Raw genomic sequence first — 144,179 nt, 5'->3', positions numbered from 1 at the left:
ACATTAACTCTTTCATGCTTGTTGCACTCTTCTCCTTTACCATCTTCTTCCATAGTCCTTTATACCTTGCACCTATCTCCTTCCATAGTCCTTATAAACCCTTTACCTAACCCTCCTCTCCACCTCTACTACTCCTAAGTTAACCCTTACTCTGCCATGTTTCCCCTCTATTCTACTTCCCCCTTCCTTAGACTCTCAACTTCTGCCTTTTGACTTACTGCCTCCTGTTCTTACCTTCCACCTTACTGATTGTTTCTTCCCACTGCTTTCACCTCACCTGGGTCTGCCCAACTTCGTTCGCCCTACGGGCTCACTCCGATCCCCTACCCTTCCCCCAATTCTCACCCACCCCCAGTGGTCCTAGCCATATACCTCACTTAATCACTCCCCTTTTTTCTTAACCAATCACACAGTTCGACTTCACTAAGCCACTCCCCTATATCTTTCTTATCTAATTAGTTCACATTACCACTCACATGAACTACTTCTATCTTACCTATCCTTACCATCCTCTATACTAACTACCTCCCATTCCACCTCCTTTTCAATCTCCATTAATTTATTTCTTGTATATTATAAACCTCCCTCATTCTCCTAAAACAACCTTATCTTTTTTTCAACCTCACCAACTCACACAAGCTAAACTCACCTACATCTACTCACCACCATGTCCCCAACTCTCACAACTAATTTCACACACATGTTACTTTTAACTACCACAATAGCCTTACTGACCATACCTTATTCTCTCACCTTCTTTGAAAATCTTACTCTCATCATCATTCTCTTTTTTTTTTTTCCGTTAGAGTCGCACCAGATCATCTCTTCCATTTCTTCCTTCTCTCCCTCTCTGCTCTCTCATCACACACTGCCTGCCTGTCATCTCTCACCACCACCATATAAACCCTTATCTAGGCCTTCCTCCTCTTCCTGGCAGCTGCATCATCCTTAGCATCTTTTTCCAATATACCCCATCATCTCCTCTCAGCATGTCCAAACCAAAAACCAAATGCTTCTTCTCTTTTTTGCTTTGTCTCCAAACTGTCAACATGAGCTGACCCTCTAATATACTTCCCCCTCCCCTCCTCCATCCTAGTCACACCTTGCAAATCATAACATCTTTAACTCTCTGCCACATCCAGCTCTGACTCTTTTTTTCAATGCCACTGTCTGTCAACCCATATAATATAGCTGGTCTCACTCTTTTGCTTCTTGTAGAACTTCTTTCACACTCTTCCTGGATACCTCATGCAAATCACTCTGACTCACTTCTCTCACCCTCCACCCCACCCTGCTGTCTCTTCTTCTTCTTCTCTTCTATTTCTCTGAACATTACTCTGTTGATCTTGATCCCAAGTACTTAAACTCCTTTACTTCCTTCCCTCACCTCTCTCCATCCTCCTCCCCCCCTCTACTTGAACAAAATCAACATTTCCAACAAACTTTATCATCTTCTTTCATCTTCACCCTTAACCACAGTAACATCACCTCTACATCAAATTATATACTACCAAAATATCACAGAACAATTCATGTGACGTACTTCTCTATCAAAAAATTCTTAACAATTCCCACAAAATCTTTAAATTCCCACATTATCTCCAATATCTCCTCTACTTACACAGTGATATTCATCCAAACCCTGGTCCCAACAATGACAATAACAATAGCCTTGATAATGTAACTTTACCTAAACATTCTATACTAGCTCAAGCACCTAATTCCCTTCTGATAGCCCACCTTAATATTAGAAGTATCAACAATAAAATTTCCCACCTGCACGCACTCCTGGATTTACACTCATTTGATATTCTATGTCTTACAGAAACCTGGCTAAAACCTGCTACCCTAGGCCAGGAAATTAACCCTCCAGGTTATAGGATCCTTAGATGTGACCGCAAAACCAAAAAAGGTGGAGGCATAGCCATTCTCTATAAATCTAATCTCCAGGTTTAACCTCTTTAATGAACTACCATCATTAGATGCCAAATCTGAAATGTTGTCTACCAAACTCCAAATAAACAACTCCAAATCTATCTACCTAATTTGTATGTATCTTCCCCCTGGTAAAAATACTACTATTCTCGAAAACTTACTTAATTACCTCTCTACCCAACTACCACAGGAGACCATTGTACTGGGTGACTTCAACATAGACTGGCTTACCTGCAATTCCCTGAACCCTACTAACCACTTAAATCTCTTTAGATTCACTCAACTTATAACCACTCCTACTAGAATCCACAAACCTAACAGGAAAGAATCTACTCTTGACTGGATCCTTATTAATAACCACCCTAGCAATTATACTCCAGGAACCCTTCCCGACAATATCAGTGACCATATGCTCACTTACATAATCAGACAAAACCTCATAGCCCAACTACTCATAATCTCAAAACTTCCCGCTCAAAAAAATTCTTTAACCCAGATAGTTTCCTTAATGAATTGCAAGCATGTGACTGGTCACCACTGACCCATCTTGAACTTGATGAGGCTGTGACCTACTTCAACACTAACTTTCTTCAAATACTAGACTACCACACACCTTACCACTCCACTAGAATAAAAAACAAATCTGCCCCATGGCTTACTAAACAAACTAAGCAAAAAATGCTCCTTAGAAACAAAATATGGGCTAAATGGAGGGCTACCAAATGCCCATCTGATCACCTCCTCTTTAAACAATTAAGAAATGCCACCAAGAAGGACACTCTTAGAGACAAAAAAGACTTCTACCTTCACCTCCAACAATCCACTCAACAAACTCCACAAAAATTTTGGTCAGGGTTAAACAAACTTCTTCAGCCAGGTCACTCTACTACTCCTGCCCCATTAGGTTTCAACCATAATAATTTCAACCTGATCCCTGATGCCTTTAATAACTACTTTACAGAAGCCATTCAATTCCTAACCAATTCTCTTCCTCCACCTACTGCCTTCCCACCTAATACCGCCAAGACTTCACCTCCTACCTTTCATATACACCCTGTTCCTACATCTCTTATCTACAAGCTACTTAAAAAACTGAAACCTTGCACCCCTTCTGCTGACCATCTCCCATCTGAATACCTACAAATTGCCACAAAAGCTATAGACTACCCCATATCTATCCTTATTAACAGAACTATCTCTGAAGGCAAAATCCCTACCATATGGAAAGTATCCCACATCATCCCTCTACATAAAGGTGGATCTTCTATAGAGCTTTCTAACTATAGACCTATTGCCTTACTCTCCCCATTAGCCAAGATAATGGAAAAATGTATTCACAAACAACTACTCAACCACTTACTACAAAATAATCTACTAGCCAACTGCCAACATGGCTTTAGACCATTCCACAGCACAACAACTGCCCTTCTATCCTTCACTGACTCTATAAATAAAAATCGTAACATTAACTCCTTTTCCTCTGCGCTATTTATAGACCTGTCAAAAGCCTTTGATATGGTTAACCATAACTTACTTCTACATAAACTAAAGTATCATTCCCTTGATCCACTAGCATTACAATGGTTTAGTTATTATCTTCTAAACAGACAGCAAGCAGTACTTTGGGACAACAAACTGTCTTTATTACTTCCAGTAAATACTGGAGTCCCACAAGGCTCTATCTTAGGTCCCCTTCTTTTTTCCATATTTATCAACGACCTCCATATGAACATACCTCAAGCCACCTGCATCCAATATGCAGATGACTCAACCTTAATCTGTACTGCTAAGAACATAGCCTCCCTCCAGTTCCTAACCCAAACTGTTTTCCAAAATGTAGAAAACTGGTTTATGCAACATTGCCTCCTGCTTAATCCCAAAAAAACAAAAGTACTGCTTTTTACTCCAGCTCATAAATCACCCACTCCATTCTTCACTATTACCTCTAACAATGCTACAAACATAACCCCTGATACTACCACCCGCCTACTAGGTGTTACAATTGATAACCGTCTTAACTATGATGACCATATTAACTCCACCATAAAGACTGTTAACAAAAAACTTGGAACCCTCTATAGAATTAAACCCTTCCTTATCCCCACAGCCAGGAAAACTATTGCCCAAACCCACCTCATTTCTACCCTTTTCTATGCCTCAGCTATATATACAAACCTATCTAAAAATAATATCTCAAAACTTTCTACCTGTTATAATGGCATAGTTAGATTTATCACAAGCTCTCCATTTCAAACTCACCATTGCCTTAACCTTAAACAACTAGGATGGCTAGAATTGCAGAACCATATACTCTGTCAACAGTTACTTATCACTCAAAAGATCCTACACCACCCCAATAACACCCCTATCCTCACTAATCTGATTACACCATATAAAAACCTAGCTACACTGTGTTCTGCTAATAAACTCCTGGTCTCATCAGTTAAATCTAACAACAAAGCTGATGACTCACTTTTCTCAAACACTATAGGTAATAACTGGAATCAGCTCCCTCCTGAACTTTCTACTCTAGCTTCTACTTCTCTATTCAAAAAGCATATTAAAGAACATCTTAAAACTCAGTGGCTTTGTCCTTGTGCTAACCGAGACTGAAACTTTTCCCCTCCTGCTCATACCCCTTCCCCTCTCCCCTAACCTATACCTCCAAATCTAATGATTTCTCTTTTTTTCTCATAGTAATAGGATAAATGTAAGGACCTGACTCTGTTTGCCCATACCCAGCTTGTGCTTAGTGTACTTGTTATTTTTTACTTAGTTGAATATTTTAACATAATGTCTTTAGTCAATTGTACCTCTGTACTGTTATTATACATGTCTTTGTTATATATTGTTAACTTTGTTAGTGTTCATGCTTGGAGCTTTTCTCCCCGGGCCTCTACTGAAAATGGACATTTATCCAGTTAGACTAGCCCGGTCAACAAATGTAAAATAAAAATAAAATAAAATAAATAAATAACAATAGATGACAAACTCACTTTTGAGCCACACATTCTCAGTGCAATAAAAAAAAAACACGTTTTAAATTAGGCAAACTTTATCATCATAAACTTTACCTGAACAACCATACCAAAACAAAACTTGCCAGTACCTTACTCATCCCTTCCTTCCTATATGCTAGTGCCATTTTTACCAATCTCCACTCAACCCTTAGTAATAAACTAGAATCTTGATATTATAAAATAGCTAAATTTGCCTCAGGAAAGCCCAACCGCACACACCATTGCCATGCTGTTAGAGAAGTGAACTGGCTCAAGTTCTCACACATCTCCTCTATACCCAACAAACTTTAGCCCACAAACTCATTTTCAGACCCAGCTCTTGCCCAGCACTTGGATCCATCCTACAAACATATACTCCCTTGAGAATGCTAAGATCCTCATGCAAACAACTGTTAACTGTAACCAAACCCAACAAAAGAGCTGGGCAATATCTGTACTCCCATTGCATTGCTAAATATTGGAATGCCTTACTCTCATATATAACTCAGAATGACAGTACCAAAACTTTTAAATCAGCACTAAAATTGCATTACCTAAACAATCCCTCCTGCCTCTGTCAAACAAACAAGTCCCCTTAAAACCATCCCTTAACTAATTCCTATTAAGAAAGGTTTTAATGGTAGGTCCTAAACATACTTCAGCTTTGTGCTCATTAAGCAGTTGTTTCAAACATACACTACATATGGTAATACTGCATATCCACACTCAGCTGCACATGCAACTTCTTACCAATTCAATGTAATGCTCAAAGATTAGTAATGTGAAATGTGTGTTATACTTCTTTTGCATATCTCTGCTTACATACATGTATCGATTAATGTGTTATGTTATACTGTGACCCAAAAAGATTAGTAATGTAACTCAGTACTATACTGCAGTGCTTATCTCTGTTTTTATACATTTATCCTTGATTATTATGTTTTTTTTAGAATACTTTGTAATATACTGTGGAGCTTTTCTCCCCGGACCTCCACTGAAAATGTTTTTTTTTTTTTACCCAGTGGACTTTCCCAGAAAAACAATTGTCAATAAATAAATAAATAAACATCATTTTACCTTTTTTATTATTTTCATACATCTGTTTTTCTGTTTCCTTTATTTTGTCTGTTCCTTTTTCTATTTCTTTCTCTAATTCCATAAATTGTCTTTATATTTCATCTTATTTCTTTTTTATTCTTCTTTTACGTATTTTATGCTTCTGCTTATGTACTACCCACCACTGTGTCCAGTTTTTACAAAAGGGTCTCATTGCCATATGTTCTTTCCATATTATTTCTTTTTCCTTTAGCATTTCTTTGCCCTTTTTAAACTTTCCAGTCAATGTCTTTATTCCCTTTCCCTCTGTTATTATTTTGTTGTCTTCTCCTATTGTAGTCCATACTGCTCTATGATCTAAAAATGCTGCCATCTGTACCACCTGTTATTTCTTTCATGTGTTTAGACTAAATTATATAATCAATTTCAGTGTTAAAAATGTTGCCTTTATATGTTCATTCTCTATTCTGTCCTACATTTAAATCTCCACATTTCATTAAACCCCTTAATATTTTAGTATCTTGTGTTATTCTCCTTTTTCTTTCCTAAAGTTGCAGTTAAAATCTCCTACCATCACTACTGGCATATTTACCAACACATTTTTTATTTCTTGAAACAACTGTTTTCTCTCTCTGTCATATTAGTATATACATAAATCATTATTAATCTTTTACATTTTTGTCTTATTCTCATGGCATATATCAATATTTTTCCTGTTGCAACTATTATTACATCTAAAATCATCTACTTCTAAAAGTAGATAAGCCCACCTTACCTGCTGGTCAACTCATCTATGCCTTCACCGTCGCCAAACTATGGAACTCACTTCCACCTTCTATAAGAAACACAGGCAGCACCACCACCTTCAAACAAATACTGAAAAATCATCTCAACTCTTACTGGCTATGTTCCTGCTCTATAACCTAACCTCTTCACTCTCCTTATATGATTACTAAACTCCTATGTCTTTTGCTACTAGTAACTGATGATACTTTCTCCATATTTATTTTTATCTTCACTTGTTGATACTGGTACAATAATACTGATTAATATATCTATGTTTATACCACTCTGGTTGAATTCATTGAATTCTGCTTTAATGTATATTTTCTGTATATATTACTGTAATCAAACAAACTAGATTCCTGCTTTTATGTATATATTCTGTATATGTTACTGTATTTACTATCTGTAACACTGTTTCTGCTTCTGTACTAATTAATGTTTATATTTTTACTGTATCTCATTGGAGCTTTTCTCCCCGGGCCTCCACTGAAAATGCACTCTTTTAGGCCCAGTGGACTTTCCCGGTAAACAAATGCAATAAAATAAAATAAAAATAAATAAATGAAATTCTTATTTCTTCATTTTTTATAAGAATTCTTATTCTAGAACAAGTCACATTTCCTACCAACCAAACAACCCTCATCCCATACTGCCTGTATTCTTTTTCCTTTTTTTTCTTTGTTACATCTGATATCTAGCAAGCAAAAAACATCAGTTTTTATTTTTTACACCGTTCCACCACCACCAAACCTCTTATATAATTTCTAATGCTATTCACATTTAATGGTAACATTCCTATAAAATACTTTTCCTTTTCTGTATTTTACTTTCAAAATTTATTTTTCTTCTCCTTCTCAGGAGTCTCCCGCCAACTGATTTTTCACTATGTCATCCTTGTTCTTCTCCTGTCCCAATTTAACTCTTATCTTCCTTTTCACTTTCTAAAATTGCAAATTTGTTCTCTTCCTGTGTATTAGTAGCCTCACTTTGAATTATTTCTTTTCTAAGTATGTCTTCATTCTTTAACCTTTCTTCAGCATCTCCTTTCTCCATACCACTTAACTTTTTCAAAATACTCTGTAATAATATTTTCTGCTGTTTTGTCTTTCTTCTGAGCTTCCCTTGCCATCCACTCTTTCCTCTTCTAATATGGGACAGTCAAACCAAAAGTGTCCAAATTCTTTACATGTTCTACAGAAAGGCTTACAGTTGTTTGCTGTATGTCCCCTCTGCCCACATTGCCCACACTTTTGTTTGTTATAGTCTTGTACCAAATGATTTTCATCCCCACAGAAATAATATGTTTTGGGTTGACCTGAGTACCTAACAAATCATTCACAGTTATTATACTTGAAATATGTTGAATGTTCCCAACCTTAATATGCATTGCTACCCACACTTCCCAAACCACAGTCCATATGTTTCTTTCATCACATATATTCTTAATTTCATGTACTTTACTACATAGTAAAAGGAAAAACAGTTTTAACTCATGCTCATCCATATCTGTAGTCCTAAATTCCACATTGATTTTCTTTTTTATTTGTAGTACCAAGTTCTGAAATAAAAAAATGTTCTATGGTACTACTGCATTTCTGTTTTCAGTTTCAGTCATAATATTTTCCAACAAGGTAATACTCTTATGTCTTTAATGTTGAATCTTACTGGCAAAATAATGTATCCATCATACCATACCTATTCAAACTGTCATCATGTTTACTTTTTATTCTTACCACTGGTTGTCTTCTGTTTGGATGTTGTGAAAATGCAACTATTTGTCTCTTTTGAGTTTCTTCTTCCATTCTTCCTTGCCTTGCTACATCTGCATAACTTCTTCTTTCTTGTAACAAAAAACCCTGTTGCATAGGTAAGCCCTAAAAACTGGCTACTCCACTGTCAGAGTACTTACATTGGTTTTCCCTTTGCTAGAAGTTGTGTGTGTTTCCAATCTCTCAGTTTCTTCTTCCAGTAATGCTCTCTCAACCATGTCTAGATTCTTCTCCTTACTTTGGCTCTGCCTAGTTCAGGGGTCTGCAACCTGTGGCTCTGGAGCGGCATGTGGCTCTTCCACCCCTCTGCAGTGGCTCCCTGTAGCTTTGAAAAATAATGGCCACTCTACTGCACAACACACACACACATGCACACACAATGAGAGTGATCGAACGATGGACTTTAAATATTGCTGTTATAAACTTAGAAACTTACTAGAATTACATGATTTCTGTTGCCATGCATTCCACACACACAAAGTGATTGAGTGATCTCCTGGCAGCTGCAGCATCTCCTGAAAGGTTTCCATACCTCTCAAAAGTCTTACCACAAGAAATATGGACAGAGCCACAAATAAAGGGAAACAAAGGAAGAAAAACAGGGATGGACTGTAAATACTGCTCTTATAAACTTAGAAACTTGCTAGAATAACATGGTTTCTGTTACCGTGCATTTTTACACACATGCACACACACACACACACACACACACACACACACACACACACACACACACACACACACACACACACACACACACAGTTACCTCTCAACTGTGCAGATTTTCACAGAATGTCCTGACTTTTGCCTCATATTTTTGCTCTGTTTCTCATAAAAATTGTGGTTTTCTGGCAGATCATTCAGGGCTGAAGTTAGAAAAAATAGACAATTGAGTTTCAGACTTCATGCTCTTCAGAAAATTCATGTGAATGCAAAATATGTTATTCTATCCACTTTCAAAGTTTGTAAGAGCAATATTTAAAAAGTGTCCCTATTTTGGGGCCTTTGTGCCCCACTATTTATGACTTTGTCCAGAGTTCATGTTCTAAGAGGTTGAGAGATATGACACACACACAGAGCAATCAAGCAAGCCCAACAAAAGAACAAAAATAAGGACGGATTTTAAATATTATTCTTATAAACTTAGTTTTTTTATATTTAAGATAATAACTATATATAAAACTTTGTACACTGTGTTATCTTCATTTTAGGGGTCAAATAGGTTTTGTAGCTCCCGATGAATTTTATTTGGTGGGAGAGGGTCCAAAATGGCTCTTTTGATAGTGAAGGTTGCAGACCCCTAGTTCATCAAATTTATCAGCACTTATGTCTCCAGTCCTCCATTTCCCAGCACTGTGACAGTTATTTCACCTCCTTCTCCTTTCTTAGTAAGTTTTCTACTACTGCTCTCTCTCTATCTCTGCTGCACTCTCCTCCATCTTGGGATTCCTGGAACTGCAGTATCAGCCATCCAGCTCCACCAAGCAGATCCAGAAAGTGCTCCAATTCATTTCCTCTAAGAGTTATTTTATTATATAAACAGTTATCCATCTTTTTTCATTACTTACACATTCATTATATTTACACTTTATGCCATACTTTATGCATCACAATAAAGCACTTTTCATATTTATCTTCCCGTATACTTGTAAAATCCACTTCATCCCCTATCCTTTTCACCACAAACATTTCTTTATATCCTATATTACTTCGTCACCAGCTTTTCTTTTGTTGTACAGGAAATCTTCACATCTTCTTTTCAATAAACACTAAATTATAATGAATAAAATTGTATCCCATTTTACAGTTTCTCTTTCACTCTCAGCCATATATTTCCAATACAACGCCATCTTCATATCAATGTTTTTAGATACTTTCCAGTCATAAATGTCTGAAGAATATCCAAAAACCTTCATTTTTCTTACAATCCAAAAAAACAATATTGCAATGTCTCTTCAAGTGTTACAGCTATTACACATTCTTTGTTCTGCCATTTTATATTTCATGTTACTTTTCACTGGCAGTTTGCCCAGTAATAAATACCACAGTAAATCACTTGCTTCAAAAATGATTCAAATCTTTCCTGCCTTTTCCTTAGTACTTAATTTGTATTCACCCACATTTCCCCCAAGTATCAGTATAATAGTCCAGTTTTGTTATTTTTATACCATTCTTTCCTTTCCATCTCTATTTCATTTATATCAGTTTTTCATGTATTTATTTTACTTTTATGTTCCTTCTCTTCCAAACCTTTTGTTTCTCTTTTCCTTTTCTTACCCCCACCCATCCACATACCTTTATATTTTTCAGATAAGAAATTTCATATTATTGTATTTTTCACACACATTTTTAATACCCACATTAAATTTACTGATGCTAATAAAATCCTCATTTTTTACATTATAAACTATCCTTCTTTTGACTGGATTCAACCTTGTTCCCCACAAAAAGCAAAAAAAAACAATAATTCAGTTTCCATACAGCTTGGAAATACTTACACACCCACTAAATGTGCTAGCTTTTCTAAAATATATGTGTTTAACATAAATACCTTTATTAGGGACAACTGCCTCCACCAATATGTTAACTTTAGTATTTTTGCGAGAACTTCACTTCTTGTTCTATTACTGCTTGTTCCCTTCCAAACTTAACATCTACAATAGCAATTTCAGTTCCAGTAAAATAAAATCCTGTCATTCTTACCACATCTCCAAACCCCTTACTTTTTGACTTATTTAGCTGTAATTCTACTGTATCTAAAAGTTGTTCCATTCTGTAAATTATCTTTTTTATCCAATGTTTGTTCTTGGCTACTAAGACCAAATTATCTGCATAGGTTAACATTAAAGGTAATATATTGTGCTCACTATCCTTTTATTTTTTCTCCTACCTAGTATTCTTAAAATGCCTAACATTTCCCCATGCTCACTACTATGAAATGCCTTAGCCACATCATATATTTCTACTTTTTCTTCTCCTTCCCTCGTCTGTATAATCAGTCTTTGTTTTAGCCATCATTAGCATTTCATTTACTCTTTTACCTTTAACCCCATACATGCCTTTATCGAATTTTTCTTCAATGACACCCATCATTCTTTTCGGAATAATTTTCATAAATATTTTATAGTATTTACCCATGTTAATTGCACTTCAGTTTTTTTATTTCTTCTCTTTCCCTTATTTTCCATATAAATTTATAACCTCCTTACAGAGCTCTTCTTTTATACCTCCCTTCATCCATCCAATTTTTCAATACTTCCAGAAAAACATCATCTTCATCATCTAAAGTTTCTTTATGCAAACTATACCATAATCCACGTAGACCTGGTACACATTCTTCTTTACCTTCATCTTATACCTCTTTCATCTTGATTCTTTTTTCCATTTATTACACTAATTCCTTTTTTATCTTCTTTACTTTCCATACACCCCATCATGTTTTATATGTATTCTACTAGATCTATAATTTCCTCCTGTTTCTGTGTTAACTAACTTTTTTTCATAATTCATTACATCTGAATTTCTTATCAAAAAACTGGTGAAACATATTCTTTTCTCCCTTTCATATAATACTGTTGTTTAAATGTCATTCTTTCCATTTTTTCTTTAATATATTCATATATTTTTTTATTCTTCTTCAAAGAATTTTCCTTGCCCCTTTCTCTACTATTCTTCCACAATTTTTGTTTTGATTTTATATATATATATATATATATATATATATATATATATATATATATATATCAATCATCTTTTTCTTATTCCATTGCTCTCTCTCTCTCTCTCTCTCTCTCTCTCTCATTTTACAAGCCAAGAACAATGTAAAAGTAGTTGTATAGGAATAATATCAGCATGCAACTTTCTAAAATAGACTATATGCTGATATCATTCCTATACAGCTATTTTTCTCTTTCTCTTGGTTTGTTCTTCCTTAAGAAAGGTGTTTACTACTCCTAAGGCTGGAAAAACTACATTTCCTTGGTACTATGTTTCATTGTCTGATTATGCGTTCATCCTGGCTAACCCCTGTCTAACCAGGTCAACTTCAAAATACGAAGATTGGCACACAGGCTTCTTATCAAGGAACTAAAGGCATTTTCTTCCTCCTAGACTACTAATATGGATTTATGACAGCTGTCTATTTTAGCAAGTTGTATGCCAATATTGTTCCTGTACTACTAGTTTCCCTTTTTCTTGTTTTGCTCTTCCTTAAGAAAAATGTTTACTACCCTTAAGACTGGAATATTTTCTCATTGCTAGGTTTATCTCTAATTTAAAAAAAAATTTAAAGTTTTTTTTATACACCATCCACCACTTTGTCAAACTGCTATAAAATGGCTTCATTGTCCTATGATCTTCAAACAGTTGCCCTCTTTCTTTTTAAAACACTCCAGTCCGCAAATTTTCCTGTCAATATTTTTAACCCTTTTCCTTCTTCTATTATATTTTCATTGCTCCTATTACCCATACAGCCCTATGAATTGAAACATTTGCTTCTCTAATTCTATTTTATTTCTTTTATGTCATCTGTAAACTGTAAACAAAATATAATCAATCTCTGTTTTATGTAATCCCCTCTTAGAAGTATATTATCTCCCTTTCATTGTGCTTAACCTACCATTATCTCTCAGCATTTTTATTTCTTGTGATATTTTTCCCATCACCTTTCTTAAATTAGAATTAAAGTCTTCCATCATAATAGACATATTTACTATCACATAATTTTAAATTTCCTAAAACATTTTTTTCTTTCCTTACATTTGAATACGCATACACAGCCACTATTCTAAACACCTTCTGCCCCTTTCTTACATCACATACTAAAACTCTCCCTGCTACCACCACCATTATATTTAACATTTAATCTTGTCATCTTTTAGTAATTCTGCAGTACCTGAACATGTATCACTCCCTAAAGTCTGCACCATTTTTCCTCATCATCTTAATCTCCACCCTTTTCGTTAGCTAATGTCAGGTAAACAAATTACCTTTACATCTAATTTTTCACACCATTCAAGCACCATCATTCTTCTAACATTTTCATACTATTTACATTCAGTGATGGTATAGTTATATTAACCTTTTCCCTTTTTTGCTTTCTTTTTCAGTTCATCTGCTGGCCTCTTTTTTTCTCCTTAAAACTGAAGAAAGGCAAAAAGGTACCCAACTGGAACCTTTGAAATAAAATAAAGCATCTTCAGGAAACTGAAACAGCAGTGACCACTCAGATAACATGACTGGAACTTGATAAAACCACACTTTATACACAGTGATTGCTAAGTGCTTTTGTTTTATTTAATTAGAACGTCGTCAGAGCTCTCACTGCTGTTTCAATTTCCTGTGGGTCCTTTTTCTCCTCCTCATCCTTCCCCAGTAGAACCTTCTGCCTTTTTTTGAACTTGAAATTCATATCTCCCTCTTCTTCTTCCTGTTTCTAATACCCCAAACCTATTTTCCATCTCTATATGTGTTTCTTTTCCATGTATTAGTTTGTGGACTTCATCTAGTGCATCTTTTACTATATTCATCTTGTACTTCCTCACTCTCACCCCCACCTCCATTCTTTCATCATTCACTTCCACCGTTCTTGTGTAAAAAATAATTTTTCCCCTCATTGTCTTCACTTTGTCGGTCTTCATTAATTTGTAGACAATCAAACCAAAATGCTCTTCACTTCCACATTTCCTACAATATGGTTTATAGCCTTCTTTTTCTAGAATGTCCAAATTCAAAACACCATCCATACGTAGTTTTGTACAGTCCTCAATTAAATGTGATTCACTTTCACAGAAAAAAAAAAGCATGCTTTTCGCTGCCTCCAGTATTTAAGACTTCTTTTTTTCCCATTGATTACAATCACTTTAGGCACACACTGTAATTTGTTATTTTCTGTTTTTAAATTTACAGAAGCTTTCCATCCCCAGTCCATACTTTTCTGTCATCCACATGTTTTAAAATCATGCACATCCTGACATAAATTTATAACAATTTTAATCCATTCTCTTCTTTCTCTGTTCTAAATTGTGACAACAGATTTATTTTTAAATGTATCTTTAAATTGTGATAAATATAGTCCTTCCAAGGAGCTATGTTACTTCTCTTTTTGCATTCATTAACACTTTTTTTCTGCTAATGCAAATGTCTCAAAAGTTATTTCACAGAAAGGTATGGTTCTTATATGTATTAACACCCTAATGTCAGACACAATGAATCCTAGGGACATAACAACATTGTTTGAAACAGTACTTATTTGCTGTTCATATTTTCTTTTCACCCGAACAACAGGCCTTTTCCTCCAGCTCTCAACAGCTCCAAACTGACTCCTCTGCACCTGCACATCCTTTTCTTTTCTGCAGTCTGTCACTCCAACCTGCTACTGCTGCTGCTGCATAAGTCTTTGCTCCAGCAACATTGCTATCAGTCTCTCTCTGTTTACTGTTCTCTGTTCCATCTTCCTGAAGCCCAACACAGAGCATGTCCTTAAATCCAGTTACTCCACTGTCCAGACTGTATCCACACCATCATTTACAGCATGCTTTAATTTTTCTGTCATCTCCTCACTGCCAGATATTTTTGTCCATTGCCACACTCCATTGCATGGCCTCTGATTCTTCTGGTTTTGCTTGTTCCATTATTTATTTGTAAAACAGAGTCATCCAGATTCACTGGTGCCACAATATTCACCTCTATAACATCTTTTTCCTTCTGAATTGCAATTTCTTTTTTTTCTCCTTCTACAGCTCATCTCCACTCACAGGCTCCATCTTAGATTCAGTGATCACAGGTAAGAGCCCTCTGGTACCACCTAGTGATCACCTCACAAAGTAGGGGTTCTTTATTGATTATCACAGCTTATATACATTATTTACATTATTTACATAATATACATTATTTACAGTTGTTTATAGTTTTTTATGTACAACACAATACAGTCCTATATGCTTTAATCATTTCCCCCCACCCTTTTTCCACAACCAAAAATGTGGGTTTTTTTTACATTCTCAGATAATATCTGTTTCCCGTTAAACTTTGCTTCGTTAAGTCTTACATTCTATATTGCACATAAAATATAGAATATCTTTTTATCGATTTCCTAACATCTTTTTATTTTCTATTACCATAATACCCACATTCAAACATATTCATATTTAAATTTTCAACATTTTTGAAACATTTCAACATCTTATTTTCACATATTTTTCCCATAACTTCTTCACTCTAGAATACTTCAAAATGCATGTTCCATTGTTTCAACTTTCCCACAGTGATTACACACTCTTTCTTGTATTCTTTTATAAGGCATATTAGCTTTAACAGGCAGTTTACTTATTGTCAGTCTCCACAAGAAATCTTTACATTAATATAGTTTCTTACACCATGCAAATCTTATTTTAATGCATTTCTTTTTTCATTCTCTAAATGTTTCCATGGGAAAACATAATAATGCTCATTTATTATATTCAAATACCATTCCTTTCTATTTTCCTTCATGATTTATATCTAATTTGCATAAAAAAATATTTTGGTATTCTTTTATATCTTCATTCACACAATTCTTTCATCTTTTCCCTAAATCTATTTTCTCCAAACAAACTTTTAGTTAACTTCCAATATAAGATTTATTAAATTCCTATTTTCTTTTAGTTCTACCAGAGCTCTATAAAGATTCAAAGAAGCTGCATAGGTTCATAGGTTCATAGGTTCATACTAGGCTATCTGCCCGAGGGCATTTATAAGCCTAGCCCATAGTTTTGTGGCTTACGCCACCCCTTTAGTTTGGAGAAACTATGCCCATTATTTTGCTGTGCCTCTGTCGAGCAGTGACACTGAGGTAACCCCTGGGGTGTATCTGCGATCTCCCATCCATTGGTCAAGATTCCTCTTGAACAAGGCCAGCGAGGTGCTCTGCCTCACATAAACCGGTATTTTGTTCCACAGCATAGGGAGTCTTTGGGTGATGAATCTATCCCTCCAGCACGTCCTATTAATAACCGTGTCGAGGTTTAAGTCTCCGCCCTTGTGGCTCTGAGGGATCTAGATTTTTTGAGATGAAGCATGTTCATCAAATCTGGGTTTGACATGGCCTTGTATGTCAGGCATAGGTCACCTCTGAGCAAGCGGTAAGCAACTGAATATAACTGGAGTTCTTTCAGTCGGGCAGCATAAGACAGATTTTTGAGACCCTTTATCCTTTTGGTGAGGAACTTTTGTGGCCTCGCCAGCTGCTGCAAGTGTCGGGTCAGATACATTCCGAATGGGGCATTGTACTCGATCATTGGTCTGATGAGTTATGAGTATAGGGAGACTATGACTTCCCTTGATCTAGATGTGAATCCCTTCATGATAAGGTGGGCAATGTAGAAGGTCTTCCTAACTACTTTAGCAATATGAGTGTCGAATGAAAGGCTACTGTCAACCTGGGTTCCCAGGTCCCTAATAACTTCTTCTGTGTTCAGGGGATTGCCACCTATATGGTAGCTAGGGGTAACCTTATTTTTCCCGAAGGGTATGACTATGCATTTCTTGGCATTTAACTTTAGGCCATGGCTCTGGCACCAGTTACCCGTTTCTGTGAGACCCTTCTGAAGGATATCTGTGTTGGATGTGTTTTCAACTACGGCGCCCAGTTTGCTGTCATCTGCAAACTTTGTCAGCCATAACCCTCCTGTGTTTGCTTGTACTTCAGAAAAGTAGATGCCAAACAAGAGTGGGCCCAGGACTGAGCCCTGTGGGACACCACTTGTGACAGGCTTTGAGTCTGACATGGCACCAGCAACTCTGACCCTGTGGGTTCTGTCACTCAGCCAGTTTGTAACCCATCTTGTAATGTATGGGTTTACATTTAAGTTGATGAGTTTTTCAATGATACCCGAGTGAGGTATTGTATCAAAAGCCTTCGCCAGGTCTAGGTAGGCTGTATGGACTGCCTTTCCTCGTCAATGGCCTTGGTGACTGTTTCAAAAAGTCAACCAAGTTTAAAAGGCATGATCTGCCTTTGACAAAGCCAAACTGGGTTGGATCCAAAGTCTGCAAGTTCCCTATGTCTTTATTTATGAGATCCATTATGATCCTCTCCATGGCTTTGCAGATAAGGCTTGTCAAGCTAATGGGAAGGTAATTTCCAGGGTCGGTGGAGGCACCGCCTTTGTGGAGTGGGACCACAGTCGCTGTGCGCCACTCCCTGGGTACGTATCCGGAGGTGAGACTAAGATTAAACAGCTGTCCTAACTGTGGGTTTAATTCCTCGTTGAGTTCATGGAGCACACAGCCGGGGACACCATCAGGTCCCATGGATGCTGTGTTCTTTGCCTTGGAGAGAGCAGTTCTCACCTGGGCGTTAGAGATGTTTGGGGGGCTACAATCATTTGGTATAGATATCTCTCTTTTTGGGGGGGGGGAAGTTTGCACTGAACCTGTCAGCCAGTATGTTGGCAATGTCTGTAGGATCAGTAATCTTCACATCATTTTGAACTAATTCTGAGCATATCTGGGAGTTTCCTCCTAGGTTTCTGACATAGCTAAAGAATGCCCTATGGTTGTCTTTAGAGTCCTTAGCTATTTTTTTCTCAAAATTAGCTTTGGATGATTTTATGAGAGCTCTTAGCTTTTTACTTATAGTGATCAGCGGTGTCTTACCTTTTAAGGATTTTGCTCTATCTTGTAGTAGCTTTCTCCTTTTGTTGTAGAGTTTGTTTATGGCTGGGGTCCACCAGACTGGACGCTTGCCTTTGGTACAAAGAGTCTTTGTTTTGCTTGGGATTGCCTGATCCATGCAGCCCTGCAGGTGCTGGTAGAAGGCATTTGTAAGTGATTCAGCGGTTTGAGTAATGTTAACCGCCGGCTCAGGGGCCTTAAAGGAGACCACACTAGTCTTTAGAAGTGTGAAGTCGGCTTTCGAGAAGTTCTTTACTGTGGTCTTTTTCATTTCGGGTGGGGTGGGATGAGGACCTCCAGCGAGATTAGTTTGTGATCAGATCTCACCAGTGAGGGGTATACTTCCGGCGTTGAACATTGTGCTCCCATGTTCGTGATGATGAGATCAAGTATGTTTTCTCCTCTTGTGGGGATGGTGACTAGTTGTTCCATGGCATTTGAGTTTATGAATTCCAGGAACTTTTGGGCTAGAGTGTTTGGGCTTGAGTAGTGTTCCCAGTCTATATTAGGGTAGTTGAAGTCACCTAGTATGATGGTGTTCGGAGATACATTTATCCCTCCAGTGTTTTCAGGAAGGCCATATGAGGTTCCTGAGTTTGCGAGGGTGGCCTGTAACATGCTACAAATTGCAGAGCAATCTTGCCTATGGTTAATTGCACCTGGATGGTTTCCGATGCATCGTGCAATGCCACCAATCTTGAGGTGTGGGTGTCCTTGATGAATATGGATACCCTCCTCCTTTCTTGGTATTGTCCGGGTTTTGGGGCGGAACGCATGACATGAGGTAAAACCTGATAGTGCTGGGGTGCTCTCAGGAGCCTTGAACCAGGTTTCTGTCACAGCACAGACATCGATGTTCTCCATACTGAGAAGGGCCTCGAGTGCGTGCATCTTGAGGTTGAGACTTCTGGCATTGAGCAGCATTACCCTTAGTTTTTTCTTTGTTTTGTTCTAGGGTGGTAGGTTTAGAATTTGAGCCTTGCCTAAAAAGGCACCATGGCGGCGGCAAGAGCCTTTGCCAAAATCCGGAATCCCAGGGGTGACAAGTGTAAGCCGTCCCTTGCGAAGCAGTGTGGCTTGTCCAGCATGTCATCCCAGGCAGACAGACATTGGATCCCCTTTGAATGACACCAGAGTTTAAGCCAATTGTTAAAGCTGATCATCTTATCTCTGTATTGTGGCATCATTCTTGGTGAAGGTAGGATACTGCTCAAAGTCAGGGTCATACCTGCTTGGGCTACATAATCAGAGAGCTCCTCTATGTCTCTTTTCATGTAGTCCAAGGAGGTACGTCTCAAGTCGTTAACACTGCATGTACTATTATAAGGTTCCTAGATTAGTACTAGGCTAACTGTCCTTGTGGGCCATTTTAAGCCTAGCTATCAAACCCCACACCTTGTGTCTATAAGCTAAACACTTTAATCACTATGCATACAACATTCCTCTTCTTACTGGATTTCAACTTGAGCCCCATGTAAAAGAAAATTCAATGGAAATATCTCTTTTCATACATTGGCAGGATGAGATATACACTTGCTAAATAAGCCAATTTGCCTAAAAGAACCAAATTGATTACATATACTTTTCTTTTATATGACAGTTTATATGACTTCCAAAACATACACATTTCCCTTAATTTCTGTATAATTTTCTCCCACTGTTTCTCTCTATGGTCACCTTTTCCAAATACTATTCCTAATATATCTATAACCTCATCGTTAAAATGAATACCTTCTATACTTCCCATAAACCTAAATCATTTACTTTTGTCTTTAGTTATACATAAACCAGCATCTTTAAATAGAGATTTAGCTTTCTAATTCTCTCTCCAATCCACTCCTTATTCTTAGTAATTAAGACTATATCATCTGCAAATGTAAGAATTATTGGAATTTGTATTTCTTCTATCTTATAACCTGTAATATTCAACACTCAATTCATCTTATTAACACCCACACTCATAACTAAACCAAATAGAATACTACTCACAGGACATCCTTGCCTTATCCCTCACTCTATTTTTATTTCTTCACTTAACCATCCATTTAATATTATTCTGACTTTATTTTTCTCATATACCAGCATAATTATTTTTAGTATTTTTTCACTTGTATTATAATCACAATATATCCCATAAACATTCATATTGTATTCTATCAAACACTTTGCTCACATCTCCTACCATAACTTTAATTTCCACCTTTTTATTTATAATATCATCTATCACTTCTTTCATTATCCATAATAGATCCTGACTTCCTTTCCCTTTTGTATTCAAGAAATACATCTACTTTATTTCCTAGTCGTTTACTTATTGTTCTCATAAATATTATATTATTCAACACTATTGGTCTCCAATTTCTTATACCATCTTTTTCTCCTTTTTCCATATAAGATTTCATAATTCCAATATATATATTTCTTTTTCTACCACTCCTATCTCTAACCATTCATTTAATACTTCTACCAAATGCAATTTTTGTCATCTTCCATATTATTATACATATGTTATTCAATGCTGTCCTTTCCTGTAGCTTTCTCCTTGTTAAGTTCTTTTAAAATTCCATTAAATTCTTCTACACTTACAGTTTTTTTCCAAAAGTTTTATTAACCTTCTTACAAAATGTTGTAACTTTCCATTTTTGTCTTTCTTCTGTCTCTTTCTTTACAAACGTATTCTCTATATGCTTCCTTATTACTTCAGATTACATAGCCTCTCTTTCTCCTTCATTAGTTTTCAGTTCACTTATTATTCACTTATTCTCTTTTACTATTTTATTCAAATATGGAGTCACCTCTTATTTTTTTTCCTTGTAAGAAAAAATCTTTGTTTATATAGCATTTTCTTAATCTTCTCCTGATTTATAACATATATTTTCTTCTCCTTTTCATAAAAACTGCCTTATTTCTTAACACTTCCCTAAATACTTCTTGGCTCAGTTGCCTATATTTTAGTTTCTCTATCCTTCTCCTCACAGTTCTACAACCCAGAAAACAAGTTTTATACTTTTCTTTAAAATGTATCCACCAACTCATCCAGTTTTTATATGATCTTTCCATAATTGATTAATCTCTTTTCTCCCCTTCATCTAAATCTTTTTAATTAAACATCTTAATGCCTTTACCTGTTTTATATATCCTTCCTTCTCCAGCACTTCTACCCATATAATTAGATAATCCTAGAAACCTGTTACTTTTATTCCTACTTAAACAATTCTTAAACTATCAGATATTAGAAAATAATCAATTTCCATTTTTATATAATTTTTTTAGAAGTCCAGTGTTTGTTGTTCTACATATATATATATATATATATATATATATATATATATATAACTTTCCACTTTTCATTATCTCATATATATTCCTAACATCACTTCCTTCTTTTTCTTAAATCACAATTAAAGTCCCCTACTAATATTATTCCCATATTTATTCCTGCGTAATTTAGTTTTTTTTAAATATTATCTCTCTTTCCTTCTTTGTAATATATGCATATAATGCAATGATTCTGTACACATCTTTTTTCCACCTTATTTCTATCACTGTTATTCTTCCCAGTTCTGTTATTGTAATATGTAAAACTTTTATTGTTTCGTGACATAACACACCTACTCCTGAATATATATCTTTTCCCATATTCCAAATAATACTTACACCCCATAGCTCTTCTGTTTATAGCCTTTCTTATTCTGTTAATACTCTCATGTCTTCTAATATAATTATATGCATATCAAGTGGAGCACACCATTTTAACGTCTATTCTTCTTTTAATATTCTTTATACCATTAACATTTATTGCTAAACATTTCAGCCTCCTTTTAAAGTAAATTATCCCCTTCCTCATCTATCCCTTGCCTTTTTTATTTTCTTTCACACTTACACTTTAATTTGTTCTTCATGTTCCTCATCTACATTTGTTTCTAAATCACACACACATTCCTGTATCTGCTCTTGTTCTATGACTTCTATATTTTCTTCACAATCTACCCATACATGTCCAGTCCGCCCACATTTTTTACATATAATACCACATTTCTTAGCTTCATGCCTTGGCTTACCACAAATAAAACATTTCCTTTTGTCACAATTACTGATCAAATGATCACCCTTTGACAAAAAAAGCATGTTTTCAGTTGTCCCCTATATTTAACAAAACCTCTATTACCATCCACATTTATCACACTTGGAATATGTGTAACATTTTTATTTTCCACTTTCAAAATTACCCTATATTCTCAACACCCAGTCCATAAACCTCTATCATCATATATTTTTGCTGTATCCATAACTTCTTTACAAAAAGTCTTTAAATAGTCATTTAACAATTCTTTTTGACTTCCATTCGAAATTGCACAAAAATCCTCTTTTTAGTCTCAATATGAAAAGCTTGCACCATGTAAGAGTTCCAAGGATTACAGTCTTTTTTTAACTCAAACTGCTCTAGAAATTTCTCCATATACTGTCCAGTCTCAAATAAAATGTTACAATATGTTACAAAGCTGGTCCCTGTTCCTAGGGGACAGCTGCATGAGAATGAAAGAAAAGAAATAAGAACAGCATGGTAATGGAGCCGACTGTTTTAGATGACATGAGGAGAATAAGGAGTGAGAACCAAGGACACAGCTGTGCTACTTACTGCTGGTTGTTATGCAGTTATCCGTCATGACAACTGTAGTTATGAATGATGAATCAAAACAAGCTCAGTGTTGTCACAACTGTACGTATTAGTCATGAAAGGATGCCTTTGTCATAGAAAGCTGTTGTCCCTGATTATGTTCATAGGTTAGTACTAAGCTAACTGGCCTTGCAAGCCATTTTAAGCCTAGCCAATTAACCCTTGTGAGGCTCAAACCCTGCACCCTGTGCTTACAAGGCAAACACCTTAACCACTAGGCCACCTCTTGTAAGTCAAGGACAATTTAACGTGTATCAATGTTACTATTTGGTAATAAGTATAGTAATTCTGTCTTGCTTGTGTCTCAGTGCTGAAAATGCTACATAAGGGGCACAAGTGTACATCAAAACAGAAAAAAATGAAGCTCCTTGCTCAAGGTTTCATGTAGTGGCTTTGCACTAAGACAAAACCTGATACCTTAACCTAAGGCTACAGTGGTGATCATATGATACAAATTGTAGGGAACCCTACTGTTTGTTGCTGTCTAATCAATCAGTCCTCAAAACGTCATCAGTGAATGATCCAGGAGACTGCAGCAGAGGTCTACTTCAACTTTAAGTTTCTATTCATTATACTGCTTCAAACCTAAGCAGTTAAACCAACTAAAATGGCAACCATCTGAAATGTCAGGACTCTCAATGTTGATTCTGAACATCTGGAGACTAAATGACTGAAAATCCAGACTTAACATATACTAAATATGAAATTGCCATGTATTGCAATATTTCCTTTTCTCCAAGATTTGATAATCTTAGAGCTGGTATATATTTAGGGAATATGGGGGTGTGCCCCCTACAAAAAAACAAGTTTAAAGATAAAGAATGATGTTTGATATTTACTCTTCTCGATATTTTTGGCCTTTTTATTCCGTTTCAGGCTTAGCATTTCAAGTCCCAGCATTTCAATATGGATACAACTAAAACATACATAAAAAATAAGAAATTATGAAAGTATACATTAATCTCTTGAGGCAAACTAATGTGATAAAAATACCAATTCTAACACTCAGCTCCTAAGAGACCTCATAAATGCGCTAAGCACTAAGGACACCTAGGAAACACATTCAAAATGCACAGGGCCTGAAAGGCAAAGGAACAAGTTGCTGATGGCTCAGGCTCCAACCCTGAAGCCACCAGCAGTTTCTACGAGGCACAGCAAAGGGTATGAGAAGGGAATTTGGTACAAGCAGTATTTTCAGAAAGGGGGGGTCTATATCATGTAAGCTAGATAAGCAAGGACCAGAATTTTATAGGCAATGTATAACTGAAATGGCAGCCAGTAGACTTTGATAAACTAATTTAATGTAATGGCAATGCAATCTGCATTCTTGTACAGAGCACTGATGTTTTGCATAGGCTGCAAGTGGTTAAATTCATAGTCATGAAACATACCGCTCAACCTGTAATTGCAAGAAATCAGGAAAAAGTAAAAAATAATGAGGGTACTTTAAACAGATTTTAAATATTGCTCTTATAAACTCAGAACATTGTTTGAGCAGTTTATGTACTAGCATCTAATTTATAGAGTGAAACTTTGCTCTAAATGATTGTCACTGCTGAAGTGAAACTGTGATCCATAGTTCTCAACTGGCCCAGATTACCCAGGAGAAACTGTTTTTAAGATTAAATAAGCTTGCTTCGCCAACTGCCTGATTTGGGCCAAGGTACACCCAAGATTTACAGTGCAGCAACCTCTCTTCTGGCTGTAGATGTCTCAGCCAATCAGAACATTCCTTTACTGCATCTACTTTGCATAAAGCTAGCCAGTTTCATTTCCTGTTGTGCGGAAGCAGCTGCGGTGGACCTGGTATGCTTGAAGTGCTCAATTACGTCCAATCAGTCCGCATGTGGCATGCCACTGCTGTGCTGTTTGCTCATTTCTGGTATGTGAACAGGAAAGGACAACATCTTAGACAGAGAGCAAGGTAGGAGCTAGAGGGTCATCACAGAAGTGTGTTGAGCCGGATTGACTGAAGATTGGTTGGTCGAACAGAGATTCAGATTTGTTTCTGCCTGTTGCCTGTGCCTGTGCTGAAAAACTTTCTTGAGGAAGTTCTGGGTGTTCTTTGTTTTGGATTTATTTGGAGCAGCTTATAATGTGGAGATTGACATACAAGGCCATGTCAAACCCAGAGCTGTTGGACATGCTACACTTAAAGGAATCCCAATCCCTCAGAGCCACATGCTCCAGGGATCTAAACATTGTCATCATAATGAACAAAACATGCTGGAGGGATAGGTTCCTGACCCAGAGACACCCCAGACTCTAGAATAGACTGCCCATACATGTCAAGCAGAGCACCTCTAAGCCCTTTTCAAAAGGAACCTTGATGATTGGATGGGAGATAGGAAATTCACCCTGGGGATCACTTGAGTCATCTTGCTAGACAGGGGTCCAGGGAAGTAAATATTGTGGGAAGAAATATCCAGGGAATTGTTATGGCTAGGCTTGTATAGGCCCTAGGGCCGATAGCCTAGTACCAACCTATGAACCTATGGAGAAAAGGAGTTCAGAATTGTTCCCAGGAGGTCTAAGGTTTGTCATGCAACCATGGATTACAGGATTTTATTTTCATTCTGCAGTTAACCCAGGTAAGGAAAATTATTTTAAAATGGAGACCTCTTAAGTGAATCATTCATGTGTCATTTCAACCTTCATTTATTCATAACTGTCATATTTTTGATCATGGTTACAAGTGCTGAATAGTGAATGATTGGTGGACAGTTATTCATCTAAACTTACTTTTTGTTATTATTTTGATGATTTTATATGATTTTTTTTAAAAATAAATTTCTGTGGTCAAGTAGAGATGAAAGCGTATAACATGTTCTATTATTTTCACACAAAATCAGTTTTGAAGCTTTGTGTTATATGTGCTTCCATCATGGATGTTTTTTTTTACTTAATTTCTGGTGAAGAAGTCACATGATAACACACTAACCCAATTGTGCAAGGAAAATTATCAATATTATTTAGGTATAAAGAAAACATCTGGAGGGCCTAGCTCATCAGGACAAATATTGATTCATAAATTAGTACTAGGCTAATTGCCCTTGTGAGACATTTTAAGCCTAGCCAATTACCCCTTGTGAGACTCAAACCCTGCACTTTGTGTTTGTAAGGCAACCACTTTAACCATTAGGCCACCCTCCTAACCCTTTAACTTGATTATTAGAGATTCCATGTTAAAGAGGTTAAAGCATTACCTACCACAAATAGACGAGAAAAAAATGTGGTGTCTGCACTGCATGGGGCTAAAACAAAAGATGCAAGAAAGGGAATTTTCAGAGTAAAAATAAAATGACATCACTTTCAGGCATAATAATTGGTGGAGGAAACAAAGATATAGAGATTTACCAATCAGAGTATACCAAATCACTACTGAGCCACAAATGTCTGTTTTAATTACAGACATTTCTGTGGCCATGAAGTTTAAAAAGGCATTAAAATATATCACCAGTGCAATAAACAGCATGATAAGAAGAATGATATTGGAGTCAAAAATGTTCAAAAATGTGGGAATATATGATTTGGCAGAAGAATTATTTCATTACTTGTTGTATCTTTCGGCTTTTCCCGGTTAGGGGTTGCCACAGTGGAACTCCGGTCTGCTAATGATTGGCAGTAGATTTTTACGTACCGAGTTGCCAGCCCTGACGTACAACCTTCAACGAAGATACGCCCATTCATGCATGTCTCCACACAGAAGACGCTTTAGCTGAGAATCTAACAGGACAATGTCTTATTGTGAGGCGACAACGCTACCGCAGCACCACCACTACTAGTAAGAATTATTTCATTACTGAATAGAGTTTTCCTTTAAATAATATCCATCAGTAAAGAATTATTTCATTACTGATGGATATTATTTAAAGGAAAACTCTATCTTGTGTAATTGAATATGTGTGGGCGTGTCCAGCATCATGCTTATTTAAATACGCATATCTTATATTAATTAAGTGTCCCTGATTGTCCCTGATTTTAAGGTCCTTTGTCTCTGATTTTCTGATCTGGAGGTCAAGAGGCATGCCCCGACCCCATGTGCAAAAATGGGAAAAAGGGGTTGCAGATGGATGGATGAAGTCTGAAACTCAACTGTATATCATTATTTAGTGGCTTCAATCTTCAATGATTTTTTACAAAATCATAAACATTATGAGGAAAAGACTACAAATATAAGGAAAATCTGTATATCCTGTGAAAATCTGGACACTTGAGAGATATATCCTGAAACCCCAAGTATAGGTTATTGTGGCAGTTTGGGTGTACTGAAACCAGGCTTTGTACAACCACAGCCAGCTCCTCATATGGAGATAGGCACTTGATCCATGAGATATTCCTTATATTGAAGCATGTTGACTATTAGAGTTGATACTTATTCCTTAAGTGTTAGTCTGTCATCAATGATTATGTTAAGACTATACATAATCCAACCTGCTACATATCCATGAATAATACAAAGTTCCATGTCAGTACAAAGTTTGCCTTGATTAATAAACTTGCACTGGGGAATACAACCAACATTATCAGCAAGAGAATCCAAAGCCAACAAAGACTCCTTATGGATAAAAGGGTATAGCTGTGTCTTATCTCTATAACAGAGACATTGAAGCTCTCTCCTGATAATAAGATTGTCAAGGAGCAAAAAAGAGAACAGGGACCATGACGGAGTCCAACAGTGCCTGAAATGGACAAAGGAAGGATACAGAGTAAGCAATACCCAAAACTATCCTCTGTGTATCACTGTAGATGTAGGAAAGCAAACCAGTCCAGAATCCCATGAGCCACTGTGGCAGATGCTGCTTTGATGTCCCAGATGATCACAAAGAATAAAATAATTGATCTAATGGCATCACACCATTAGTAATCAGTGATGACCCTAGTGAGGGCTGTCTCACTGCTATGATGGTTCCTAAAACCAGAACGAAAAAGAGAGCTTGTCTTCTCTGAGACATGAATCAAGCATTTCTAATAAGGAAGTCTGCAGATGGGAGCATAGCTGTTAAGGTTGCCAATGAATGCCTCCTCAGAACTGCTATAACTTAGGGTTGCCACCTTTTAAACGGGCCAAAGTGGAACATGGGGGTGTGGCCAATATGACACTGATCACACCCTCTGCCATGACATCATCACAGGAGTGGTGCAGGAGATGCAGTTATGGTACAAAAGTGTGAAGTTATTACAGCATACGGAAATCTCACAAACCATGAAAATTATGCAGTTTAAACAGTTAAAGTGAAGTACTACTGTAAAAGCCAGCCATTACTCAGTTGTAACAGTAAGTAAACTTTACAGAAAAAGCACTACTCATATTAAAGACAATTATATTCATTTAAAAATAGCAAGAAAAAAAAATTAAATTCTACATATTACACTAACCATGGCTATTCTGATAGAAAACAAAAACTATAGCACTAATTTATCCAGCACAAGGATGCAATAAAGAACAGGCCCCACAGCAGCACTGCCATATTCACACTATAATCAAATCAGTACATTTTAAAGTTATTAAAGACAGCATTAAAAATAAAAAAACACATTTCCACTTATAAAACCAAGCTATGCACTATGTTTACCTATTAACATGTCCCCTCAAAAAATAAAAACTTATACACATACACAAGTGTATGCATTTTCACTTTTAAAAGTAGTTCTTGAAAGTCATCACCAAATAACCACTACAAAAATATACGTAAAGTAGTACATCTTAACTTCTTGAATACAGCATTAAAAAATAAATTACACACATTTCCACCCAAAAACTGCAAACTGTCCCAAAACATTTCCATCTGTAAACGTAACATACCCTAAAACAACCAAAATGACATTAGAATTATATATCAAGTACACTAAATTTATCCAACGGAAAAAAAAAATTCTATACATACATTTTAACCTTTAAAAACTACCTCTTCCAAATGATCCCAAAACAACCACAATAACTATAGTTAAATTTAATACACATATACACACACACACACACACACACACACACACACATATATATATATATATATATATATATATATATATATATATATATATATATAAATTAAAAAAAAAACACACATATATACTTTTTGTACCTTTAAAAACTACTACTTGCAAATTTCAAAATAACTATTAACAGATTTAAATACTGTACAGTGCACCCATTTACTTCTAAACATTAAATAGTTAAAAACTGAAATAAAGCAAAATAAAACAATATTCCCATATATTTAAAAGTTTAAGCCATAAAATATGATTTGTACTTATGTACCACTAAAATCACGGTCTTTGCTGGGCTGGCTGGCTTCCCTGCTGGAGTGGGTAGTTGGCTGGCTGGCTGCTGGCGTGGCTAGCTGGCTGGCTAGCTGGCTGCTGGAGTGGCTAGCTGGGTGCCTGCTACAGTGGCTAGCTGTCTGGCTGGCTGCTGTAGTGGCTAGCTGTCTGGCTTGCTGCTGGAGTGGCTAGCTGCATACCTCTCAACCTCTTAGAGAAAGCAATCTGGACAGAGACATACATAATGCAGGGACAAAGGCCCAAAATTGGGACAACGTTTGAATGTAGCTGTTACAAACTTGGAAAGTTAATAGAATGACAGGCTTTGCATTAACATGAATTTTCTGAAGGGTATGAAGTCTGAAAGTCAAATGGCTTGCATTATTTTCTGACTTCAGTCCTCAGTGATTTGTCACTGATTTACCAGAAAACAAAAAAAAAAAACTTATGAAGAACAAGCCAAAAATATGACACAAAAATCTGGACATTCTGTGAAAATCTGGACAGTTGAGAGGTATGGCAAGCTAGCTGGCTGCTGGAGTAGCTACCTGGCTGCTAGAATGAATAGCTAGAAGGCTGGATGAATGGATATATGGAAAAATGGATGGATGGATGGATGGATGGATGGATGGATGGATGGATGGATGGATGGATGGATGGATGGATGGATGGATGGATGGATGGATGGAAGAAAGAATGGATGGCTCACTTGGTGGCTCAGCTGTTAGAAAAAAAAAAGACAAACCTCAATCTTAGTTTTCTTAACTGCTACAGAAGTAATAAAAACAAACCAGTCTACTGCCACGATCTATGTAGGGCTTGTCATGCCCCAGTCCCCACCCCCTTCATGGGCTGTAGGCAATTGCTACACAATTTAAAACACCCAGCCCTAACAGGGAACACCTCTGCCTGCAGGTCCAGGTTAGTGACATAACCGAGTTGCCATGGAAAAAATGGAAGCATCTGTGGCTTTTCCATAGCAATTCATCATAAGTGAAAAGTGAGGTTTTTAAAGTCCCACTGCTTTTCAGAGCAGGCAATGGGATGAGGTAGCTCAGCCTGTGAGTGTCCCACTGGTAACAAGATGGCTGGCACCCTTACAATAACTAGGGCTACCTTATGGTAAGATGTAAAAATCTAACTCTAGTAAGCTCCTGACAATCTGACACAATGCAGGCCCAAGACATCTACACAATATATAGCAGGTCTAGTGGGGTAGAGGGCAAGACCATAAACTGGTTGATGCATGCTTGAAACAAGAAAAACAAGCTCAATGTAATCAGTAAGTCAATCTCAGACAAAAACTCAGTGGTACCACGCTCAAAAGCATAACCCTCCCCACAGAGTAGTTTGGGCACAAAATCAGACGTGATGGGGGCAGCCTTAGCTGTGGAAAGCCAAGAGGCAAACTCAGATTCCTCTGCTGAAAACAATTTCTAAAAGGTTGGGGCTGCTCATTCCAAAGCATCCCTAAGAGTGTTGGTTAGCTGTAGTAGACATTTCCTCATGTAAGAAGGATGCCTACTTATAAGAGACTTTCACAAAATGCAAAGCATCTACTCATCCAATCTAAGCCTGATTAGCTATTTTTCCTACTCAAAACTGAGGTGATTAGAAAGTCCATGTATTCTGGAAAGGAGCACCTTCACACAACTAGGTGGAGTTTACATAAGGATGTAAATGCAATTTGTTCCTCTACACCTTATATACCCAAATGAATAACACACATAACACATGAAACAATGTGGATAGTGATGGAACATTTCTATATCACCCCAGTCCTGTCAAAATATAGGTGCTGAATGATCGAGAACTCGAGGTCAAGATAGGTACCAGGGTAGGACCAACATTGTCATTAAGCTAGGCATTGCTAAGTTGAAGTCCTAAACCAAGCTGAAAATAGCAGACAGTTTATTTTGAATTGGCCTAACATTATATACAGCAGCTAAGTATAGATCAAGCGAGAGCAGGTCTCTTGTTCTGCTCAGAAATAATTTCAGAACCTGTGGGCATATTTTACAAAATGACAGGATGAGGAGGGGATGTCACGGTTCTTCAGGAAGAAATACATCTTCTTAATATAAAATGTTGTTTTGCAAAAACTGGTAGAGTGCACATTAAACAGTGGCTTGCAGTACAGTACAGTGCAGTATCTTTATTTGAAGATAAAAGAGGTGAAATGTGTGCACTGATTACTGCAATGATAGATATGTTGGAAAAATGAGCAGACCACATGGAAGAGTAAGCAAGGATGATAAAGTTAGAGACAGTTAAGATACAGCATTTTTTGTGAAACCTGGTACATTCATTGGGTGAAGGAGGTGACTGCCCCAATCAGAAGCTGTTAGGGAATATAATCCACATGTTCTGATGGTGCAGTAGAACAGTGTCAGAACAGATTTAGGAAACCGTGAGGATAAATGAATGCTGATACCCCAGTCACGCTCATGACTGAAGTGTCAAAGGTCTCTGTGCTTGCATGTGTGGGCATTTTGTGATAACTATAGAAAGCTGCTTGCCATATTTCTAGCAAGCAATTTGCTACAGTTACAGGAGAAAATATTTTTTTTTTGTCTTCAACTTTGAGAATACCTTTTTTTGTTTCTCAGTTTTGAGCTGAAGGGGGTTTCAGATGACTAAGGTATAGTTCTGGCTTTTGATAAACCAATTAAAAACAATGCAAAAATGACACAAATCCCACTCAGAGAGTAGAAAAAAAATCTCATGAAAGTCTGAATTAAATGCTTTCCTGAAGAGAATAAATAGTGGTAACAATTATGATATTGAGAAGATGTTTGAGCAAGCTGATGTTATTTTGTACTTGAAGCATAAGAAAGATGAAGTGAGGAAGCAAGTTCTGGAGATTAGCATAGAAATTGCCATACCAGGACATGTGCTGGTCTATTTGGAAAATAAGACTCAGAGAAAGGACTTGTAAATTACAGGAGATCCAGAAGAATAGGAGGACTGAACTGTGTAGAGAACATAAAGGATAAAATAACAATTTGGATTGGCTTCTCAGTGAAAAGCATTTATATTGAAAAAGCTTATAGGCTTCTTTTAGCAGCAGGTATGTTGGTGGGACAATCTAGAATCATTATGTTTCAAGCTTGAGAACTGGTTTAAAAAAGTACAAGTATTATCTCAGTTTTGGAGGCCAGGTAAACCATGTTTTTTCTGGAAAACAAACAAACAGCAAGCTCAGTTTTTGATCCCATAAGGCAGTGTCACCAAAAAAACTTAAAATGTATATAAACAAGTGCATCTTACTTTCTTAAATGCTTTTCCCCTGCTGGGGCAAGACTGTTCATAGACAGACAAAAAAAATGGGCAAGTGTCTACAGTTTCAAAGATTACAATTTTTTTCAGTAAAGGAAGTGACTCAGTGGACTCATAATGTAAAAACTTTAATGGATGACAGTTGGCAGTTTGTACAATCAGATGCTGGGGTAACATTCTCAAGGATATACTTTATTCCATAAAAGTGGGATGACACAATGGCAAGAGTTCATAATGGCGGAGGACTGATGATATAATTAGACTAGAGGACTTTGTCAATATTATTACTCTTGAAATCAGACTTTATTTTCCATAACATTCTGTCCTTCAAGTTCATTCAGTTTGTTATAATTAGTATGTAACTTGTTTTATACTCTATTACAGTATCCTACATATGGTGTGTCATGTGAGCGGGTTTGGCTATTTTATAAAAGTCATAAATCAGCTTTTACTGGAACTTGATTCACTCTTATTTTTGTATAAGCATAAAGTTTGAGATTTCATGATTCAGTTTACAGTGACTGACTAAATTTAGACAAAAAGCAAAAATTGTTTGAGCAGGTCTAACATTTTGATTTTCCCTTAACTTACTATGCAAGGTTGATGTTTGATTTTTTTTCAAAAGATGTTATCTCAATAGATTTACAGACAGAAATGTGTTGATTTTTAGTCAAAATACTTATCTTTGCCGCACCTCTGTGGCATTGAGGAATGTAGCCCTGTATATGACCTAGCAAGTTTGATTATTAACTCAGGTGTCAAAGGAGCCAAGGTAGGAATAGGTGTGAAGAAGTGAACTGTCAGCTTACCTAGCCCACCTATGCCAGAAAATAAGGGACTGGGAAGTGCATGCAATCGGGGTATAAATTGGTTGCGACTGGGACCTGTCTCCCTGGTTACAAGCAGGCTATTTTGGTAGCTGGAGGTATGATTAAGCTGGCACTATATGCAGTGATACCTATGCAATCATGTTCACTCTGCCCAGCAAGAGTCTCCCTTCTGCATGTCGTAAAATTCTCAACCTGTAGCCACATATGTGATGCTTGCTCATTAGATACCACCTCTTTTTAGGAGAAAATGATATGTCTTAGAAGTCAAAGGCCATGAGGTTGTTCTTTCCTTGGAGAAGGAAGGCCCCACCACAGAGTAACAGGGGGATTCATCTGGGATCCACTGCCTCCCAGGTTGACTTGAGGGAACCAGGCAGGAAAGAACTGTGATTGGCTAATTGGGCTGAGGTGCAAATCAGAATCAAAAAGGCAAAAAGGAGCCAAAATAGATAATGGAAAAATATGCTTGCTGTCTTGTCAATAATGTTGATAATGATTTATAAGATTGTAACCAGGTGTGAATGATGATAGCTGAATTTGATGTGTATCGCAGGGTATAGCATGACCATTGAAAGGTTATTGTGAATAGATGCTGTATGATGGGGTAGCTTGGCATGGAGACCTTTGAATGGGTTAATATTGGAATTGATGATCACTATGGTGGGGTTACCAACAAGCTAGTAGTTACAGTACATGAGATGTGAGACATTCATATTTGACACACAGGAGAATGCACATGTGATATTTGCTTACTTGTTATGAATTGAATTGCTCCCCTTTCTGTAAGGTTGGTCTGAAGAGTATTTATAGGATAAAGCTGAATAATTAACTGTTAATGTTTACGTAGTAAATCTGGCAACTGACTGGGTTCCCTGTGACTGGAAATTCTGAGTATTACATAATTACAAGGTATGTAGTCTGGATATGATTGCTATGAACATATATTAGAGCTATACCTAGTTGCCATATTTGAGTTCATATTTTTAAGATCATGTATGAAAAAGGAAGTATAAGAGTGGCCTCCTTTCCAGCAAGATAGGAATTTGTCTAAAGTGTGATTAATAATGAATTGTCCATGGATTCCCATAAACAGTCAAGTGTTTTAGAACTAAATAATTTTGATATGATTGAGATCCAGTATTCCTAGCAAATTATGTCTTCTTTATGGCAGACGTTTAGACTGAAAAAAAAAAAAAATATATATATATATATATATATATATATATATATATATATATATATATATATATATATATATAAATGCTAGATGACTTCCTTCTGAGGTTAATCATATACTTAGGGGTGTTAAATACAGGCTCATGTCGAATACTGGAAGTTCGAATGGGGAAGTTCAAAAAATAGAAATGTCGAAGCCGCAGAAATTCTAATTCTTTCCCAGGAAAAGAATTTGCTTGGCTGTTTCCACGGCTTCAACATTTCCTGTACTGTAGAGCGAAAGTTACGGATCGGGTTAAGGTATTGTGAGAGTGTGACGGACGTTGGGGTTAGGGTGCAAGTAAGGTAAGTGCGCGAAAGTGACAGACTTTAGGGTTAGGGTGCGAGTAAGGTAAGTGTGCGATAGTGATGGACTTTAGGGTTAGGGTGCAGGTAAGGTAAGTGTGCAAAAGTGACGGACTTTAGGGTTAGGGTATGAGTAAGGTAAGTGTGGGATAGTGACAGACTTTAGGGTTAGGGTGCGGGTAAGGTAAGTGTGCGATAGTGACGGACTTTAGGGTTAGGGTGTGGGTAAGGTAAGTGTGTGATAGTGGCGGACTTTAGGGTTAGGGTGCGGGTAAGGTAAGTGTGCGATAGCAATGGACCTTAGGGTTAGGGTTTGGGTTAAAGTTAGTGCATAGATAGTTGTGTATGTAAGGTGTAGTATAGGTTTATTAGGTTTTTGGTGTGCCTGTGTTGTGTGTGTGTTTTTCGGAACAGCAAATTTTTTCCCTGGGAAAAACTTCGCTGGTCTGAGGTTTCAATGTCATATTTCGAACTTCCAAGTTCAAACATATGGTGTTCGAAATTTTGAAAGTTCAATTATATGACATAGACCCGATTTATAGGCTCATGTTTTACAGATACATTAGTGACTGATCACTGTAGGGGTCATCTGCTTTTATAATTATTGATTAATATCAGGAAAAATGTATCCAGTTGACAAGACGGGAATCAGGACAGTAATGTCAGAACCTAGTAGGTTCATATCACGTACTAAGAAATCTTGATACTGATTGATGAAACTTTGTCATCAGCCCTTGTATTCTCTTTAACTTACATACATGGGGAGTTGAAACAAAGTTATTGGATTAATCATTCACATTTCTTAAAAATAAGTTTAATATCTGATTTTTGTGAAGAGTTGGAAGGCTGAAGTACTGGGTAGTTATTTATGAGGTAACTGTTTTTATAGTGAAGATAGCCAGGAAGCTAGGATAGGAACCCACCAATTCAGTCAGAGTTTGTCAACATGGAGAATATTGGAAACATTAGAAGGTATAATTGAGTATCACTGCATTATATCCTCCTCCTTTCATTTTGGGGTTATACAGTCGGAAATATGTGCACTGCAACCTAAGATAGCCACTGAAGTGCAAAGTTTAAGATCTCCGAAACATGAAAGGTGGAAAACAATGTACTGAAGATTAACAATGAGGTGAAGGTCATGAAGGATTTTCAGTTTTGAAGTTTCTCTTTATGGGATAGAATTTGTGTTGTCAGTAATAATTGCATTGCTATGTTAAGTTATATTAGTGAAAGGTAAAATTAAATTTAGATTTCATTAAGAGCACACCAGTCAGAATATGTTTTTGCCTTTGTTAATGTTTAGGTTTATTATGGTTGTGAGTTTGGGGTGCACATATATGTATTTTACCTTGTTATAACAGATTTTAATAAAACAAAGGGCATATTACAAAAAAACAAGATTTGAAAATGCACTTGTATGCATTTTCCCTTGTTATAACAGCTATGAATAAAACAAAGCCCATATTAAAAAAAAACAAGATTTGAAAATGCAGAATAATAAAGATGTGTCTCCTTCTCTCTGTCTCTCTCTCTCTGTCTCTATCTCTATCTCTCTGCACTCAAGGATTCAAAGGTCCAAGTGGGAACTGTCAAATACATCTCTGTTTCTTAAGGATGCAGATCCTCTCAGATGTTGAAAACATGGCTGGGTAGATATGTCCCTCCATATGCAAAGAGAACTGTGAGAAGGTACCTGTTGTAAAAGATAAGCATTCAGCACTGAAAAACAATGTATATATTCATAGGTTCAAAGGCTGGTACTAGACTATCGGCCCTAGGACCTATACAAGCCTAGCCATAACAATTCCCTGGCTATTTCTTCCTACACTATTTACTTTCCTGGACCCCTGTCTAGCAGGGTGACTGACGTGATCCCCAGGGTGAATTTCCTTTCTCCCATCCAATCATCAAGGTTCCTTTTGAAGAGGGCCAAAGAGGCTCTCTGCTTGACATTTATGGGCACTCTATTTCAGAGTCTGGAGAGTCTCCAGGTCAGGAACCTATCCCTCCAGCATGTTTTGTTTATTGTGATGACAAGGTTTAGATCCCTGGAGCATGTGGCTCTGAAGGATTTGGATTTCTTTAAGTGTAGCATGTCTAACAGCTCTGGGTTTGACATGGCCTTGTATGTTAAGCAGAGACGCCTCGGAGTAGATGATATGCAACAGACTATAGCTGGAGTTTTTAAGGCGGTCAGCATAGGGCATCTGCTTTAGGCCTGTGATTCTTTTAGTGAGGTATTTCTGCGGCCTTTCCAGTTGTTGCAGATGTCTTGAGAGACACATACCAAATGGGGCATTGTATTCTATAACATGTCTAATGAGGGATGAGTACAGTGGGACAATGACCTCCTTTTTTCTGGATGAAAAGTCCTTAGTGATGAGGTGTGCCACATAGAAGGATTTCCTGACTGTTATGGTGATGTGGTTATTGAAGGTGAGACCACTGTCCATCTGTGTCCCTAAGTCTCTTATCACACTTTCTGTGTTTAGTGTACTACCACCTATGTGGTAATTCATGGGTACATGTTTTTTTTCCCAAAGGGGATAACTATACATTTCTTGGCATTGAGCTTGAGCCCATGGCTCTGGTGCCAAGCATCTGTTTCTGTAAGGCCCTTTTGTAGAGTATCCACATCATTTGGGGATTCAATAATGGCTCCCAGTTTGCAGTCATCTGTGAACTCTGTTAGCCAGAGACCCTTAGTGTTGGCCTGTACTTCAGAGAAGTAGATGCCAAACAAGAGAGGTCCCAGGACTGAACCCTGAGGTACTCCACTTGTCACTTGTCTGGAGCTGGATTTGGAGTCAGCTACTTTTACAGTGTGGGTTCTGTCAGTAAGCCAGTTGGCAACCCATCGAGTGATGTAGGGATTAATGCCCAGCTTAGTACATTTATCTATGATTCCAGAGTGGGGGATGGTGTCAAAGGCCTTGGCGAGGTCCAGATAGGCTGTGTGGACTGCCTTACCCTCGTCCACGGCTCTGGAGACTGATTCAAAGAAGTCAATCAGGTTCAGGAGACATGATTGGCCCTTCACGAACCCAAACTGGGTGGGGTCCAGTGTTTTAAGGTTGCCAATGTCTTTGTTTATAAGTTCCATGATAATACATTCCATGGCCTTGCAGATCAGATATTAATGGACACAGGCAAATAATGTGAAGTCATTGAACTGTGGAGCACACGTACTGAAACCAGGATAATGTAATGCAGGAAGAAAACATCATAAACTGACAGCTAGCACAGATATTGATAAAATAAGGCAAAGTCAATACAGAAGTGTGAAGCAGAGATGTTATGAGAAACAGATTAACCAAATAACAAGAGCTTGAGTGAAGGCATTAAAATGAAAAGTAAGCAAATCCTAAATGGTTATATAAGCAAAATAAAGTTGTGCTGAAGAACTAACAAAAAGACTAGATTTTGGACAGTAAAATCTTAAATACTGGAACAAAAGAATAAAAGTAGTAAAGTAAAACCCAACAATTAACTACAGACATTACATTTTATCAATAAGACTTCCGTTAGACATGAAACCTGTAACTCAGTGTGGTTAAACAAAGCCATTGTGTGGGGAGAAGCATAGAGCAGCTAGTAGTTTGCATATTAAACAGCACTACTATTAAATCTTAGCACAATTTAACTAGTGCAGTGCCACACTCCAGAGACCAACCAAGGAGTCCTCTGTATAACCCAGTCCATGGCTTACAGTAGCCCACCCAAATACACATCCAGACAACATGGATATTTAATTCCCAAATGTCTCCATAGCCAATATGGTAGATATGAGCATCCTGACAAAATGTAGCAATTGTCTCATGCTCACAGACAACATTTAATCTTTAAAGAAACACAGTATCCAAGAGATGCACATACACAATTTCACAGGAGGCAAAAATCTCTCATACAATAAAGGTTGTCAAGAACACACACACTACATCCACCACACATAGTGCCTACCACACAGACAGCTTATGCTGAGGCATTAAAAAGCAATCTTCCCAAACCTCACAGAGCTTGTAAGACTATAAACACCTATCCTCAGCAATCTCTAAAGCACTCACTAAAAGAAACACCAAACACCATGTATACATCCACACCCAGTGGAGCCCCGAGAGCAAAGCCCATAAGGCAAGCCAATACACTACCCACAACTCTTGTCATAGGGGCGTCCACTGCATGACACCCAGATGCCACACTCCCCACAATGAACAAGAAGAAGATAATGGTTAGTTACTTATCTGGAGCTAGGATCTGCCAAGTGAAGCATGCAGTCAAGTCACTACACCACCCATACCAGTATGATTCCATCATAGTTCATGTGGTTATTAATGACCTGACACATACTTCCCTAGATTACATGAAGAGAGAAAGTGTTGCTTTCTTTTAATATGTGTCTCAGTTAGGTATGTGACTTGCACTGAGCAGCATTCTACTTTCACCAAGGATGATGCCACAGTAGGAACAAAAGATGAGTGACTTCAATAATTGGTTTATTTTCTGGTATTTTTCCAGGAAGATTTGATATTTGTCAGCACAGAAGGACAAGGTTAGCAAACCACATTGCTTTGCAAAAGATGGTTTGTACCTATCTCCCCTAGGCTTCTGGATATCAGCAAAAACTTTATCTAACCCACTCAGAGCCTTTTTTAGGCAATGCCAAATTGAAAAACTGGCCTACATAACACATAAGACCCAAATAAATCTAAAGGTGTTACTGCTTGATGCTAGGAGCCTACACAAGAAACTCTACACCCTACAAGCTCTCCTCACTTTGGAGAATATAGACATTAGTGGCCATTACTGAGACATGGTTTAAATCCACAGAATGCATTCTGGCAGTGCAAGACCTCAGTGCCTTCCACACATTTAGGTCTTCAGCGGCACAGACAGGGACAAATGGGGAAGGAGTGTCAATCTATATTAGCAATGAGCAGGGGGCAGCTCATGCTATAGGACTGTAGGACTGCAGCCCCCCACCTAAAGAAAGAAGAAAATCTCCCCACCTGTACAAAAGAAAGTTCCCCCCACCTGTACAAGAAAATTAAAAAAAAAATTGCGAGTCCCAGAACTCCACGCATGCGTGCTTGGAGTTCCTGGGTACTCACAGAACTCCAGACTGCCCTGGATAGAGGAGCAAGGCATCTCCACACTGCCAGCCCAGAAGTCTGTGCAGTGATGACTGCACAGACGAGAAGGAAACCAGACTGTGTCATTGGCAGGCTGGAACCTCAAGCCTATTCTCACGGAGCCCAAACCAGAAACCAACCGTTAGCGTGCACGGGCTGAGAAGGGGAAGAAACTAGCAGAAGATGACTACAGACGAGCTTGTTTTCAGGGGGAATTAGCTGCCATGAAACAGAAGACTGGATCACTTACCGGGGTCTGCAGGTAGTGTGTGTGTGTTTAATGCCCCAGTTGCTATATACTGGTGGCTAGAGAGAACACATGGTGGTGGGTAGAGAATACTCAGGCTTGAACCCTGTACCTTGGGTGCAGGTGGCAAGGGCCTGAATTCCCTACCCACCACCATTTGCAAAACATTTGCAGATGTTTGCCTCATATTTGTTCTGTTCCTCATAAAATCTGTGGTTTCTGTGTGTTTGTTTTTCCTTGCAAAATCAGTAGTGCTGTAGTGCACTGATAGCATTGTTGCCTAACAGCTACAGGTTCTCTGGTTTAATTCTTGACTGGGGTGCCTTTGGTGTGGAGTCTGCATGACCTCTCATCTTAGAAATGACATGTGTCTGGAGTGTTTCTCCCTGCTCTGCTGAAAATTGGCTTTTGTTCCAAGTCAGACTTTCCTGGTTAACAAATGTTAAATAAAAATAACAGGCATTTGAATTTCAGACTTCATATTCTTCAGAAAGTGCATGGTAACACAAAGGCTTTTATTCTAGCAATTTTCGAAGTTTATAATATGGACATTTGAAATTTGTCCCTATTTTTGGGACTGTATTCCCCCATTATTGGCTTTGTCCAGGTTTTTTGTGCTAAGGTTGAGAGATATGGTGAGAACTGAATTAGGTTTGGGGGCTGTATTCCCCCATTATTGGCTTTGTTCAGGTGCTTTGTGCTAAGAGGTTGACAACTATGGTGAGAACTGAATTCACTAAATGGTAGCCATTTAAGTTTCAGTCTTCCTCTCGTTCACAAAACAGATGATTTGGCATAGTGGTATGTTGCTCTGACTGTTTTGCACAGGGTCCCCTGGGTTCAAGACTTGGCAGTGAAATGTATGGTGGTAACACAGCATTTTATACTAGCAACTTCCTAACATTATACAAACAATGTTTAAAATGTGTCCCTGGTTTTGGGGCTTTTGTCACCCCCCACCCCCCATAAATGTTGGCTTTTTCCAGATTTCTTGTGCTGCAAAGTTCAGAGATACAGCTGAATATCGAGTAGATTTTACAAGGAGCAGAGAGCTGCAGGGGAACAAAAGTTTAGTGCTGCTTTTGCTGAATCTGTTTGCATTGTTAATAGCACGACAGGTAGTGTACTTGCTTTTGATGCAGAAGGCTGTGGCTTCTACTCCTACAGTAGGTAGATGCATTGCTGATACTGTACTGTGTTGTAAAGGGGGTGGATGCTGCAGTCCTTTTTGGCGAAGATACCTAGTAACTATGAACCTGTTATCAGTTTGCCATCCATTCCCTATTGCAATATTACTAGCTTATCATTTTTTAATGCAACATAGGCAATTTATTCCTCAAGGACAATAGGCACTTTATTTGTAGATGAAACAATGACATATAAAGTTGTTTGCTAGCAGCAACCTCTTCATTAGTTACAGATTTCTTTAATGTGGAATCATTTAGATGACTTTTACTTCTTCAGAGTGTGTATATTTACTGATACTGGTGGACTGTAGAAGTTTGAGTAGACATTTTTATGATGGAAATGTTTTGGCTTTAATGGCGCATGAAATTTGTTTCATTGTTTACTGGAAAAATGTTCAAAACAATAAATTTAAAATGCCCTCTAACTGTACTATATTGTACAAGGAATATAATTTTAATACAACCAGGAAGGTGTATCAAAGAGCACGTGTATGTTTCATGTTCAAGGGGCCTATGATTTTGAAAACAGCTCAAAGTTAATCTTTATCTGCCACTGGCAAAATGCATTTTCTTTGAATGTGGGTTTCAATGCTGTTTCAATGATTGTGAGTTTCAAGGGCAGAGAAGTTTTAATGCTAAGTCTATTTTCATTTTGAGACTGCATTGCTTTGTTTAGCAGATATCTATTAAAGCTTGTGCTGTAAAAAGCAAAATAAAACTTTCAAATTAAATCCAAATCATCACAGAAGTAAAGCAGTATGCACATTACAATGTTTATGGTAAATGGGGCGAAATAACCAAGGAATGGGACACTGGAATGGCTGCAGGGGGGAGGCTACATTCGACCATGATTTTGTGAGGGGGGAAGGGCAGCAAACTCATAGATGGCCCCAGCTGAACTATACCTCTCAACTGCCCAGATTTTTGCAGAATGAATAGAGTTTTGTTTCTTATTTTTGGTTTGTTCCTCATAAAATTTGTGGCTTTCTGGCGAATCATTTAGGAATGAAGTCACTAAATGACAGACATTGAGTTTCAGACGTCATAACCTTCAGAAAAATGCATGCTAAAGCAAGACCTGCTATTCTATTAACTGTCTTAAGTTTATACAAGAGCAATTTTTAGTACTGTTTGTATGTTTCCCCCAATATATTTGGCCTTGTTCAGATTTTCTGCATTAAGAGGTTGAGAGGTACATGCAAATAAATCGCTTTATAGAATTAGGAATATCCAAACCTATCAACTGTCCCCAATTGTGGCTCAAAATGTTGCTCTCCCCCTAATAATCCCTCTGCAAAATGGCAATTTTGGAAGAAAACATGGAGTGTTTACAATTATAAATAACTGTAATGATCAGAGTTATAGATTACTTTTATTTCAGAAATGCATGTAGATGCTCTTATTTTGTTAGCTGCTCAAGTTAACAGTACTAATTTTAAAAGGTGTCCCTTCTTTAACAGGTTCCCAGATGTATTGTGTGGCAATTATATATTTTTGCACCACATTGTTGGTCTGTTTTTCATAAAATTGCAGTTTTCTGGCAAATTAGTGTCAAATCATTAAAGATTGAAGTTAGAAAATAATGGCAGACATTTGAGTTTCAGATTTCATACACTTTAGAAAATTCATACTAATGCAAGACCTACTACTTTCTAAGTTTATAAGAGCAATATTTAAAAATTGTCCTTATATTTGGGACTGTGTACCACTTCTATGTATGGCTTTGTCCATATTTCTTGCTCTGAGGTTGAGAGGTATGAGTGTCAGAGCCATCACTGTCAGCCAGAGACATTTCAAATTGTGACATACTTGTTGCACCCCACTCCCCACTGTAGTTCCTCTGGATGTGTCCAAGCAAGGAAAGGAGCAGTTATGCAGTGTAAGTGTGCAGAGCATTCCCCCATCCAAGGAAGACCACAAGTACGACCGTGGCTTTTCATCTGTCCTTGATTTTGCAGAATGTCCTGGTTTTCTGTCATATTTTTATACTGTTGATTTATGCTTCTTATTATTCAAAAAATGCATGCTGTTGCAGTGCCCTGTTGCTCTATGTTTAAGTAGCAATGCTTTAATGACCATCAGGTAAGCTTGTTGGAGATTGTAAGATGCAAGTAAGCTTTAATAAGCATACTGTTAAAGAATTACCAACATTGAATGCCTTTTCGTTGTTGCCATGCAGAGAATATTTACATAACTAGATAACGTATAAGCCTTAGGTATTGAAATGCATATGACAGTATTTGTAATAAAGGACAGGATTACAGTATTTTCAGAAGCTCATTACATTTGTTAGAGACTTGCAGTCATCTTTGCAGGCTCTACCCGTAAACTAAACAGAATGCCAATCTATCATGTGTGGTCAATAACCTGTGCAGTAATCCTTTATACAGTTTATCTTGAGCTTGTTTCTTGTTTGCTTTTCTTTTTTTGCATTGATCATGTCTTCCCCATGAAACAAGTAGATAGTTGTTGTCAGGCAGCAGGTCTTTTTTGGATAAGAAACATTTTTACAAGTGGGGGTATCACACAGAGATTGCTACTTTCAGCATGTTACTTTGTAATTTTATAAAGCTGAATATAAATTATAATTAGAACTGCAGTGCAAGGAGAAGTGGTTTGAGTTGAGTGCTGCTTGTTTTTTTTTTATACTTGGTTCTGACTAGCATACCAGTAATGTATTTAAAAAGTAATTTCTTTTTTCATGCATCACAACCTTTGTGTTTCCATCTAGATATTAAGTAAGTTGTCATGTAGCCAATGCATTTAAATATTTTTTTCTTCTACACTTCATTTTGTCTTGACTGGACTTTCATAATGATGGTTTGGCACCCAGGGCAGTGTATTTAATTAAAGTTCCAGTTGTTGTGGTTTTGAGCATAGCCCAACCCCTTTCTAGTTGGGCACACCTCCTCCCATTAGCCCCACCCATTCAGCTGTCTCCTGCAGCTCTGCTTTAATTTGAAGTCACCAGCCACCACTGGCAATTAGCATAGCTATACGTTGGTTAAACAGGATGATGCCCTGGAATTTATCCAAGTACAAATCACCAGAGACAATGTCTCATACCATATCCTAGTAAGCTGTAGGTCACCCTCTATGTCCCTGTAATCCCATAGTTCATATCTAGACCTACTGGAAACTCTCATCATTAAACCAAATACCATATTCATGGGAGACTTTAACTACTCCTCTATAGACTGGGAAACATACACTGCCTCATATCTACAGGCACAATGATTTCTGTAGTTTATTAACACAAATACCTTTGACCAGATAGTGTGCACACCCACCAGAGGTTCAAACATACTGGACCTGGTATCCCCCAATATGGGAGAGCACTGCACCCCCCCCCCCAATGTCATGTCCCCTCTGGGGAGGACAGACCACAAAGCCATCTCCTTCAAAATAAAAGTCAACTCAGTAACCCAAGCAAACCCTGTAACAGTTAGGAACTACTCCAAAACAAACTACACCCTAAAGAATCTATAAAACATCTATAGTTTTTAAAAATGTAGTGCCTCTCGGAACCCTGAGTTCACACCAACCTATGCAGAATTGTTGACAGAGACTCTGTACAACCATGCAAATGGCTGTATAGAGGCTGCTGTACCTACTAAAAGTAAGAACAAAACAAACTCTAAAAAACAAACAGGCAAAAGCAGCTTCACAGTCACTGGCCCTTCAGTTGGAACTAGCACTAATGTCCATGCCTACACCAAAAAACATTATGAGCACCTACATTGCTGTATGGACTCAGCAATACCTGACAGGACCGAGCCATCCTCCTTAAGGAAGAATAAACCTGTCTGGTGGACAGCAGCAATAAACAAATTCTGTAAAAAAGGCTAAATTTGCTGTCCAGGACCAAGAAGGAGCAGATGCCAAGTTGGAAGGAATCTCCTCTTTGTCAGAACAAGCAAATAAGGTCACTGGTGAAATCCTCTAATGCTGATTTCAAGTCCAAATTGGCCACATTCACTGAGCACAATCACAAGCTTTCTTCACATATGTCTGCAATCTCAAAGATAACACCCAAATCTGCTCTGAACTGATGGTCAATAACACCACATACGCAAATGCCATAGATATAGCCAATCTGCTGGCAGACAGGTTCAGTGAAAACTTCACCCCCTCTCCTCCCCATCAGTAAACCAGGACATCCCTAGCACCTGTCCCCCTCCCCTCATCACTAGGGAGCAGGTCTTCAATGCCCTCTCAAAGGCAAAAAATACAGTCCCCATGGGACCCGTTAACATCCCTGTGTATCCTACATGAACTCAGGCATGAGTTCTCAGTTCCATTAGGCACCCTATTCAACCAAAGCTTGAGCACCAGCTTCATCCCAGACAAATGGAGGACAGCCACTGTCATTCCTCTACACAAAGATGGATTGTCCACTGACCCAGGCAATTATAGGCCCATCAGCCTATCTCACGTGATCTGCAAGGCCATGGAATGCATTATCATGGACCTTATAAACAAGGACATTAACAACCTTGAAAAGCTTGACCCCACACAGTTTGGTTTTGTCAAAGGGATAGCATGCCTGTTAAACTTGGTCGACTTCTTCAAAACAGTCACCAAAGCCATGGACAAGGGGAAGACGGTACACACCATCTACCTCGACTTAGCCAAAACCTTCGACACTATTCCCCACTCAAGCATAATAGATAAACTCTCCCAGCTAGGAATCAACCCATATGTTACTAGATGGGTGGCTCACTGATAGTACTCACTCAGTCAAAATAGGGGAAGCCACTTCTAGTAGTAGACCCGTAATGAGCGGTGTACCCCAGGGATCGGTCTTGGGGCCTCTACTGTTTGGGATATACTTTTCTAAGGTGCAAGCCAAAACCAGTGGTCTGGGCTGACCACGTTTGCAGATGGCTGCAAGATGGGCACTGTCTTAAATTCCCCTAGTGATGTGAACATTCTCCAAGAGGGCTTTACCCAAACTAACGATTGGTGTAAGAAGCATGGCCTCAAACTGAATGCCAAGAAATGCATCATTATCCTCTTTGGGGAAAATGGCATCCCCACTAATTATCACATTAATAACAACGTACAAATCATACAATCAGTTGTGAGGGACTTGGACACCCAGGTTGATAGCAACCTGACTTTTGACCACCACGTTGCCGGAAGGCTTTCTACATGGCCCACCTCATAAATAAGGGTATTTCATCCTGGAACAAGGAGGTCATAACATCCCTGTGCTCCTCCCTTATCAGACCCATTATTGAGTACAATTCCCCCTTTAGCATGTACCCTGCCAAGCACATGCAGCAGTTGGAGAGACCACAGAGGTTCCTGACCAGGAAAATCCAGGGTCTCAAACACCTATCATATACAGATAGGCTAAAAGCCCTGTCCATCTACTCAGTCTCATACAGACTGCTTAGAGGTGACCTGTGTCTGGCATACAAGGCCATCTCAGACCCAGCCTTGATGGAGTTGCTGCATATCCGTAAGTCAAACTCCACTCGATCAACCCACATGCAAGGCCTCTGTGACATTAATAGAACTTGGTGGGATAGATTTGTGTCCCAAAGACTCCCCCATCTGTGGAACAGATTTCCTCACCATGTCAAGCAGACTACCTCTCTAGCCCTCTTTAAGAGGAGCCTGGATGACTGGATGGGGAACAGAAAATATGCCCCTGGGATCCCACCTGTCTCCCTGCTGGACAAGGGAAACAGGTGCTGACTTTGTGAGAACATGGGCAGAATTCTTGGCTAGGCTTAGAAGGGCCAGTAGCCTAGTATCATCCTATGAATATATAAACACACTGGTGAAATCCTAACCTTAATAGCATATATAACAAAATGAAAAAAAAGTCATGGCTAAAATCAGGAAGAGCAACTCCCATAATGATAGGAGCTCTCTAATTAAACTAATCTGGAAACTAAGAGGACTAATTAAGTTCAACATAGCCTCACAGGCTAAAGACAACCACAAGGCCTTCTACAGTTATATCTGAAAACTCAAAGGCAGTACACACCAGTGTGCTGAACTGGTGGTCAGTGGTGCCACCTTCACTGACCACAGTGACATTGTAAATTTGCTGGCTGACAAATTTAGCTCAAACTTCACTCTCCACTCCCCCTCTGCCTTCCACCATGAAACAGCTGTTAACATCCCCCCACAACTATTAACAGGAAGCATGTCCTGATGGCGCTCACTAAGGCCAAAAACACAACCTCAGTGGGCCCCAAGAATATCCTGGGATGTCTGCTAAATAGCTTGAAACATGACTTATCATGATCACTTGAGTCACTTTTCAACTATAGCCCAAAAATACTCTTTGTATTATGAGAATGGAGAACTGCAATGGTTATCTCACTTCAGAAGGATATGGACCATCAACCAACCCCGGAAATACAGACCTATTAGTGTGACTAGTCTAATAGGCAAAGCCATGGAACAAATTATCATGGAAATGATCATCAAAGACATAGGCAACCTTCAGACACTGGATGCAACCCAGTTTGGCTTTGAAAAGGGAATGTCATGCCTACTAAACCTAGTGGTCTTCTTTGAGAAGGTCTTGAAAGCAATGTATGAGGGGGAAATGGCACATACCACCTACCTGGACATGGCTAAGGCATTTGATACAATACCCCACTAGGGTATAGTTAACAAACTGACTAAACTGGGCACAACCCCCTACATAACTCGCTAGATTGTCAGCTGGCTCACATCAAGACCCAGGAAGTCAGGATTCGTAATACCACCTCCATTAAGAGACTGGCCACCAGTAAGGTACCTCAGAGCTCCTTGCTGGGACAGCTCATATTTGGCATCTACTTCTCAGAGGTAAAGGCAAATGTTAAGGGCTTTTGGCTGACCACGTTCACAGATGACTGCAAATTGGGAGCCATCATAGATTCTCCCACAACACAGACATCTTACAAGAGAGTCTAACACAGACAAATGACTATTGCCAAATTCATGGACTAAAACCAATCCCAAGAATTGTATTATAGTGCCTTTTGGGAAAACTGTGACCCAGACTAATTACTCCATCGATAAGTCACTCCTAAGAGTTGACCCAGTAGTCAGAGAGATGGGAACATATGTAGACAGTGATCTGGCCTTTGACCAACATGTGACCAAGGAAGCAAGAAATTCATTCTATGTCACCCAACTTATGAGTAAGGGCATGGCATCCAAGTCCAAGGAAGTCATAGTGCCACTTTATTTGGCCATTATCAGGCCCATCACTATGTACAATGCCCACTTTGGCATGTACCTGACCAGACATGTGCAACAGCTGGAATGCCCACAAAGTTCCTTACCAGGAGAATCTAGGGTATAAACACATTGTCTTATTCAGATTGCCTTAAAGCCCTCTCTCTATACTCCAGGGTATAAATACTTTGTCATGTACAGATTGCCTTAAAGCCCTCTTTCTCCTACAGGTTACAGGTTACTGAGGGGGCGATCTGTGCCTGCCATACAAGGAATCTTCATATCCAGCTGCGATGGACCTTTTGCACATCCATGAAATGAACAAAATCAGAACTAGTAGATCCAAGGGTTCCAATTTTGCTTGTGACATAAATAAGACATGTTGGTGAGACAGGTAAGTGTCTCATAGGTTCTCCATCCATGTGAAGCAAAGTCCATCCCTAACCTTATTTAAGTGTAACCTTGACCAATGCATGAAAATTTGAAACTTTACCCTGGGTCTGAACCCCATGTGTCTGATAAACAGAGGCAGACAGTAATGCCAAACTAACACCCTCCCCCATAACTTCTAAAAACCTCTTAATATACCCCATCCTAATAAATGCCCATGAAACATACAGACAGAATTGGGTTGGATTGCACAGCTAGGGTTATAAATGCATTGGTGGTCATTAGCCTAGGCTATACCTATGAACCTATAAAACTGACAGATTTCCAATAAAACAAAATTATAACCTATCATGAATACAATACGTCCTACCAGAACTGAGTCCAAACTAGAATAATGCAGTAGCAGTTGAAGACCATGAGGTCTAGCAATAAAAAACTTGGATCTAGCAAAAAGGAAATGAAGTAAAAGCAAAAGCATTTAACTGATAGAATGAATGTCATTAAGAGTTTAGATCCGCGGTGGTGGTGCTGCGGTAGCGTTGTTGCCTCACAGTAAGGCGCTGACCGGTTCGACTCTCAGCTAGAGCATCTTCTGTGTGGAGACATGTGTGAATGGGCATACCTTCGTTGAAGGTTGTGCGTTAGGGCTGGCAACTCAGCATGTAAAAATCAACTGCCAATCATTAGCGGACCGGAGTTCCACTGTGGTGACCCCCTAACCGGGAAAAGCCGAAAAACACAACAACTGTCATTAAGAGTTTAACGAAACACTTAAATCAAAAGAAGGAAGAATGTGAGTAGCTGTTAAGTGAAACAGAAGTTCTTTGCATATTGGTCAGGCCAATGTGGATTAAAGCAAAATCTACAAACAGAACTGCAGATCAGGCATGTTGTACTAGTCAGAAAAAATGTACTGCAAAATAGTGGGTGGAGAAGGTTAAGTGCTTAATCAAGATTAATTCACGAAGAAAACAGGGAACTGCAGAACTGAACGACATTATATTCATTAAATGATATAGTAAAAGCCCGTATCTGACGACCAAGTTTAGACTGCTGATTGTAGATTAGACAGCAAAAAGTAATGAAAATGCTGACAGAAAAAGAAGTTGCTGAAGTTACCTTAGTGAAAGTGTTCACTCTAATGACCAGGTAAAAGGAAGGCTTTATAAAAAATCACAAAGATAATAAAACGATACAGTCACAAAATAATAATAATAATAATGACAAATCACATACTAACTGCATTACAGTAGTACAATTACTTGTTGCCTTAGCTATATCACACCCTCCCTCATCCTTAGCAAAAACAATTCGGAGTACAAAACGTTTCATCCATCAATCTCCAATCCTGGTGTAAGAGTAAGATTTCCTTATGGCGGACAGTATGACTACCCTCAGCTATACAGACATTCCTCAAACAACTAACCATAAGAATTAAAATGCTAAATAATCTCCTCCTCCTCACAATAAAATTAGCATCCATAAATAGTCGTAAGTGGTAACCCTTGTCTGCTATGCAGTAGTACAAACTTACCACGGGTTAATGACCCATATGGTTACAATTTATCCATGACATGAACAAATTGGACACTTAGAATCCTGAGTTTTATGGCCTCCTTCATCATTTCTAGCTTAGCTAAAGGACAATTACTGCCAGGTAACTATACAAGTTATTACAATCATACACCAGGGATTCACAATGTGAGAGTGAGGATTCTAGTAAGAAACACCCAAAAAACTTTACTAAGGTAACCCCAGCAACTTACAATGTCAGGAACTCCCAAAACATTTAAGAGTTTTGAGAGTACTAGAATAATCATCTTCCAAAACTTTTTGAATCCAAATACTTTCAAGACAAAAGATAAGAATCTAGATACCGGCTAAATCACATTTCACTATTGCACTTTGACTGCTATTGTCATTGTATTATGCCACATTTAAATAAAAGTAATACATTCTAGACTATTATAATCACAGAACTACTGTTAAAATCCCACTATCTGTCTTATCTTTATTAATCTTTGTTCCTTCAGATGACCTAACTTGTAAAATTACATGACCAATTTTGGGCTATCAGAAGTGACTCACCTTGTAAAGCTACATGCCTTATGTACCTCATATATACACTGTAAAAATATAGTATTCCTGTATGCCTGAAACATGCATGTTTATATTGTATTCTGTTATTATATTTTACTATATTTTGATAAGCTCATTTACATATTGTTAGCAATGTACTACTAAAACTAAGTTTACTGCTTGTAACTTGATAATGTTCTTTTGGTTGTGGAGATTTTCTCCTCGGGTCTCCCCTGAAAACAGGTTTTTCAACCCAGTCAGAAACTACCCGGTTAACAAATGTAAATAAATAAATAAAACTGTACATACTCTTCTAATTTTGCAGTGTTTATTCAGTTTATGCATACATTTCTTGTACTGTATTCAGTGTATAGCTGAGTTTGACTTATGACTTGGGACTTGGCTGAAAAGTCCACTTAACCATTTAACAAATGAATGAATGAATGAATGAATGAATGAATGAATGACTGAATGAATGAATGAATGAATGAATGAATGAATGAATAAAGAAAGAAAATAACCTAAAATAGTCCAGAGCAACTCAAGTGGCACAACTCATTGAGGAACAGTACAAAAGTCATTTAGATGAATTGAGCCAACAGTAAGAAAAGCTCCAATACAGCTGGAAGTGAAACATCAGAGTTGGCTACCATGGTTATCAGTGATTAGGTACAAACAGTCAAAGAAAAAGCCATTACAGGATCAAACTGGATGCAGCAATATAAAACTGAAAACACAAATATAATGGTTAAAAACTACAGTACAAAGATGATATCATAATCTTGGGGACTTGCAGCCATTGTCAGAGCAGCAATGAATTACAACTAATATCCAGAGAGCTTGAGAGCCAGAGGCCAAATTCTTATCAATGGCATAGTGAAGCAGAGTGCATAATTAACAACAGTTCAACATGGTGTGCACAGTATTAGGTGCTATGAAGAAAATACTGGCATCGCAGCAGCTGCAGTACAAAGCAAATCAACAGTTAGAAGGCGGAAGGAGTCCATACTCCCAGTACTACAGTCCTGCAAACAGTAAACAAACCCCAAGTCCTCCGAGACTGAGGCATATTCAATTTCAGAAACAGGCAGATGGACATACATTTTAGCAGTCCGATGTCCACCTGCAATACCATTGGCATGGTATGGTGAATGGAACTGGGAAATATTCGACTAGTCAAGAGTGGGGGGGTTGTAAAATGATTTACACTACCTCCTACCTGCTGTGGGGACAAAGTGGGGCATTTATGTTATAAATGGGATCTTTTGATGTATAGAAAGACAAGACAGCTAGGAAAATGTGTGTATGTATGTGTGCGTGCGTGCGCGCATGTGTGTGTGTGTGTGTGTGTGTGTGTGTGTGTGTGTGTGTGTGTGTGTGTGTGTGTGTGTGTGTGTGTGTGTGTGTGTGTGTATGTGTGCGTTTCTTAAATAGCACATGCTTATGTGATTCCCTACCTCTCTGCCACTTGCTTGAGGTACAATTTCTTCCTGCCTGTCTTCAGTGTGCCTAGCATACTATTTTCCACATCTTTAGTACTCAGTTGTCCCCTCCCCCTTAACATCACCAACCAATGGAGGCTGCTCCATGCAACCCATTTTGTAGTTAAGGTTTAAATGGGACGCTTAAAGGATGAAAGCAATGTATTGTGAAAGAAAGCAATGGCCCTCCAAGATGCTTTAAATTCAAAAGAACAGACAAAAATATATTCCATTTAAAAATAGAACAGAATTGTGGTCTCTCAGGTAATACTTCATAGGCTATTGTGGTCATCATTATGTGACCACACCTGTATGTTCCTCTTCAAGGCTATATATATTAAGTGTTCTATATCACCTCTTCAATTTCTCCAAGTCTTTTGGGTTTCTAATACCATGACAGGAATGGGCCCCATTCCTAAGTCAAAGTACAATTAAAGTTCATAAAATTAGCATTGTTTCACTCTTTGATGTCAGCCAGTAGTGCTCTTTGCAGTACCCGCAATGTGCCCAGTAATGACTCCTTCTGCAATTCATACGGAGTTACATGTATTGGTAGCATATCTAAATACAATTGTAGACTCTTTTTTATAAGACCTGTTGCTCCTACTACTATTGGAACTGTATGGGTATCTTTCTTCCACATTGCTCTCATTTCTGCCTGCAAATCCTGATATTTTATGACTTTATGTCTCTCTGTACACAAGACACTGTAGTCGCCGGGTGTGGTGATTTCAATGATCAATGCTACTTTTGTCTTCTTTTCCTGGACCACTGTCTCTAGTTTTCCAGCATCTGTCTTTTGAACTTTTGGTAATGGATGATCCCATGTGATGTAGACTTCTTCATTTTCTATAATGCTTTGTGGCTCATGTTTCCAGTGTTTTTCAGCCACTTCAATACCATAATGTTTGCACGATCCCCATTGCAACAGTCTTGCCACATTATTATGCCTTTCGGTATGCAGTCCTTCTGCCATTAATATGTCGCAACCAGCAACGAGGTATGCAACTGTTTCCAGTTCGGTTTTACAAAAACCTACATTTGTCTGTTTCACCCACATGTTCATTGGACTTTGTAAACCAACATGTGTGCAGCCCACTATCTTGGGCTGCCAAGATATGTGGCTTCTCATGCAAATTAAGCACATGTTTTTCTCTTCTCTAAATAATTGCCTATCCTTGCAAATGCCAAATCTCCATAAATGCACATAAAACTCTAGTTTCATTATTGTCTAGTGTCTGTAAAGATTTGTTTACTAACGTATTCCCAAATTCCCACTAACCTGTTTTGTCAGACTGCTTCCGTCCTGTTATAACATGATATAAACTAATGCATAACTATATGAAATAAATATACTGAAGTATAAATATGTATATATATATAAATATGTTATATTTAAAATCACAACCAATATGTATCAATGTTTAAAAAATGTATGAAAATGCATAAAAATGTATGAAAATTTATAAAAAGGTATAAACATATTGCTGCTGAATGAATGTATAATTGATCCCATCCGCAAAATGCTTGAATTATAATAGTGAAAATTCTAATTATGTAATACTTCAATATGAAACTATATCATGATACATATTGGTTGTGATTTTAAATATAACATATTTATATATATGTATGTATACTTCAGTGTATTTATTTCATATAGTTATGCATTAATTTATATAATGTTATAACAGGAGTATACTGTATAATATGCACATTCATCACAGTTTTTCTTATATTTTACTGGGTCTAGTCTATGCATACAGTATTTAATTGCATTTTTAGACGCTAATTATTTAATTAATCATGTGATGTAATTTAATTAGGGATGCATCTTGGGAGGATGTATTTAAATTATTGTTTTATGCATTGTTTCTACTTTTGTCTGAAGAAGTACAGGTATTATCCTGTATGAAAGTGCTTACTTTTATCAGGAAAAAGCTATCAGTTTGTGTGCTCCTTGGTTCAGTGCCATTTTTTGTTTATTTTACTATTAGAAACCAAACAACATAAGGTAGAAACAAGAAATTAAATGGCTTGTTCATCCTTTTAGAGATCACTTCTGCAGACATTACACTGTAATTATATACTCCATCCCTGGTAACTGATAAACACCTGTATAATGTAATCAAGAAAAATATAAGCTTGCTATGTACCGCTGAGGTCAATGATGCTTTCCAGTCTTTCAGAGCTGTTATGCCTCAGTCTCATTTTACAGTATACAGCTTTAAAATCTGTTAAACACTTCTTTCTCTCTTCTCTCTCTCTCTCTCTCTCTCTCTCTCACACACACACACACACACACACACACACACACACACACACACACACACACACATACAGTGCAGACTGAAGTATTTAACATTTTGCAAATCTGTTAGTCCATCATGACTCAGTTTTTGCCCACTGTCTGTGTAACAACATTAAGTGTTGTACTACTTTCAAAGCTGTGACGTTTCACGATACTAAATTATTTTTATTTTTTTTGTAGACAGGAGTACATCAAAACAGCTGAAGCTTTGTGTACTAAAAAAAAATATGTTCTGGTTTCTCCAATTATAACTAACTTGTTTTGTGTTCTCAGCATGAATGTCAAGATTCACTTCTTAAGCTTAACTCTTCGCTTGTGGTGAATTTCTTAACATCAGTGTTATTTAAACACATAACACCCTAGTTATGATCACAGAAATATGATCATAATCATTTATATTACTCTATTTCTGGTTGGTGAATGTGCACAAATTATTTTGTACTATTGCTGTTGTATTGTATGTATGACGAACAATTTATAAACATTTGCATTATTTTTTATAACCAGATTATGGTTGTAAATGGGCAGTTTGGAGCAATGCAGCTGCCAGTTAGAAAAAATTAAACACTGTAGTTAGTTACGTAAGACAAAAATGTTACTTTAACAATCTCATCTCAGAAGGAAACTAAACTTGCCAAATTGAAATGCCCAGTGGTTGATTTTGCATTTAAAAAGCCGAGTTAAACTGGTAAATGTCATGTAAAAGTAGATATATTCTGTACAGAAAATAAACAGATAAGGACAAAAGACATGAACTGTCAAAAAGAATTAATGATTTCATCCATCCAAGGAGAGGTTTCCAGCATTGCATGTGTTTGTGTTTAAGAATTTAAGAATTTCAGAGCCTTTAGAACATACTAGAATGGGTACGTGTGTGCATGTGTGCTTGTATGCATGTGTGTGTGTGTGTGTGTGTGTGTGTGTGTGTGTGTGTGTGTGTGTGTGTGTGTGTGTGTGTGTGTGTGTGTGTGTGTGTGTGTGTGTGTGTGTGTGTGTGTGTGTGTACATGAGTGTGCGTGCATATATGTGTGTGTGTCTGTGAGTGTGAGAGAGAGACAAAGACAAAAACAGAAAGAGCATGTTTGTTATCTTAAGTCTTACCTTGTACTAGCAATGACTGGAGCTAAGTAATTGTTATCTAAGTACTGCAGCTTTACTGCATTCTTACTACATCTTGGGCAGTGCTGCTGAGTGCACTACATGGACATCATGCCTGCAAGCTGCAGTACTCTCAGTATCAGCCTGTTACAGGTTCCCCTCTGCAACAGTGCTGTAATAAACCCACTACCACCACACCCATCATTTGTGCTTGCTACTGTGTACTCTAACGACCAGACAAAGTGACCCATCCACCTAACCTGAACATTTCTCAATAGCTACGCTTTAAACCAGATATTTTTACATACTTAATAAAATGTTCATGCAGCTGTTTCATAAGGTAGATGTTAGTCTACTAATCCTGAGAAGAAAAGTATGTTAATGAGGCTCTAAATAATATTGTATGGCTCCAAAGTAAAAAAGAAAACTGGTTAGAAACAAAGAAAGTGATACAAATAAGGGGATGCATAACATACTGTGTTCTGTATAACATTATGTAACAATGCCCAGAGAATAGTTCATTTTATTGGTCATTTTGCCAGATTACTAATTTGATAATTATGCATGTGATTTTTGTCACAAGTACTTTAGTGTCCTAACCACTAAAATGAATTCAAATTTCTGCTTCATTCCTGTAAATCTGCTAAGACTCCAAGACCAGATGGCATATATATATATATATATATATATATATATATATATATATATATATATATATATATATAAAACACAATGTTTGACTAAGATAAGGACGAGTCCCTGAGCAACATGCTCAGAACCTCTCAGGAGGGACAGCACAGATGACATGCTACAAAATTGCAAGATGGCAGACAAGGTAAATGTTAGACCATATAACAGAGAACTGTAACCCTGAAAGGAGAGATTGCTGGTACTTAAGGAATGTGGTAGGTATCAGTGGTCTATAAAACAATGACCTTGACACTCCAAACTTAGTGACTCTAAGATCAGCTGCCAATGATATCTGGCAATGACAATGTGGTGCATGCATCAGATAGGGAACTTATTATGGCCCTTTGCATTGTGCCTCACCGAGGGGAGGGGATTAGAAGACTGAGGTACCTGACAGCTTGAAATCAGTGACACAGAATTAGACTAGAGCATAAACAGCTAAAAAGAAAACCAGAGACTGTCACCTTCCTGAGCTGAGAACAGTGACAAGATTCATCACGAGGGTCAGAACTGGAAATGATCCACAAAAACCAGTCCAAGTTATTTGATTATCAGTAAATAAATAAAACCTCTGCTGTATGCTCCTCCCAGGGCACTGTTGTGATGTTCTTCTGTGATGTAACAAACCTGTTTGAGCAACAGTTCTAAGCAAAACCAAAAATAATGGGTGGGGAGGTAAAGGCCAAAAATCAGAGACAGATTTTAAATACTGCTTTTATAAATTAAGAAAGTTACTATAATATTCAGCAAGGATAAGAAACATAAGGATGCATGAGGGGTTGCTGTATACATTAAGAATACCGAATCCTTATATTCTCATCTGCCCAGCTCCCATACTAAATATGCAGATAACGTATCATCTTCTGAGTACAGATAACTGAATAAGATCTTTGATCTAGGATACTTCTCTGTGTTACACAACTGGGGACTCCCTCCAGTGGATAACTTTCAGTATCTCCATTTGGATTAATAGCATCTAATTAAAGAACTGATCAGCCTTCTGACAGGGAGGGCATATTGCACTGAATGTTTATAAGCACACTTGACAACTTCAAACCAACTGGTATCATAACATGCACTGTCAATAACTACAGACCAGCCTTTCCAGTGTCGGCGTAACATCGTGAAAGCAAACCATTTCTCTTTCAGTAGGGACCTCAAGAACTTTATACTTAAACTTCCAACAATACTCTCATGTGTGGACCACTTTTTTAAGATCATTTTTATTAAATTAATATAATTTACAATATATATATATATATATATATATATATATATATATATATATATACATATATATATATATTATATATATATATATATACATACACAGAAAGGAAGAAACTGAACATCACACATTGTTATACAATGATAGGAATTCATTGAATCATCAAGTTAATCTTATACAAGTAACACATTAAGAGTCTTGATATTTCAGTAGCAACATTTCACGGTTATCATGTGTGGACCACTTTTAAGTATTATTTGTTTAGTTTCTGTTGTAGAGTTTTTCAGCTCCACCTTCCTAAATAGTCATGATAACATGACTTGCATTGTATAATGGTATGTCAGATCCAGACTTTCAACTTGCATTTTATAGGGCATGTCACAGCAAGACAAGACAAAACTTTGTGTATGCTCTTTTTGACCCATGAGCTCCTCATTACAATTGAGCCCCTGTGCCCTGATGACACATTCATTCCTCCTACATCGTGGTATCCAAGGGCACAGGGCATGAGAGCTGAGAGTTGCAGATCATGGACTGTCCCCTTGCATAGAACGGAGTTCACAGATTATTTTACTGCTCCTGACAACCCCACCCCCCACCCCCCGACTGGCTGGGGCAGTGCAGTGCCTGTCATAATAGGTCCTCACGTGGTTCCTGCTATGTTTATGCAAAAAAAAAAAAAAAGACGCTGTGCATGGTAAGCTCACTCCTCCCTCATTCTACCTTCTCATGTGGAATGTACACGTGGTCTAACCCACTGGTTTCACTCATGCAGCTGGGCCTATACTAATTTCTCACCTCAGGATGCTTGAGTCAGCATGAATAATTCATCCCCTGCTCTTCCCCAACTGGCCATTCCAATGCCCAGGCTGCTAATCAGACTTGGGTCATCTGTTTCATAGTCAAGGTTTTAGCCTTCTGCAATGCAGAGTTGTCATGTCAAAACAAGAGCTGGTATTATCAATACGTAGGCTTCAAACTGCTATTGCTCTGAGCAGATACAGGGCACTAAGAAACCTCACTGAAGCCTTCTGGTTGGATGCAAAGAAAAAATATGAACAACCTAGAAAAGGAGTGCCATAATTCAATGCAATTCTCGTCAGTTGTCCAACAACATCAGCAACCAAGTAGAGATAAGCAGCCAAGCCCTTCTCACAGCTTGATGCCAGTTAAGTGATTAACAAATCTGCTAGGTATTTTGAATTGGTTACTCGGACTCCTATGGGTAATACTACTGTTTCCTTTACCCCCCCATAGCATTTACCCTTGTGTCAAAATTACCCAGTTCTCTCTATGAACTAATCATTAGTGTGTGGAAAACAAGTTCTTACTAAAATTCTAGTAATGTTGACTAAATGTAGGCAACAGCCACATGAGATTCTGAAGATAAATAACAGAATCTGCTTTTTCGTCTTTTTTTCCAATATCTTTATTTGGATTTCCATGAAGAAACATCAAAAACTTTTTCAACATGTGATGAGCATAAGTACATAGAGGATGCTTTGGTTATAATACAGCAAACAATTAACAGAAAAAATAAATTAATAACATAACTATGTACACCAACTGACAAGTCCCATAACATGAGTTCAATTAATACAATGACAATAGTACATAACAGTATAGTCTCAGAGATAAAAAAATGAAAGAAAAAACAAGACTTTAGTAATAAATCTTCTTTTTGTTAACCCAGCTTAACATGTAGATGTGTCTAGTTGAAATTATTGGAGTATGTGGTTGAAAAGTGTTTCAATTCTCCACATTAACACTCCCATTAAAATTGTACCAGTGGATGATGAAATAGTGTAGACCATAAGAACCATTTTATCTCATAAGTTTAAATATGAGAAAAATGACACATTGCACTCTGCTCTTCCTGCTACTAACCTGTGCCTAACCACACTCTAAACGATCCAGGAAGAGAATAAACTAACAGTGTATAAAGAACCATGTAAGTAAATAACATTATATTCTTGCATCTATGTGTGTTCATTGTCCAACATATTTACCCTGAAATTCAATATAAAAACATTTTCAATTACTTTAAAAATAGCATGACTACCCCCAAAACTCCACAGAAGCAAGTCACATAGCGCCCTTATGAAGTGTTAACTTGTAGTATATAGAAAAAACACCAGGGATATTTTTCAGATAAGTATTTAAATTCAAAGTTTGACTACAAACAGATACACAAATCATTTTAGTAGAACAGATAACATTTAACTTCATAGGTTCATAGGTAGGTACTAGGCTATCGGCCCAAGGACCTATGTAAGCCTAGCCAACAAGGATCCGTGGCTTACACCACCCAAGAAAGTTATTTTCCTGTGCCACTGTCGAGCAGAGACACTGAAGTAATTCCTGGGGTGTATTTCCTATTTCCCATCCACTCATCAAGATTTTTCTTGAAGAGTGCTAATGAAGAACTTTGCTTGACATAGATGGGTAGCCTGTTCCAGAGTATGGGAAGTCTCTGGGACAGGAATCCATCCCTCCAGCATGGTCTGCTTATTGTGGTGACAAGGTTTAGGTCCCTAGAGCATGTAGCTCAGAGGGATTGGGATTTCTTTAGGTGTAGCATGTCCAACAGCTCTGTGTTTGACATAGCTTTATATGTTAGGCAGAGATCACCTCAGAGTAGGCGATATGCTATAGAGTAAAGCTGGAGTTTTTTTGAGGCAGTCAGTGTAGGGCATTTGTTTGGGGCCAGTAATCCTCTTTGTGAGGTACTTCTGTGGCCTTTCCAACTGCTGCAGATGTCTTGTGAGGTACATTCCAAAAGGGGCATTTTACTCTATAATGGGTATAATGAGTGTCGAGTAGAGGGGAACAATGACCTCTTTTTTCCTGGATGAGAACCCTTTTATGATGAGGTGTGCCATGTAGAAGGACTTCCTGACTACTGTGGCGATGTGACTATCAAAGGAGAGACTACTGTCCACCTGCGTCCCAAGGTCTCTTATCACACATTTGGTGTTAAGTAGATTGCTGCCTATGTGGTAGTTCATGGGTACAGAGTTTTTACCAAAGGGGATGTCACTACACTTTTTGGCATTGAGCTTGAGGCCATGGCTCTGACACCAGGCATCTGTCTCAGCGAGGCCCTTCTGTAGGATGTCCACATCATTTGGAAACTTGACTATGGCTCCTAGTTTGCTGTCATCTGCAAACTTCATTAGCCAGAGGACTTCTGTGTTAGCCTGTACTTCAGAGAAGAAGATACCAAACAGGAGTGGTCCCAGGACGGAACCCTGTGGTACTCCACGTGTCACTGCTTTGAGGTCAGATTTGGAGTCTGCAACTTTTACAGTGTGGGTTCTGTCAGTGAGCCAGTTGGCAACCCGTCTTATAACATAGGGATTTATACCTAGTTTAGTGAGTTTAGCTATAAATCCAGAATAGGGAATGGCGTCAAAAGCCTTGGCGAGGTCAAGATAGGCTGTGTGAACAACCTTACCCTCATCTACGGCTTTGGTGACTGCCTCAAAGAAGTCGATCAGGTTCAGGAGGCATGATCTGCCTTTCACAAACCCAAACTGGGTGGGATCCAGAGTTCGGAGGTTACCAATGTCTTTGTTTATGAGTTCCATGATGATACGTTCCATGACCTTGCAGACCAGGCTCGTCAGGCTAATAGGTCGATAGTTCCCGGGATCAGTGGTAGCTCCCCCTTTGTGGAGTGGGATAACTGTTGCTGTGCACCATTCAGTGGGCACAAAGCCTGATGTGAGGCTATTATTGAACATGGTGCTTAAGTGGGGAGCCAGTTCATTCTGAAGTTAGTCTAAAACGCAGCCGGGGATGTTGTCCGGTCCCATGGATGCTGTGTTTTTGGCTTTAGAGAGTGCAGCTTTTACCTGCGTAGTTGTGATTATAGGGACTCTGCATTCTTCCTGTGTGGATATGGGCCCTTTAGGGGGTGAGGGGGGGTGTGTAAATTTAGCACACTGAACCTATCTGCCAGGATGTTGGCAATATCAGTTGGTTCTGTAATTGTTGTGCCGTTGTGCTATAACTCAGAGCAGATCTGGGTGTTGCCATCAAGATTCTTGACATAGCTATAGAATGCTTTGTGGTTGTCCTTAGAATTAGTGGTGATTTTGTTTTCGTAGCTAGCTTTGGAGGATCTTATAAGGGATCTCAGCTTCTTACTGAGGCTGACCAGGGACCTCCTCCACTCATGAGATTTTACTCTCTTTTGCAACAGTTTCTTCCTTTTGTTGTACAGTTTGTTTATGGCAGGGGGCCACCAGATTGGCTTCCTTTTTTTGGAGGATAGTGTCTTGGTTCTGTTTGGTATAGCACGATCCATGCACTCGTGTAAGTGCTTATAGAGTGCATTTGTGTAGGATTCAGCAGTTGTAACTGCATTGTCCATCTGCATGGGTGTCGTGAAGTTCACCACTTCTGTCTTAAGAAGCATGAAGTTTGCTTTGGAGAATTTGTTTACGGTGGTTTCCTTAATGGGGGTGGGGGCGGGATGTGGATATCAAGGCTGATTAGCTTATGGTTGGATCGAACCAATGAGGAGTTGACTTCAGGTGTGGAACACCAGTCACTCATGATGGTAATGACTAGGTCTAGGATATTGTTGCCCCGGTGGGGGTGTGGATAAGTTGATCCAGGGCATTGGAGTTTATGAATTCCAGAAAGCATTGTGCTAAGGAGTTGGTGCATGAGTAGTTCTCCCAGTTAATGGTGGGATAGTTGAAGTTGCCCATTATTAGGGTGTTTGGTTGAACCCTAATATTTCCAGTACATTAAGAAAAGAGGAGTGTGAATCCTGGGGCATGGTGGGGGATCTGTAGCAAGCTACAATTTGGATTGCAATTTTGCCCAGAGTTAGTTGCACTTGCATAACCTCGGATGCATTATGCTGAGCAACTAGCCTGGAGGTGTGGATATCCTTAATGAATATGGACACACCTCTGCCTTTGGTGTTTCGGTCTAGGTTACATGGCCGAAAAGTGTGGTATGAGTTATAGCCTGGTAGTGTAGGAGTGCTCTCTGGAGCCTTGAACCAGGCCTCAATTACTGCACAGATATCGATGTTCTCCATTTTAAGGAGTGCCTCGAGTGAGTGCATTTTGAGTTTTAGACTTCTAGCATTGAGTAGCATTACCCTCCATTTTTGCTTGCCTGTTCCTGTTATGGTGGCGAATTTGTTATGTGAACCTTGCCTATAAAAGGCACTATAGGGGCAGCAAGAGCCTTAGCCAGTATCCGGAATCCCAGGGGCGACAGGTGCAGGCCATCTCTGGCAAAGCATTGTGGTCTGTCGACCATGTCATCCCAAGCAGACAGATACTGGATCCCCTTAGAATGACATCAGAAGCTTAGCCAATTGTTGAAGTCAATCATTTTGTCCTTGTACTGTGGTATCATTCTGGGCAATGGCAGAATGCTACTCAGGTCTATGTCTAGGGTCATACCTGCCTGGGCTGCAAGATCAGAGAGCTCTTCCATGTCTCTTTTCATGTAGTGCAGGGAGGTAGGTCTCAGGTCGTTCACACCAACATGGAAATGACAGAGTCATATTTGTACTTGTTGTGGAGTGACCTGAGTGCATGGGTTATGTGGCAGATCCTGGCACCCGACAGGCAGCTGACAGTAACCTTCTCCTTGTTTAGCCTGGTTCATAGGTTCATAGGTTCATACTAGGCTATCTGCCCTAGGGCATTTATAAGCCTAGCCAGAGTATGTTTGGCTTTCACCACCCATTTTAAATTAATTTTGCTATGCCCTTTTTCGAGGTTAGTATACTGTGCCTCTGCCTAACAGTGACACAGAAGTGATACCCGGGGTAAACCCACAATCTCCCATCCACTCATCAAGATTCCTTTTGAAGAGAGTCAATGAAGGACTCTGCCTAACCTGGACTGGGATTTTATTCCAGAGTGAAGGGAGCCTCTGGGTTATGAATCTGTCCCTCCAGCATGTCCTATTTATTTCAGTGCTGAGGTTCAAGTCTCTCGAGCGCGTAGCTTGATGGGATTTGGGTTTTCTGAGGTGCAGCATGTCCATTAGTTCCGGGTTGGACATGGCTTTATACGTCAGGCACAGATCGCCTCTGAGCAGGCGGTATGCCACTGAGTAGAGCTGGAGTTTCTTTAACCGAGCAGCATATGGCATCTGTTTGAGCCCTTTGATCCTCTTGGTGAGGTATTTTTGGGGTCTTTCCAGTTGCTGCAGGTGTCTGGTAAGGTACATCCCAAAAGGGGCATTGTACTCAATTATGGGCCTGATGAGGGATGAGTAAAGAGGCACGATGACCTCCCCTGATCTAAATGTGAATCCCTTCATGATTAGGTGGGCTATATAAAATGTTTTTCTAACCACTTTGGCCACGTGGTTGTCAAATGAGAGATTGGTATCAACTTGGGTCCCCAGGTCCCTAATTACTTCTTCTGTACTTAATGGAGTACCACCTATGTGGTAATTTGTGGACACTTTGTTTTTGCCAAAAGGGATGACTATACACTTTCTGGCGTTTAGCTTGAGGCCATGGCTCTGGCACCAGTTGTCTGTTTCTATGAGGCCCTTTTGGAGGATGCTTGTGTCTGCTGGAGAGTCGATTATGGCACCCAGTTTGCAGTCATCTACGAACTTGGTCAGCCACAGTCCTTCCATGTTGGCCTGTACCTCCGAGAAATATATACTGAACAAGAGAGGTCCCAGGACTGAGCCTTGTGGGACGCCACTTGTAACTGGTTTGGAGTCTGACATGGCTCCAGCAAATCTAACTATGTGTGTGTTCTGTCCTTGAGCCAGTTGCAACCCATCTAGTGACATAGGGGTTTATATTTAAGCTGGTGAGCTTATCTATAACGCCCGAGTGGGGTATTGTATCGAAGGCTTTTGCAAGGTCCAGGTAGGCTGTGTGGACCACCTTCCCCTCGTCAATGGCCTTGGTGACTGTTTCAAAGAAATCGACCAGGTTTAAGAGGCAGGATCTGCCCTTAACAAAGCCGAACTGGGTAGGATCCAGTGTCTGTAGGTCCCCAATATCTTTATTTATGAGGTCCATGATGATCCTTTCCATAGCTTTGCAGACCAAGCTAGTCAGGCTTATGGGGCGATAGTTTCCAGGATCCATTGAGGCACCACCTTTGTGGAGAGGGACCACTGTTGCTGTACGCCACTCTTTGGGTACATATCCTGTAGTAAGGCTGAGATTGAACAGTAGTTTTAAGTTTGGGTTTAGCTCTTCTTGGAGTTCATGTAGGACGCAGCCCGGGACACCGTCTGGTCCCATTGATGCTGTGTTTTTTGCTTTGGAGATGGTGGCTCTTCCCTGAGCATCTGAGATGTCAGGGGGGGCAGCACTCTGCTGGGATAGATATTTGCCCTTTTAGTGGGGAGGGGGGGGAGAAGTTTGCGCTGAACCTGTCAGCTAGGATGTTGGCAATGTCTGTGGGTTCGATGTATTTTTTGTCATTTTGGAGTAATTCTGAGCATATCTGGGAATTCCCACCCAGGTTCCTAACATAACTAAAGAAAGCCTTGTGATTATCCTTAGTGTCCTGTGCAATTTTTCTCTTGAAGCTGGCCTTAGACGATTTTATGAGTGCCCGTAGTTTTTTGCTAATACTGATCAGAGATGTCTTCCCTTTTTGGGATTTTGCTCTATCATGTAGTAGCTTCCTCCTTCTATTGTATAGTTTGTTTATGGCTGGGGTCCATCAGACAGAACGTCTGCCTTTGGAGGATTGGGTCTTGGTTTTATTTGGGATTGCATGATCCATGCATTCCTGAAGGTGTTCATAGAATGTGTTTATAAAGGATTCTGTGGTCTGGGCTGTATTTTCCACAGGCTCGGGGGCTTTGAAGTATTCCACCTCAGTTTTAAGGAGTGTGACATTTGCTTTAGAGAAGTTTTTCACTGTATTTTCTGGGCAGGGGGTGGGGTTGGGATGTGAATATCCAGTGAGATTAGTTTATGGTCTGATCTTACCAGTGAGGGATACACTTCTGGTCTGGAGCATAGAGTCCCCATGTTGGTGATGATCAGGTCCAGTATGTTTTCCCCTCTTGTGGGAGTGGTAACAAGTTTTTCCATAGCATTTGAGTTTATAAATTCTAGGAACCTTTGGGCTAGGGTGTTGGAGCTAGAGTAATGCTCCCAGTCTATGTTTGGGTAGTTGAAGTCGCCCAATATAATGGTGTTTGGAGAGACCTTCATATTTTCCAGTGTTCTCAGGAAGGCTGAGTGGGGTTCCTGGGTTTGGGAGAGTGGTCTGTAGCAGGCTATAAACTGGAAGGCAGTTTTACCCACTGTTAGTTGCATATGGATAGTCTCTGATGCTTCGTGCTGTGCCACCAACCTGGAGTTGTGGGTATCTTTGATGAATATTGATACTCCCCCTCCTTTTGTGGTTCGGTCCAAGTTTTGGGGCCGAAAAGCATGGTATGAGGTATAACCTGGTAGTGCTGGAGTGCTCTCGGGAGCCTTGAACCAGGTTTCTGTTACTGCACAGATATCGATGTTCTCCATGCTAAGGAGAGTTTCGTCGTGCATCTTGAGGTTTAGACTTCTGGCGTTGAGTAGCATTGCTCTTAGTTTCTTATCCCTTGTGATACCTATGGAGGTGGGTTTGTCTTTTGAGCCTTGCCTAAAAAAGGCACTATGGGGGAAGCAAGAGCCTTTGCCAATATCCAAACGCCCAGGGGTGACAGGTGCAAGCCGTCCCTAGCGAAGCATCGTGGCTTGTCGAGCATGTCATCCTAGGCTGACAGGCATTGGATCCCCTTTGAATGACACCAATACTTAAGCCAATTGTTGAAATTGATCATCTTGTCTTCATATTGTGGCATCATTCTTGGTGAGGGTAAGATGCTACTCAAGGTCAGGGTCATACCGGCCTGGGCTACATGCTCAGAGAGCTCCTCTATGTCTCTTTTCATGTAGTCCAGGGAGGTACATCTCAGGTCATTCACACCAGCATGGACAATGACCGAGTCATATTTGTACTTGCCTTGGAGTGACCTGTGCTTGTGTTATGTGGCGGATCCTAACACCCGACAGGCAGCTCACCATGACCTTCTCCTTGTTCAGCCTGGTGAGCGGGACGTCAGTGTGCCTGACAATAGAGTCACCTATTACAAGTGTATCAGGTGTGTTCTTTAGCCTTAAGGGCTGTGACTGTTTGGCACACTGGCTTTGTGAGCTATATGTTGCACGTGTTTTGTTTTGGGGTAGCGGTTGCTTGGGTGTCTGCTTTGGAGGTCTCTGCTGCTTAGGCAGATTTTTATTTAGAGCCTCCGAGTATGTTTTTGATTGTTTATGTGTTTGGTTTGCTGTCATGGTAGGTCTATGTGAGACTGGAATTGTAGTGAGTGTGGTTTCCTTCTCCTCCTGACTGGTTACGCCAGTACTGAGTTGAGAGAGCTTAGCCTCCAGTTTGGCTATATGGTTGCATCTCTCAGATGTGTTGGAATTTGTTGGGAAGAGGAGAGTGGGACATCAGTGTGCCTGACTATAGAGTCACCTATGACTAGTGTGTTGGGTACATTGTTTTGTCTTATTGGCTGTGGTTGTGTGGCACACTCAGTCTGTGGGCTATGTGTCATTTGGGTTGTGTTGGGGGATGGAGGTTGCTTGCGTTTCTGCTTTGGAGGTCTCTGTTGCTTAGACAGATTATTATTGAGAGCCTCCACAAATGTTTTTGTGTTACTATGTGTGGATTTTGGTGGCGTAGATTTAGTGAGACTATGTGATGAGTGTGGTGTGGTGCAAATGTTTACCTCCTTATGACTGTCAAGTTCAGTCTTGGTTGGAGAGAGCTTTACCTCCAGTTTGGCTACATAGGTGCATCTCTCACAGGTTGTAGTGTTGGGTGGTAGGAGGAGAGGGTTGTCTGTGTACATGAGGTAATTTCTACATTGCCTCAAGATGCCCAGATTCATCAGATAGACAGGAGAGAACACTGGGAGCTGACCCTTAGACATGCCTGAATAAAAAAACTATTTTCCTCTAGAAAAGTTGCTGGTTTCTTTTTCTTTATCTGAATGATAAAATCAGTAACAGTATGTTATAAATGATAAAGACACATGCAATTTGAAAGCAATGACCAGCTTTAATGCTTTAATTCTCATAGAAAATAGCTCCGAGACATGAGAATACTTTGCAGGTACTACAGTATGGTAAAATGACAGGAAGTGTATTACATAAACTCTGACGACTATATATAGGATCCAAGAGACCTCCCGACCATAATAATGATTATGTCAGCGCAGACAAAATTCCAATACAAATCATATATGCAATTATACCCATAATTTACCGCAAAGGTACAATTATTTAGTTGGCAAATCTTAAAAATCAGCTTTTACAATATATCCACTGATATTTAGCATGTAGTCACTGGATAGTGTTGATAATAGACTAACGTCCTTTAAGACCAACTTAATGCTAATGTTCAAATATTAAACAAATATGTCTGGTACATTACAGCACTTTCACAGGGGACCCCCCCCCCTCTGAATAATAGAAGAATGTGCACTGTAAAAACACTGTTTCATATAAACAGAGTCCCGGCGACCAACACAGTCAATTAAAGTTAAAAAGAACAGCACAGATAATATCTAAATACAGAACATATTACATATAGTTTTATAGGTAGGTACTAGGCTATTGGCCTAAGGGCCTAAGTAAGCCTAGCCAACAAAGTTTCCTGGCTTACGCCAACCCAAGAAAGTTAATTTCCTGTGCCCCTGTCAAGCAGAGACAGAGAAGTGATCCCTGGGGTGTATTTCCTATTTCCCATCCACTCATCAAGATTTTTCTTGAAGAGTGCTAATGTGGAACTTTGCTTGGCATAGATGGGTAGCCTGTTCCAGAGTATGGGAAGTCTCTGGGACAGAAATCTATCCCTCCAGCAAGTCCTTTTTATTGTGGTGACAAGGTTTAGGTCCCTAGAGTGTGTAGCTCGGAGGGATTGGGATTTCTTTAGGTGTAGCATGTCCAACAGCTCTGGGTTTGACATAGCTTTATATGTTAGGCAGAGATCACCTCAGAGTAGGTGATATGCTACAGAGTAAAGCTGGAGTTTTTTGAGACGATTAGTGTAGGGCATCTGTTTGAGGCCAGTAATTCCCTTTGTGAGGTACTTCTGTGGCCTTTCCAGCTGCTGCAGATGTCTTGTGAGGTACATTCCAAAAGGGACATTGTACTCTATAATGGGTCTAATGAGTGTTGAGTAGAGGGGAACAATGACCTCTTTTTTCCTGGATGAGAACCCTTTTGTGATAAGGTGCGCCCTGTAGAAGGATTTCCTGACTACTGTGGCAATGTGATTATCAAAGGAGAGACTACTGTCCACCTGGGTCTCAAGGTCTCTTATCACACATTCGGTGTTAAGAAGACTGCTGCCTATGTGGTAGTTCATGGGTACAGAGTTTTTACCAAAGGGGATAACAATACACTTTTTGGCATTGAGCTTGAGGCCATTCCTCTGACACCAGGCATCTGTCTCAGTGAGGCCCTTCTGTAGGATGTCCACATCATTTGGGGACTCGACTATAGCTCTTAGTTTGCAGTCATCTGTGAACTTCATTAGCCAAAGACCTTCTGTGTTAGCCTGTACTTCAGACAAGAAGATACAAAACAGGAGAGGTCCCAGGACTGAACCCTGTGGTACTCCACTTGCCACTGGTTTGAAGTCAGATTTGGAGTCTGCAACTTTTACAGTGTTGGTTCTGTCACTGAGCCAGTTGGCAACCCATCTTGTTACATAGGGATTTATACCTAGTTTAGTGAGTTTAGCTATAATTCCAGAATGGGGGATGGTGTCGAAAGCCTTGACGAGGTCAAGATAGGCTGTGTGAACCACCTTACCCTCATCTATGGCTTTGGTGACTGCCTCAAAGAAGTCGATCAGGTTCAGGAGACATGATCTGCCTTTCACAAACCCAAACTGGGTGGGATCCAGAGTTTGGAGGTTACCAATGTCTTTGTTTATGAGTTCCATGATGATACGTTCCATGGCCTTGCAGACCAGGCTCGTCAGGCTAATAGGTCGATAGTTCCCGGGATCAGTGGTGGCTCCCCCTTTGTGGAGTGGGATAACTGTTGCTGTGTGCCATTCAGTGGGCACAAAGCCTGACGTGAGGCTATGATTGAACATGGTGCTTAGGTGGGGAGCCAGTTTGTTCTGAAGTTAGTGTAAAATGCAGCCTGGGATGTTGTCCAGTCCCATGGATGCTGTGTTTTTGGCTTTAGAGAGTGCTGCTTTTACCTGAGAAGTTGTGATTACAGGGACTCTGTATTCTTCCTGTATAGATATGTACCCTTTAGGGGGTGAGAGGGGGGGTAAAGTTAGCACTGAACCTATCTGCCAGGATGTTGGCAATGTCAGTTGCTTCTGTAATTTTCGTGCCATTGTGCTGTAACTCAGAGTAGATCTGGGTGTTGCCATTGAGATTCTTGACATAGCAATAGAATGCTTTGTGGTTGTCCTTAGAATCAGTGGCAATCTTGTTTTCATAGCTAGCTTTGGAGGATCTTATAAGGGATCTCAGCTTCTTGCTGAGGCTGACCAGGGAGCTCCTCCACTCATGGGATTTTACTCTGTTTTGCAACAATTTCTTCCTTCTGTTGTAGAGTTTGTTTATGACAGGGGACCACCAGATTGGCTTACTTTTTTTGGAGGATAGCGTCTTGGTTCTGTTTGGGATAGCATGATCAATGCACTCTATTTATGTAATGCATATTATTTTAGCCCAATTTTACAGTAGTTTGGTTCCACTGATATTCAGCATGCGGACATCAAATAATGCCATTAACAGACAGACTTCATTCAAGACTAACGTAATGATAACTTACACAGAGAAAATAACTCCAGTACACAAGAACACTTTCACAGGGACCCCCTATGAAAAATGGAAGAAAGTCCACTGTGAAAACACTGTCATATATACAGGGCCGGCCTTAGCCGAAATGGCACCCTAGGCGAAGTAGTGCTCCGGCGCCCCTTAAGCCCTACCCACACCACACATGAAACATCCCTATTTGAGCCACACCCACTGGGTCATTCCCCAAGAAAGCCACTCCAGTCATTTCCTTAAATTATTTAAATGCTTAGGAAGAAAAAGATACCTTGTAATGTAGGTAAACTGCAGCTACCTTTGCATATGTATTTTCTACTTGAAATACCAGAGCCAGATCATGGTCAAGTAGAGTCCTAGGAAGGGTAATAGACCACAACCCCAGAGGAACCCCCAGCAGCAGCCCCCTCCCCAGCCATTCCAGTGTTCCATTATTTGGTTATCTCACCAGTTACCATGCATACTGTTCTATTTGCCTATACAATGATTACAGATATTGAAATAAAGTAGCACAAACACAGATAGCCATTTGCTAAACAGACATTACAGTCTCACAATGAAAACAGACTTAGCACGAGCAGTAAACTTCTCTGTCCTTGAAACTTACATTCATTGAAATGGCAAAACTCACATTCATTGAAACGGCATGAAAACCCACATTCATAGAAATGCATCTGGTTGGTGGAGAATTAAATTTACCTTTGAGCTTTTTTCAAAACAGACTCCTTGCACACATTTTTAGGGCCATGCATTCTTGTATTTATTCTTTAATTCACCTTCCTGATTTTATTGAATTATATTCCTTGTATAATATAGCACCACTTGTTAGAATATGTTTTAAATTTGTAGTTTTAAACATTCTTTTAATAAGCAATGAAACAAAATGTATGAACCAATAACTATCCATTCCAGAAAATTTCAGCAATAAAAGGCCACTCAAGACTTATATCATTATAATCCACCAATATTACTTCACACGCACAATCTCTGCAGAAGTAAAATCATCTGAATTCCACATTAAAGAAATCTGTAACTAATGAAGAGGTTGCTACTGGCAAACAACATTATATATCAATATTATCTACCTGCTGCCGTTGAAAAATTAATTGCCTATATTACATTACAAATTGGTAAGTTGGTAATATTGCAGTAGGAAATGACTAACAAGTTCACAGTCACTTGGCATCTCATACAAAAGGACATACTCAGGAGTGTAGAACCCTACCCCCCCTTATAATGCACCAAATAATCAAAAATCGTATAGGCACTGCATATCAGCACTCCATCTACATGGTGTGAGAGTGGAATCCACAGCCTTCTGCACCAAAGGCAATTATACTACTAACACTGCTTTCAGATTTTACAACACAGTGTGCCATTTGATAAACAAAAAACAGCTAGTTGCGCACTGAAAACATTTACACTTGTTACAGTGTGTTAAATTTGTAGTTTTGAACATTTTTCCAGTAAGTAATGAAACAAAATGTATGACCCTATAATGACAAACCTGCCCATTTCAGTACATTTTAACCATAAATGGCCCCTCAAACTTCCTTAAAAAACAGTATCAGTCAGTAAGCACAGTCTCTGCAGAAGTAAAATTCATCTGAATAATTCTACATTAAAGAGATTTGTTACTAATGAAGAGGCTGTTACTGTCAAAGAACCTGACATTTCACTGTTCCATCTACAAATTCAGTGCTTGCTGCCCTTGAAGAATTAATTGCCCACGTTACATTAAAGAAAAAAAATGGTACACTGATAATATTGCAATAGAGAATGACTGAGAAACAGACAAGTTCATAGTAACTAGGCATCTTAAACAAAGGACGGCACACTAAGGAATGCAGAACCCCATCCCCTTTTAAAAATGCAACTAATAATTGGCAACTAGGACATTACATAACATGCCTCCATACCTCTCAACCTCTTAGCACAAGAAATCTGAACAAAGCCTAAAATAATGGGGGGGGGGCACAAAGGCCTCCAAACAGGGGCAGATTATAAATATTGCTCCTATAGACTTAGAAAGTTGCTAGAATAACAGCATTTGTCTTAGCATGCATTTTCTGCAGAAAATAAAGGCTAAAAATCAAATGTGTGACATTTAGTTATTTAAATCCTCACTGATTTTCCAGAAAAAACACATTTTATGAAGAATAGGACAAAAATATGAGGCAAAAGTCTGGACAGTTGAGAGGTATGCTTACCTCTCAAACTCTTAGTGCAAGAAATCTGAACAAAGTCTAGCATGATGTAGATGCAATGGTAGAGAAAGTAGGGATAGAGTTTAAATATTGCACTTTTGTAACTTAAAAAGTTGATTTTGTTGATCCTACTCTTTTTTGATAGGTTCTGTAATATTTTTTATATCCACATGAGCTACCATTAACTCAGGCAGAGAGTGCATCACCCACCAAAACCTGCCCTGCAGTGTCAGCAGTCTAGCCACCTGCACTGGGAATAGAGCTCACAGCCTTCTGGTCTTCGAGAATAAGTGTATATCATGTAGAGCCACTGCTACTGCAAACTGTATTAGGTCCCTGAAGAAGTCAATAGCCAATGTACCTTCTTAGATGGGTGGCTGACTTCTGACAGTTCAACATAATTACACATGTACATTCTGTAGCCAAAAGCCAGATTTTATCTGCGTATTTGTATTCTGTCAAGTGGACCACTGAGCATACACCTCATAGTATCTTAATATGTTCCACTTTTGTCAACTTCATTGCTGCATCTTATCTGAGACTGCATAGAGCTAGTTATGTGTTGTGAGAGCCATTACTGGCATTGCTAGCTTTGTCTTCTTACAAGAATCTCAGCATTATTACTTCTTAGGTCATGCTGTCTTCCAGAGCAGTTGAACGTTTTTTTTTCCTTTCTTTTGTGTGTGTGTGTGTGGGGGGGGGGGCTACATTCTATAAGTTCATATGCAGTTTCAGGAGAGGGGGGGGCTACATTCTATAAGTTCATATGCAGTTTCAGGAGTCCTGGCTGCAGCTATTTTCTTCACTCAGTACATGCGTGACATATCTTTATTTGTGGAGTATAAGCATATGTATTTCTCTGTAAGACAATGCTGCACCTTTAATGAATTTGTACACTATGGTTTACATTGTGTATTTCTGGTTAAACCCACCCAGGGTTGCCACCTTTTCAAATGCCCAAAGTGGGACATTTTTAGCACAAACATCAGATTTTGCAGGCCAAAACATACCCACGACCAGTACAAAGGACAGAAATTCACTTTTTTGCCTAAATAAAAACTTATTCTTGTAGCATTTTAGTTGCTTATTCTGTTTATTTTAACATTTAGGTGTTTCAGATACAGAATAACTGTTTTTTGCAACTATTACATAAAATATAGGAAATAATTTTGCCCTAAAATCTCAGGACATTTGCCATTTTTTACAATTTTTTTGCAGGACGCAACTGCCCAAAGAGGGACTGTCCCTCGCAAAGTGGGACAGGTAGTAACCCTGAACCCACCCCTTTAAATCAATTCTTTCAACTGCTATCATGTAGGCATACTGCACATCGGGTGGTTAATACACTTCAATATCGCCAATTAAATTCCACACACACACACACACACACACACACACACACACACACACACACACACTTTCTCTTGCATCCAGAAACCTAGTTTAAACTACACAAACACACACACACACACAAATACACTTACTTACCTTCTTTTTAAACAAAATGGCCACATGCATACGCACAGAATTAATCCCTCTCAAAGTGCTTGTTTAATTTCCACGTGCCACCATAAAACGTCTTTACATCAGTGTTGGTGATTGGCGAACGTGCGTATGACATGCATATATTTCTTCTTAAAGGTAGTGGAAGTCTCCTCATCACACTGCAGGTATAAAAATGGGAGGGCACTCGCTCCTCCCCCTCAACCTGCGATTCTGGCATCCTATGGTTTATTTATTCATTTTAATTAATGTACTTTTCTTATTATGCATTTGCATAATAAGAAAAGTAAATTAATTAAAATAAATAAATAAATGAACGCAAACTGCGCCCTTTACTGTACGGCACCCTAGGCGGTTGCCTAGTTTGCCTATGCCTAAGGCCAGCTGTGATTCCAGTATGCTTTCCACAGCAGTCAGTATTCTGAATTTGAGGAGAAACAGGAATAGCAGGGAGACATAAGTAAACAGTGATTATTATATCGGCTTCCTATAACAGAACAGGTAACCTTCCTGTTCTCTACCTTTCTATTCAGACTAGTCATTTAAAATAAAAGCCTATCACTCTCTTTTAAACTAGTAATGACAGCCTCTACTGGCCACGGTGGTGCAACAGTTAGTATTGCCCCCTCATAGCAAGAGGTTCTCCGGTTCGATTCAAGGCTGGAGCATCTTCTGTGAGGAGTCTGCATGTCCTCTCTGTGGTCGAGGGAGTTTTAAAAGATATGTAGGTAGGTGCATGCTTGTGCGTGTATCTTCTGTGAAGGTTGGGCACCGGGGCTGGCAACTCGACACCATAAAAACTCCACTGCCAATCTGCGGACCAGTGATCCACTGTGGTGTCCCCTAACCAGGAAAAGCCGAAAGACATTGATAATGACAACCTCTCCTTACCCCTTTACAGATACTAAAGAGAAAGTCATCTCAGAAGACCACCTTCAAATCTGAATCTAGAGAAAAAAACATTCTTGAATATTTTGCCCACCTTATAGAATACCTTAACACTGTACATGAAAAAGCAATATTTTCTAACTTTCCAAAAAAAAAAAAAGCAAATGATTCAGGAATTCTGGTTAGTAGCATTTCAAATTAAAACCTTGATGACCACATCACTAAATATTCAAGCGTTCTTCTGAATTTGGATTTTACACTTAAACGTGAAATATTTTTAAGAGATGGGTAGGACTATGAGGGGAAAATATAGGATTTCTCCCCAAGCAAGCATGGATGGCTCCAGGGAGGCTAGAGTGCAGTTAACTGAATTCAGAGTACAAAATAGTTAATCGAAAATGGCAGATTCCTGAGAGAGAAGGTTAGGAAGAATCAAAAGGGACTGAGAAAAATCCTTGTTATAACTGAAAAGTATTCCTATAAGCTGTTGGAGGGATTGTTATCCTCTGTTTCAGGAGGTGATCTCCTGTGTGAGGATAGTAAATCACCCATGTAATCAACACAGCTGGAAGGATTCGAATGAGCCATGCTTTCTGTAATTAATTGTTTTTGGAAAAGTAGTATGTGTGTGTCAGAAATCAGTAACCACAACTATGAAAGTTTCTGCATTCAATACCAGAACAGATAGTTTTCTGGAAGAATTGTTTATAGTATGTGTGTCCTGATTTATGTTTTTCTTCAAGCAAATGTTCATGCAAATAAACTGGAGCTGGCCTTCAGACTGGTTTTCTACTGTAAGCTGAACTAAGTTATTGTAAGACTTGTATTAAAATTACACATTAAAAAAAATGTGTTTTATATTATTACAATTCTTATTCAGCATTCAAATACCAACTTATAAAAGTAATAAAACATTCTAGGGCATGTGCATAGGAGTGTTAATCACCCATTGCTTTTTTGCTTGCTTTTAATGTGAATGTGATTTATAACAGACTTGTGTTGCCTGATAATTGTATGGTTCATGTGTCTTATCCATTAGATGGAGACAAAAAGTCAAATTTCAGAGTTGCATGACTACAACTTGAGTCAGTAAGGACTGCCTTTACCCAGAAAGGAAATCTTAATTTAGGCCTCAAAACAAAGCACAATGTTAAAAACATGGTCAGAAACTAGAAACATGCATTTACCCTCTTTGTCCACTAATTTTTAGTTTCTTCTAGCCCAAGTTTTCCTAAGGGCAGACATAGGGTTATGTTAATTTATTTTATTTGCTTACTGGACTGGTGCACATTCATTGATGTGCACTGTGCAGATTTCACCATACACCTTGAAGAACAGTGTTGGGTGTGTCCTAAGATTTACATACGGCACACCCTTTCATAGTTAGGTTACCGCAATATACTTCCATTAACATTAGTAAAAAAAAAAAAAAAAAAACATGAACAGACACACACTCTTTCTCTCGCATACACTTACTTACCATCTTTCTAACTCAAACTGCCACATGGACTTAGCCCCCCTTCACAGAACTGCTAGCTTAAAATTTGCGCGCGACTGCAAACTGAATTTACTTCCACACTGGCGTAAGCATGCATGATTCTTGTTTAAGGAGAAGACGCTAATACCGCAATCGACCTGCTGCAGATGTAAAAGTGGGAGGGCACTCACCCCCCATGGTTCCGAGTCGGAACTTCTGACGCCCTTGTATATTTTTTATTTTATTTTAATTAGTTATGTTAGTGCATTCTTTCTTCCCAGCACCTGCTGCAAGCACTGGCAAGAAAGAATGCAGTAATTAAAATAAAAAAATAAATAAGCCAAAACTGCGCCCTTTATGAGGCCGGCCTGTAAGGCGCCCTAGGTGGTCATCTAGTTCGCCTATGCCTAAGGCTGGCCATGCATATATAGACAGAACCTCTGCAATCACACGGTCTTTAAGAGTGTAAAAGCAGTGCAGATAATACTGAAAATATAAAACACATTACATATATTATTTTCTCTCAAACTTACAGTTCTTTGGTTAACACAGTTTGGTTTCCACTATTACCAGTATGTCCTTTAGTATTTGTATGTGGTCTTCTTATAATGGTTCAGCAGTCAAACTTTATTCAGGTTTCTTTTTGAAAGCATTTATGAAGGTTTGTTTTGCATTTTTAAGTGACTCCACAGAGTATTTATTTCCCTTCTCTTGGAATACCAAAGTAGAGGGGTATCTCATCTGAAACTTGATCTCCCTCACAATCAAAAATGCACAAAATGGTGACAGTCTTTGTTGATCCTGTTTAATTTGGTATGTTAAATCCTGGGTGAAAGTAATTTTGTTCCTGTCCCATGTTATTGCTTTCTCAATTTGGCAGTCAATAAGATTTTAAATGTGTCTTGGTAATTTAAGACTCTCATGTATATCTGTCTCAGTTTATCTTGTGACCAAGGTGTTCTTTGTGCACAATGTGCTCTCTCAATAATGATCGGGTTGGATTCTACCTGGTTTTCTAGGAGGTAGACAATAATTTGGTGTAAAACTTCAGTTTTGATTGTTCATATTTTTCAGGTATTCCTCATACCAAATGTTTCTTCTGTTTCTTGCACCTAAGTCTAGGATATTTTGTTGCTGTTCCTGAATAGTTCTAGTATTAGATTGTGATGTTTCTAATATCTGATTAATTTTTATTTTGTTTTTTAATGTTTTAGCTTCTGTTTTTTTCTAATCTGTCTGCTATACGGTTCATTGTGTTACCAAAAGTTTGCAGTTGGTTTGATAATTGTTGAAACACATTGTAATGGTTGTAGCACTGTTTTAGTCTTCCAAGTCTGGGAAATGTTCCACTTTTGGTTTACTTATTCCCTTTTGACCTTCATGTTATCTGGTAGTTCTCGGTCATTTATAAATAATTTCCTTTTCTGGAATAGATACAGCTGAGAATTTAGATTTAGATATTTGTAAGAACATAGTATCAGTCTAATTTGCCATCTTGATAGTCCCCTTGGAAATGTATGGTTTCTCAGTTTTGCAGACCATTGCATCAGAGTTTAATCTGGGAAGTCATCCGCACCTCAGAGGTAGGTTTCTACATAGTTATCAATTTCTTGTTTTCTTCTTTTTTTTTCAGCATTTTTGAAGCCTTCTGGTTAGCGAGTAGTTTAGCTAACCTTTAAAGTAATTTTGGAACTTGGTTGACCGTCTTTCAACTGATTTAATTGTCATGTCCCTGCTATGTTCATCAAAGCTGTGCTGACACAATGTTCACAGGATGGCCACCATCTTAGGATTCCCTGCTTTTTGATCTTATCTGATCATTGTATTATATAACAAAGAAAATCCTTACATTTTGGGAATCAGAAACTTTTGGGCCATATCTCCTTTGCTAAATTTCTAAAATACTGGAAAAACTGCATTCATTATGAATGCTGTCAGTCTGTCTGGATCTATAAGTTACTTACCGATTCCAGTACAGATTCCAATCTGATCACAGAACAGATACAGCTACATATACTCAAGACAGAACACTGATCCATTTGGACCACTTTCAGGCTCAGCCTGGGAGATTACAACAGACAGATGATGGCAAAGTTGACACTTTCAAATGGGTGTATGCACAGTGATAAATACTGAAGAATGTTTTTTACAAGCAAGCAAGCTGTGAGTGTTGTAATTAAAAAAAAACACAGCCACCAGCAATTAAACTGTAAGACAAGTTACATAACTGGTTTAAAATGCAGCATACAGTATACACACAATATGCACAGTCTATACAGTTAGTTGTATGTGGAAAGGGAAGGTAGGAGGAAAGGAAATGTTCAGGTAGAAAGTAAGATAGAGGTTGATCCGGTTAACCCATTTGGTTGGAACAGCCCACTGAAATGAATCAGACCCAGAAGACATTGGCTAACAGACTGCTATATAGTATTAGCTGCTTAACTGCTATATAGTATTACCTGTTCTGTTCTGTCTGACAATGTCTTGGTACTTGCCTGCTAAGATACTATGCTCTCCTTTTGCATCAATGTTATTTATCATATCAGTCACTAAGAAATGTATTTCTGCCATGTATAGATTATGCCCTGCTGAATATTTGAATAAATTGGCACTTGCCTTCAGACAACTGTACTAAAACCAAATATTCAGACTTGTCCTTAAAATACAACAGCCTAAAACCTTGTCTTGCAATTGTGGGATATCCCAAACTCTTGAGACCCAGCACAACCTGCCCCCCCCACCTCCATTTTATATATACACACCCTCTTCACTAGGTGACAAGTTGTCTTACTCTGAGTTGACTAACTCCTTCCCTCCTCTGAATCAATAACCCACTACATTTCTTGCTTTTTTGTTTTAATCTCCCTAAAACTTTTTACAATCTTTAATTTACTGTCAAAGTGACATACCCTATGTCTTGTATACTCATGTCTCCTTTCTTCCTTGACTGTCTGTATACAATGCTATCTTCCCCACCTCCCTCTTTCACCTCTTATTTTGGAATCACATTATTGCTACTTGTAAGTTCTTTTAATTCTTAGCCAGTTTATTTCTCTTCTTCTCGCATGGATTTAGGTAGTTTGGCCAGACTAGAACATAGGATTAAGGCTATGAACTGTTTCGTTTTTTGTATCAACGCTGACAAGACATAAGTGAGTGCTTGCAGATTTTCTTTCCAGGCATCCACTGTTACTTAGCTGGATGTAAGTCTCTCTCTCTCTCTCTGTACACACATATACATATAAACCATGTTGAACTGGTGAAACATTTGTTTTTATTAAAAAGCCAAAATTAGGACTTTATGACTGGGAGTACATTTTTCTATAAAGAACTTTTCTTCAGAAATTATAGTTTCCCCATATAGCCTATATGTCCTAACAGAATATATAATTGTCGTTGTTTACACATTTAACATGAGCTCCAAGAAGACTCACACGACTAATAACAGGGAAGAAAATTATAATTAGTAGCTTCATATTAGGCGTTCATAGTAAGCATTTATTTATAAATGCTAGGGTTATATGAAAGTGAACTTGCATACCATGCAAATAAGTTATAATCTTACATTAACAAACTGAGACCTAATTAAAATATGCCACTTTATACATACTTGCCATTTTGGAATATAGCAATGCTTTACGATGGTAAAGAAAATGTTTTAACAAATGTGCCTGGGATTCATAAGCTTCTGCAATCATACAAAGGCTACCCCGGAGAAGGCAGGCTCTGTAATGCAGCCTAAAGGTAATTATCACTTAACTAGTAGGAATCTCATGGCCCAAACAGCAACTAATTAATAAATCTGCTCACAGGACTTACAATGTCAGCAGTGACTGTTTCCCGCAGTTTCAGCTAAGAACGTCTCGAATGCCAATAGCAAGCAAATAACATGTACGTGCCTACAGTGTTTGCATATGTGCAACTTTGTGATGCTATGACAATGGCTGGACAATAGTAAGTGACTTTCAGTAATGTTTCTATATAAATTTATTGATTGAAATGGGTAAATAGGAAAGTCTGAAAAGGGGGAAGAGCAAGCAGCGGAACATGCAGAAGGGCACAGGGAGGATAAAAGTGAGAGGGGGAGGGGAGGAATAATATGCCTTTTGGTAGAACAGGTGCCCATTTTTGCTTTTTGTTAAGAAGGGCAGATGGAGAAAAGATGTTAGGGGAAGGCAGAAGATGGAAAGAGCATAGAGGTATTGAAGCAGGGACACACAAGCAAACACAAAACACAGACAAAGACCTACTGGTAAGTGCTGACACAAAAGCACGTGCTAACAATGGATATAGTGATGTAGGGATAGAGGCAGGACAAAAGATGATGGGTAGGATTGGGCAACAAATAGGGGAGGGTGGGAGGTGAGACATGAGAAAAGGAAACACCAGGATGGGACATAGGGTATGAATCCCACTCCTGACAACACGCTGAGTGAGCTAGAGCAAGGAATAGGTCAGTTACAGCCATGACTCTGCTCCCAACTAGGTCCTGCCTCAGAGGTTCATGATGACTCTGCGCATCACACAAGGAGTATCTCCAGATGGTCATGAAAGGCATCAAGCAGCTGGTGGTCCACCAACTCATGGCACTCCCCTCCAACCAGTAATGAACAGAGGCCACTGGGGATGTCTCAGGTTACCACCTCACTGCGCCCAATGGAGAGGAAGGTCTGAAGAAAGAGGTTGTGTTGCCAGGCCTGATGCACAGCATATCCCTATTTTTGGAGTTGTGTCCCTATTTTCAGGCTGAATGTAGCACCTTGCACAATTTTCTAAAGTCCCTTCATCACATGTGATTTTCAAAGCTTACTGAGGACACAGGACATCATACTACATGACCAACATACTAGTGGCACCAGTAATTTAAAAAAGAGGACACACATCTTACATCTTCCCTTTCTCTGAAGCAAAACAAAATGCCCTTGTGTGACAGAATTTTGAATACATTTCATAAAAATCTATAGATTTTATACTGCCAGGCTGATATTTTCCATAATTTTTGTCTTTCCCTGTTTTCCAAATGTGTCTCTGAGTAGTATTCCACATTCTTGCTGGAAGCAGGAAGAGTTATATGTTATTTGGTTGTCATCTTTTATGCTAATTGGATGTCCAGATCTTTAGCTGGATGTACCTGTTTTTAAGGGCCTTTGTTCCTACTTTCAATGTCTGTAGGTTGAGAGGTATGGGCAGATGCTGCAGAAAATATTAACATAAATAAATATAAATAAAACAAATACCAAATAAAATATAAAAAGAAAGGTTAGTGACAAAGAGAGGGGGAGACAAAACAAAGACATTTCTGTTATGGCTGTTTCTGAAGACCACTCATTCTGGTATCTGCTAAAATACTGTTCAGCTGCTAGGTATGCTACTATGCCAGATCTGATAGGTCTGCCTGGGTACACCTGTTGTATGATGTGCATGCAGGTATGCAGTATTTCTACCCCTGTGACCAGGGCTGAGTGCAATTGGGTTGAAACTACAGCAATAGGATGGAGATGTTAGATGTAATAGGTCATGGAGAGGGTGTTTGGGTTGTGGTCCTGTGGATATCCTGTAAGGGACATGTCATGTGGACTGCTGCACTAATGCTGTGGTGTCCTGTATGGGAGGGTTACCTCTATCAGGTGTATATTACATGAGGGTTGTGTTTGTTGGTGAGGCCCACCTAGTTTAGTCAAGAAGGATACACAGCGTGACCTTGTATTCAACATCCTCCAGGATGGTACAATTTTACTAGTGTGTTCATATGCCTTTAACAATTCCCCTTCCCTTGGACTGCAGATGTAAATCAGGAGGCATACAGTAGTGCTGCATCATTTTAGATGTAGGCTATTGCTCTAATGACCTTTTTCTATAACCACACTTTGTAGGGTCATAGGTTCATAGGAGATTACTAGGCTAACAGCCCAAGAGCCCTTAGAATCCTAGTCATATTTAACTTGAGTTTCCCAATTATCAATAGCTACGTGAAAGAAGTTCACAAAGGTATGAGCCTATACTATGGTATCTAATACCAACTGCCTCTGTCCATGAGGGGCATGGCCACCAGCCCAGGAGTAAACTTATGATTACCCATCCACTGATCTAGGTTGCACGTTAAGAGGATCAGGGAAGGACTTTGTTTCATGTGATGGGGAAGTTTGTTCCAGAGAAGGGGTAGTCTCTGAGAGACATATCTATCTCTCCAACAGGATTTATCATGTCAAAAGCTAGGTTAAGATCTCTGGAATGAGTGACTCCCATGCAGTTTGATTTATCAATGTATAACATTTCTGTCAGGGTTGGATCTGAGATTGCCCTGTAGGCCAAACACAGAATGCCCCTTAGTAGTCTGTAGGAGACAGAATACATTCATAGGTCTTTCCATCTTTCCGCATAGGAATTGTTTTTTATACTCTGTATCTTCCTGGTGACAAACTTCTGTGGTTGCTCCATCTGTTGCAGACATCTGGTGAGGTACATGCAAAAGGATGCATTGTACTCAATTACAGGTCTGATAAGGGCCAAGCACAATGAAAGTATAACATATTTTGATCTAGATGCCATGCCCTTACTTATGAGTTGTGCCACATAGAAGGATTTCCTCACCACTGTGGATACATGGTGGTTGAAGTTCAGATTACTATCATCCTGAGTACCCAGATCACATACCATTGGGTCTACTCTTAGGTGGGGTGCTGTCTATATTGTAATTAGTTGGGGGTATTTGCTTTCCCAAAGGGATAATTATGCTTTTTTGTGTAGTGCACCCGCAGGTGTAGCTGAAGTAGATATGGGTTCCTTCCTACCTTACTCTGGAGACACCCCTATAGGCCCAACACACAAAGGCGGCAAAAATGACAGATTTTATTCTAGGTGACACATCTAGCTTAAAAGGAAACAGCACAACCACAAACAAATTATTTCAACAGTGCACCACTTAGCAATAAGGCAAGGTGAGAGATGCATGCAATGAAAACATACATTCATCCTTTTCCCCAGAACTCAACAGAAGAATGTCTTGACAGTCAAACATGCACAAAGAAGGCAATATCAATGAGCAGTAAAGCTTTATAATGTAGCAATAGAAACACAGGAAAAAAATGCAATGTCATTAAGCAATAAAAGAGTCATAATACAACAATACAGATATGAGAAAATGCAATGTCATTGAGCAGCAACATTATTGAAGGCAGCATTCCTAACATGAGTAAAATGCAATGTCATTGAACAATGAAGATTTAAAATGCAACAATACAAATATGAGAAAATGCAGTGTCATTGAGCAGTATTAACACCCTCAACCCCCTTGATCAATTCCAAACAGACCAACTATGAAACACGCTATTATACCCGGTTCACTGGCCTGTGACTGCCTACAGTCTTGCTGCCGGCATGATGGGGCCCAAGTTGGAGCTCATGGGTATATATTATAATCTCGAAGGTTTAAAGCTTTGAATCACTAAAGATCAAACTTTAGTGATCGAAGTCTTAAACCATCAAAACCAAAGGAAAAAAAAAACTAAATAGTGTGTAGGCAGGGGGAAAGCCCCCTTGCACCCCCCATACCCCCCCTACCTAAATATGCCAACTCCGAGAATGCACTAAATTGAAGTAAATGGAAATCTCCCCTAGGGAGATTTTCCATTTAAACGTTCGATGTAGTGCGCTTTCAGTATTCTCGTGTCAACAATATTGTAGTCGATATTGTCAGAATTTGAGATTTTAATATAGACCTGGAGTTCATATGGATCCCAGTTATTTGTAATCCACAAAGCATTCAGAGGTAAATCCACAATCTTATAAAAATATAAAATGACAGCCAGAGCCTCTCACCACTCCATCGAGAATATCCTAGTGACCAGGCACCGTAGTTCCTCTGATGAGAAAAGTAGAAAATTACCTGCCAGAACTCTGGTAATCATCTATGGCTTCTCTGTACTAGGCCCAAAGGAGCTCCTTTTCTTGTTGAATCATATGCAGACGTGGAACTACTGGTTTCAGACTTCTCTCCTGATTCCACAAAATACCATCATCCAGGATTTCAGCAACAGACACAATCTGCTACTTCATTTCCCTGTCCCAAAGCACTAGAAAGCAAATCCAGTCATGCTGCAAGACCCTTTTTCCCTTCAACTCCCTGTTTCAGTCTTCCCTCCTTCATCTAGTATCTCAGTCTCCTCTTTCACTTTTGAAATTGTCTTTTATATCCCTGAAAAGGAGCTCCACCTTGTGGTGTAATGGAAAACTACAGTCTATTACTTCTACAATGAAATACAGTAGGAGATACACTCTCCCCCACTTGGAAATCTTGGGTCCCCCCCAAGAACTGAACAATATTTTTGCATTCAAAGGGTACATTCTACCAAGGGTAATCAGCCTTATGCTTAACTTGGGATGGGGTGTCACCACTGGAGTAGGAGGCATAAGGATTATGGGCACAGACTCTCTGATGAGCTGTGGTCACTGGTTCCTGTGTACTATGTCCCAAGCTGTTAAATGTAAGTCTCTGTGGGAGCCAAATCAATCTCTGCAGTTTTGGTTTGGAAGAGACAGCTAAGGAATTTTGCTCGGAAGGTTTGCCACTCACATCACATTCAATGTCCAGTTCTTCAGAAGGCATATTGTCTCCTTCTAAGATCTCCTTTTGTATAACTTCACTTTCATTTTCCATAACGGTATGACTGTCCTCAGCACTATTTTCTGAGGTTTGCCAAGCAGGGTCTCCATCAGTATCAAGTTCTGCAAGAGGTACAGAAACATTACTTAGACTAGTGTTAGGTCTGGACTGCTCAAAATGACAAGAAACTAGTTCCAGTGCATTTACATTGAGATTACAGCCCATGGGGTCTTGAACGTCCTCATAAAAAAGCCCACTGAAACCCCAGTCATCATCACTGTCCTCCTCTCCTTCAGCAGGAGTAAGCATAGGCACTTGAACATTGGAAAGGATAGTTCCTCTGTGCTTTAACCTTCTGGATTGCCTTGAGTTAGGCTTCCGCTGAGCCATTCTAGGTTCCGGATTCATGAGTCTCACTGATTTTGCCAAAGGCATTGAGTTGTTGTGGTGTCAGGTTTTAATGGGTCCTTCTTTCCCCTCAGGGCAAACTTGGTAGACAGAGATATTAGGTAGCTGAGAATAAATTATGTAAATCTCAGATCCCCAGCAGTCAGCTAGTTTATGCTTTCCTTGTAGTCCCAAATTTCTCAAAAGAACTGTCACCTGGCTGCACGTTATGCATCTTTACTTTTTTGTCATGTTGAGCCTTGTTTCGCTGATGTCTTTGTCCAGTGGATTTTTCAGCAAGCTCATAAGCCTGTCTGAAAGTCTTCTTTAGTCTCTCCACATAACTGCCATGAGATCACACTGGTGCTTCATCAGCTGTGGCTCCAAAGGTGACGTCAACAGGAAGATGAGCTTCTCTTCCAAACATTAGGAAGTAAGGCGAGAATCCTGTAGCATCATTATCAGTACTGTTGTGTGCATGCACCACTGTGGCTATATGTCTACTCCATTGACTCTTCTTCTCAGCAGATAGTGTCCCCAACATGTCTAGTAAAGTTCTGTTGAAACTCTCAGGCTGAGGATCCCCCTTGAAGATGATAAGGAGTGGTGTGGCTTTTCTGAACTCCCAACAGAGTGAGTAGTTCATGGACAAGCTTGCTCTCAAAATCACATCCTTGATCAGAGTGTATCCTTTTTGGCAAGCCATAGTGTACAAAGAACTTCTCAACTAGTAGTTTTGCCACTGTAATAGCTTTTTGATCATGAGTGGGAAATGCTTGTGCATATCTGGTATAGTGGTCTGTCACCACCAGCACATTACTGATCCTGCCTTCATCCGGTTCAATACACAGAAAATCTATACAGACCAGTTTCATGGGTCCACTACTTTCCATATGACCCAATGAGGCAGCTCTGGTCAGCAGAGTCTTTCTCTCAATGCAACAAAAACATGTATGACAATAATCCTCAACATCTTGCTTCATGCATGGCCAGTAGAACCTGTCTCGTACCAGAACCATAGTTCTATCACAACCAAGATGACCCGGTTCATCATGCAGTGACCAGAGTACTACTTCTCTATACTTCTGAGGAAGCAACAATTGCCATTTTTCACTGCCAAGTGCACTTGGAGATCTCCTATACACTAGTCCATTCTGTATCTGGAGTCTGTCCCATTCTTTGGCCAAAAGTCTTGCCATAGGATGAATATCCGTGTGAAGCATATTAACTTGTTTCTTCTCTAATGCAGCTACCACCAGTTGACCTAAGGGATCTTCTCTTTGATCTCTCCTGAGGTCACTGTTACTCAAAACTGGTAGGGATGAAGCCTGTAAAGTGACCAAATTACAGGCTTGCTGCAGACAGACCCAATGTCTGGGCCCAACATTCAGTGTGTTGATAGCAGGTTGCAATCTGAGACATAGCTCTCACCCTTGGCGCTGGAATTTCCACCCATTCATCGTCAGGGTATAAATCCCCCTGAGGTCTTCTGGACAGACCATCAGCATCTCCATTTTCATGTCCTGGATTGTATTTCAAACTGAAATTATAGTTGCATAGAGCTGCCATCCATCTGTGGCCAGTAGCATCTAGCTTTGCAGTGGTCTGAATGTATGTCAGAGGATTGTTGTCAGTCTGCACTTCAAATTCAGCCCCATAGAGATAGTCATGTAGCTTGTTCACTATCTCCCACTTTAAAGCAAGGAATTCCAACTTGTGTGCAGGCCAGTTTCTTTCTGTGGGGGATAAACCCCGACTGATAAAAGCCACAGGTCTCAGCTTCTTGTCATACTCCTGGTAAAGGACTCCTCCTAAGCCATCCCTGCTAGCATCCACATGTTAAGTGTATGGCTTTGTTGAGTCAGCATATGCCAGCAAAGGGGCATGTGTGAAGCAGTACTTAAGCTGTTCAATTGACTCTTCGCACTCAAGAGCCCAACGACTCTCGATGAGTTCTTTAGAACCTCTCGGTCCCTTAGGTTTTTTCACAAGGATATCTTCATTTGTTTCATCTGCTTTCTCATAATTTTGGAGCAAACATTTGAGGGGTCTTGCTATCTTTGAAAATCCTTCCACAAACATTCTATAGTAACTGCAGAAACCCAGAAAAGATTGCAGCTCTGTGACAGTTTTGTGTCTGGGCCAAGATGTCACTGCTTCAACTTTGCTGGGATCTGTGGATATTCCTTTTGCAGACACTACATGTCCCACATAGGTCACTGAAGGTTGGAAAAACTTGCATTTGTCCAATGACAACTACAGGCCTTCCATCTCAATCCTGTCCAATACCTTCATCAGTCTTTCTTCGTGCTCCACTAGGGTCCTCCCAAAGACAATAATGTCATCCAGGTAGACTAAGACTTCCAGGAGATGCATGTATCCAACTGTTCTTTCCATGATTCTCTGGAAAGTTGCCGGTGCATTTCATAAACCTTGCGGTAGATGATCAGACTCAAAAAAAATCCCAAAGGGGTGATGAAGGCAGTCTTCTCTTTATCTTCTGGGTGCATAGGGATTTGATAGTATCCACTCCTTAAGTCTAGCACACTGAACCACTTACTGCCTACCAGGCAATTTAGAGCATCTTCAATCCATGGAGTTGTGTACTGGTCTGGAATGGTTCGTTGATTCAGAGTACGATAGTCAACACACATGCAAAATGACCCATTCTTTTTCCTGACAATGACAATGGGAGAGGCATATGGACTTCTTGACTCTCGAATTATCCCTGAGGCTTTTAGTTCTTCCAAATGTTTTCTTAAGTCCTCCAGGTCTCCTGGAGCTACTCTTCTGGAACGTTCCCTGAAAGGCCAGTCCTCTTTTACTCTTAAGTCTGCACTTTTTGCACAGCCCACATCTAGTTCACTAGTAGAAAACAATGTTTCTTTTTCATTAGTAGCTCTTTAACTTTGGTTAGCCACTCAGGGGGCAAGAGACCACCTCCTATATCAATATCTTCCAGCTAGAACTCGTTACCCCTGCTCTCATTCCTTGTCAACACAGAAGCAGGTAAGGGAGTGGCAGCATAAACATTTCCCAAACACACTTGTGAACACAGGACAATGGGAGTACTTCCTTTATTCTTTAACCCCACAGGCAAAGTGTCATAAGGATGCTTTAACTTGTCCACAGGCCAAACTTCTGAGACTAGTTCCAGCCCCGGTGGCAAGTCACTTTCTGAATCCGTTTCCATCATGAGATGAAAGGAAACTGTTTGTCCACACATCCTCACTTTGGCACTCAAGCAGGTGACCTGACCAGGATTAATTATATGCTCTTTCCCAGACAGGGTCCACACGTGACCAATTTCATCTTTCTTACTATCCTTCTCCCTTTGAAGGGCACAGAAAACTGGTCTCAGGAGAGGATGTAGTGTTGGGTGTTCCTGGGTCAACTGAGGCATTAGCATTCTTCTAATGAGGTCAGTATTTGTCCCCACTAAAATAGATGCTGAATTCTTTCCTTTCCTTTTGGCCTGGGGCACGCAACAGCGAGTGTTTCAAAAACTTCTGTTGACCCAACAACTGAAGTGGAAAATTCTAACTTGAGTGAGACATAACCATCATTAGGAAACTTTGTGTCACATAGCCCCCAGATCTCCAAATCTTCTAACTTTTCAAGTGGCAAATGCTTTAAGTATTTTTGGTAGAAGTCTCTGTACAGAATGGTGATTTGTGTACCAATATCCAACAGTGCTTTACTATACACTCCTTCTATTTTTACTGACACGACAGGGGACGGTCCCAGTAGGCCATCGGGTAGATTCTGTTTCCAGTGCTGTTCAGCTGTACGGCAATCAGCATGTGGTTGACGTACCACCGGTTGACCTTGCCATTATAACGGATAAGACTCTTGCTTAGTAATGCTTTGTGGTCTCAGATGCTGAGATTTTGGCTGAGATGGCTTGCCAGTTCAGTTGTTCACCTCAGATGAGCTAGAAATGTGCATAGTAGGTAGTTTCTCTCCCCTATTACAAGGGTTTGAGTGGAAAGGTGATCCAGGACGCTGTCTCTTGATGTTATGGAGTTCTTTATAACTGAACACTCAACTGGCTCCTTCACTGAGGCTCTTTGAAGTTTCCCTGCATTTGCACTAGCCAATAATAGTTTGTTCACTTTTTCAGGTTCTCTGCATTAGGACACTGTCACTTTATATGCCCTGCATCGCCACAGCGAAAGCAAAATCCAGCAGGAACTCTGAACATTGGCTGATGCGGTTCTTCCCTGAGTCCTTTCATGGAGGTTCTAGCTGATGTATTCCTCCCTTCAGCTAAAGTTACCATGGCTTTCTGCAATTCTGCAACTGTCTTGGTGACTTGAGCTATGGCATCGGTCATGGAAGACACCTGCATCTGCTACTGTGACACCTGTACATTGCAGACACTCTGGGCCACGACTCCTGTTTGAGTAGTGAGCATGGCTATAGGCTCCTGCTGTTCACTCACTGTTGTAGTTGCTATTGAACACTGAGATTTGGCTTCCAACAGGGCTTCCTCTTCCCTCACCTCTTTAACCAACTGAGAATAAGTTTAGAGTCTCTTCCCTATTTCTCATCCTCATTTTCCACACAATGGGGTCCATACCTTGAGCTTCTTGTAAAATTTGTCTGATCCGTACTTGGTCAGCTACTTTTGGATCCACCCCCTTCTTTAGGATGATCTGGTGGAGCATTTTATCTACTTGCTTAATGTAATCAGATAGTTTCTCACCAGCTTCTTGGTATGTATGTTCAAACTGATACAGTAGGTCAGCAGCCCTCTCGGTCCTCCTAAACCCATCCTGCAGTACTCCAAAATAGTCCTTGGCTGTGCAATCTTGCTTACCCATCCTTCGGTTGAGTATGGTATCCGCAGCTAATCCCTTTAGACTTTCAGCTATCTGATGCTTCTTCTGAAATTCTGGGATATCCCACTCCTCTAGGGTTTGTGAAGCCTGATCCATCCAGGATTCAAAATCTTCCTCTCCCTGAGGTGTGGGTTGTTTGCCAGAAAAGAAACGCAATTTGCAGTAGCCAAACCCAGTGAATGGCTGAGTAGGCTTTAAGCATTTTCCTACAATACTTCTCAAAGCATTCAAAACTTCAGGCCCTATAGTATTTATGAGGAGTGAAGCTGAAGCCTCTGGTGTAAGGTTCTGACCTACTTGGATAGCTTCCACAGATATTTTCTCTGTTGCTGAGGTAGTGCACTTCTCAGGGATTACACATGGACTGCACTCCCACCTGAAATTTGTACACTTGAAGGTATGTGCTCATACACTAAAGGACTTTTCCATTCTAATAAGGCCAATGTGCTCTGCTCGGTAGGGTCCATAGTGCTGTCTAATAAAAATCCATGCCCTACAACTGGTAAGGATCCTGTGACTTGATGTATTTGCATATCAGTCCATGTGACCCCTGTCAACACCAGAACTAAGCAGTGCTCTGACTGAGCATTGTGCTGTTTGCACCACTTAGCTTCTGCTGGATTTTCTTTCCACATGTACAGGGGAATAGGGTGGAGTCCAAGGCAGTACAGGTGATCCCGGACAAGCCTCCAAATGTAGCGCACTCACAGGTGTAGCTGAAGTAGATATGGGTTCCTTCCTACCAGACTCTGGTGACACCCCTATAGGCCCAACACACCAAGGCGGCAACAATGACAGATTTTATTCTAAGTGACACATCTAGCTTAAAAGGCAATAGCACAACCACAAACAAATTATTTCAACAGTGCACCAGTTAGCAATAAGGCAAGGTGAGATATGCATGCAATGAAAACATACATTCATCCTCTTCCCCAGAACTCAACAAAAAAGGTCTAAACATTCAAACATGCACAAAGATGGCAATATCAATGAGCAGTAAAGCTTTATAATGCAGCAATACAAACATGGAAAAAAATGCAATATCATTAAGCAATAAAAGAGTTATAATATGACAATACAGATATGAGAAAATGCAATGGCACTGAGCAGTAAAATTATTGAAGGCAGCAGTCCTAACACAAGCAAAATGCAATGTCATTGAACATGAAGATTGATAATGCAACAATACAAATATGAGAAAATGCAATGTCATTGAGCAGTACTAACACCCTCAACCCCCTTTATAAATTCTAAACAGACCAACTATGAAACATTCTATTATACCCTGTTCACTGGCCAGTAACTACTTACAGTGTTGCTGCCAGCATGATGGGGCCCAAGTTGGAGTTCATGTGGATCCCAGTTATTTGTAATCCACAAAGCATTCAGGGGGAAAAAATCACAATCTTATAAAAATACAAAATGATGGCCAGAGCCTCTCACGACTCCTTCAAGAATATCCTAGTGACCAGGCACCGTGGTTCCTCTGATGAGAAAAGTAGAAAATCACCTGCCAAAACTCTGGTAATCATCTATGGCTTCTCTGTACTAGGCCCAAAGGAACTCATTTTCTTGCTGAATCATATGCAGATATGAAAATGCTGGTTTCAGACTTCTCTCCTGATTCTGCAAAATGCCATCATCCAAGTTTTCAGTAACAGACAGGCACAATCTGCTACTTCACTTCCCTGTCCCAAAGCACTAGAAAGAAAATCCAGTCATGCTGCAAGGCCCTTTCTCTCTTCAGCTCCCTGTTTCAGTCTTCCTTCCTTCAGCTAGTATCTCAGTCTCCTCTTTCACTTTCAAAATTGTCTTTTATATCCCTGAAAAGGAGCTCCACCTTGTGGTGTAATGGAAAACTAGAGTCTATTACTTCTACAATGAAATAAAGTGGGAGCTACATTTGCATTTAGTTTCAATCCATGGCTTTGGCACCAATCGTTTATCTGCATTAATCCTTTCTATCAGTATTACACCAGGAACACTCCAAAAACAGTCGCAGTCACCAAAATGTGCACCGAACACAAGGGCTCATACGAAATTGCTTTTGTTCGAATTTTATTGAAAACTACAACGAATACTGGTTAAGCGCTTTCATCTACAGATAGTACCTACGTACCTAGTACCTACCTACCTTCACCAAGAATGATGCCACAATACAGAGATAAGATGATCAGCTTTAATAATTGGCTTAAACTCTGGTGTCATTCAAAGGGGATCCAATGTCTGTCTGCCTGGGATGACATGCTGGACAAGCCACGCTGCTTCGCAAGGGACGGCTTGCACCTGTCACCCTGGGCTTCGGATATTGGCAAAGGCTCTTGCCACCCCATAGTGCCTTTTTTAGGCAAGGCTCAAATTCTAAACCTACCACCCTAGAACACAAAAAAGGAAAAAAACTAAGGGTAATGCTGCTCAATGCCAGAAGTCTCAACCTCAAGATGCACGCACTCGAGGCACTTCTCAGTATGGAGAACATCGATGTCTGTGCTGTAACTGAAACCTGGTTCAAGGCTCCTGAGAGCACCCCGACACTATCAGGTTTTACCTCATATCATGCGTTCAGGCCCCAAAATCCGGACACCACCAAGAAAGGAGGGGGGGTGTCCATATTCATCAAGGACACCCACACCTCAAGGTTGGTGGCAACGCACGATGCATCGGAGACCATCCAGGTGCAATTAACCATAGGCAAGACTGCTCTGCAATTTGTAGCATGTTACAGGCCACCCTCTCAAACTCAGGAACCTCACATAGTTTTCCTGAAAACACTGGAGGGGATAAATGTATCTCCAAACACCATCATACTAGGTGACTTCAACTACCCGAATATAGACTGGGATCACTACTCAAGCCCCAACACTCTAGCCCAAAGGTTTCTAGAGTTCATAAACTCAAATGCCATGGAACAACTAGTCACCATCCCCACAAGAGGTGAAAACATACTTGATCTCATCATCATGAACATGGGGTCACAATGTTCAACACCTGAAGTATACCCCTCACTGGTGAGATCAGATCATAAATAATCTCATTGGAAGTCCACATCCCGCCCCCACCTGAGATAAAAAAGACCACAGTGAAGAACTTCTCAAAAGCCGACTTCACACTTCTAAAGACTAGTGTGGTCTCTTTTAAGGCCCCCAAGCCTGCGGAAACCATTACTCAAGCCGCTGAATCACTTACAAATGCCTTCTACCAGCACCTACAGGACTGCGTGGATCAGGCAATCCCAAACAAAACAAAGACTCTTTGTACCAAAGGCAAGCGTCCAGTCTGGTGGACCCCAGCCATAAACAAGCGCTACAACAAAAGGAGGAAGCTACTACAAGATAGAGCAAAATCCCTAAAAGGTAAGACACCTTTGATCATTATAAGTAAAAAACTACGATCTCTCATAAAATCATCCAAGGCAAATTTTGAGAGAAAAATTGCTAAGGACTCAAAAGACAATCATAAGGCCTTCTTTAGCTATGTCAGAAACCTGGGAGGAAACTCCCAGATATGCTCAGAATTAGTTCAAAATGATGTAAAAATCACTGAACCTACAGACATCGCCAACATACTGGCTGACAGGTTCAGTGCAAACTTCTCACCCCCTCCTCCCCAAAAGGAGAGATATCTATACCAGAGCATTGTAGCCCCCCAAACATCTCTAACGCTCAGGTGAGAACTGTTCTCTCCAAGGCGAAAAACACAGCAATCATGGGACCAGATGGTGTCCCCGGTTGTGTGCTCCACGAACTCAATGAGGAATTAAACCCGCAGTTAGGACAGCTGTTTAATCTTAGCCTCACCTCAAGATACGTACCCAAGGAGTGGCGTACGGCAACTGTGGTCCCACTTCACAAAGGCGGAGCCTCCACTGACCCTGGAAATTACCGTCCCATCAGCTTGACAAGCCTGATCTGCAAAGCTATGGAGAGGATCATAATGGAACTCATAAATAAAGACATAGGGGACTCGCAGACTTTGGACCCAACCCAGTTTGGCTTTGTCAAAGGCAGATCATGCCTTTTAAACTTGGTTGACTCTTTCGAAACAGTCACCAAGGCCATTGATGAGGGAAAGGCAGTCCACACAGCCTACCTCAACCTGGCAAAGGCTTTCGACACAATACCCCACTCAGGTATCATTGAAAAACTCATCAGCTTAAAAGTAAACCCATACGTCACAAGATGGGTAGCAAACTGGCTAAGTGAGAGAACCCACAGGGTCAGAGTTGCTGGCGCCATGTCAGACTCAAAGCCTGTCACAAGTGGTGTCCCACAGGGCTCAGTCCTGGGCCCACTCTTGTTCAGCATCTACTTTTCAGAAGTACAAGCAAACACAGGAGGGTTATGGCTGACAAAATTTGCAGATGACTGCAAACTGGGTGCCATAGTCGAGAACACATCTGACACAGACATCCTTCAGAAGGGTCTCATAGAAACGGATAACTGGTGCCAGAGCCATGGACTAAAGTTAAATGCCAAAAAATGCATAGTCATACCCTTCAGGAAAAACAAGGTTACCCCTAGCTACCATATAGGTGGCAATCCACTGAGCACAGAAGAGGTTATCAGGGATCTGGGGACCCAGGTTGACAGTAACCTTTCGTTTGACACTCACATTGCCAAAGTAGTTAGGAAGACCTTCTACATTGCCCACCTGATCATGAAAGGATTCACATCTAGATCAAGGGAGGTCATCATCCCCCTGTACTCATCACTCATCAGACCAATGATTGAGTACAATGCCCCATTCGGAATGTATCTGACCCGACACCTGCAGCAACTGGAAAGGCCCCAAAAGTTCCTCACCAAAAGGATAAAGGGTCTCAAAAATATGTCTTATGCTGCCCGACTGAAGGAACTCCAGCTCTATTCAGTCGCTTACCGACTGCTCAGAGGTGACCTGTGCCTGACATACAAGGCCATGACCAACCCAGAATTGATGAACATGCTTCACCTCAAAAAATCTAGATCCCTCAGAACTACAAGGGCGGGAGACTTAAACCTTGACACGGTTATTAATAGGACGTGCTGGAGGGACAGATTCATCACCCAGAGACTCCCTATGCTGTGGAACAAAATCCCAGTACATGTGAAGCAGAGCACCTCGCTGGCCTTGTTCAAGAGAAATCTTGACCAATGGATGGGAGATCGCAGATATACCCCAGGGATTACCTCAGTGTCACTGCGTGACAGAGGCACAGCAAAATAATGGGCATAGTATCCTTCAAACTAAAGGGGTGGCGAAAGCCACAAAACTCTGGGCTAGGCTTATAAATGCCCTTGGGCAGATAGCCTAGTATGAACCTATGAACCTATGAACCTATTTCATCAGAACCAACATTAACAGCCACTACTCTCTTTTTATGTGGCTTTAAACCAATCAGAAACTTAAAACATTTGCTACCCTATACATGCTAATAACTATTTAAAGTGTTCAGTGCAATAATTCCATGACGACTACCTATCTAATTTAACTTTAATACCTTCTATTGTAACTTTTATATTTAGACATGTTCAAATTATCATAATTAATAAAAATGCCTAAATTTTATTCATTTACTAATAAGACAGACTTTACTCTAAAAAAATTTTTTTAAAAACATATTTAAAAAAGTATTACCCACCCTAGTGTACTTCATATTTATATACAATATACATAATCCCCTTATAACCAGAACCAACTCAACTATTACATATTACTGTTTGATGTTCCTCATACTTAACCCTCACCTATTGTTCTCTAATACTGGCTTAATAGAGATAGTATCATTGAGTCCTGGATATTCTGACGCATTAAGTTTAATTTGCCATCTTTTCTCCCTCTCTCTCAATGATAATTTTATATTCCCTCCCCTGGGATTAGGTTTAATACACTCCAATATCCCAAAGTTAAAAGAATTACAGACCCTATTTCCATTAAGATGTCTCCATAGGGCGTTTTATGTATCCTGCCTTTTTATCTTATAATAATGCTCATAGATTCTGTTCCTCAGACATCTAACTGTCATCCCCACATAATAACATGGACATTTTGTACACTTTGCCAAGTAAACCACGTGGGGTGTCCTACAATTTCCTTTTCTGAATCTTATTTTTGTACTGTGAACATCTTCCAAAATAATAGATGATGCTGACATGATATATTTACACTGATTACACCTTCCACATCTAGTGGTACGTGTATCCTGCTGTCCATATTTGAAATTCTTTTTCTTCCCTAATCTCAGAGGTTCATAGGTTCATACTAGGCTATCTGCCCTAGGGCATTTATAAGCCTAGCCAGAGTGTGTGTGGCTTTCACCACCCCTTAGGATGATAATACTATACCCATTAGTTTGCTGTGCCTCTGTCCAGCAGTGACACAGAGATGATTCCCGGGGTAAACCTATGATCTCCCATCCACTCGTCAAGATTTCTCTTGAACAGAGTCAGTGAGGGGCTCTGCCTCACATGGACTGGGATTCTGTTCCATAGTGTAGGGAGTCTCTGGGTGATGAATCTGTCCCTCCAGCACGTCCTATTTATATCCATGTTGAGGTTTAAGTCTCTTGCTCTCGTGGCTCTGGTGGACTTGGATTTTTTGAGGTGGAGCATGTCCATTAATTCCGGGTTGGACATGGCCTTGTATGTCAGGCACAGATCACCTCTGAGCAGACGGTATGCGACTGAATAGAGCTGGAGTTTCTTCAGTCGGGCATCGTATGACATATGTTTGAGCCCCTTTATCCTTTTGGTGAGGACCTTTTGGGCTCTTTCCAACTGCTGCAGGTGTCGGGTAAGGTACATTCCGAATGGGGCATTGTACTCAATCATTGGTCTGATAAGTGAAGAGTACAGGGGTACAATGACCTCTCCTGATCTGGATGTGAATCCCTTCATGATCAGGTGGGCAATGTAGAAGGTCTTCCTAACCACTTTGGCAATGTGAGTGTCAAAAGAGAGGTTACTGTCAACTTGGGTCCCCAGGTCCCTGATAACTTCTTCCGTGTTTAATGGATTACCACCTATGTGGTAATTAGGGGTTACCTTGTTTTTCCCAAAGGGTATGACTATACATTTTTTGGCATTTAGCTTAAGGCCATGGCTCTGGCACCAGTTATCCATTTCTATGAGACCTCTCTGGAGGATGTCTGTGTCTGATGGAGTGTCAATTATGGTGCCCGGTTTGCAGTCATCTGCAAATTTTGTCAGCCACAATCCCCCTATGTTTGACTGCACTTCAGAAAAATAAATGCCGAACAAGAGGGGGCCCAGGACTGAGCCCTGTGGGACACCGCTCATGACCGGCTTAGAGTCTGACATGGCACCAGCAACTCTAACCCTGTGTGTTCTGTCCTTGAGCCAGTTTGCAACCCATCTTGTGACATATGGGTTTACATCTAAGCTGGTGAGCTTTTCTATGATGCCCGAGTGGGGTATTGTGTCAAACGCTTTTGCTAGGTCAAGGTAGGCTGTGTGAACTGCCTTACCCTCATCAATGGCCTTAGTGACTGTTTCGAAAAAGTCGACCAAGTTCAAGAGGCAGTATCTGCCCTTGACAAAGCCAAATTGGGTAGGATCCAGTGTCTGTAGGTCCCCAATGTCTTTATTTATGAGTTCCATTATGATCCTCTTCATAGCTTTGCAGGCAAGGCTCATCAAGCTTATGGGGCGGTAATTTCCAGGGTCCGTAGAAGCACCGCCTTTGTGGAGTGGGACCACAGTTGCCGTATGCCATTCTTTGGGTACGTATCCTGTAGTAAGGCTAAGATTAAACAGCAGCCTTATGTGTGGGTTTAGTTCCTCATTGAGTTCGTGTAGCACACAGCCGGGGACACCGTCCGGTCCCATTGATGCTGTGTTTTTTGCTTTAGAGAGAGCAGCTCTCACCTGGGCATCTGAGATGTTTGGGAGGCTAGACTCTGGTGGGATAGATATTTCTCCTTTTGGGGGGGAGGGAGAAATTTGCACTGAACCTGTCTGCCAGTATGTTGGCAATGTCTGTGGGTTCAGTGATTTTTTATCATTTTGGACTAATTCTGAGCATATCTGGGAGTTTCCACCCAGGTTTCTAACATAGCTAAAGAAGGCCTTATGATTGTCTTTTGTGTCATTAGCGATTTTTCTCTCAAAGTTGGCCTTGCATGATTTTATGAGTGATCGTAGTTTTTTGCTAGTATTGATCAGAGATGCCTTCCCTTTTAGGGATTTTGCTCTGTCATGTAGTAGCTTTCTCCTCTTGTTGTAGAGTTTGTTTATGGCTGGGGTCCACCAGACCGGGCGCCTGCCTTTGGTGGAAAGGGTCTTGATTTTATTAGGGATTGCTTGATCCATACATTCCTGGAGGTGCTCCCAGAAGGCATTTGTAAGGGTTTCAGCAGCGTGGGTTGTGGTTTCCACTGGCTCTGGGCCTTGAAGGTTACCACTCCAGTCTTATGAAGTGTGATGTTTGTTTTTGTGAAGTTCTTCACTGTGGTCTTTTTGCTGGGGTGGGGCGGGATGTGGATCTCCAATGAGATTAATTTATGGTCTGATCTCACCAATGAGGGATATACTTCCGGTGTGGAGCATTTTGTCCCCATGTTTGTGATGATCAGGTCTAGTATATTTTCTCCTCTTGTGGGAATGGTGACTAGTTGTTCCATAGCATTTGAGTTTATGAACTCCAGGAACCTTTGGGCTAGGGTGTTGGGGCTTGAGTAATGTTCCCAGTCTATGTTTGGGTAGTTGAAGTCACCCAATATGATGGTGTTTGGAGAGACATTCATACTCTCCAGTGTCTTCAGGAAGGCTGTGTGGTTTTCCTGAGTTTGAGAAGGTGGTCTGTAGCATGCTACAAACTGTAGGGCAGTTTTACCTATGGTTAATTGCACCTGGATGGTCTCCGATGCTTCGTGCGTTGCCACTAACATGGAGGTGTGGGTATCCTTTATGAATATGGATACTCCCCCTCCTTTTGTGGTTTGGTCCGGATTTTGGGGCCGGAACGCATAATATGAGGTATAACCTGATAGTGCTGGGGTGCTCTCAGGAGCCTTGAACCAGGTTTCAGTCACAGCACAGACATCGATGTTCTCCATACTGAGGAGGACTTCGAGGGCGTGCATCTTGAGGTTTAGACTTCTGGCATTGAGCAGTATTACCCTTAGTTTTTCTCCATTTTTGTTTTCTAGGGCGGTAGGTTTATCATTTGAGCCTTGCCTAAAAAAGGCACTATGGGGGTGGCAAGAGTCTTTGCCAATATCCGGAAGCCCAGGGGTGACAGGTGCAAGCTGTCCCTTGCGAAGCAGCGTGGCTTGTCAAGCATGTCATCCCAGGCAGACAGACATTGGATCCCTTTAGAACAGGGGTGGGCAAACTTTTTGATTCGTGGGCCACATTGAGTTCTAACATTTGACAAAGGGGCCGGAACAGGAGCAGATAGATGGCATGCTTTGAAAACATCACCTCACTGGGGGAAAAATACACATCTGCTACAGCTGTACTTTCAAGTAATGTGACCTCCTCTTGACTTGACAGCCGAACAGTATGCATATGTATACCTGTGCAAATTGTTTTGCTATTAAATCAGTAGGAGGTCTCATTACTTGCAATTACATCTACATTTGGGAGTCATAACTAGCTCAACATGCAGTTTGAGTTATTGCAATGCATCTTTCAGTGTTATGATTAAAAATGTGTTTAAACTGAAGACTTAAATTTCTTTATTTCAATGTGTAATTTTTCAGATCTTGATTGTTTAATAGGTTATATAAAAATGCAATAATTCAAATTAAGGTATTTGCTTCCTCCGTCTTCTTCAATCTCACTACAGAAATCCCTGACGTTCACTTTAATAAACAGGACTTGATTTCTCATCATATGCTGTTCCATTGCTGTGACAGAAAAGTAATCCATAACCACATAAATAAAAAAAAAAAACATTTAAATCTCATAAATGTACAGCATATTTCACTTTATTTGAACTGCATTACACTAGACATGCCTGGAGAACTTTTCATAAACATGCTGTATAACTATAGCTGTCAGGGAACAGATTTGGGTTCTGTGCATTTAATGCACATTTGCATCTGGACTGGAGTACAATGCAGTTGTACAAATGAAAGGAAAACTACAGTAGTATACTTTAAAGAACCAACATGAGCAGGAAGGAAATGTCCAAAGTCGAAAGAAAGACATTTCTTGTGGGAAGGGGCTGATAAAGAATGGGAGGCTGAGTCTGTGATGAATATTAAGCAAGCAAAGCAACCAAACTATAGTGCAGTTCAGTGTGACAACCCAACTGTTGGGAACACACTAAAAGTACAAATATTCAATGGAGTGCCTAGTGATGTGGAGAGAATGCACATTTTACTTATTTTAAGCAGTCAGATCATTTCTTTTTTGAAGGATAAGGCAAGAGAATAGATAATGAAGCAGATCGCTCACACACACACACACATGCACACACACACTTCACCTTTCAAATCTGCATTCACTAATTTCACTTACTTTCTCTCTCCGATTGCATACACACACTTCACCCTTCAAACCTGCATTCACTCACTTTCTCTCTCCAATCGCATACACACACACACACACACACACACACACACACACACACACACACACTTCACCTTTCAAACCTGCATTCACTCACTTTCTCCGATCGCATACACACACACACACACACACTTTACCTTTCAAATCTGCATTCACTCACTTTTTCTCTCCGATCGCTCACACACACACACACACACTCTTCACCTTTCAAACCTGCATTCACTCACTTTCTCTCTCCGATCGCATACACACACACACACACACACACACACACACACACACACACACACACACACACATTTGTTACCTTAAAGAAAACTTCAAAGCAAGCTGTGCAGCAACTCCCATTCTGCCTGGAAAACTCTGCAGTTTTATGGTGTAAAAGTCCGTTGAGCTTAAATCCAAAACGGCGGGCAGTCCCATTATTCAAACAGACGCGCTCCCGCATGTCCCTTGATCTTAATTACGACAGGCTGATGGAGCTGACGTCATCGCGCACGTGATGACATCAGCTCCAAAACCACGAAAAATAAAAAGTCTAAAAAAAAGACGAAAAATCGGAAATGATGGTTGGGAGGTGGCGGGCCGAATCAAAACGTTTAACGGCCGCATGTGGCCCCCGGGCCGTAGTTTGCCCATGCCTGCTTTAGAATGACACCAGTAATTAAGCCAATTATTAAAGCTGATCATTTTATCTCTGTATTGTGGCATCATTCTTGGTGAGGGTATGATACTGCTCAGGGTCAGGGTCATACCGGCCTGGGCTACATAATCTGAGAGCTCCTCTATGTCTCTTTTCATGTAGTCCAGGGAGGTATGTCTCAGGTCGTTCACACCGGCATGGACAATGACTGAGTCATACTTGTACTTGCTGTGGAGTGACCTGTGTGCTTGTGCTATGTGGCGGATTCTAGCGCCTGACAGGCAGCTTACTGTGATCTTTTCCTTGTTCAGTCTGGTGAGTGGGACGTCAGTGTGTCTGACTATGGAGTCACCTACAACAAGCGTGTCTGGCATTGTGTTTGGCCTTAAGGGCTGTGACTGTTTAGCACACTGACTTTGAGAACTATGTGCTGCATGTCTTATGTCTTGAGGTGGCAGTTGCTTGGGTGTCTGCTTTGGAGGCCTCTGTAGTTTTGGTAGATTTTTGATCAGTGCCTCTGAGTATGTCTTTGTATGTTTATGTGTTTGTTTTGCAGTTGTGATAGTTCTATGTGAAACTGGGTTTGTGGTGTGCGTGGTTTCCTTCTCCTCCTGTCTGGTCTTGCCAGTCCTGAGTTGAGAGAGCTCAGCCTCTAGTTTGGCTATATAGTTGCATCTCTCACATGTATTTGTGTTTTGTGGGAGAAGGAGTGGGTTGTCTGTGTACATGAGGCAATTGTAACATTGCCTCAAGATGCCCAGATTCACCAGCTGAACAGGAGAGGACGCTAGCAACTGACCCTTTGACATGATAGAAAAAGTGAAAAAGTAAAAAGTTTGCTGTGTAACTGAGTCAGAAGGGACCTATAGGGAAATGGGTACTCAAGGGGATTCTAGGCTAATGTAGTACTTTGTTTAGTATATAAGTACTTTACCTATATAAAAGTGCTTTAGGAGCAAGTGCTGAGCTTTTGAGATAGAGAATAGACTGTTTAGATTGCAAGTAGAGAAGTTCTAAGGGAAAAATTGAAGAGCAGACTTTACGGAGCCAGAAAGAGTTTAACCTTGTTTAACCGGCGCTGCCCGATGGTGCTCTATGGGCAACTCTGCGCTAAATCACGCAAAAGCGCGCTAAAGCGGGCTTTATAGCAGGGGGTTGAAAAGAGCTAGGAATTGACCCAAAATGGCCAATAGACTACAAGTTTCTGGCTGGAACCACTGCTCTAGGGACAAATAGGCTGCTCAGTGCTCCCCACTCCCACTGGTGAACAAAGAAGCTTCCCTTTATCCAAATAAGGATATGGAATAGCACAGGAACCAAGCCAAAGCCCAGAGATCAGCAAACTCTGAAGACTGGACTATTCTAGTTCAGTAAGGCGGGAAAACAAGATTTTTTTTTTTTTTTTTTGCAGAAAACAGAGGAAAAACAGACAGTAAATGCTATAAATGCTTTTAAACGGCTAGCTTGAGTGTGTTAGCCTACAGGTAAAATTAAGCAACAAATAACTTTTTTAAAAGTGCAAAACAGTTAATCAACACAAAAACAGTTTAAATAGAATGCAGAGCTGTATAAACAGGCAAAAATGCAGTCGCTAAGCAGTAAATAATCAAAAGCCAGAAAAAATACTTAAATCAGGAAAAAGTCACTCTTTTGCTCTCTGCTGCTTGTAGAACTCTGCAGGACACCACGAGGAGCTGTGCTGAGTTGAATACAAGCGAAAAAGCGCGCTAAAGCGGGTTTTATTACAGGGGGCTGAAAAGAGCTAGGAATTGACCCAAAATGGCCAATAGACTACAAGTTTCTGGCTGGAACCACTCCTCTAGGGACAAATAGGCCACTCAGTGCTCCCCACTCCCACTGGTGAACAAAGATGCTTCCTTTTATCCAGATAAGGATATGGAATAGCACAGGAACCAAGACAAAGCCCAGAGATCAGCAAACTCTGAAGACTGGACTGTTCTAGTTCAGTAAGGCGGGAAAACAAGATTTTTTTTTTTTTTTTTTTTTTGCAGAAAACAGAGGAAAAACAGACAGTAAAGGCTATAAATGCTTTTAAACGGCTAGCGCACTTGAGTGTGTTAGCCTACAGGTAAAATTAAGCAACAAATAACTTTTTAAAAGTGCAAAACAGTTAATCAACACAAAAACAGTTTAAATAGAATGCAGAGCTGTATAAACAGACGAAAATGCAGTCGCTAAGCAGTAAATAATCAAAAATCCAGAAAAAATACTTAAATCAGTTATAGCAAATACAGTTATAACAAATGCTCTGAAATATACTGTATATTTCCAAAATGTTTGAGAAGGACGGTCAGAACACAAGAAGGTTCAGGCGAAAGAGAAAAAAAAAAAGTTTTGTTTTACTTTTTGAAAGGGAAAAAGGAGGAACAGACGGCCTTATCAAATGTTCTCTCTGTATTAAGAAGAATGAGCTAATGACACTAGACTGGGAGGTGTGTCACAGTAGGGGCGGGCAACTGCAAAGCCACCAAGTATAAGAGCAAGACACCAACAGGGAGGGAGGGTGTGACAAAATAGCCTACAGACAGCAAGCACTACAGAGACAAATGAAAGTTTTTAAACAGATAAGGATTTGTGAAGATACTGAATAGACAAAGTGCTTTATATATATTAAATTGTAAAAACAGTAATCTGTAAAAATAATCAAAAAAAAAATCAAGATACTTATATTTTGTAGCTCAGTTGCGGTCAACAACTTCTCCAGTCTGCACTGTGTGCAAAGACAGAAACCCTACCAAAGTTAGGGCTTAAAAACCAGAATAGCTTCTTTTTTTTACAAGAACACAAAAGAACCAGCCCCCACTAGCCAAGAGATAATTACACAGAGGAAATGTTTCAGTTTACACAATAGCCTACAGACAGCAAGCACTAGAGAGACACATGAAAGTTTTTAAACAGATACAGATCATCTTAAGATTGTTCCCATTCCTATATACAAATTTGGGTCCATCTCCCACTACCTTAAATACACTATCCTCAGTTTTTAAAATATTCCAGTTGTTCTGTATTATTTTTTTGATACCATTTACTTCTGGCTCATATTGTAAAATACATGCTTGGGTATATTCTTTCGTTTCCACAGATCTTTTATGTCCATGAATAACACTATTCCCTTCTCCTAATATGGGTTTGTATTTTTTCACCCATTCTTTCTTTACATATTCCGTGATGTCCGAAATCATCTCCTTTGGATATCCCCTGACTTCAAACATTTTACCTATATTGTCCATCTCTAACACCATATCCGAATACTGGGAGGTCATTCTTGCCACTCTTATACATTGCCCTTTTATTATACTCCTTTTCTGGTGTGTGGGGTGACAGCTGGTGAACTCTAAATAATCATTACTAAAGGTTTCTTTCCTATATATGTTAGATTTAAATGCACCATCCTCTATAGTGACTCTGGTGTCCACAAATTATATACTCTTCTTATTCATACTGAATGTGAACCTTAAATATTCACATCTGGTATTGAGATGAATTATAAATTCATTAATACTACTTTCATTTCCCCTCCACAACAGGAACACATCATCCAAAAATCTTAGATAGAATACAATATGATGCTTCCATTTACTTTCTAAAATATATTCATACTCCCACTCTAGAAGGAACAAATTTGCAAACATAGGGGCACAAGCTGCCCCCATTGCCACGCCTTTGTTTTGCCTGTAATATTCTCCTTGAAAAATAATATAATTGTGGGACAATACTATTTCCATAAATTCCATGATTAACCTTATTTTGTCCCATTCCAAGTCACTATATTTCTGTATACTATGTTGGAATCTAGTTAGTCCTTCTTCCAAGGGAATACTGGAAAAAAGATCGACCACATCAATAGTCACTAGTATGCTGTCATTAGTGATATATCCCGTATCTAACCTTCCTAGGAAATCCCAGGAATCTTTCACAATATGACTGATCCTGTTATATACAGGTTTTAACCATCTGTCCACTACTTTACCAAATGGAAAAGTTTTACATTTATTACCCGAGATGATGGGTCGGAAAGGGGGGGGGGGGTCGACTATATTTTTATGCACTTTTGGAATTCCAACTATAGTGCTAACAATGAGGGAATCCTCCTTTAAAAATTCATACAAATTTGTACTAATTCTTTCATCTAATAACATTCCCTCTAAAATTAAGTCCACTTTATGATGTCCAATGTTGACTTCATTGATGGATGACACCTCATAATTACCTGAATTGAATAGTATACTATTGATTTTATTATTATATTCATCAGCATCATACATAACTACCCCTCCCCCCTTATCAGGTTTCATTATTCTGATGTTGTTGCTGGCCTGTATTTGTCTTAGTATTTCATATTCTTTAAAATGCAAATTATGTTGGTGCTTTGTTCCATTATTCATATATTTATATAACTCATTAATAACAACCTTTTCAAATATGGCCAAGGTGTTATTCATGGGGGGAGTAAATGTACTTCTTTTCTTAAATTCATCCATCTCTCCTACATTGTTCCCCTTAAAATATATAGCTAAATTAAGCTTCCTTAAATATTTTTTGAAATCTATGATGTGATCCACTATGTTACCATTGTCATTAGGAACATATTTCATTTCTTTAGATAAAAGTTTGAAAAAAGCTTTACTTAGTTCTTTCTGTGTATAATTATATATACTAAAATCTCCCAAACTATAGTGTACATCACTATGTTTTATGATTTCATCATTTCTTCTTAGCTGTTCTTTTCCTTGTAGTTCCTTGTCCTTCCCCAGTTGTTTCCTTGCCACCTGTCTTGTCTCCTGTTCCACTCGTTGTAATTTCCCCACTTTTTGTTTCCCCCTAAAAAACCTTTTGGATAGCTATCCCTTCCATTTCTTTTACTATAATATTTATAATGCTTTCCTTCGTGCTCATCATTAATCATTTCAGTCCTCTCTAAATTGTTTGTATTTCCCATATTGGTACCTAATTTGTATGCTTCACCCCTTTCATACTGTTGTATGTCCCTCCTCAATTTTTTACATTTCCGTTCATACTGTTTATTGATTTGATTTTCTACCCAAGTAAATTGCGCATTAAAACACAATTCAAATTAATCGAATAACAAATCACTAGTAATAATTTGATCTAACTGTTCAATTTCAGACAAAAGACTACAAATCTTTCTATCATTACATGATATTATGAATTTCATGAACGTAAAACCAAAATCATTAAACATTTTAGTACATTCCTTTACATTCTCATCATCCATTTTTATTCCCATTGGCCATTTATAAAATCTAAGGCCCATGGGAACGATATTAGAGTCCAAACATTTCTTTAGATATGTGTTGTCCAATTGGACACTTTTCAAAACCTTTAGTTTCTTGCCAAACTCATAAATATAGTCCCTCAAAGTCTTATTTTCCTCATTATAATTATCATTCTCTTCTCGTTCACTTTCTTTCTCTTTATTTCCGTTAAAGTCAAAACCAGTTGCTAACAAAATACTGATATTGTATCTTTTTTGTCTGTCAATGTTAGTCGGCTTAGAATTGGTTTGTACAGTACCTTTTAATGTCGATTGCCCTACCATAGTGTAAGTTCTCTTAGGTGCTGTCCGTTTGGGTCTCGCTCCAGAAATATTGTAGTCGACCTCTGATCCATCTCCAAAAATTCAATTGTCTTTACATTCACTTCTACTCCCTTTGGATCCATAAGAGGCTCGTTCTACTTCTGGCGTTCCTTTACCCTGACCGTTAAACACTGAGCGCTTCGACCTACTGACTTCCTGCTTACGCTGTGGCATCTTCCTTTTATCATCTCTTCCAATTGTAGCTCGACTATCTGACTGACTGACAGGTTCTAGCAACCGGGTGAGTTCTCCTTTCATTATAACCATTTCGGACTGGATTCTATGTACATCCTCTCCCCTCGGTGAAAAAATGGATGGTAGTTCATCCAAGGAATCCATCTCCTCTCCCAACACGAAATAAAAACAACAGTCGACTGGACTGGCCAACAATATAACACCAGAAACACTCCAAAAACAGTCGCAATCACCAAAATGTGCACTGAACACAAGGGCTCATACGAAATTGCTTTTGTTTGAATTTTATTGAAAACTACAACGAATACTGGTTAAGTTTTGGAGTGTTCCTGGTGTTATATTGTTGGCCAGTCCAGTCGACTGTTGTTTTTACTTTCTATCAGTATTGTTTGGGGATTCAGTGATTGTCCCAGTTTGCGGTCTTTCACGAACTTTATCAGCCAAAGGCCATCTACATTTGCCTTGACTTCTGAGAAATAAATTCCAAACAGGAGAGGGCCTAACACAGAGCCCTATGGTATGCTTCTGGTGACTGGCTTCTTGCTAGAGGTGAATTCACCCACTTTGACAGTATGTGTCTTGTTGGTGAATCATTTGGCTACCCACCTAGTGATGCAGGGGGTTTATGCCTAGTTGAGAACATTTCTCTATAATACCTGAGTCGGGAATTGTGTCAAATGCCTTGATCAGGTCAATGTAGGTGTGCACAGTCTTTTCCTTATCCATGGCCTTGGTGACCGTCTCGAAGAATTGAACCAGATTTAACAGACATGATCTACCCTTAACAAATCTGAACTGGGTTGGGTCTAGAGTCTGGAGATTACCTATGTCCTTGTTGATAAGGTCCATGATGATTCTTTCCATGGCTTTACAGATGAGGCTAGTCAGGCTTATGGGTCTATAATTCCCTGGGTGGGTTGATGGCTCCACTTTGTGCAGGGGGATGACTGTTGCTGTCCCCCATTTTGTCAGAAATAGGCTGTCTGGAGGCTGTGGTTAAAAAGGGATGCAAGTGGGTTTGCTAGATCATGTTTTAAGTTATTTCAAAGACAACCTGGAATGTTGTCAGGGCCCACTGATGCAGTGTTTTTAGCCTTACAGAGCACAGATATGACCTGGTCTCTTGAGATAATAGGCTGAGGAATGCTGGCAGGTGTACTTTGAGGGATGACCTGTGGTGACAGGAAGGCATAGTAGCTTGCACAGCTGGAGTGCTTTCTGCAGCTTTGAACCATGTTTCAGTGACTGCACAGACATCAGCATATTCCAAAGTGAGTAGAGCTTCTAGGAAATGCAGTTTCTTGTTTAGACTCCTAACACTGAGCAGCAGTACCTTGAGCTTATCAAGAGAAGATTTTGTTACAGTGGGAGGTTTGGTACTTTGATACTCGCTAAAAAAGGCACTATGTATGGCTAAAACCTTTGCCAATATCCAAAAGCCTAGAGGAGGCAGGTGCAGACCAGCTCTGGCAAACAGCATGGCCTGATGATTTTGTCTTCCCAGGCTGACAAATATTGTATCCCCTTGGACTGACACCAAAAGTCATTTTTTGTTTGTACTGTGGCATCATCCTTATTGAAGGTAGAATGCTGCTCAAGGCTCGGCTCATACCTGTCTGTGATACATAATCTGAGAGTTCAATCATGTCTGTCTTCATATAGTCCAGGGAGGTGCATCTTGGGTCATTGACACCTGCATGGACTATATCAGAGTCATACTGGTATTTGTGGCTGAGTGACTAGAGTGCATGTGTGATCTGACTGATCCCAGCAAATGACAGGTGGCTAACCATAACCTTCCTTATCCAGCCTGGTGAGGATGACATCTGTGTGCCTCATTATGGAGTCTCCGTGGTATTTTGTCTTATCGGCTTGTTTGTTGAGACACTGGTGTGTGTATTATCAGGTGTTGTGGTTGTTTGCTTTGTTGTGTCTGTATATATGGTTTCTGAAGTCAGCTTTTGAGAATTCTGAGTTTTTGGTAAGTTATTAGTGAGTACCTCCACTTATGTGGGTTTATGTGTCAAATCCTTTTTAGTGTGGAAAGTGATGTATGCATACTGACACCCCGTTTTGAATTTGATTTGTCTGTATGTGAGAGTCTTACCTCCATTTTCATAGTATAATAATACATCTCACATATAATATTTGTTTGGTTCAGGCTTAAGTGGTTGTCACTATACATGAAACAATTGCTACATTGCCTCAGGATGTCCATGTCTTTCAGGCTGGCTACAGAGATGGTAGGAAGCTGCTCATCAATGATATCAGGTTCTTACTGAGGGTTTTATCAGGAAAGGTACTGTCTTAATTACACTGGACTGTGCTGGACTATGAGCAGTCTAAGGTTAATCAAAATAGCGATACTGCTCAGCACACAATTTAGTTGTTCCTAGAGTCAGGAATTACTGTGGCAGATGTTTAATCCATGGTCTGTGTAACAGTCTGGTTCATCCCTTTTTTACATCTGTGCCAGGGAATTGTATGTCCGCCATGTGCTGCTTCCTTTGTTATTTGGGGGGCATGGCCTTCACAAACACACATGCAGGGGGTCATCTGTGTACAGTACTAGGGGACTGCATTGGCCCATGTCTATATGTGGGATGCACATATTATATATATATATATATATATATATATATATATATATATATATATATATATATACATATTTATATATTATATTATATTATATTATATTATATTATATTATATTATATTATATTACACAGGATATTCTCCTTTGGCCTATACTGGGGGATTGTGCTGTGGGCCTAGATGCACTGTACCTCATTGTAGCAGCATACATCACTGACAAGGAGGTTGCTGAACACTGGCAGTCACATCCTATGCTGGGTCTGTGTTGCCTCCACAATCCAGGGGTGGTGTAACAAAATACAAGTGTCAAAAGCTTTACTCCTCCCAAGTGTATATAGTGTATATAGTGCCAATATGTTTTCCTATCTAGACTGTGTACATACAGTTGGTATTAGTTGTCCCATGAACAGCCATGGTCTCTACCTATGGGTACATTGACACCCTTGCCCTGTTTCAATACAACAAAGAGAGAACACACATAACACCCCCCCCCCACATGGATGCCAACCATACATGTCAGTGTTTCCCCATAATTATCGCAATGGAACATGGGTCTTGCCGACTCTGGACAGTTACTGGGGTAGCTACATCCTGGAATATCATGTGTGACATTCCAACATTTTACATCTGTAGCTCTTTACAATTACAGTTTGTTATGTCTGAAGATGTGAAACAGCCATAAAAGTAAATACTCTCACATACAGAATGGCATCCTGCTGCAAGCCCTATGTGATCATGGTCAACAGATGAGAAATGTGACCAGGCCTTCCATGTATGTGCCTGCCTGGACATTTTACATAGCATCAGTGCTGTCTATATCCAAAATAGGAACAGCAAACATGTCTGAAGAAGGGTTACCAATGTGATTACTTCAGAAAGCAGTAAGGCAGCCTGCCTGGCATAGCAGTGGAGGGCCATGGGAGGGGGTCTGCTGACAGAACCACCAATGACAGACACTGAGGTGTTCTTAAGCATCTCTGTCAGGGGTTAGCCACACCTCCAGGTACTGTCTCATTTGGTTTCTGCCAGATCTGAGATTATGACCTGAGGGGTCAGCATGCTGGTGACAGAACACACCATGGGTGTCACCACCTCCCACGTTGAGTGTCTTCATGGACACTATTATGTGTTTGTAAAGGGCCAGGTAGATACCAATACAGCTATAGCTGAGCTGGACTAGGTAGTAAATAGTCTACATGAAGACCTACTGGAGTGCATGAGACAGATGTAGACCATGGAGGTGAATATTGGCATGCATTAGAAGTTAACAGGTAGAGACCATTCCCATAGTGTGGTATCCACACCAGACGCCCTAAGAACTCAGTCTGTTGATGTCACTTGCTTGCTACCTCCCCAGGACTCAACTCCCAGGACTGCAAGTGATACACAGACTGGTCAGAAGTAAGTTGTGTAGTTTACAACATAGCAATATTGCAGCAGCTAGGTAGTACTGTTACTGTTTTGTAAGTATGTCCTATCTATTCCTAATGACAGAAACCAAGTTAGCAGCAGCACACAGTTAAGCATATTTACGTGGACATTTTTGTTTGGTTACAAGGGTGTTTATCGTGGTAAAACTCATCACCAATGGAACTCATCAAAACTATGACTTTCCCACCCTGTTTACTCCTGTTTCCCCAGTGTTGTATGACCAGCAGTTAGTTTACATAAGGTACAGCTGTGTGTTGGTGGTGTTGGAGGTGGAGGAGGTGGGCAGCTTCCCATAAAAGTCAGGCAAGAGTATTTAGTTTGACAGGAAAAACTGGAAAGAGTTTCATCTGCAGTGAGATTTGCCATGGTCAAGGGATAGGTAGCCTTTTTGTTTAGCTTACTGGCCCAGCTCCTGATATGCTACTTCCCTGCTGTAGGAGATGAAAATGACTGAATATGGAAAAAGGGAGGAATGCAAAATAAGTAAATAAAACAATGGCATCATGAAGTGGTCACAAATTGGACCATGGAGGAACTGGTTTAAATGGCAGGAATTTGTAAATTATTGTCTTTGTGTACCTTAGTTTATTATTTTTTATTTTGTAGTTATTATAGTCACAAACTGAGGTCTTAGTCAGAAATAGAGCTATGATTCTGAGAGCTATTAACAAGTTATCACTGGTTTGCAATGACCTACTGCCATACCCAGTCACGCATAGTGAAAAGAGACTAAACATGTGATTTTCAATAGCTGCTGTCTGGCTGCAGGCAGGAAAAATACTTTGAAACACAAGACAAGTGACTCATAGTTTTGCACTGTGCACTAACAGATTTGAACAGTATTTTATGGTAACTGAGGAGAGATGCTCAAGTAAGGGGATACTGATATAGGTGGGACCTTAGTCCATTACCCCAATGGGCATCATTTGGCCATGATCTGGCACTGATCATGGCCACTGCATTTCTTATGGCACTCCACCACAGCTTCAGAAGGGGTTGTCCACCATGGAAAGGGGTGCGAATGGTCGAGGACCCCTAGCTCCACCACCTTCACACTACTATCTCAAAATGCACTCACTCAAGGCACTCCTTAAAATGGAGAACATCAATATCTGTGCAGTGACTGAGACCTGGTTAAAGGCTCTAGAGAGCAAACCTACATTACCAGGCTATAACTCATACCACACTTTTCGGCCATCTAACCTGGACCAGAACACCAAAGGCGGAGGTGTGTCCATATTCATTAAGGATATCCACACCTCCAGGCTAGTTGTGCAGCATAATGCATCTGAGGTTATCCAAGTGCAACTAACTCTGGGCAAAACTGCAATCCAAATTGTAGCTTGGTACAGATCCCCCACCCTGCCCCAGGATTCCCACTCCTCTTTTCTTGATATACTGGAAAATATTAGGGTTCAACCAAACACCCTAATAATGGGCGATTTCAACTACCCCACCATTAACTGGGAAAAACTACTCATGTACCAACTCCTTCACTCAATGCTTTCACCCATGCAGATGGACAATACAGTTATGACTGCTGAATCCTACACAAATGCACTTTATAAGCACTTACACAAGTGCATGGATCATGCTATCCCAAAGAGAACCAAGATGCTATCCTCCAAAAAAAGGAAGCCAATCTGGTGGTCCCCTGCCATAAACAAACTCTACAACAGAAGGAAGAAACTGTTGCAAAAGAGAGTAAAATCCCATGAGTGGAGGAGCTCCATGGTCAGCCTCAGTAAGAAGCTGAGATCCCTTATAAGATCCTCCAAAGCTAGATACAAAACAAAATCACCACTGATTCTAAGGGCAACCACAAAGCATTCTATAGCTATGTCAAGAATCTCAATGGCAACACCCAGATCTGCTCTGAGTTACACCACAACGGCATGAAAATTACAGAACCAACTGATATTGTCAACATCCTGGCAGATAGGTCCAGTGCTAACTTTACCCCCCTCTCACCCTCTAAAGGCCCAATATCTATACAGGAAGAATGCAGAGTCCCTGTAATCACATCTATGCAGGTAAAAGTTGCACTCTCTAAAGCCAAAAACACAGCATCCATGGAATCGGACAACATCTTAGGCTGCGTTTTACATGAACTTCAGAATGAACTGGCTCCCCACCTAAGCACCATGTTCAATCATAGTCTCACGTCAGACTTTGTGCCCAGTGAATGCGCACAGCAACAGTTATACCACTCCACAAAGGGGGTGCCACCACTGATCCTGGGAACCATCGCCCTATTAGCCTGATGAGCCTGGTCTGCCAGGCCATGGAACATATCATCATGGAACTCATAAACAAAGACATTGGTAACCTCCTGGTCCAACTCTGGACCCCACCCAGTTCGGGTTTGTGAAAGGCAGATCATGCCTTCTGAACCTGATCAAAATCAGTGAGGCAGTCACCAAAGCTGTAGACGAGGGTAAGGTAGCTCATACAGCCTATCTTGACCTCGCCAAGGCTTTCGACACCATCCCCCATTCTGGAATTATAGCTAAACTCAATAAACTAGGTATAAATCCCTACATCACAAGATGGATTGCCAACTGGCTCACCGACAGAACCCACACTGTAAAAGTTGCAGACTCCAAATCTGACTTCAAACCAGTGACAGGTGAAGTACAACAGGGTTCAGTCCCAGGACCTCTCCTGTTTGGTATCTACTTCTCTGAAGTACAGGCTAACACAGAAGGCCTCTGGATAATGACTGCAAACTAGGAGCCATAGTCAAGTCCCCAAATGATGTGGACATCCTACAGAAGGGCTTCACTGAGACAGATGCCTGGTGTCAGAGGCATCGCCTCAAGCTCAATGCCAAAAAGTGCATTGAACCTACTATCCAGTGCTGATGGCACTGCAGGGCAAAGTGGATTTACATATTGATGTGGTGTTCATGTGGACACTACCCATATCATGACCCTTGGTTTACAGTCATGAAGCACTCTGTTTTCTCTGCATACTCCCACTTGTGCCTCTGACCTTTCCAGGACAGGGCACCTGCAATAACAGGAACATGCATGGTCTGTACATATATTGCCTGTGCATGTCTTGGACCTGTCCACCACACCCTGCTCAGTGCTGCATCATCTGCTGCAGCTATGTCCCAGCACACATGCACACACACATTTTCAAACCTCACCACGAGCCAGTTATATGACAATGAAGACACCAACCCACTCCCTGGTAAAAGTCCCCAGCTCCTCACAATCCCCTGTCAATATCTGGAACACACCGCCCAGACACACACACACACGCACACACACACACACACACACACACGCACACACACACACACACACACACACACACACACACACACACACACACAAAGAAACAGCATTCATTATCACCCCTGTAACAGACACACACATACTCTGTCACTGTGGCCCTCCCCTCCTGTCCATATAATGACAACTGTGCCCTGCCCTTAGTACTGTGTTGCCTGAGTAGCCTGTTTCCGATGATCATTTTTGCTGTTATATGTACTGCTCACTCTTGCCCATAGTTATGAACTGCAGGCTGCCTCTTAGCTGGTGTCATGGTGTACTGCACCCTCCTCTGCTTGACATAGGCATCTCCTGCTGTCAGCTCCCCTGCAGGTTCCTCATCAGGCAGCTCTTCTACTGCTCACTCTGGGACTTCCTCCTTCTGAATGTCTCTGCACTGCCGTAGCTGCCTGCATACCAGCATGTTGTGACTGTGCATATTGCAAAGGATTGACTGCATGTCCCAGGTTCATACTGTAGTGCACTGCTAGAGGCATCCAGATGATGGAAACAGTGTTTAGCACGTCAAACACATTTCTCAGTGACTCAAGTCTCTGACAAGGCACTGTTATTTTCAGTCTCTGCAATGATCTATGGCTTTCTGATGGGTGTCATTAGCTATAGCTCCAGGACATATCTGTCATCTTCAATAACATGGTCCTGTGGAAAATCACCCCATACAAGCCATTGGCATAAGTCGCATGAGTGTAAGATATGGGAATTGTGAGTACTGCCTAAATGGTCTGCTGACACATTATATATTATACCCTGCATGTTACAGACCATCTTGCAGCTGATGTAGTGGAACCCATTATGATTGATATACCATTGTTCCTCCTCCCATGTAGATCTATGTAGAGGGAAATGTGCTACATCATATAATATCCACATGGTGTTGCCTTTTTCCTCTTCTATTTTATGCGGAAACCACATATGCTCCCCCACATGCTGCAGCATGGCATCAAGGAACTGCTGCAATATCATTGAGGCAGATGCCTGGGATAATTCCACCATGTCCCCTGATCACTGAAGGTCCATGTAGTTAGTATTCTCAAAACTGCACATACTTTGTGTCCATAGGGACAAGTACTCCAGGCATCCCAAGGGACTGCATCTGAGGGTGGTACATCTTACCTATTTCCTGCACAGTGCCTTTATCCACATAGTAGTGGCCATCTAATTCTGTGTCATGGAGGGTATGGTATGACAGGACTGGACTGATGTCTCTGCACCACCAAGGTCAAAAGCATGCACCTCTGTGATACCAGAAGCACCAACAGCCTCTTGCATATACATATTCACTAATGCAATTGCTGCCCTATACATGCTTTATAGTCTATCTCCCATAATTCCAGGATTTTACTGTGGTCAGCAGAATTATTCTGCCATATTCATTATCCTCATTTGCATCTGCTATTGCCCTCATTTTGATAATGTTACTAATTTCTATGTCACTATACTGCCATTTTCATATTATGCAGGCTGAGGTATTTCTTCTCTTTACTCAGTTGTACTCAGTGTGTCTCTGAATCACCCCAACCCAGCATGTGGTCACTCTTCAAGCAAAATCAGCTACCATAAAGTGCAAACTGTCCCTGAATCCCAGGGTAAATTAAAAGCATGTTGTTAGTAATCAGATTTTAAAAATGCTGCCTTCCACAATTTAAGGAAAAATGCATATATATAATTTTTAACTTACAATTTTTATACTAAAGAATTTGTGAATCTAATAGTATTGTTTATATACATTTCCAACTGGAGATATGCCAAAATTGTCTTTGATTATAAGCTTTGTGCTTTTTTCCCTAAACATTCTCTCTAAACATTTGGGTTAATGGCACTTTGTCACTGCACTATAAGAAGTCCATATTTCATATACATTGTAAATACTTTTTTTTCAAAGAGGAGGCTTCATTTTTTCAAATATCACTACTGTTTTTTCTCTTAGAGTCAGTCTTGCTTCATAATGTTCAAGTGTTTAGAAACATTCATAGCTTTACCACACTTTCTAGTGTAACATATGAATTTAAGCTTAATTTTGTGGAATACTTGTGGGTTTCAGGATCCAGTTAAATTATCTAAACTAGACATTTTATCAGCATGAATGCAGATTTCTCCCTGCTTCAAGAGACTCATCTCACCAAAAGCCAAAGACAAGTAATTATGCTTTACTGACAAGCTAATGTTTAGTGGCCCTAATAGAAAGAGGCATGGCTATATTAATTAAGAATACCTTACTATATTATCATATAGTGCATTATTTTGAAGTGACATCCCAACCCCATCCTTCCATCCATCCATCCATCCATCCATGCATCCATCAACAACTCATTTTTCCCATTTTGCAAATGGGGACGGGGTGTCAATTCAACAGTGATAATCATCTAGAGCTAAGTTTTATTACACCACCAGCTGGCTAGCTCCACCACAGTAATTCTTCCACATTATACAGTCTTACACCTATGACCAATTTAGAGTGTCCAATCCACCTGCTGCATGTCTTTGTAATGTGGGAAGAAACTGGAGCAACCAGAGGAAACCCACGTGAACACGGGGAGGACATGCATACTCCACACAGAAGGCACCCCAGCCGAGAATCGAACTTGGGAACTTTTACTGTATGGTGACAACACAATCTGCTGCACCACTGTGCTACCCTACATCTCAACCCCATGTGCAAAAAATGTGAAAAAAGGTTTGAGGATGGATAGATGGATGGCTGTTTGCATGTATGTATGGTCTGTCAATATTCATAAACAACTAATTTGTATCTGTGCATTTATTTCAAAATATGTCTATTTCCACTTTAAATAAGTTAATCATTGTTGGAAACACATAAAACCTTTACTTTGTGTAGATTATTTTAACAAATACATTAGAAAATAATCAACAAATAGTCAATAATACATTACAAAGTTTACGCTCCCCCCATTACCAAGAAGAATTGTTAATTTTATTGATCACACTTTTTTTGTCATAGGCTTACCACTTTTTCAGCCATAGTCCAATCCACATATTAATCTAACAGATTTGATTCTTAGATAACAATAGACAAGAGTCATACATCAAAAATATTACGAATAATACTTCTACTCTAAAGACATGATTGTTTTTTTGCTGAGGTAAACCGTTTCCTTGAAGATTAACAATGTCATATACTAAACTATGAGAATTCATTGTTAAAGTTAATGAGGTGTAGAATTAGTTTAGTAAAATGCATAAAGACTCGTATAATGATATTACTATGTTATAAGACACTTTAAGGGTACACTTAATGATAAACTGATTATATGGGCACCACATCTACAAAATTCATGTAATTTAGAATATAAAAACTTCACTAATGTACTTAATTTTTCACATCACTTTAGCTAATGACAAAGTGCATACCAAAGATATATAACCCTCTTAAAGACACACAATTAAAGTCTATGAAAAGAAATTTAAACTACATATATCTATCTCTTCTCCTAGTACACTAGAATTTCTAGCTAGGAAAGTGAAGTTAAATGAAATATGGATATGACAACTTATTTACTAGATGAAGACACCAAGAAGAAAGTGATGTCAACAGTAAGAATGTTAGGATTATGTGTCAATGCAATTTGATGACATTAATACCAACTTAAAAAATACTTCAAAATAGGAATGTAAACATTTTAATAATGTTACTCTGAATTAAACCTTCATTCCTTTGTTAACTAGGATATTGCAACTGAGTCATAGCATAGTAGTTAGTTAGATAGCAAGTTAGTTTATAAAATGAAAATAATCACATGTTGGTGGTAGTCATGTATGGTAAAACTGGATTATAGGTTCATTGGTTCATAGGTAGGTACTAGGCTATCGGCCCTGTTGCCTATATAAGCCTAGCCAAAAAGGTTCCCTGGCTTATGCCGCCCAAGAAAATTATTTTCCTGTGCCCCTGTCAGGCAGTGCCGGAGAAGTGATCCCCAGGGTGAATTTTCTATTTCCCAGCCAGTTGTCAAGATTTTTTTTAAAGAGGGCCAATGAGAAGCTTTGCTTGACATGAATGGGTAGTTTGTTCCGGAGTATGGAAAGTCTCTGTGACAGAAATCTATCCCTCCAGCATATTCTGTTTATTGTGGCGACAGGGTTCAGGTCCCTGGAGTGTGTGGTTCGGAGAGATTGGGATTTCTTTAAGTTTAGCATGTCCAACAGCTCTGGGTTTGACATAGCTTTGTATATTAGGCAGAGATCGCCTCTGAGTAGGTGATATGCAATGGAGTAGAGCTGGAGTTTTTTGAGACGGTCTGCGCATGGGATCTCTTTGAGGCCGGTAATCCTCCTAGTGAGGTATTTCTTTGGCCTTTCCAATTCTTGTAGGTGTCTTGTGAGATACATGCCAAATGGGGCATTGTACTCTATAATGGTTCTGATGAGGGATGAGTAGAGAGGAACAATGACCTCCTTTTTTCTAGAGGAGAACCCTTTTGTGATGAGGTGTGCCACATAGAAGGATTTCCTGACTACTGTGACGATGTGGTTATAAAAGGAGAGACTACTGTCCACCTGTGTCCCGAGGTCTCATCACAATTTCAGTGTTTAGCGAGCTATCGCCTATATGGTAGTTCATGGGTACTGAGTTATAATGTCATGTATAAAATAAATACCTCAGGAGAACTCAGTTCCCAACTATCACTTTGTATAACCTTGTGCATTATTTAAAAATATTTCTTTAATGGCTCATGAAAGAATATGTTTCCATGTTAGAAGGTGTTTGAACTGTAAAATGAATGTAATGTTAGTTGAAAAGTAGGCATTAAAATTGATAAAAACAACCTTCCTCTTTTAGATTGGTTATTCCTCTCTATGAAAGGTATCTGTACAGCACCCAAATCTTACTTTTGTATAGAAATACTTTTCCTGACTAGTGCTAAATACTGACATGAGTTTTCTTTTCAAAAGGATAAATTATAGTTACTGAGAAAATTAGGAATTTCAAATAATAATAGTACAAAAATAAAAATAAACAGAACACCAATCTACTTATATTTTTGTTTACCCTTTAACATTTTACTGTGTTTTTATGTTGCCTAACTTATTTTATTTGAATTCACTTATTTGGCTCTAAAAATCAGTGTAACTGTTTTCAACTACTTATTTAATGACTCAGCCATAATCTTTACAGAAGATAACAGATAAGCTTACTTTACATGAATCTACTTTGCTTTTCAATATTTTTCTAATGGAGCTTTAAATATGATGCACTAATTTCTAAACTCATCTCCATATTATTCAGTAAGAAACACAGATAAATTATGAGAAATAATTAAAGGGGAAGTTATCTCAACTGTCTCACTCGTGTTTTGGTATAAGCAACTGAGAGAGAGGTTTATATACATAACCTTTTGGTCACTACCGAAGCAACTCATGGAGGAATAGTCAGATAAAGTTGAAGATTAGATTCTTACTGCCCCCAAGTTATCTACCTTCTTTTTACAACATACTGTAGATTACTAAGCAGGAAAACAATGGACATCATTTTTATGCTCGAGCAAAATTACATACATTTTATCCTGCTATACCTGATAATTGTTAAAGGGTTTGAGTACCTATTGTGTCAACTTGTCCTAAAGAGACCTATTTGTGGGGAAAAAAACTGTTTTCTCTATTTTACAAAAACAAGGTAGTCATTACTGAATAAGCAATGCTCTATTGTATTCCTTTTCCAATTGTATGCCTGAGTCACATGCCTTCATGTTTTATAGTGTGTGTTTTCAGAAAGTACATACAAGGAAATGAAAAGACATGCCCCCTACACCCCCATGTTGGGGCTCTGTGCCCCCACACCTCCTGCTAATTATATATACAAACTCGGAGACTGCACAATCCCCAGGGAAAGGAAATATTCCCCTACCTGGTGATTTCCAATCTCACACACCGGTCGATTAAACAGGTGTTGACAAACAAGCATTTAAACTAAACACAGGACTCCATATGTATGTGTGTATATATATATATATATATATATATATATATATATATATGTGTGTGTGTGTGTGTGTGTGTGTGTGTGTGTGTGTGTGTGTGTGTGTGTGTGTGTGTGTATGTACATACACACCCACATACACACACACACACACACACACACACACACACACACACACACACACACACACACACACACACACACACACACACACACACACACACACACACACACACACAAACACACACACAAGAATATAGTAATGCTCAAGTCTGCAGGTTTATAAAGTAAACACAGTTTTATTGTAAAGTCAAACCAAAGTTAGTGGCGTAGAGTCTTCTCATACAACCAAGTCTTTCTATAATGGCAAACACACAGAATAATTTCTTTCTATCAAAGCCCCGAAGTCTCATTGGTAAAGGAACACAGTCTCTCACAAAAAGTGCTGTAAGTCCCTTCTGCATAGAAATTAATGTTCACAGCACATAGGTGCTTTCAACTAGCCCTTTTTTATGTGCGTTCCTTTCTAGGAAGTTGTTCTAATTTGCTCAGGTATGATCCGCTGATTGTTCTTACTGCAGCACACCACATATACCTGATGCTCCGGGCACGCAATCCCCCCCTCCATGAGATGTCATCTTCACCCAGAATTGCTGGGGCTATTACCTGAGCCATGTATAAATCCCTTGTGCCTAAACACAATATTATGTGACTATTTAAAGCAACATTTCTATTTACAGCCAGAAATACAATATTTAAATCAGTTTTAAAGCAGCAGTTCTATTTACATAATTTGTATACCATGTTTACATAATTCTGAGGTACCATTCTGGCAAGAACCACCACATTATGTACGATGAACCCACCAGGTTGAAAGAGTCAGTTTCAAGCTCACTAGATGGGATATAAGTCCTAGACAGGCCATCATGATGGTCAAATGCAGTCTGTGTCCCACCATGAATTTCATAAGTTGCAAGAAAAAATGTCCTTCTACATAGATTTGTGTTCCCATCTTGCTATGTATTCAACCATTACTGTGGGACATGGTCTATGACAAGTGTCATTTCTCAGTTGAGAAAGCAGTATTATATTGTCGATAATGCCTGCTCAATTGCTAAGATTCCCTTTCAGTAGCAGAATACTTGCTTTTTACTGTACTCAGTTTCTGATTCAGAAATCATATAAGATATTCTTTCTCAATCTAATCTCTGTGATATCTCTTCCCCAGGTCATTCTCTGATGCATCAGTACATACTATAAAGGCTTGTTTTTAATGTGGAGAGGGTAATATAGGCTCTGAACACGATATTCTATTAAACCGATTAAAAGTATGTCTGCTTCTAGTGTCCATTTCTCCCCAAGGAACATCTTCCCTTTAGTTACATCTGTAAAAGGGTAAGCTATCAGTTCAAAATGTTACCATGCGTGCACCAAGAAAGAACCTCGACACATGCAAGGCAAGTTTCTCATAGCTATAAGTTTCTCTTTCTGGGACCCAATAAGCCCACTACCAACAACATCATCTAAATATTTTGTATTTAACATACCCAGCTTGCTCTTGGATGGTTTACAGTTACCCTGGCTTGAATCAGAGCATCCAGCACAGCCTGTACCTTAGCTAAATGGGAGCCTCAGTCTTTAAATGTATTATTATGTCAGGTAGGTGAGTGGTGGCATATTTCACATGGAGTTTTAGGAATAATGGCACCATGTAACCCAAACGAAAGGGCAGCGTACTGGGATAGGCCTTTTATTTTTAGTTATAAAACTGTCTTTTCTTTAGCCTCAGGCATTAGGGGAATCTTTCAGTATTCCTTTGATAGGTCTAAAGTCGCCAGGAGTCTTAACTTCTTCAGATTTTTCTATTAGTTTATCAATGCTGAATCATGTTGATCTAGTCACAGTTATTAATGAAAATGCAAATATATGAGGGAAAAATAACCTGCAGAAAAGACTTTCTGTGAACCTCGGAGGTCCCTCTACACCACCCAAATGTATATATGTACCTACTCCAAAGTCAAACAATGCAGAAAAAAGAAAACTCCATTGTCACCAAAACTTGTTTTGGCAATGCTCCCTCACTCTGTCAGCATTCATATTAATGTTTGTTGGTAGCCTTATATGTTCCTTATTAACCCTAGGCATTGGGTAGTTGACAGATTTTGAAATGTTGTGCAGTTTTCTAAAATCATTACAGTGTGATTTTCTATCAGGTTTTAGGACTAACACTGCAAGCCTGTTTCATTCACTTTTTGATGCCTCTATCATTCCCATCTGAAACAGTTTCTGTACTTCCTTTTTCATAGCCTTTCTCTGTGACTCTTGTATTCTGCAAAGTTTTAAATTAACATTTTCCAGATATGGTCTCAATAACATAAACATATGTGTTTCTTAATAAGAACTCCCTTCTTTCTTGTGTATATGGCACATATAGTGTCTTATCTACTTGAACTGCAGTAATAAAAATTAAATTTCCTTATTTTCACCAGATGTATTAGTCTTCACTGCTAAACTTACTACAAATGTTTACATGTCTTTCCATGGTTTTTGGTCATTAAAATGGTATGTGTGGTCTTGTCTTATCTTATTGGTCTGTTTAAATCTGCACTTTACATCATTTAATGTTTCTGCTACTTCAAATGGACTCTGCCATTTAACCAAAAAATGTGTTTCTTCCGAGAGGGCTAAAACTAGCACATGGTGTCCAGCTTTGAATTCCTTGGTCTTTGTATTTCTATCATACAGCCTTTGTCATGCAACCAGGGCTGTATCCATTTGTTCTTGTATGATGAGCATTACTACTTTCAGCCTATCTTGTAATTTGTTTTAGTGATGTATGACACATAAAGGGAGAGTCACTTCTTCCAAAGTTTACATTCCAAAAGGGTGCCTACCATATAATAACTCCAAAGGACCAAACCCTGTCAGGGATGAGGTAAGTCTCTAATAAGAAACTAGGTGTTGTATTAATTGGTCTAAGTTTTTACCATCTTCCTCAATAACTTTTTGCAACAAGAATTTTAATGTTCATTTGAAATGCTGCACTAACCCATCCTTCCTGGAATGGTACACTGACATTATAATTGCTTGACCTTAAAGCACTGATAGCCGAAACTGCTTTATTACAAAAAAGTTAAGCGCTTTCGTCCCATATTATCTGGGACTTCATAAGAACATAAAATCCTTTTAATTCAACTTTTTATATAATAAAAACAGTCATGTGACAATTAGTTTAATTAGTGCTCATTAAATTAATTGCACCAACCACACATTTGAATAAATATTCCACTACCTTCCTGAACAATAAAAAAGTACCAAAAACTAAAATACAACCACAAAAATTAAACTATAAAACATATTAGAAACATTCAAAGTATAATGTTCACAACTGTGGCAGGCTAGCGCATAGGTTCAAAAAAATACTGAAAATAATCTTGAACAAAGGTAAACCACAGCGTTAGCAGGAACTAATCACCATATGAAAAAAATCCAAAGGAATATGATGTAAAAACTCCAGCTTTTAATCCAAAATAAACAGGAAAACAGACAGGATGAGCGCTTTTGCTATGTAGCTTCTTCAGATCCAATACATACTCAATAAAAGTCTCTGTAATATATACTTCTCTAAGTACACTAATTAAGTACTTAAGCAATCTATTAATTGTAGCTTTTAAAAAGACATTGCATAAAATCATATATATATATATATATATATATATATATATATATATATATATATATATATATATATATATATACTAGTTCAAGCACTTATAAACACATAAAAACATTGCTTAGATCATGCTTAATAAAATGTGCTAAATAAAAATACACAATAGAAATATATAAAAACCATGTTATTTAATATTTCTCCTTTGTCTCAGTTTTGGTTTAATTGAAGCTCTTTCATTCAGCCCATGGCCTTTGTCAGCTTTTAACAGAATAATCCATTCTGTTTATTTTGCTTCAGTATAGGTTTTTATGTCACCTCCCCTTGGATTAGGGACTATTACTTCCAGTACTTTGAATAGAAATGTGTGCTCAAAATCATGAGTTATAAAGTGCTTAGCCAGTGCATTATGTAGGGTGCCCTTTTTCATATGATACACATGCTCCCTCATTCGATCTCTCAGTGGGCGATTAGTTTTGCCTACGTAGAATGAGGAACATGATTGACAGATGGCTAAATATACGACGTGTGATGTCATACAATCAGCTTGGGCATATATAAAATTTTTGTCCACTTATTGACAGTACAAAGCATTTCTTTCATCCTGATTTGCAAATAACATTTAATATATATGCCCAAGCTGATTGTATGACATCACACGTCGTATATTTAGCCATCTGTCAATCATGTTCCTCATTTTTATTTGTATAAAAGCAGTGTAAAATGTAATTTTATGAATTTTATTAACAAGCACTTTTTATTCATTGTGTACTATTGCCTGTGAATCAATACACCTTGCAGGTAGATCAGGTGATTTGTTGTTGCACTATTTAATGGCCTCGTTTTTTGTGAATGTATTCTGAAGAAGTTACTTCATTGGAGGTGACGAAAAGCGCTTCATTAAACCAGTAAAAAGATATCTTGGTGTTTGGATTATTCCTGCCAAGCCTATTTGCTGAGTCTTGTTTGAGTTTTTACAAAAGTTTGTCTGATTTTTGTCGTCTATGGCTTCTGGGAATATCAGTGGTTCGAACAGTCCTTTATTGCTCGACCCGACTCAAACACAAACTGAACTTTTAAACCTAACGGCTTTAATCAACGCCTTGTCACAACGGGTTGACGACTTAGCCATTCGTTTGGAATCACAACAGCTGAGGTCAGGTGTTCCAAGCACTGTTAACAGTAGTTTATTGCCGTTTCCATTGGGTCAACAACAAACGGGATATATGAATATACCAACGGACAATGGCAACACATGAGTCAAGCTAGATACTCGACCAGGTCATAACAACAAACGTCCAAATAGTGGTTCAGGACAGTTGAACAGATCATTCAACAGAGATGTAAATCCTACCAGTGAACTAGTTGGAAAGCAAAATGGTGTTGCGAGGCTTATCAGTACCCCACATTTCCACGAGTGGATTAATGATACAAGGAAATTTTCCTTTAGCCATGAACATAATGTGGGGCAACTGGCTGACAATGCCGACCGCCAACAGGTTGGTTCTGTTTTAATATCTGAACAATTAAAACTTTTAGATGTGAAATTAGTAAAGTTAAAGAAACTCCAACTAGAAACCAATTATTTTCGAGAATGTATTAAGGAACATATTGTTCCAAAAGTTTAAGACATCATGTGTATCCTACAGGTCTTATTGCTGATTCATTGTTCCATCTTGAACTGAATTCTTTATTCGACCAACAAGGGCTTGCCTTAATGGACTTAATGCTTAAACATTACACTATTCAGATAACTCAACTATCAAAAGAAGTTTGTGAATTAAACACTTTTATTACTTCTCATGCCGACTTTCCAAGATATAAATATGATCACGAGAGATGCTTTAACAGCATTGACCAGTTGTTAGACAGATTGAAATTTAATAAAATCAAAAAAATGAACAGGGATCGTGCAGCTTATGAAAATGGTTTAGCTTATCCAAAACACTCTATGGCACAAATTGGCTTGGCAATGACTGGTAATGTTGGCAGTAACACCATAAGGAATGATGTTACTAACGAAGGGAATGGCCCTCATATTTCGAATGACAGGACCCCCACAGGAGACTTTTGTTCAGAAGTTGAACAAAATCAAGTAAGACGAAGTGAGCGCCTCCATTCTAACAACAAGGAAGTGGGTAACAACCAACAAGGAACAAGTTTAAATGACAATAGTTATAATTCAAATTTTTCCAAAGGTGTCCATCCTGGTGCCAACCAGAAAAAATTCAACGGTTATACTCAAAAAAACAAAAAGCTTGCGAACAACAAGTGCAGGAGATAATGAACGACTCGCAACATGGGGTTGCTATTGTAAAAAATAAGACTGGTGACTTTCATATTTTCAACTATTCATCTATTGAGATTGATTCAACTTTAGTTGAACTGTTAGCAAAAGGGAACACTTTTTTTCCCAGTCGCCACTTTGATATTGTTAAAACAATGAAAGACTTGAAGCTATTTGTGAGAAAACTCAATTTAAAAGTTTTATTGAGTAACTCTGGCGAAACGATTTCCTCCTTTAGGGTGCCGAGTGTGTACAATCCTCCATTACACCCCACTCTAAACATGTTTGAAACTATTACTGAACTTGATTTGAGATATTTTGCAAATAATTATAAAGGTTTAATGGACAACGGCACACATGCAACAAATATTACACGTGATGAACTTTTAGAATTAAATATGTTTAAGTCTTTGCATGTGAGAGTTGTTAAACCCGATAAGGGTGGCGGTTTGGCCATATTCGATACAACTGACTATATCACTAGAGTACAGACCCTATTAGACAGTGACGCTTATGAAAAAGCATCAATAAATGAAGTCAATATCGCTTACAAGCAAATTAAAGGCTACATAAATTATTTATTTATTAAAGCCATAATTGACATCAACCAATATAATTATATGACTATGATATGGCCAAAAATTCCCGTTTTATTTGCAATTCCTAAAGTTCATAAGGATTTGTATAATCCACCTTTCAGACCACTGATAGATGGCCATGGGTCTATTACTTACCCTTGTGCTAAAGTTGTGGATTGTATATTAAAAAAGTATTTAGTAACTGAACCACAAGTCTGTAAAGATTCCTGGGCGTTCTTACAAAGCATTAACAACTTATGCTTTGACAAAAATAACAACTTCCTTACTATTGATGTAAAGGAACTTTATACGTCAATCCCACACTTAGAGGGTACGGAATGGGTAAGTTTATTCCTCCGCGTAAAAGGGGCAACTAGTCAAGAAATTTACTTAGTGGAAGCACTATTGTACATTATTCTTACTAACAACTTTTTCTCATTTCAAAATGACCTTTTCTTACAGAAGCAGGGTGTAGCCATGGGCTCACCCTGCGGAGCAAGTTTTGCAAACACTGTTATGGTGTATTGGGAGAAAAGGTATGTTTTTGATAATGTTTTATACATGTCCAATATCAAGTATTACACTCGCTTCCTTAATGACATTTTTATTGTGTTTCAAGGTAATTTAGAATCAGTGAACAACCTACTTGAATATCTCAACAGTTCAACTACCTTCTTAAAATTTACATTTAATTTCCAACTGACTAGTATTGAGTACCTTGATGTTAGTCTAATTAAAGACCAGGTTGACAACAAGTACAACTCTAGGATATATAGGAAGGAGATGTATTGTAATGCATTTTTACACTTCTCAAGTTCACATCCCGTACAGCAAAAATGGTCTATAGTAAAAGGCCAAATGATTAGAGCTGCGAGGATGGTATCTTTAGATCAAGACTTTTTGGATGAATGTAATTTGCTTGGGAGAATGTTTCAGCAAAGAGGTTACCCACCATCTTTAATCGAAACTACATTTAATGAAGTATATTCAAAAAGAATTAATGGTATAATTAGTCCGATTTTGTATAGAAACGAGCTTCGAGAAGTACAAGTAGGTAGTATTATGGTTTTGAACAGTAGCTTGGGGAACCAAGAAGTTATTAACACAATAAGCAAAAGTTTAGCTGATGAGTTTGAGTATAGCGTTTCTATTATATTGGGCAACAATGTACCCTTGGAGACACAAGAGTTTAGACTGGGGAATTCTAACAATAATTCTGTAGACCAACAAGTTAATATGCCAACAAGTAGAAAACCTAACAGTGGGTTTGAGTATAGTTTTGTCACTACATTCAGTAAGGATAGTATGCTAATCAAGACTATCCTACATAAAAATTGGGAGCTTATTAAACGAGATAAAACGTTATTAGAGAAATTAAGTAACGTCCCTAACATTATTTTTAGGAAAGGAACAAACTTGAAAAGTTTATTAGAATCTCATAGACATAAGACTGCTCATGGAAATATTGGTATGTCTATTTGTGGGTGTTGTAACATGTGCAAGTTTATTAACACGGGTAGAACATTTACGGTCAACGGAAGAAAGTACCAAATTAAATATAATTTAAATTGTAATTCAAAAATGATTGTTTACATTGCTATGTGTTGCTCATGCAAAGTATTTTACATAGGTAAAATGGAGCGAAGGCTCCGAGATAGAATCTATGAGCACACTTATGCAATGGGAACAAGTAAAATGGAAAATGCCCTTGCTAGACATACTATGACACACGCAGGACATAAATTCATTTTCAGAGCAATAGACCAGATTCAATACAATATCCAAGGTGGCCCTTTAAACTTACTGTTGGAAGAATGTGAATTGGCATGGCAAATAAGGCTGAATGCCTTTGTTGAACCTGGATTGAATGAACATTGTAACATATTATGTCTTCTCAAATTAAATGGTTGGAAAGATAAGAATTACAACATCTTGAAGGCTACGTATACGCAATAATTACTCTGAATTTATTATAGCACAGACCTGTTTATAGTATGGATACTATAACAGCTCTCAAAGTTCAATTGTCTATTTAAATTGTATTATCTATATGTTTAACAGGCTTGGATCAGGTATGACCGTGTCTATTAGTGGTGGAATGTGTTTTTATTTGTATAAAAGCAGTATAAAATGTAATTTTATGAATTTTATTAACAAGCACTTATTATTCAATGTGTACTATTGCCTGTGAATCAATACACCTTGCAGGTAGATCAGGTGATTTGTTGTTGCACTATTTAATGGCCTCGTTTTTTGTGAATGTATTCTGAAGAAGTTACTTCATTGGAGGTGACGAAAAGCGCTTCATTAAACCAGTAAAAAGATATCTTGGTGTTTGGATTATTCCTGCAGAGCCTATTTGCTGAGTCTTGTGAAAGTTAACATAGCAAAGAAACAGAAAAAAATTGTATAGAGTTGAAATAGAATATGTTAAAAAGGTAGCATATCCCTCACCTAAAGCTTACCAAGGGGTAGGTAGGTCAAATTTGTTAAGCGAGAGTGACATTATTGGTGTAGTAGGTGGACTGGTTATACAACCAGGTAATAACAGAGAGAACAATATTTCATTACAACACCTTGGTCACAACTTTAGAGAAGACAGTGAGATATTTGATAAGGAATATCCCCCGTTGAGAAGGTCAGAAAGAAATGGCAATAGAAGAGGTCAGCAAAATGTTTTACCACATCTCCATACCCTGAAAGGGCAGCAAAAGAATGGTCAGAGACATTACTGGAGGAAAAACAGCAGAAAGAATTATCAGAACTAGATGGGTCGATTAAAGCATTTGATGGCAAATTGCTTAGTTTGGATGGTTTTAATATTTTTAACTATACCGAAAAAAACATAACAAAGACACATTTTTTTGTTTAAAAAAGGCTTAAAGTTTTTGCCGGAATGTAGGTGTGATATAACCAAGGTCTTAACAGAGTTCAAACTTTTTACAAGAAAGCTTAATTTAAGAATGATGTAAACATAAAATACAGATTGATGCTCCATTTAATGATCTAAAAAGAAGGTGTACATTTAACCCTCCATTACATCCTATAACAGCTAGTTGTGAGAAAACTTCCACACAGAAATTTTATCAAGCATATAACAAATATAACAGGAAATATTATAATTTGAATAAAGAGGAAGGTCTTTTATTAAAAGAATTAAGACAAAATGGGGAAATACATGTAATGAAACCAGACAAAGGTGGGGGGGGGGTATTGATGAACAAAAATGATTATAACAATGTGATGAGTGAAATATTGCGCAATACAAATACTTATATGATAGGGTCCCTAAATGAAATTAACATTGCACAGAAAAAGATCCATATGTTTTTGGAAGATTGATTATTACAAGGGGTGATTAATGAGACAGTGTACAATTTCTTAAATAATAACCCCCCAGTGATACGAAATGCATTTGGTATACCTAAAGTGCATAAGAACATTTTAACCCCCCCCCCCTTAGAATGATTGTGGCAGTACAAAATAGTTCCACGTGCTCCCTAGGTTTGTTTGTGGACAGACTTTTAAAAGACCTGTTATGCCCCATTGAATATGTTTTAATAGATTCATGGGATTTTTTAAGAAAAATCAAAAAGGATTTTTATTCTGATCAGGTTGCTTTCTCTACTGTTGATGTTATTGATTTATTTACTTCGATACTTCATGGTGAAGCTCTTGAACTTTTTTATGAAGCTTTACACAAGTTTTAGGAAAATTTAACAACAGTCTGACTCATTTTTTAATGGAGCTTATGAAATTTATTTTGCTCAACAATTTTACAACATTTGAAGGAAAATATTTTAAACAGATTATGGGAGTAGTGATGGGTGCCAGTTGTGCACCCATCTATGCAAATTTAGTCATGTTTTCATGGGAGAAAAAGTACATATTTAACTCTTTAGTATAAAGACCAATGGCATATTTACCTGCATTATTTAGATGATGTGTTTATTCTATGGAAAAACAAAGAATGTGAGGTAGATGAATTACTGAATTATATGAACATTATATGTCCTTATTTTATATTCACTCATAAGTTTTCTTTGGACAGTGTGGATTATTTAGATGTAACATTGCTTAACAATTATGAGGACAACATTTTGGTTCAAAGCTGTTTAGGAAACCTACCTATTCTAACACATTTTTGGATTTTCGCAGCTACCATTCTTTTTATATTAAGAAAAATCTAGTAAAAGTACAAATGATTGGAGCAGCTAGGATATGCTCTGAGGTTCAAGATTTTAAACTAGAGCTTTCACATATTTTTAAAAAGCTTGGTGATAGAGGGTACCCATTAAAGCTGATCATAGATTGTAGTGAGAGTATATTAGAAGGGTGGAGTACCTGATACAAACCCCTTTTAGGTAGTCAGGAAACTACTCATCAGTTCTTGGATAGAAATACTGGCAATTCATTTGCCAGTTCTGTGGTTTTATACCATGGTGTTAACAAAATTTTATTTAAAAACTGGGTTATGTTTAAAAGCAATTCAGAATTATTCAATAATGTGGGAGAGAGACCTTATTTTGTATTTAAAACAGAACACAATTTACATTTTTTTCTTGAGCACCCTATAGTTTAACCCCTCCCCCCCAAAAGGAGAGATATCTATACCAAGCGATTGCAGCCCCCCAAACATCTCCAACGCCCAAGTGAGAACTGCTCTCTCCAAAGCAAAAAACACAGCATCCATGGGACCTGATGGTGTCCCCGGCTGTGTGCTCCACGAACTCAATGAGGAATTAAACCCACAGCTAGGACAGCTGTTTAATCATAGTCTTACCTCTGGATACGTACCCAGGGAGTGGCGCACTGCAACTGTGGTCCCACTTCACAAAGGCGGTGCCTCCACCGACCCTGGAAATTACCGGCCCATTAGCTTGACAAGCCTTATCTGCAAAGCCATGGAGAGGATCATAATGGACCTCATAAATAAAGACATAGGAAATTTGCAGACTTTGGATCCATCCCAGTTTGGCTTTGTCAAAGGCAGATCATGCCTTCTAAACTTGGTTGACTTTTTCAAACAGTCACCAAAGCCATTGATGAGGGAAAGGCAGTCCATACAGCCTACCTCGATCTGGCGAAGGCCTTGATACAATACCCCACTCGGGTATCATTGAAAAACTCATCAGCTTAAATGTTAACCCATACATCACAAGATGGGTTGCAAACTGGCTGAGTGACAGAACCCACAGGGTCAGAGTTGCTGGCGCCATGTCAGACTCGAAGCCTGTCACAAGTGGTGTACCACAGGGCTCAGTCCTGGGCCCACTCTTGTTTGGCATCTACTTTTCCAAGTACAAGCAAACACAGGAGGGTTATGGCTGACAAAGTTTGCAGATGACTGCAAACTGGCGCCATAGTAGAAAACACATCTGACACAGATATCCTTCAGAAGGGTCTCACAGAAACGGATAACTGGTGCCAGAGCCATGGCCTAAAGTTAAATGCCAAAAATGCATAGTCATACCCTTCGGGAAAAACAAGGTTACCCCTAGCTACCAAATAGGTGGCAATCCACTGAGCACAGAAGAAGTTATCAGGGACCTGGGGACCCAGGTTGATAGTAGTCTGTCATTCGACACCCATGTAGCTAAAGTAGTTAGGAAGACCTTCTACATTGCCCACCTTATCATGAAGGGATTCTCATCTAGATCAAGGGAGGTCATAGTCTCCCTATACTCATCACTCATCAGACCAATGATTGAGTACAATGCCCCATTCGGAATGTATCTGACCCGACACTTGCAGCAGCTGGAGAGGCCACAAAAGTTCCTCACCAAAAGGATAAAGGGTCTCAAACATCTGTCCTATGCTGCCCGACTGAAAGAACTCCAGCTCTATTCAGTCACTTACCGCTTGCTCAGAGGTGACCTTTGCCTAACATACAAGGCCATGTCAAACCCAGATTTGATGAATATGCTTCACCTCAAAAATCTAGATCCGTCAGATCCACAAGGGCGGAGACTTAAACCTCGACACGGCTATTAATAGGGCGTGCTGGAGGGATAGATTCATCACCCAAAGACTCCTATGCTGTGGAATAAAATCCCGGTATATGTGAGGCAGAGCACCTCGCTGGCCTTGTTCAAGAGAAATCTTGACCAATGGATGGGAGATCGCAGATATACCCCAGGGATTACCTCAGTGTCACTGCTCGACAAAGGCACAGCAAAATAATGGGTATAGTTCCCCATACTAAAGGGGTGGCGTAAGCCACAAAACTATGGGCTAGGCTTGTAAATGCCCTCGGGCAGATAGCCTAGTATGAACCTATGAACCTATGAACCTACAAAGAGAGAGGGACATGGAAATGTGGAGTATGTAAATACTGTAGTTTTATTTTAGAAGGAGAGCGGTGTTTGTAGGTTACCCCCCACAACAGGTTAAACTTGGTACAGGGAATTGTGGTAGCAAAGGCCTAGTGTATATAGCCATATGCCAGGGGTGCTTTCATTTTTATGTAGAGAAAACAGAGAGAACTCCTCAGAAATGGGTATATGAGCACATTTATGCTATTCAACATAACAATTTGAATAATGCACTTTACAAACACACTAGGAGTTGCAAACATTTTACTACATTACATCTTGGAATAATTAAGATAGTGAAAAGGAATTTAAGAAGAGGTTTTTAGAAGAACAGTTTAGCTTTAAGATAATTGTATTGGCAACTTAGATTAAATACTGCCGCATTACCTGGGTTGAATGATACTATAAACCTCAAGGAGAGCCTTGTAGATAGAAAGGATGGTTACAGTCTGTCCAGGATAGGGGGATTTTATATTTCACTTTTTATTTCCATGTCATGTTATTATATTACGTAATTTATTGATGTGCTTCTAGTGCTTATAACAATTAAAAGAATGTTTTTAATATGTTTTATAGTTTAATTTTTGTGGCTGTATTTTAGTTTTTGGTACTTTTTTATTGTTCAGGAAGGTATTGGAATATTTATTCAAATGTGTGATTGGTGCAATTAATTTAATGAGCACTAATTAAACTAATTGTCGTGTGACTGTTTTTATTATATAAAAGTTGGATTAAAAGCAGAGTTTCAGTTATCTTTGGCTGTTTGCATTCCTTCAGTTTTCCACCACTACGTGAGCTATTTTTAGTTTTTAGTTGTGTTGATGGCTACACGGATTAGGCTGGTATTGTTTCTGACCTTAAAGCATTGGCACAATTAGTGCATTATTCTGAACATAAACAGAGCTCCCTGGTTAGTGAGCACTCTCTTAGGTATCCCTGCTCTGGAAAACACTAACTCCCTAGTTATAGATCTAGCATTTGTCTTACATAGGAAAATAGCTCAGGGGTCCTTAGTTACACAGTCCAAAACACCAAAATATGTTGATTCCCACTACTGGATTTTTACTTATGGTCCAACAATGACCGCTATAGCAATGCATTCAAATGGCACCTCTATGATAAGCATTGGAGTTAAAGTATTTTTAGGACTGGGTGATGGGCTGTCTTTTGACAGCCAGAGAATGCAGCACAGACGTTCTCATGTTCCTTGATTATTCCTGGCCAGTAACAGCTTGCTAGAGTGCATGTTTCAATCTCATCCTTTCCCTGGTATCATCCTAGTGTATAGCTATGTGCCATCCCCACCGCTAGCCTTCTGAATGGTCTGGATACTAAGAATCAATGCACTACATCCTCTCTCTCCCTCTCTCCTTCAACCTGCTCTGCACAACAAATCATGTTATAGCTCAAAGCATGGAGGAAGTGAGGACATTTTGTTCACCTTCTTCCCCCACAGTTCTAGCTATATTTTCCCTTACTTTGCTCAAAGTTTTATATTCCCATTATGGCTTTTAAAGCTTAACTGGTTTACCTGGAAGTCAGCTGGTTCTGGAGTTTCCTCAGTGTTTGTCCTGAGGTAGAAGTGACCACCTCCTCTCCTATCAGTGCAGATGCTGGGGTGTCAGTGTCTAAGCCCTCGACGAAAGTCGATTCATGCCAGTATTATTTAGTGCCAGCTGCTCTTTCTTCTTTACTTTTTCTTTATAAACATGATGCGTAGAAACCCCTTCTGTTTGGTATCCTTATAAGCTAATTCAACAAGCTGGGGAACTATTTATAGTTCGTTTGTTTTTCATTATATAACTTTCTCTCCTTTTTATTTTCTTATTTAGTTCTTCTCCCTCTGTCTCAGTACAAGTAAGCAGTACTCTCTCACTTTCTTTTTCTTCTCATAGTTGTTCTTTATCTCTCTCTCACTCTGTCTCCAAACAGCATCTCATCACTCAGTGTATCTTCTGCTTTGTTTTTTCTTATTAAACAAATACCTGTTGCTGTTGTTGTTCTTGTTGTTCTTGTATGGGTGGCCGCAGTGGTGCAGCAGTTAGCATTGTTGCCTCACAGCAAGAGGTTCTCTTGTTCAATTGTCTGCTGGGGTACCTTCTGTGCGGAGTCTGCATGTCCTCCCTGAGGTCACATGGGTTTCCTCCTGGTGCTCCGGTTTCCTTCCTCATTCCAAAGACATATAGTATGTGGACTGGACACTCTAAATTGGCTGCAGGTGCAAGTGAGTGGTACGGATGAACTACCATGGCAAGGCTAGCCACCCGGCAGTATAAACCTTGGCTCAAGATAATTGTCAATGTGGAAGAAACACCCCGGCCCCATGTGCAAAAATGGGAAAAAGGGGTTATGGATGGATGGAGGGATATACCTATTGCCTTGAGTCTACCTTTACTTGAGTTTTCTGTTTTACATTGATAAGAATGGGTTTAAAATCTGACCAAGTACTATTTTTTGTCTTTTAACACATTAGTGAAGTTTTTCTTATTGATATGTTTCACCTCATCATCATTCATCTGCTGCTTAGAATTCTCCATTTTTGGGTATTTCTGTTTTTACTTGACAGAAAGTTTATAATTCTACTCAGGTTGTGCATTTGCCCATACTTGCTAACTTCATTTCTTTGGAATATACTCTTTCAGTGATGATTACTTTTACCTCGTTCTTCTAGCCATTTCTACCCCATTTTAGCAAAATTTTTAGACTACAATACCTTACTACGCAACTCCCTTTTTTGGTCTGGCTCTGTTCCTACAAGATGTTCTGCCCTAAGTATGTGTTGAAGTGCAGATGCTTCGGTCAGCAATGTCTTTGATCCACACCTTTTTATCTATTTGCTTTTGGTCATAAAGTGTGTGAGATTGCACAATTCTCAGGGTTTGCGAATATTCCCTTTCCCTGTTTGTGTGCAAGTTCGGAGTTAGTATATATAATTAGCAGGGGGGGGTGCAGAGGACCCTGCCCTCCTACAAAAAGCAATGTTTTTTTTTATTTTATTTTTTCTACATTCACATTTTTGAAGTTGATGTATTATGTTTTCAGTTTTGGACATCGATGAATGCAGATGTCAACATAAGCTTAGATCATTGTGTGATGATATATCTCTTTAAATTTTTTTTGTAAATATGCAGGTTCCCCTTCTGTCTATAGCCTTAGCAAAACATTTGTTCAATCTGGTACTTTCTACCATTATTTCTTGATCTTTGACAGACTCTTATGAATGAGTCTGGTGATTGCTACCCCCCTTTTCTAGGTTTGGAAGTGGAGTACCAATAGGTTATTCATTTGCTGCTTACCCTCCCCACACTGACAGGTCAGTCTGTCAAAAGGAGTATCCTCTTTCCTGTTGAATTAGCATATAATAATGCCTAAGTCTGTAAAGTGGAGACAGTCTTCCACATCTATCACATTATATTTTAAATCTGGAATTACAGCAACAGGGGGAAGTATCTTCCTAAACACATTTTGTATTTCTAATTGTATAATGAAAAACTTTTTTTGTGATCTCTGTGAATACAGATTACTTCAACTGCCTTTTGTTCAACTAAGGCTCTATTTTTGCATACTTACTGTATCTTGAGACTGTGATGCACAAATCTAGTAGTCTCTTTAGTTTTTGCCATTAAGACATTGTATTTATTTAAATTTGCTGTAGCACAATAACAAAATGCTGATTCTACTATTCTTGAAACATTTCATCAAATTCCATTCGCAATAACAGTAACATGCATTTCACTAGTTATACTTTACTACCGTTATTTTCCAGATTTCAGTCGTCTACAGTTGATATTTTCTCTTTGTTACAAGAATTTGGCTCATGCTTTGCCAAGGGCTTCAATTACTCAGTTGTAAACGTAATTTCTTTGCATAATAATCTCTACCAGTACAACAAACGTTTCAATGTCCTTGGGGTTACTTTGACATACCCACATTTCTAAAATAGCAGCAAAAGCCATTAACATTTATCAGTGGTTAAAATTTTATTTTTAATATGGTGACCCTCAGGATCTAGCCACAGTTTTTAAGTACACATTTTAGATCACATAATTGAGACCATACTGTTTTGTGAACAGAAAATGTCCTGCTATGAATTGTTTGTGTCTCAGAGCTAACACAGCTCAGGCTAACAGTGCCTGCCTTACTTTTTATTGGCATGATAATCAGTTCTATCTATGTCCATGAAGGCTTTTAAAGGCTTCCCATTAAGCTGAGTTGAGAAACTCCTGGCCCAGTTACTCTATTCTTATCCCTCTAGGTAAACAGACTGCTCAAAGGCTAGCAAGTGTGCCACAAGATCTTCCTCCCTTGTAATTTTTTTCAACAGTAGAACTGCCTTTGATGTTGATGTAGCCCCAAAAATGGACATCATGCACTCAGTTGCAGCAGCTATAATTTGCAAGAGACACATGTTTGCAGCCATCTTGGTGTTTAGGCAAATATGATATAGGTACGCCAAACCGGTGTCTGCCAACCACCACAAATCACCAACCAACCAAAACCTGGAACTGGAAGTGAAGCAAAAGAACCTCTTCCAAAATTGGTTTTAAACGTTTTAATCCACAGTAAAACACAGTAAGCCACGAAAACGAAAACGCTGAGTGAGAAGGCGTTCATTGTGTATTTTTTTTGCGTGGCTTACTGTGTTTTACTGTGGATTAAAACATTTAAAACCAATTTTGGAAGAGGTTCTTTTGCTTCACTTCCAGTTCCAGTTTTTGGTTGGTTGGAAATATGATATAGGTGCACTCCATCAACAGCAATACAGCGCACATCACAGGACTAACCAAATACTAACAGCACAGGAATGCTTTGCTCTCAGATTAAGTAAACTGATTCAAACTGGTATGACGTTTGGAATCCATGAAATGCAAATCAAGATGTTTGGCATAGATACCAGTGCCAAAAAAAAAAATTCCCACTGCACCGACCAGTGTATTATATTAATGCATTAAAGTCTACAAGTTTATAACATAAACACAGTTTTGTTGTAAAGTCAGACGAAAGTCAGTTTTGCAGACTCTTCAAATACAAACAAGTGCACCAAAGGAAATATCTTTCCATAAAGGTTGCCTGATTAAACCCAAAGCATTAAAGTGGGGGATATTTACTCTAGACAGAAAAATGCTTGTAGTAGTACTACTGTCCTGGGGCTCCTCCTCTTTGGTATATATATTTTCCTGATGTAAAAGCTGATATCAAGGGACTATGGTTAACCATATTTGTTGATGATTACACTCTGGGGAGCAGTTATCATATCGCTTTCTGATATTCTATTTCTCCAGCAAGGACTGTACTAAAGAGATGCTTTTTGTATAAATCATTTATTTAACCTCAATACCAAGAAATGCAGTAGTAACTCTAGAATCACTAAAGTTAACCACATAGGCAACATTGCACTTACATTTCACATAATCAGGGACTTGCATACATATGTTGATAGTAAACTTTTCTTTTAGCACTATGTCTCTGTGATGGTTACAAAAATCCTTCAACCTTACAAAACCTATCTTTCATGGTGTCTCCTTAAGGTCCAAAGGAGTTATAGCCCTTCTTTATTCCTCCCTTATTAGGACCATCATTGAATATAATGCACCCTTCAGCATGTACCTCACTAAACAGCTAAATCAGCATGAGAGACCTCAACATTTCCTCACCAGAAAGATCTCAGGTCTCAGTACCCTTGGCTATTCTAATAGCCTAAAAGGCCTCTCCATCCACTCAGTGTCATACAGACTCATGCTGAGTGATCTCTGCCTCGATTTCTGTGCTACGAATGACCCTGCATGAAATTATTCATCCAAATAGAACAAGTGGTAAAGCAAACACCCATTCCAGAGACCTAGAAACCTGTCACATCAACAGCACCAGATGGTGTGAAAATTACTTAACACAATGTATCTCATTTCTGGAATAGGTTGCCTTTACCTATAAAGCACAGAACTTCTCCAGCAACTTTTAAAACAAGTCTGGATGACTTGATGGGCTATCATAACTTTTCACAGGGGCTATAGGGAGAAAGTCTACTTAAAGAGGGACATTCATAGATTCATAGGTAGGTACTAGGCTATTGGCCCTAGGGCCTATATAAACCCAGCCAAAACGTACCCTGGCTTTCGCCACCCATGAAAATTATTTTCCTATGCTACTGTCGAGCAGAGCCACAGAAGTGATCCCCGGAGTGAATTTCCTATCCCCATCCAATCATCAAGATTTTTCTTGAAGAGTGCTAATGAGGAGTTCTGTTTGATATAGATATGTAGTTTGTTCCAGAGTATGGGAAGTCTCTGGGACAGGAATCTATCCCTCCAGCATGTTCTGTTTATTGTGGTGACAAGGTTTAGGTCCCTAGAGTGTGTAGCTCAGAGGGATTGGGATTTCTTTAAGTGGAGCATGTCCAAAAGCTCTGGGTTTGACATAACTTTGTATGTTAGGCAGAGATCACCTCTGAGTAGGCGATATGCGACGGAGTAAAGCTGCAGTTTTTTTGAGACGGTCTGCATAGGGCATCTGTTTGCGGCTGGTAGTCCTCTTTGTGTTAGTCTCCCACCAGTATTGGGTGATGTGTTTAAACTTCCACAACTGTAGCTAGCTGATTCAGCACTTTGTGCAGATCCCCACACTGCCAGCAACTCAAGGTAGGAAAGAAAAAAAAAACAGCTCTTCTCAAAGTTGAAGGGGAAAAAAAGAAAAGCTTGATATTATGAATGCCAGCATGCTGATACTCTCTCTTTACTCCAGCCTAGTTATGGCTGTGTGTTCTTGTAACAACATCTTATCACATTTACAGTGCAGCAAAGTGTGTAACCACATTCACATAAATGCATGACAGAGCTGATTATATGTCCCCTCTCCTTTTTTGTTTATGGAGCTACAAAATTGATAATTCTTCCATGTATGTTTGTTTTAATCCCTTTCACTCAAGTTGCTAAAGACATACATGAGGGGACTTTGTTTAATCAGAGTCTGTATAATTATAATCTCATAAAAATTACAGTAAATGAATTTACTTTCCTTTGTAGCCTAGTTGAAGTCAACAAGTTGATCCAGCCTACAACAAAGTACTTTATTGCACTGCATTCACAAGTGTGTTCCTGGTCCATATGACTGGTTGGATCTTTGAAATTTGAAATATTTAAAGCATTAAGTTAACTCACACTCTTTCCTCAGGTACACCTCCTAGTTCCTTTATTTGCTTCTGAACTAGCCATGAAAGGATTAAGAAGCATAATAGCTCTGACTGCCTCTCTGCTGCACTTAGTATCCCAATCAGAAGGCAATCTGCCATTTTAGGGTGACAACTATTGCTCATACCTTACATAAAATGTATGGACATGTTCAACCATTCGCTGTGGTTCACAAGAAGGGCAGGGCACAGCAGGCACTCATGAAACTATCCTTGGTGTTTCTCTTTTCATCAAAGTTGAATTGTTTACTAAATATAAATAAATGGATTAAGTAAATTCTGAATTTGTGATTTTTGCACCTACTACAAGTTTGTACTTGATGGAACTACCCCTTCCACATCACCCTTCTTATGGTTCTGAAACTGATAATACTATAATGTCAGTCAAAGAAAAAAAACATAAAATACCTTCTTTCTTTCAAAGTCCAGAGTTTTATAACCAATGGGGCATAGTCTCATAGGCAAAGTCCAATATTCTTTTCTGGACAGGAATTAATGCATACAGCACACAGGTGCTCCCAAGTAGTTCTCTTTCCTTTGGATTCTTTGTAGGATGATGTCCAGGTTTCCTCAGGTATAATTTACAGAAATTCTTTTTACTACAGCACCCTACTCAAAAGCAATGTCCCAGGCACACAATCCACCTACACGAGAGACCAATTTTACATTAAATTGTTGGGACTGTATCCTTGTTGTATAGCACATTATTGCATAACTGGTTCCTGGGATCAGTGGTGGCTCCCCCTTTGTGGAGTGGGATAACTGTTGCTGTGCACCATTCAGTGGGCACAAAGCATGATGTGAGGCTATTATTGAACATAGTGCTTAGGTGGGGAGCCAGTTCATTCGGAAGTTCGTGTAAAACGCAGCTTGGGATGCTGTCATATCCCATGGATGCTGTGTTTTTGGTTTTAGAGAGTGCAACTTTTACCTGCGTAGTTGTGATTACAGGGACTCTGCATTCTTCCTGTATAGATATGGGCCCTTTAGGGGGTGAGGGGGGGGGGTAAAGTTAGCACTGAACCTATCTGCCAGGATGTTGGCAATATCAGTTGGTTCTGTAATTTTCTGTGCTGTAACTCAGAGCAGATCTGGGTGTTGCCATCGAGATTCTTGACATAGCTATAGAATACTTTGTGGTTGTCCTTGGAATTAGTGGCAATCTTGTTTTCATAGCTAGCTTTGGAGGATCTTATAAGGGATCTCAGCTTCTTACTGAGGCTGACCAGGGAGCTCCTCCACTCATGGGATTTTACTCTCCTTTGCAACAGTTTCTTCCTTCTGTTGTACAGTTTGTTTATGGCAGGGGACCACCAGATTGGCTTCCTTTTTTTTGGAGGATAGTGTCTTGGTTCTGTTTGGGATAGCACAATCCATACACTCATGTAAGTGCTTATAGAGTGCATTTGTGTAAGATTCAGCAGTCATAACTGTATTGTTCATCTGCATGAGTGTCATGAAGTTCACCACTTCTGTCTTAAGAAGCATGAAGTTGGCTTTGGAGAACTTTTTTACTGTGGTTTCCTTATTGGGGGGTGGGAGCGGGGTTAGGATATCAAGGGTGATTAGCTTATGGTCAGATCGGACCAACAAGGAGTTGACTTCAGGTGTGGAACACCGGTCACTCATGTTGGTAATGACTAGGTCTAGGATATTGTTGCCCCTGGTGGGGGTGTGGATAAGTTGATCCAGGGCATTGTAGTTTATGAATTCCAGAAAGTGTTGAGCTATGGAGTTGGTACACAAGTAGTTTTCACAGTTAATGGTGGGGTAGTTGAAGTCGCCCATTATTAGGGTGTTTGGTTGAAACCTAATATTTTCCAGTACATCAAGAAAAGATGAGTGGGAATCCTGGGGCATGGTGGGGGATCTGTAGCAAGCTACAATTTGGACTGCAATTTTTCCCAGAGTTAGTTGCACTTGGATAACCTCGGATGCATTATGCTGAGCAATTAGCCTGGAGGTGTGGATATCCTTAATGAATATGGACACACCTCTGCCTTTGGTGTTTTGGTCCAGGTTACATGGCTGAAAAGTGTGGTATGAGTTATAGCCTGGTAGTGCATGGGGTGCTCTCTGGAGCCTTGAACCAGGTCTCAGTCACTGTACAGATATTGATGTTCTCCATTTTAAGGAGTGGCTTGAGTGAGTGCATTTTGAGATTTAGACTGCTAGCATTGAGTAGCATTATCTACAGTTTTTGCTTGCCTGTTCCTGTTATGGTGATGAATCTGTTATTTGAACCTTGCCTTAAAAAGGCACTATAGGGGCAGCAAGAGCCTTAGCCAGTATCCGGAATCCCAGGGGTGACAGGTGCAGGCCATCTGTGGCAAAGCATCGTGGTCTGTCGACCATGTCATCCCAAGCAGACAGATACTGGATCCTCTTAGAATTACACCAGAAGCTTAGCCAATTGTTGAAGTCAATCATTTTGTCCTTGTACTACAGTATCATTCTGGGCGATGGCAGAATGCTTCTCAGTGCTATGGTCATACCTGCCTGGGCTACAAGATCAGAGAGCTCTTCCATGTCTCTTTTCATGTAGTCCAGAGAGGTATGTCTCAGGTCATTCACACCAACAGGGACAATGACAGAGTCATATTTGTACTTGTTGTGGAGTGACCTGAGTGCGTGGGTTATGTGGCAGATCCTGGCACCCGACAGGCAGCTGACAGTAACCTTCTCCTTGTTTAGCCTGGTGAGTGGAACATCAGTGTGCCTGACTATATAGTCACCTATGACTAGTGTGTTGGGTACGTTGTTTTGCTTTATTGGCTGTGGTTGAGTGGCACACTGAGTCTGTGGGCTATGTGTCATTTGGGCTTTGTTGGGGGATGGAGGTTGCTTGCGTTTCTGCTTTGGAGGTCTCTGTTGCTTAGACAGATTATCAAGAGCCTCTGCAAATGTTTTTGTGTTACTATGTGTGGATTTTGGTGGTGTAGATTTAGTGAGACTATGTGATAAGTGTGGTGTGGTGCAAATGTTTACGTTCTCCTCATGACTGTCAAGTTCAGTCTTGGTTGGAGAGAGCTTTACCTCCAATTTGGAGTGGATAAGTGCATCTCTCACAGGTTGCAGTGTTGGGTGGTAGGATGAGAGGGTTGTCTGTGTACATGAGGCAATTTCTACATTGCTTCAAGATACCCAGACTCATCAGATAGACAGGAGAGAACACTGGGAGCTGACCCTTGGAAATGCCTGAATAAAAAACTATCTTCCACTAGATAAGCGAGGAAAGTGAGTACAAGAGCTGTTTTTCTGTAAGCAAGTGAGAAAAGTAAGTACAAAAACTGTTTTCCTCTAGGTAATGAGGAAGATTGAGTGCTATAGTAATTAGCAGCTTATTTAGTGCTTACAAGTTCTGATCAAGT

Source organism: Protopterus annectens, chromosome 5.part0 (genome assembly GCF_019279795.1).
Source record: "Protopterus annectens isolate FY-2018-M chromosome 5.part0, PAN1.0, whole genome shotgun sequence".
NCBI lineage: Eukaryota > Metazoa > Chordata > Ceratodontiformes > Protopteridae > Protopterus > Protopterus annectens.
Note: the sequence above shows the minus strand (reverse complement) of the source record.